This window comes from Cynocephalus volans, chromosome 16 (genome assembly GCF_027409185.1).
Source record: "Cynocephalus volans isolate mCynVol1 chromosome 16, mCynVol1.pri, whole genome shotgun sequence".
Taxonomy (NCBI): domain Eukaryota; kingdom Metazoa; phylum Chordata; class Mammalia; order Dermoptera; family Cynocephalidae; genus Cynocephalus; species Cynocephalus volans.
This window is the reverse complement of record NC_084475.1, coordinates 29,007,612-29,151,790: the sequence shown is the minus strand read 5'-3', so window position 1 is coordinate 29,151,790 and position 144,179 is coordinate 29,007,612. Positions and strand designations below refer to the sequence as shown.

Genomic DNA, 144,179 nt, shown 5'->3' with positions numbered 1-144,179 from the left:
TAAGTTCTATGAATGATAACACATGTGTGGATTCATGTAGCCACCAGCACAATCATGATGTAGGACAGTTCCATTGTGTCCAAAAAACTTCCTCTCATTTTATGGTAACACATTTCCCCAACACCAAGCCCCTAGCAACCACTGTAATTTTGGCTTCTTGAGAATGTCATCTAGTATGTAGTCTTTTGAGACTGGCTTCTTTCACTCAGCGTAATGCCCTTGAGACTTATCCAAGTAGCTGCAGGCAGCAATAGTTTGCTCCTTTTGTTACTGGCAAGTACTTGTCACAGGATGTACCAGTTTGTTTATCCATTTGCCCATTGAAGGTCATTTGGGCTGTTTCTAGTTGGGGTGATTAAGAGTAGAGCTGTTATAAACATTTAAGGCCTTTGCAGGAACACAAATTTTCATTTCTCTTTGGTAAATTCCTAGTCTTGTGCTTTCTGGGTGTTATAAGTGCATATTTAACTTTACATGAACTGCCAAAATGTTTCCCTGAGTTGCTGCACGATTCTGCATTTCTACTAGCAATGGATGAGAGTTCAAGTCACGGTACATCCTCACCAACATTTGGTATTTCAGTGTTTTTTCATTTAGCTGTTCTCATAGGTGTGTAGGAAGAATGTGTTACTTTTTAAATAAAAAAAGTGAAAAAGAATTGAACAGCATTGGAAAGTGTAAGACAAATAGGTTACCTCCTAAGACGCTGGTAGGTAGAAATATAAATAAGAACTATTTCTGAAAATTCCATTTGTAAATTATTTCTCAAGCATCTAATATGCTGTGCTCCTCATATGTATATTTTAAAACCTTAGGAATGTTTATGTACTTTATGATCCTTCATCTCATTTTGTTATCCCTATTGTCCATGTATTTATAATACTCACAGTTTGCTTTTGTATCCCAACACTAAAATGTCATAAAAAAGATAAAAATAAAAAAGAATAAAGGGCAAAAAAAGATAATATATTTAACTCTAAAGAATTATTATTTATATAACAAATTAATAATTTGTTACTTGGGAAAACATTGACCTCTACTGATATACAAGTCAAGATAAGAGGAAGCCCATGTATGAGGATACTTCAAAAAGTTTCTGGAAAAATAGAATTAAAAGATAATATGAATCTTTCCATGAACTTTTTGAAGTAAACCCCAACAAGGTGCTCAGTTATAGAATTTCACCTGTTTGCTCCATGCTGAAACTTACTTTGTTTTGTCATCTATCAAAAGCACCATAACAGGTGGAAGAGTTAGTTTATTTTCTACAAATGCCTTGTATTTGTTGAGTGCTTAACAATGAGAAGTTAATTAGAGAGGATATAAGGGCCAATTGATTTTCTGGCTGTCAATTGTCCCCTTTGCAGATTATTTATGGAAGCCTGGAAGAAAACAGAAAAAAGTCAAAGAAGTGAGGCTGGGCTGGAGGACAACAAAGGGGCTGCCTGGGAATTCAATTCCAGTAATCCCCAATGGGTCAGAACTTCCGCTGCATCTTTCCCATGTCCTTCCCACCAAACTTGGGCCACGTGGGCCAAGCGAGTTTGCACATAATGTATTAGCATCCCAAGGACCTTTTTCTCCTGATTTTGTGTAGATAGCCCACAACATCTTCAATGATACAGAGAGTGCAGGTGCAGGAAAATCACTTTTGAAAATAAAAATCTGTATTACAAAGAGGCTGACAAACATGGCCCCAGACTGAAGGAAAACCAGGAAAAGAAATTATTCTCAGGAATTACATTCACAGGAGGAAAGTATTATATTGAGGGAAAGACTAGCCAAAGGACAGTCTCATGGTGTTTCCTGACCCCATTTATCCTAAACCAGGTGAAATTAAAGTAATTGTTTAGAAATGCTTTTCATAATTTTTTTGTGCAATGTCCTAATCATAAAGGCCTAGAATTTTAAGTTTGGTTGAATGTATGATTTTATATTTTAGTCCAGATTTCACGGATCCATTACGAATGCCTGGAGGAAAGAAATGATTTGCTTTAAAACAAAATAACAATGTCACAATAGAATCATGACCAGAAAGAAAGTTTTCAGATATCCAGTTCATAACATGGCTCAAATTTCTTTATTTTACTCATTTTAATGTCTCCTCAAGGAGTGCTAATTAAAATGCATTGCTTTTGGAGATTATTGCAATCATCTATGACAAATAGTGTTTTTTAATGACATTTCCTTGCAGAAATGTCATTCAAGAAAACAGAAGCAGCATGAAGAGGAGGACAAGTAAGAAGAGAAAGAGGAGAAAAATCCCCAGAGTGCACATTTCATGTTACTGCAAAGTGATTGGGGAAAAACACTTTTTTATTCAAGCTGTTTTTAAGAATAAACTGTCATTCCTAATGAGTTCCAGCTGATCCAAAATAGTTCACGATTTTACCACATCTTAATTGCACTCTAGTATTCCAGTCATATGGAACAAGATACACGATAAAACTGCAAATTAATTTCAATTCCTCAATCAATTTTTAAAGAATGAAATTCAGCCACACTACTTCAACTATTACTATTTATTCAGAAACGACTAATATGAACTTGTCCTTCAAAGAGAGTGAGAATAAAAAGGATCCAAGAAAATGGATGAGGTTTCTGGAAGCAAAGATAAGTAATGGACTTTCTATTTCCAAAGAGTTCATTTCTTGACTAGATGGAAATACATGTAAGTTCATTTATGGCTACTTCAACTCCTATGCAGTATTCATGTTATTACCCATATTTAAGGTATGGGACTTCTAAAAATAATATATCCCACTGATGTGGTCTGTGTTCTCTGGGTACCAGCAGAGTGACTGCAAATGCTGGTTAAATTCTCCTGGTTCCGTTACTTCTTAAGAGACCTCATAATTCTTAAGCCCTAACTATGTGTCAGGCGCTCTTTTGAGCAAATAACATGTACTTCCTGTGGTTCATTTAATTTTCAAACCACCCTATGAGGTAAGTCATACTGTTGTTCCCATTTTACAACGGGAACGATACAGATTGTAAAACTCACACAGCACATGAAAGTCGAGCTGGGAAATGAGCCCGTGCTTGCACAGAGACAAAACCCATTTATGGATGGATTATGTAGAGTTTATTAAAGAGTTAACTTAAGTGTACACGTAAATAGATACAGGTATGCCATAAATTACAAATAATTGGGTAACCATGGTCTGGGTTTATTGTTAACTCCGCCTCACTTTTTGTTAGAGCTATCAGCAAAAAAGTGATTAGGAGCAGATCTTCATCCCGGCAACACTCCTGTCCTCCTGCCTAGCGCTGGTCACATCGCTTCTGCTTTCAGTACCACAACATCTGATACTCATTCATGACACCCTTGTTTGGAACCCTTGGATGAACTTTGGTCATAACTAGGATATCTACTACTAAGAGTTTTAACTCCTTTCTACTATTGCACAAGTTTCGTCTCTAAAGGAGGGAGCTTTGTTGCATTCACTCTAAAAATGGTGTGAACTTCTATTGCTCTAGCTATTTGTTTCTATCTTCGCCTGCACTGAATAGGTAATTCCTTCAACTGGCCTGCCCTCTGCAAATGCCTGCTGAGAGCCTGTGAATATCCTTTGGGTATGACAGGTCTCCCCGGCTTTTGTATCACCCGGGTTAAGAGCTTTCCATAGAAGCAGAGCTTCTTAAACTCTAATGTTCATTTGACTCACCTGCAGATCTCATTAAATTGCAGATTCTGATTCAGGATCTTTGGGACCTGAGACTCTGCGTTTCTAACAAGCTCCCAGGTGATACTTATGCTGCTTCAAAGACCGCACTTTGAGTAGCAGTGACCCAAAAGATTTGTCATTTCTTCCTTACAGTTTCTCATATCAATGCCCCAGTCTCCTTCTTCCATCCACCGCCGCAGCTGCAGTACCTGGGTTAGAATATTTTCACATGCAACCAAGGTCGTCTCACCAGGTTTTTGGTTTTTTCCTTTTTCTATGGTCACCGACATGTATGTTTCTATGTTCTTCTAAGGACCAGATAATTTAGAAATTTCCTCAATGTAGTAATTCAGGGCAAGTGAAAGAGTGAGGAAAACACTATTACTGTTACCCTTAGAAAAATTTAATCCATAAATAGATAGGCTGTGAACTTGCCCTCTCCTCGGCTTGTATTTATTCTTCTCTAGAAGCTGAAAGTAGAATTCGGAGAAATGGAAAATAGATGTGCAGAGCACTTTGCTCAAGAGAGCTTTCATCAGTAGAACCAAAGTAATTACTGCACCTGACAAATTCCTGCTGCTTGTTTTAGCTCAGTTTTAATAAAAGAAAGATTCAACAACGGTTTATATTACCTGGCATTGCCTTTAATTTCATCAAGCCTCAATATGAAGACTTGCCACATTTACACTAAAACTGCTTTTTCTCCTGAAGTTCATTTGTGAAGGCAACCTCTGGGGATTTAATCATCTTTTCTTCAATCATTCATTTCTAACACACTGTGATTGATAACCGCTCTCCCAGGTCGCCCTGCAAACCAGGCAAATTCTCCATCACATCAGTCCCAGGTAGTCAATGGTATAGAAAGCATCCATTAATTAAGACCAGAAAGGCCATTCCCAAGCTCCGGCTATAAAGATTTAGCATTTCACATGCACAGTGGGCCATGTTCAAGGGTAAGGTCCTCCAACCTGCTGACCAGGCTATATTTTGCCAACTTTGGGAACAGGCAAACCCTTGGCATTTCAGAAGTTCTGCGGAAATCTGAGGTGGTGAAATACTTCTCATGTCTGAGACGCTCAAAGCCCTTAGAACAGGCTTGTCAGTATTAAGCAGATCACAGGCATTCAAATCTCAATCACTGAGGTGCTATTGTCTCAAGGAGCACTTAGGAAAGCCTTGGAAATGTTCTATGCTTCCAGGATAACTCTTTTAGCATGGATGATACTTAAAAAGTTCATTTCCAATGACTTTCTCTAAAAACCTGTAGGCAGTAAGCTTATCCCTTTTGCATGATTTAGAGAATCTAAAAACTCAGTCTAATTTGTGGGCATGATGTTACAAAACTTATATAGCAGAAGGATGAGTTAGTTATTGAATGCATTTGAAATGTGGCTTGCATGATGGATGTCTATGGAGTAAAAGAACTCCAAAGTCCTCATTACAAAATGCTAGGACATATTAGAACTGTACCTAATATGTTCTTATAGGGCCACTTTAAGGATTGTGATCAACTTAAGTCTTCTAAACCGGGGAGCTGGCCAGATTCTAAGGCAGTGCCTCAGATCTCTACACTCAAAGCACTGGGTTCAGAACATTGCACACTAGGAAAAGAAAAAGTCCCATCAAATGCTGAATCTCAACCATACAAAAAACAGATCTTGTTCCTGAGATCGGATAATAGTTGTTTCAGCAAAATACCAAAGAATGAAGTGGGAACTAGACACATGATCTGTGAAAATGCCTGTGCCAGTGAGGACAGCAGCAACATGCGTGGTAGTCAACTGGGGAATTATCTGAACAAAGACCTGTATGGTGGTAAGACAGACCTGTATGGTGGCAAAGCATTGCTGTCATGGGACTGATGCCCATGCTTTGACTACTCACCCACTGGGGAACTATTTGGATGAGATCAAGAAACTCAACCACTAATATTTAACATGTTGGCCAAATACGTCTGTCAATTTATGAGTGGCCTGATCTGCCTTGGGTTTCACCTGTTTGTGGGCATAAAGTTCTAAAAATGCCAGAAAGCAAAACTTTGCTGATTTATAGTTCTGTCCTTCTGTAGCACTTTAGTCTCCCTATGTGCACATATACTAAGTCTCCCCCAACACTTTCTGGGCATCCTCAGAGAAGTTTTGCATGGGTTTCAAAACATGCTCCCTCTGTCCTTACACTTTGGCAGCTGCTGGAATGTCAGGTGTCAGCATGGCTCTCTGAGATGGCTCTGCAGATGCTGGGCCCTCCAGGAGCGAGCCCCCTTCTCCAGTGCTCAGTCTTCCAGGAAACCAAGAGAGGCTTGTGCCCTAGAGATGGCAGGATAGTCCTGTGTTCTCCTTAATCTCCTTTGAGCCATGTTCCATGCAGAAATGTAGAGATGTTCTCTCTTTCCTTAGGACGCAAGCCCAGTGCAAGGGGCCGAGCTGAGGAACTGAACCTTCTTACCTCATCCAGGCATTTGAATCAGTATCATCCCAGAATCCAAAAGCATTTGTGAAATGTAATGTGGGGCTTGAGATTAATAAAATGAATTAAAGTTCTCCTCTCAGAGCTTATGTCTTGAGACAGATGGAAACTCATACACAGACTCAATGGCCATGTTATCAAGGGTTAGCGAACACTTCCCGTTTCAAGCAGTCTGCCTTGTAAAAACACTTGACTTCAGACAATGTAAAAGTCAAGTGAATTAGTGCTGTGCAAAGAGGAGTATGGTCAGGCTTAGCAGGGCCACATGCATAACCAGACAGGAAGGACCTAAAGAATTTTTTTCACACTTTTTCTTCTCATTTTCTCTATAATATATAGAAAAATTTGCTACAGAATGTGAACTTCTAACTGTTCCTTGAGGCAAAGCTCCTGCACATTCTCATATCTGAATTTAATGTTAAATGCATCCCACACTTACATTATTTTCTAGCAGACTCAACACAACTCCACACCCATGCAAGGTAAAAGTTGAAAGTGGCTCTCCCAAGACACACACTAGCTCTGGAGAGGGCAGGACCCAGCGTGCAGCTGGGAGAGCTGTGGACTGACTGGCCGGGTCTCCAGGACGGAGAAGGGAATGGGGGGTGCTGGGAGGAGGGGTAGCTCTGCCTCTTCCCCACAGCGGAGAGAGCTCACTAATATGTGGCCTCTTGCACAACAAAGACACCTACACATTTTCTAAAAGGCATTCGGTGACTGAGACAAACATCTAAACATTTCTTCTGTCCTAATCGTATGTATGCATAAACAAATCCCCAAGAGACAAAGAGGATCTTCCACCTCAAAGCATATTTTGTCACCTTCATGTGAAGTGAATTTAGTATTGGCGGTTTGACATTTATTGTCTTGCTGTGACTATAAGAGTAAAGAGACTACAAAAATAAACAAAATACAGTCCAGTATTACTCAATGATGAGGACATGAGAACCACCCAAGGAGCTTGTAGGAATAAGGACACACAAACAAAAATGGCAGCTTGGACCATTACCTGCAATTATACACAGTGTAACTCTATTCCTCCACGCCTTGTGCCTTGTGACTTAGAATTCCCGCCCCGCTGCTGTTGTATGAAGCTTGCTAATGGATCATGGGTGTAACAGACAGTGAAGGAGTTCTAGGATAAGGTGTCCAGTGGTGTCACTTGTTCCCATTTGCTGTCACACATTCCTGCCATTTACCCTGTGAAGAGTAGGCTATGGCGAGCTGCTGGTTCAAGGACAATGAGAAACTCGTAGAGCCAACCCAGTCCTGATCTTTGCCGCAGCCTGGAGCCTGAAGACCAGAATCTAGCCTCACCCAAAGTGCACCAGACCCACAGACCTGTGAGCAAGTTTTGGGGATGCTCAAAATGCAACATTTTTGCAGAAATAGCCTAGCAATATATCCCATACCCCCACCCCACATAGACGTATGTACATACCCAGGATCCTTCACTCCGAGTGGCTGAGTCCCTGGAGTATGATTGGGATCTATTGATGATCTACCTTAAAGAGTCTAGAAACAACTTTCTAAATTTATGTGGCAGTGAGCAATACCTAGCTGCTCTAATTTTACAGCACAAACTTGCAGAGTGGTACAGAGATTTACTATATGATTGTCTATTTATTTCCACTTTGTGCCAATATATAAACTCTCTTCATCTCTCCATTACTAGCTCATCATGAGATTACATGATCACTTAACACATCGGTTCTTCAAAGGGGGCAATTTCAACTACATGGAAGCCTCCCAACATTGTCATTAAGAAAGAAACGTAGTAGGCGGCAAAATCCCAGGCTAGATGTGCATAAGGAAGAATTAATGATTACCTCCAAAGTCCACATTTCCTTAATTATAGCATCATGTTCAGTAAAGTTAAGTCTTTGTCAGCTGTCTGCTAGAATCTCTGAGCTTGAGAGGTTTATGCATTTACGGGGGAAGGGAAGCTGTATCTTTCAAAATTGATATGTTGTACAAGGGATGGCTGCCATCAAAATGGAATGAAATAGATTGTACCGCAGTCTTTCTTTTTAAAATAACAAATTCTATTGAAAGAGAGAAAATAAGTAGAAGAGCAAATCATCTCTGTCATTACATATTTCTAAATCCTGCACTCTTATGATACCCAAAAAGAATGTGCTCTACAGAGTGTACACTCAAGCATGAGGCAACATGACTGCTAGTCCTGACAATTGCTTAATTAATGACAACTCTTCACCAAAAAGAAAAAAAAAGATAGAACCCAATAATGTTTCAAAACAATGTCTACTCTTTTTTTAGGGCCCAGATAAAATATAACAAATAATTTCAGCTAGTGCTTCTTGAGCTAGATGTGACAAGTTATCCCCTGAATGAAAGGAAATACTCTTCTTTTCTGTGATTATTCTTCCTCTGAAGGATAAAATAAATCTAATCGAGACCTTTTTACAATACACAATATTAAGCTGGACTCAGCACTGCTCTGTAAACTGGAGAGGGCTGACCCATCGGGTTTGAGGGTGAGGAAAGGGTGGAAGAGAAAAGGAAACAGACGTCCCTACAGAGAGTGACAGGGATGGAGACATTACCTAGTCTTTTCTTGTGAGTACCCAGTGACCCTGTCACTCTACCAATTTCTGCTTTCCTTCCATGTTTGTGAAAGGAGCAGGGAAGGAGAGAAATACTTGCCAGTGAAAGGATTCTGGCTAAAGTCATATTAGACAGTACAGTTCAATGGAAACTGATATCAGACTGCAGCTCAGGAGCCTTGGTTTTTGTCCTAAGCTTCACCACTAATTCTCCCTGTAGCTTTGGAAATGCCAGAGTCCTTCTGGGTCTTCTTTTTTTATCACCTGCAAGACTTGCTTCCAATGCGTGTAGATAACCAGTGCTAAAAAGCTTTGTACACAATGCCATGCAAACAATATTATTCTAGCTAAGTGATCCTCACCAAAAGAAAAATGTCTCCTCCTCTCCATTGGTATTTATGATTTGCCCTATATTTTATTAATAATGTAGTCAGTACTGGCCAAAATGCTAATGAGTCACTCTAAACAGTTTTAGCTAACGCTTATTAGAATATTTTTCAAGAACAGATGCCAAACCAGTTTCACACTTTGTCTCCATTTAGCTTTCTACAGTCATTCTCCCAAACCCTTCACAATCTCTCTAGTCCCCACAAGCTGTTGTCATATCCCACTTGTCCATGTCCTATATTGGTTCATGCCAGTTTCCCTGCCTAGACCCTGTCCTCACTACAGCCCCTGACAAAAAGCACTGACAAATGTCTTTGGAGGGTACCCCTACCCCCAACACACTTCCTGAATGCTTCCTTATATTTAACTCTGCCCTTGCTCCCCAAATATTTTCCAAGTTTCTCCTGCAGTATTCTCTTCAAGGCTTCCTTAAGGATGTCCCCAGCCCTCCCTTGGGACACCCCAAACTAACCCCCATGCTGCTACCCGCCCACAGAATGACAGGTCCAGACTGGCTCATTCATGTCCTGTGCCTGCAGCTGCCTCTGGCTTCAGCTAGTGCCAAGACAGGCTTCCACAGCCTCAGTCTGGAAGAGGGGATTCTCCTTGGGTTGGGGAAGGGTGTGATTAACTTTGCTTACCTCCCTTTACCAGCATTTTTGGAAGGGGAGTGTCTTCCTAAGAAATCCACAGGCAAACACAGCTGATCTCCGTTATGTCATCTTTTGCAGGCCACCTGGTCTGGGGTACCTGAGAACTGCCCTATCCACCCACATCCAACCACGGGAGCAACTCACAGGACTGATCTTATAAGCCCAACTTCACCCCAGCACCTGAATAACTCCCCCAGACCATGTTATCCTAAAGGAGCACTTGCTGCTTTCCTGGATCATGTTTTATTTGACAGAAACCCGTATAAATTCCTGGAGGCAAATAAGACGATGAGTTGCCGAGCTCACGCCCTCGCTCCAGTCACCAAGTTTCTGCCCTTGCAGAGGGGCTGGGAGCTTCCATTCATCTCACCAACGAGGACTCATTTTCAGTATGAATGTGTGTCACAAGGAAGCACACAACCAAAATTAACTGCACCTTAAAAGACCTGAAGAGGGGGGAAAAAAAATACCTGCTTGTGAATTCTCACAAGTGCACTTGATGAGTTGAGATCCCCAGGAGGTTCGGGAGGGTGTGAGGGTCTCAGGAGAGCCTCAGTGATGTGGTTCACCTCATCTGACTCTTTCCCATCACATTAATGGAGGACTCAATTTAGATTTTGAACACATAATTGAAATATTCTTATGTTCAGAATGAACCAATACAAACAAATTCATTGCTGCATCATACAAGTCTGAGACAGGCAAATCTGAAACCTTTCTGTGAACTCTGCATATTTTCATTGCAACAAAGCAGATGAAGAGACTATTTCTGTACCTTTCTCATAGAATAGAAGTAGATGCTTTATCACAGACATTTTATAAGTACTGCATTCTTCACGGATATGCAAATCTGGGCTCAATGGTGAGGAGTTAATTATCCAGTTAATATCCTTATTATATATTTATTTTTCTGACTTTATAATTTTGTCTCTCTTTCTTTTCTATTACAAAAATCAAATCTTTGCAATCCCAAAATACCCGAATCTCGACAGCAAGTGTCTTGGACTTTTAGGATTTGTTTTTAATACGGAAAGATAGAATACATCTGAGATAAAACCCTTGGATCCAGACTTGATTGTTAACAACTTTGCCACTGACCCAACGCCTGACCCTGGGCACATCTCTTGCCCTCTGGGCGCTGTGTTCCTTCATCTGGAAAATGAAGGTACGGTAATAAGAGCTCTCTGCTCATAGGGCTGCAAGGAAGGGTCATGATCAATTCATCTCTCACACTCAAAACCAGAATGGTAGAGCACAGTAGTAAAATATAAACAACAAAGACGCAGGTGGTTTTGGATTCTTAAGTTAATGAGCTAAAATATTATTTATCTCTCAAATGCAATGGCAGACATATTTCAAAACATGGATATTATTAAAACTTAAACTGGAAAGAAGGTGCTCACGGAGAGAGATGTCTGAGGCATCCTGACCTCACGTCCATCCGTCTCATCAGGAACCAACTGCATGAGCTCGGGGAAGACATTCGCCCTGATAATCTTTCATTTCCCCATCTTCAAAATGATGAGTTGGATTCACTGTCACTAAGTTGCCTGCCAGGCCAGAAGTTCAAGTACTTCTATCATGGTGAAGGGTCTATTATTTTCTTCCATAAACATCAATAGAAATTGCTTCATAGATCACTCATAGATCACTTTTTGGTGGCCAGGTATCCAATGATATGCCAAAATTATTTCTGTATTCACAAAGTTGGGATCTTTTCAAACTACATTTACTTTGTTTTACTTATTATAAAATAAATTCCAAATAAAATTATGTGAAAATGTTTTTGTCTCTTGTGACATCAATTTGGTACAGTTTCCTCCATAGTTTTATGAGAATGCAAATTAAAACATGTATTATATTTACGCATTTTAATAAAAATGGGTTTACATCATATATGCCTATTATGAAACTGACTTTGTTTTTAGAAAGCCTTCCTAGTCAGCAGGTGTAGGTCTATTTCATTCTCTTCTAGCAACGGTATTATATTTCACTATGAGTCTGTACCATAATATGGCCATCCTTTTGATTATTTTTTTTTTTTTGTCTAATGTTCTACAACCAAACTTTTCTGTTCAGAATATCCTTATATTTACATCTTTGTACACTTGAATGACAGTCACTGCAAGATAATTAACCCAAGATAGAGCTGGAAATCATATTTTAGGATGTGTTTTGGTGTACTAGTGAAGCAACGTGGCAGTGTGCACAGCTTATTCAAATATGAAACAACACACTGTCCTATGAGGCAGATGATGGGTGTGCAGAATGGATGTTATTATAAATGATAAAAAGTTAATTAGCCGTTTGCCTCAAAATGATTATATCTTTTTTTAAATGTCTGCTCCTTTGTTTGCTATAAATATTCATTTAAATACATAAAATATACTAAGCAGCATTCTGTCTGCAACCCATCAAGCAAATTCATTGAGGCATGAGAGTCATATAGGCAGTGGAGTGGAAGACCATGCTATTACATGGATAAATGCTCCGGAGTTACTGAAGCAAGACAAAAACAATCACGGGAACATGGATTTCAGAATAGGCTGAAGCAACCATGTTTGCAGGAGGAGAAAAGGGAAGGGACTGCTCATAAATAGGAGAAACAGGCGTCCCATGATATTCCATAAAATCGAGTTTAAGCATTCAGTTCGATTTAGAGAAATTGTTACTGTTATGCTCTCTGGCTATCAGATATTTAAAATTCATCAAGAAGCCATGGTCATTTAACAGACGTATATAATGGGACATTTTATAGGATGATTTTCTTTTAATCACCCAAAGGTCTAATAGGGTGGTTGGCCTGCTTCCCTAATAAAATTTAAATAGCTTTTGCCTCAGGTCAAAGTGAAGTCGTCTATCCTAAGAGGAGTTCATCTGTGGCATGTATAATAGCTGCCTAGTCTCAAGAGGCAATTTGAGATTACTGCTTCTGTTGGGAAAATAAATAATCACACACACACACACACACACACACAGGCACTGTAAGCAGCAGTTCACTAACCAGCAAACTGCAGTCTGCAGTCTGTGCTGTTGTGCTATTAAGGCCTGAGAGCTCAGCACCCTCTATGTGATCCTGGCTTGGCACACCTCAGATTCCTTCCTCACCCCTGCAGAGACTAGAGTAGCCCTGTGCGAGAGACCTCAGCCAGACTCCAGTGGCTCAGGGACCCTCTGCAGGCTCCTTTCCGATCCCTCAAGCCCTTGGCCCATGGCCTTAAATCTCCAGTGTGGTTCTGCGACTTCCCTCTCGTTTCCGAAATCTCCACTTCATCCATGCCTCGGTTGTATTTTCTGTTTGGCTTTAGTGGAGGCCTCAACCTTGAATTCTGACTCATGAATCGTCCCTCAGGCCCATTCTCCAATGATGAGCCCCGATTCCAAGGACAAAGACCCTTCTCTGGGAGGAGACTGGATGGACCTACACAGCTGATAAGCATTTAATTGATCGATCATATGCAGGAAGTACACACACACACACACACACACACACACACACACACACGTTAATGAATGTATCTGACCATGTAGGGTTGAGCCTGCCCAATTCCTTTTACAAGTAAAGATCAAAAGATTTCCCCAGGACTTGCTTTCTCTCCCTCCACATCTTGGATCCATTTCTCTCTATGGGTCTCTTGCTGCTCTTGCTGTACTCGGGGTGGTAATGTAAGACGGCTGTGGCAGCTCTGGACATTTTGAGTTCAGGTCCAGCAGGAAAACGTCTGTCTCTGTCCCTGAATTCCCAGGAACACATTTGATCATATTCTACCAGCTTTAAATCTATCCCATGACATTCCCTGAATCAATTGTTTTGGCTAGAAAATTTTAAATACTGATGCCTCCCAATTTCACCTGAAACACATGGATTAAGGCTTGGAGAGCATCTCCAAGGTCACTCTAGATATGTTGCTAGAAGAAGGGAGAATGATTGTTGGGGTGAGTTATCACGCACCTGTACGTTAAGATAACCAGGTCAGTTGCTTTATATTTTTGTGCCAATTTTTTAAATTAAGAAGTAGTTTAAGAGTTCTAAAAACACAATCAGATAGTGGGAGTCCTTAGCAATCATCTACCTGCTGGCTATTCAAAATGTGCTTCATGGACTAGCAATGGCAGCATCGCCAGGAAGCTTGTTAGCATCACAGTATCTCATTCCCCCTGGACCTCCTGAATCAGAATCTGTGCTTTAACAAGACCTTCAATATGTACAGTAAAGTTGAAAAGTAATGATCCTGACTTAACTCTCAATTTACAGATCTGGAAACTGGGGTGAGGCAAGTGAAGAGTTTTGCCCACAGTCATGCAGCTATTAATGGTACAACTGGCACCGGGAATAGAATCCAGATCTCCTGTCACCCAGAGGAGGCTTTACTCCAAACTGACACTACTTTGCACGGTGAACTTTTCTTTCAATCAAAATTATGCTTTGAATTATGTTATGCAAGTCAGGACATAAGGCACAATAGTATAATGAATGCTTCAGAAGTTCAACTCTGTGATCAAAGAGTCCTGGATTCGAATCTCAGCTCTAACATTTTGTGCCTCGCAAATTTTGGAAAATCATTTGACTTCTGTAAAATGTAGTTCCCTCATCTACCTACCTCATAGAATTATTACAGGAATTGAAAGAGACAAGGCATCTGCATGTTATATATGTTAAATACTTAATTAGCAGGCTGGTGGGTTACTTCAGTTGGGTAGAGCGTGGAGCTAACACCAAGGTCCAGGGATCGAACCCTGTACCAGCCAGCCACTAAAATTAACAAAAAACAACAACTTAATTACCATTGTGAGCACATAGAGCTCAAAAATATTATTTTTATCATTATTTTCTATAGAATAGCTTTTTCCATTCGCTGTTTATTTGTCATTCGTATCTTTTTAGGCATCAGCCGTACAAAGATGGACTAAAATGAGAACCTGCCATCAAGGAGATTATACAAGGGTACTTCAAAAAGTTTGTGGAAAAATAGAAGTAAAAGATCATATGAATCTTTCCACAAACTTTTTGAAGTACCCTCGGATTCTATCAGAGGAGATAGAATAGCAACAAGTTGGGCTGTGACAAAGGCAAAGCCATTAGCACAAACAAAGGGCCTCCAAAGCACAGAGAGGAGGCTGCTAGTCTTACCTAGGAAAGGAGAATAAAGTTTCACAGAAAAGAATTACACACGCCTGCCCTTTGATGGGAGCCTGGGAGTTCATCAAGGTATTCCATTAGATTTAGTTTTTGAAGAATTAACAGACTTCTGGTGTTGACAGTTAAGGACATTATAAAGTAAATAAGAGAGCGCCCCCAGCAGAATCATAAAATGCAGAGCTGAAAGTGACTTATGATGCAGGCTGAGATGCTCGCCCAATACCTCCCCACTGCCTTGCAGTGAAGTGGGGCCTTGTAACTAGCTGCGAGCAATGAACTGGGGGCAGAAGCGGTGGGTATCAGTTCCAGAGCAGAGCACAGTAGAGAAGACCCAGAACACATATTCTAGGAGGTGCAGTTATAAGACAGGAGCACCTCAGTGAGAGCACGAAGCAGTCTCCTGCATGAGGGAGGAATACGATTTGGTGGTGTTCAAGCACTTACATCTGGGGGTCACTTATCACTGCAGCATGACCCAGGCCATCCTGACCTAACACCCTGATGTCAATGTTCATTGAAAGTGACTCCTGATTTTACAGCGGAGGAAAGCATGGCCTCAGAAGAGAGAAGGGATTGGCCTCAGGTAAACTGGGGGGTGAAGGTTGTTGCTAAACCTATCTAAATTTTTTACTAAGCAGCAACTTCTAATCATATCTTCCTAGATCACACACACAATAATTTTTAGAATTTAATATGGAAATCTTAATAAGGACATGCACTTTGGTGTGGCCAATGAAACCATAATGTCATTAGGTTGCAATGCATTTAGGTATTACAATGACAGCTATGAATTGCCTTAAGCAAAACAAATCCATCTGAGTGTCTTTGCAAGCGACTTCAAAGCCACCCAACCATCAAAATCAAACTTCTCAGGAATAAATAGGCTACAAGTTTGAGTCCCTGGGAGTGTCACTTTTAACCTCTGGCAAATTTTCACAGCCAAGTGGCCAACTCCTCCTAAACAACACTTCTGATGGGAGGCTGACAGACTTCTAAACTAAAGCAGTTCCAATGTGCCACTATAATAACCTACTTCTTTTGATTGCATTTATTTTTAATGATTATTTTCCCTGCATGCCAATCCAACCTGCCCTGCCAACCGAGAAAGAGGGGGAGGGGAGGAAGCGGAGGGGCGAGAACGTTGTCCTGGGCTGCACTGCCACCTAGAGGTGCCGCGGGAGGACTGACCTATTGCTGTCAGAGCCTTGGAGGTGAATCAAAACCCCATCTTTCTTCCTCTGCAAGGGGCAAAAGAACAAATTATTCTGTTTCGCTGAAACAAAATATACTGTTTTACGAAAGCATGACCGTGACTGTGTTCGGTGAAAATTATTCTTGGCCTTAAGTGGGAGGCCCTTTAAGGAATGATTTCAAGGGGGAATTGGAAAATGTTACTCTCTGCAGTTCTTTTCATTACAAAGGTTAGATAGATTTGTTTTGCAGAGTGAAGTGAACTTGACAGAACATCTTTGGGAAGCGAATATTATAAAAGTCTGGATAGGTCCATATGGTCGAAACTACAATTCGATTGCAAAAATAAAATTTGTTCAAGAGTTATCCGGCCTCAACTCAGAAGACAAGAAATACTGTGGGGATAGAAAAATGAATAAGGTTGGTGACAACTTGTTGCATATTTAAGCTCTGCAGATGAGAGAAGCTGACATGCATGTTCCTGATAATTGCCACTATTTTGAGGGCAAATTCAAAAGTCTTGTTGTTGACAGGATCTTTCTTTGACTTTTTCCTGAGGCAATGTCAATACAAACCATTTTAAATAAACATGAGAAACTTGTATTTCATGAAGAAGTTATTTCAAAACTATTAATAAAATGGAAGCACAAGTTCAGGGAAAAGATAACATAAGCAGGCTTTCGGAAAGATAATGATTTAGTCAACATTATTAGTGATACTTGTGATAAGATACAGCAAAAATCTGAGACAAATTATTCAAGAGCTCAGGGGTTTTCAGCTGCAACTTCTGTGACATTTTTAGCCAATAACGACGGCTCCTCTTTGAACTTCAGGAGCACAGGTACCCTCAGTAAACACCCCAGGTACTACAGACCCTACGGCTCCCTTTGTTCACCGATTTTCTGAGATCAAAAAATGATGTGAAAGGACAACAAAGACACAAAAAGGAAAAAAAAGTATTCTGAAGCATAAAAGTCTTACTACCCATACAAGTATAAACTTTAAAACTGGGAAAATTAATAGTCTCACTCATTGGAAAACATGGTCATTTTCAGAAGGGCAAAGCCCGCCACAGTGAAGAAGACTGTTTATGTTTTTACCACTTACTATGGTCCCGGCACCCTCTTAGTGCTTTTCTCATTGAATCCTCAAGTGGCCATGCGTGGTGGACACTATAATGTCCCCATTTTACAGATGACGGCCATGAAGCACAGAGAGAGGTTAAATTAACTTGGAAGCAGAGCCCGGATCCAAACCCAGGTAGTTAGCCTGTCTCTAGAGTCTGTACTCTTAAATGCTAAGTTTAATACTGTCTCATAAAACACCACTTTCTTCCGGACAACTCAAGAACTGGAACGCTTTTTCCTGTGTGGTTGTTCGAGATGGCATCTGCATTGCATGAAGGTTATTGCCCCACCTAACGCCACTTTACAGACTTTCTTTACTTCTTGGGAGCCCGTTCAGGTCAGATCACCTAGCTGACAACAGGGGCTAGAAAGCCATCTCAGTGTTCCGGGACCTAATGGCTTTTTCTTCTGGCTCCTTCATTGATTGGAGCTGAGCCAGCCCATTTATTTGTCAGTCATCCCATGAGGAATTTCCTTTTCCACCCAGAGTTCACGTGCATGTCTCCCTCCCAGGCTTTGGGCAAAGGTGACTTTTCCGAGGTCAATTAGTATACCATGTCTGAGATTGGTGTTCAATAAATATTTGCATAGAATGAATGGAGGCATTTCCGAAGCTTATTCAAGCTAGAGGCATCTTCGATATTGATGGGGTTCTGGGCAGCACTTCTAACCTCACCCAAGATCCCAGGTGGCTGAAGATAGAAAGTGGTCGATGGCCTACAGGCACTTATCTATCATTCTCCCCAGGATGCGCCCTGGGAGTACTGGAATGCTGAAAAGCCTCAATAACGAGAATTTTATCATTCAAAAAAAAAAAAAAAAAAATCAGCCAAGGGCCTATCTGCAAATGTCATTAAACTAAATGCCTCTTTGTTGTACCTTGGAAATCCTTCCTGTTGATTGGGGTGAAAGGGAGGTCATTATAACTCCCAGAAGCTGCTGCTGTTCATGCACCAGGTTCAGTTGGCAACAGGTTTAATTATTAAATCTCGTGCTATCAGAATATAATAAAACCTAAATTATCCTGGGGTTAGGGAAAAAGAAAATGGAGGGATATGAAATCTTGAGGCACACTCCTAATACTCGTCCCATTGAAACTTCCGTTTCTCTCATTCAAAAGTATTAGACAATCAAATGAATGAACAAGAGACCAGCAAATCAGCCAATGAAGAACCAGATGAATGAAGGAACCAAGGTCTCCTGGGCAGCCCCATGTGTACTTCTATGTAATGGACAACCACGTAGACATTTTCTTTTGGATCTAGGCAGTGTCTGGAGCCAGGAGATGCATATAGTGTCTACCAGCCTGACTGGCCCTGCCAGGTGTTGGTGGCTCCAGTAAGCTGAGCTCCATGGAACCAGAAAGCACTCAGAGCATCATGTCCAAGAGAGAGTGCCAGCGAGGGAGGCTGGAGGAGCCTGTCTGAGGTAGGTTGTCAGGACTAAAGAGCCTAACGGTGGGACTGGGAATCAAGAGAGAGCGCCAAGGTGAGGACCCACGAGGTCAGAGAGCCACAGGAGATGAGCCAAGCAGATTAGAGTAGACGGGCGGGAGGGCCGCATGTGCCAGCCTCACAGACCCCAACAATTTGGGGCTTTCTTTAGGCTTTGTGTTTATTTTTTAAAGGAGGTAATATTGTCTATGGCCATACTACCCTGAATGTGTCCAATCTCATCTAAAATAGGTAATATATGTATCTGGAGCAAATCTCAAAATGTTCCAAAGGGCATACTGAGTAATGACCACATTCTCACTCTTGTTTCCTAGTTTCCCAATTACCTTCCCCTGAATTTCTTCCATATCCTTCCTCAGGTAGTAGCCTACACATATACATACATAAGCATATATAAGTATGTGTCTGCATCCTTTATATCACAACAAGGTCATAGTATACATATCAGTCTGTATCTTTCCTTTTCACTTAACAATACACTTAGAAATGGTTCCACAGCAATATACGTAGAGCTGGCTCATTCATTGCATACACGTACCATAAAGCATTAACACTTCCTTTAATGTATATTTAGGTTGTGCCCAAACTTTGCAACAGTAGTTAAAGCTGTAATTATAACACATTTTGGATATATGTGAACATATCTATAAAAGTGAAATTGTGGGGTTATAGAGGATATGCACTTTAAATTATAATAGTGAGATAGGGTGACCCCCATTTTCATAACATATGCAATTTGCTTCTGTGAAACTGCTTGCTGTGTGACAAGGTAGATTGATTAAGTTTAAATAGGGTTTGAATTGCTTAGAAAATGTTGTTTGAAAATCCCCCTTAGCTCTTCAGCCCCCTTGATAGAAGTTAAAAGCTAAATATTAGTCTGCACTTAGAGAAGTTTGAATTTTGTTTGATGTTCTCCACCCAAGCTGCCCCTGAGCAACTAACTGGCTTGTTTCAGCTTCTGTTATCAGCTTGTGCTAGGCCTCCCCAAACCCCCTCCTCATGCCAGGAGGGTATGTGTGTCTGTGTGTGACTATACGATAACTATAAGTGTGTGACTATTTGATAATTTTAACTGGGTGACTAATGTAAAAATGTGCCTTTTAAAAAACCCTCCAAACTTCAAGTCAGGGCTGCTCTCTTCCAAGATTTTCATGGAGGGACAGTCACTGGCCAGCCAATAAAAAAACCCTTTTAAATTCTCACTTGGGTATTCTTGTTCCTTTTCCATGCAGCAGCCTTACAACAATAGGTATTGCCAAATTTCCAAAAAGATGATACCAGTCAATAGTCCAAACTAGGAGAGCCTGTTTCCCCAAATACTTGCCAACACAATTTATTACTAACTTTTCTTTACTTGCCAAGCTAATCAGTAGGAAAAGTGATGTGTCATTAGCATTTTAATATGCATTTTTAATAATGCATGATGTTGAGCAAAATTGTGATAAAAATTGACTGGGATTGGGCTGGCCCTGTGGCTCACTCGGGAGAGTGCGGCACTGGCAGCACCGAGGTTGTGGGTTCGGATCCTATATAGGGATGGCCAGTGCACTTGCTGGCTGAGCATGGCGCAGACAACACCATGCGGGGGGTTGCAATCCCCTTACCAGTCAGACAAAAAAAAAAAAAAATTGACTGGAATAAAACTTGATTAGGATTTCTTGGCATCATGCGCATTACGATAGGTTACACCCATTTCATGGGCATGCAATAAGAGGGCTATATTTTGGCAGCCAAGAGACCTGGGTTTGGAGTTAGAGATCACATCCATTGATGAAGTGCCTACTATGCTCAGAAGTATTTGCTCCTCACAACAAGCAAAATTCTGCTCATGTACAATGCTATCATTTATCAGAAAAACCATGATTAAATAATTTTTCTAAAGCTGCATACCTAATAAGGGGAAGAGCTAGGATTCAAGTCCCAGTCCATTGGACTGCACATCCTGTCTTTTTCTGAGCTCTGGCTTTATCAAGTGCAGACTTGAAACGAAAAGACCAGTGGATTTGAAATAAAAAAAACCTGGGTATATCTATCAATCTGCCACTGACTAGCCCTGTGACCTTGGGTAAATGATCCAGCCTTTTACGTGGGGTCTTAGTTTTCTCTACTATTTTTTCAAAAATCTGAAGTTGTTACCTTAAAGTCCTTCTATGTCTCAGACTTTAGTACTTTGTGGTATGGCAAAAATTCAGATGTCTTCTAAGGTGAAAGAAAAGCAAGTGTCCTGGAGTATCCACATGCATCATTATCATCTCCTAAAAATCGAAAGTTGATTGTAATCAAACACTTGATTTAGAAAATAGCCTCCTCTCTAAACTAGACTCCTTCCTGAATGCCACCAGCTCTGTGAAGGAGGCATTTTTCCTCTTTCATTCACCTCTTTAGAAGCATTCCTCTGCCATTCTTTTTTTCCTTTTTTTTTTTTCTTTCTCTCACTACCCATGTACAGAGTCATCTTATGCTAAGGAAATGCAGCAAGTGAAGAGAAACTAATTCTCTTCATCTGTGCATTGCTGCTTTATTTTAAACACTTGGAAGGCTTATGTTTTTTTCTTTTTTTTTTTTTTTCTTAATAAATTTTTCCCATTTGGCTTTTTTAATTTCCTGGAGAGGCCCTTACATTCTGGCTCTGTCTTTCAGGACAATCTGGGGGTCCAAGAGCAGCCTGCAGCCCCTCCTCTCCACAGTAACACGAGGGTCTTCAAAAAGTTCACAGAAAGACATCTTTTTGTAGTGGATTGAATTATATTCCCCCAAAACTCACTGAAACTTGTATTGTGTCCCTCAAGTTTTATGGATTAGAAACTTGGTCCCCACCGTGACTGTTAAGAGGTGGGAAATCCTATCATGGTAATTGAAAGGTGGGGCCTTGCAGAGGTGATTGGATTGTAGAACCATGCAGTAGTGAATGGATTAAAGATGGTGGTCAGGGGCGTGGTAAATTTTGCTTTTCTTTATAAATTACCCAGTTTCAGATATTTTGTTATAAGCAATAGAAACAGATTAAACTTTTCATTCTATCTTTCCACAAACTTTCTAATGTACCCCCCTAACAGGCTGGAGAGGGGAAACAGAGGTAGAGTGATCCAATGGCCCAGGCCTCCACGGCCAGCAAATCCCTTTATGGGAAAAATGCTTCAAGGAGGAAAAATCTCTGCAAATCAGTTGCTCACATGTGTATAACTTCCTCACCTAAATGTCTCATACTCCATGTCCTTTGATGGTTTACACAGAGGAGATACAAACAGCCTAGGAACAAGCTAGAGAGAACATTCACTCTGACCGTGGACTAGGTGTCAAGCCATGTGCAAAATATTTGTCTTCCTTTACCTTTTAACCCCATAGTCCTTATACAGATCAGGTAGATGAGCAAACTCAAACTCAAGAGAAGTTATGTGAGTTGCTCAAGGTCGCAGAGTTAGGAAGCGGTAGGAGTGGAATTCAATGTCAGATTTCTAAGCCCATGCAATACACAGCAACGTGGGTCCCATCTCGAGGATTTCTAGGTCACTGGGCCAATTCTCATCTAGACCATGAGTTCTCAGGGGGGGAATTGCTTGGGGGTGGGGAGGGTGAGATCTAGGATTTCAACATATATTTTGGGGGGACACAATTCAACCCATAATAGTGACTTAATAAAAACATGAGTAAATTAATAGGTGCATATGTCACATAAGAAAAGGAGGGAGGGAGGGAGGGAGGGAGGGAGGGAGGGAGGGAGGGAGGGAGGGAGGGAAGGGAGGAAGGGAGGAAGGAAGGAAGGAAGGAAGGAAGGAAGGAAGGAAGGAAGGAAGGGGAATTTCACAAAACTTCAAATATCATATCAGGAGAAAAAAAGTCATCTCAACCAGGTTTCCTGAATCTGCTCTGATGAGTCATTGTGGGATTCGTGTTCCTGTATATAACTGATTCCCATGAACAGTTCTTTTCCTCTAAGTCTGATGGTTAATTTCCTATCTTTACAGCTATTAAGTTGCTTATTTAAAAAAAACAAAATTAGGGCCGAGCCTGTGGCGCACTCGGGAGAGTGCAGCGCTGGGAGCGTGGCGACGCTCCGGCCGCGGCTTCGGATCCTGTATAGGAATGGCCGGTGCACTCACTAGCTGAGTGCCGGTCACGAAAAAAGACAAAAACAAAAACAAAAAAAATTACCTGACGGTCAGTGCTTTGCATTAAATACCCCTGTAGCTTAGGTTAGTATCATGTTTGTTTACGAGGGAAAGAATTTCACTTCTGAGCTTAACAAGGAGTCTAGTGACCAGTCACATGCCCCTGGCTGTCTCTCCTCCCTTCCCTGATGCCCCTCATGTCTTCACCTTACTACCCAACAGAAAGAAAGAAGGAAAGAAAGAAAGGGAGGAGGAAGAAGAGAGAGAGAACAAAAGGAAAGAGAGGAGAGAGAGAGGAAGTAAGCGAGCTTGTACTATCAGCTCCCGTCCTGCAGAGCGGCAGGCAGTGTGGCGTCCTGAGCCGCTGGCCAGAGCACAGGAGACCCGGACTCCGCGTCCCACTCTGAAGCCACGCAGACAGTCACAGCCTGTCCCTGATCACCGGTTCTCTCACCAATTAAAAACGACGTGCTTGGTCGATCTCTGCGCTCTCTTAGCACTGACATTCGGTAGTTCTATCCTAGGTGTCCACTCACTGGACAAGTCCACAGAGAGAATTTCTCCCACCCAGCCTCCACTTGGAAAATCAAGAATTGATTCTTAAGAGAACTTGAGAACTTCTCATACCCGTGACTGATGATAGAGGAAAAAAGAAAAAACAAAAACAGAAACCATAGTCACTCTAAACCAAGAACTGCATGTGTCCTGGTCTGCTGCAGGGAGAGGGCCAGGGACACGGTCACTAGAATTTGAAACAGAACCGCAGCTGCCTTGCACTGTTGTCCACTCCTTCCAGGCACTTCAGCTCAGTGAGCCAAGACAACAGGAAAAAACAAAGAACAAAACAAACAAACAAAAAACACAAGCTCTTCCCTGTGATGTTTTCTAATACACATTATAATCATTAAGTCATGAAATATTTTCTTCTCCAAGAGAACTAAAAATTAAACATTTGGGTGATCTTTAAGACATACATTGTCTGAGGCAGGTGTTTTAGTGGAAAGACTCAGACAGACCTAGCTTTGAATCCCAGCTCTGCCATTCAGGCCCTGAATCAATTTAGCCAAGTCACTCACCTTGGCTAAGCCCGTTTCCCTGTCTGTTAAAACAGGAGTTTTTGCAAGAACAACATGAGAAAATGTGTAAAAAGCTTGCACACACAGTAAACACTTAGGAAATACTAGATTTCCTGTCTGCACTAAGAAATGTATATCTGATCTGTGCTTTGCCAGAATATGAGCTAAAGCCAAGTCTGCCCGAAGCTCTGTTGGTGCTCTCTGGTAGGTTTCTAGCATCCTTTATGGTAGACCATCTGCACATGGTCAGTCGTACACACCTCCATGTATATTTTTAGCAATTCATCTGTGTACTTGCTCAGTATTCCCACTGAAATTCCATGGGGTCTAAAATCTCAGGAGTTATGAACTCAAAAGGCCATATATGTTTATGGCCACTTGAACAGATTCTAAAACAATAAGAGACACAGAGTAGACATTAACCGTGTGGCTGCTGGAGAAACCTTGGGAACCCACGTTCTTCCAGTTGCAGCACACCTGGAATTTATCAGTGGCTTGATTTTTTCCAGTTGACAAGGAAAGGGCGTATTTTGTGATTTTTGTCAACTAAATAACATGTTGTTCAAAAACAGGGAATATATCTTTCTTGTTTTACTTTCTGCCCAGCCTCTCAAAGAGTTCTCCCCAAATCGGTGGAATATAAATGTTTAGTTGGCCAACGCTATGTCAAGTTGTAATCATTTAGTTAAACTTAATGTTTAAAATGATAAATTGCTCATTTCCTCTTCTCAAAGAGCTCTTGGAAATTTTTAAAAATCACTAACACACTTCATATACTTTGGGTGTGTATTTTTTAAGTTTTCAAAATTAGAAGATTAAAAAGAAAACTATTAAAGAACAAAGTATTCTTCCTTTTAAAAATTTAAATCATCTAGTGAGTTGGAAATTATGAAAAGAAAAAGATAATGGTATAAAATTATTGTGGATGTGGCAGTAGACAGAATAATGAACCCCCAAAGTACTAATCTACAGAACCTCTGAGTATGTTACCTTTCTGGCAGAAGGGACTTTGCAGATGTAATTAAAGATCTTGACATGGAGAGATTATCTTGGATTATCCAGGTGATCTCAACATAGGCACATGGTCCTTATTAGGGAAAGAAGGAGCTGGAGAGTCAGCATCAGAGAAGAAACTATGACAACAGCAGAAATTAGACTTGACGCTACTGCTGGGAGGTGCCCATGAGCCAAAGAGTGCAGGTGGCCTCTAGAAGCTGGAAAACAAGAAGAACTAATTCTCCCCCAGAGCCTCTAGATGAAATGCCATCCTGTCCACACCTTGATTTTAGCGCATAAAACCCTTCTTAGTACTTCTTCCCTTCAGAACTGTAAGATAATAAATTTGTGTTTAGTCACAAAGTTTGTGGTAATGTGTTAGCTCAGCAATAGGAAACTTATGCAGATCAAGTAGAAAAACAACAATATTTATAACATACTAATATTTTTGGCTTTTTAAATATCAAAAGTAAGAGTTGTAAACATCTCTTAAATGTAAGCAAATTAGAAAGATTAATGGATTAATTGTATTTTACTTTTTTTTTTTTTTTTTGAGCTTTAGCAGAAAATGGTGTTATCCAAAGGTCATTGGGTAACTCACATCAGACTTTTGGTCAGGCAGCAGTGTGACACAGCACGGGAGAACAATACTTAAAAGCTGATCCTCAAACTGTCCTCACCCACCTTCCTTCATGCTACCAGTTCCAGAGGTACCTGCTTCTGCCAGTCCCCCAGCCTTCTGTAAAATCTGTCATGTAAATCTAGATTGTTCTCAGCTTCCCCCACTAGCTTAGGATTCAGCTTTCTAGGGTTTAACTCAATTCCTAATTACCCATCTTCTTTCTAGCTTCACAATTTTGTTGCTATTGGCTTCAGTTCTTGTGGATTGATATCTTTGTGGGCTGTTATCTTTAATAGAAAAATTCAATTGACTATAGTTTTAACGGGGTTTTAGGAAAAAAATGATATGCCACCTCACCCTAGAAAATATTCAGTATCCCTTATTCTTAACCAGATTATCCTCAATGTTATGGAGGGTGTGTCAACTTGTGGATGTTTTGTTGTTAGATTTGTTTCAGCTTAGTTTTTGCTTTGAGGGCTCTATGTCTTTTCTTGCATCCCCAGCCAGTGTCCATGGCTGCAGGAGGGCTAACGAAATCAGGCTAGTTTCAAAGCCATACCACACATGCCTGCAAAACACATTTCATTTCACCGTCAACATATGATAGGCGAGAACTGCCGGCTCGATGCATTCTTTCTCTTCTGTGACATTTAACTTGCTAACATACAAAGCAGCACCCATGGCGTTAGCACCACGCTCCCCCTGCTTGGAGCCTTGAGGAGAGCGTATCAGTAGACAGAGATCTGGAGTGTGGGGTGAGGCGGGAATGGTGCAAGCAAGATAGGGCAGGACAAGTGGCTAAGGGCATGAGACTCATGTCTAATTAAACAAGTATAAAGGCAGTAAGAACCTTGATAAATTTTTAAAGGTGTTTCAGAGGTGAGAGCCGCAGCCTCATTGTAGTTTTGGGGTTCAGGCAAAACTCCTGGAGGAGTTAGCTAGGCAGTGTTGGGGTAGTGGGAAGGGGTGAGGCTACCCCACAGAGGTCACGAGGTGGGTCAGGGCACCTCCTGCAGTTCTCCTACAGAAGCCTCACCACTCCTGGCTGGCATGTCCCCCCAGGTCTCCCCAATTCTCTACTGGCCAAGATGACATGGCTATACCACAGCCCTGGACAGCACTGATTCACTCTCTTCTCTCCCCAGCCAGCTTGTGTGGCCAGAAAAGACAAGTGTTTCAGAGGTATGGTTTCATGCAGAACATTCTAGAATTAAAATGACTTCAGGGACATTGGCAGTAAAGTTGAAAGAAACACCCAAAAGGCCAAAGGAAGAAAGCTTTATTGAATTTACAATGCAGAAAATATTTGTAGTTCCTTAGACACTTGCATTGCTATAAAAATTACACTTTATGGTATAATTATTAATGGTTTGAAGAGAATTAAACAGTAGAAACGAAATATGGCCCATACTATGAAAATGTAAACGATATAAATCAAAATCATAAAACAATTATTCAAAACTCAGAGGCCTACTTAATATATACATATGAAATTTCTTATACACACACACAATAAAAGCCCACAAAAACCATCATTCTGAAGCCGATCACTGTACAAATATGAAAATAAATCTTTATCTTTAACCTCAATTTTATCTTCAGCAGGAGGGCTGTGCAACTTGGGTTTATGCAAATCACATCTAGTGTTAAATAATCAAATGTCACATGTCATATAAAGCAGCAAGTGGAAAAAATAAATTAAGAAGATGCATGGGGCGTAAAGTTAACAGTGAAAAATGTCTCCTTAGCCAACATTATTTTCCATAATGAAATTAAATTATTATCCAATGTATCGGGATATATAAAAAAGGAGTATAGTATAACTGCAACTTTAAAAGCTCTCAAAGGAAAAACAGAAACAAGGTGAATTACTTTCATAGTACTATACAAATGTATCAAATTAAGTGTAAGTTCAAAACATTAAATATTTTTGTCCTTACCAAAAATACATTTTAAATTTGATGAAAAACACACCTTCATGAAATCGAAATGCTGGTAACAATCATGATCTCCGAGCAATGTAGCTAACAGAGCTTTAAATAGCTTTTCTTTAAATAAGATTGCCAACCAGAGCTATAAGTCTCTCATTTGGATTATGTTGCCAAAATATTTATCTGGGATCAAACAGTTAAAGACAACTGGTTTGTCTATCAGAGGCACCTATGTCATCTCCTAATCAAGTTGGGTGCACTGGCAGTAAAATCCAGAGGCAAAGACCATGATAACACTTCTGTATTAAAGGTATACTCTTATTTACAGACTGTAAGACAAATATTAAGAGACACTTTGGAGAAAATAAATAAAGGCAACATGGTAACACACATACTAACACAGTTTTGTGCAACTGCACCAAAAGCGAAACACGTGTCCCATATATCAATACATATATATCAGATCCAACCTCACCCGGGCTCGAGAGAGGCCACTGAGACAAACAGAAATAGCAAAACTTGTTTCGCCATAACCAAGAAATATAATAACCCCGCCCCACCTCTGGTTTTTTTTGACAATTCCCCACACGCAAGGCATTCTTTCTGGTCAGAAATGTAATCATTTTTTCTGGGACCAAAAAACATAAAACAGGAATTCATGGTAGACCTAACTGAGGATAAATCCAGGTTTTCAGTAAAAATACAAGATGTGTTCAATAGGGAGAAGACATGCTTTTAAAAGCTAAATGATGTCGTAGCTATTTATAATCTTTGTATGTAATGTATCTGGTCAATTTCCATTTCTTAAAAAATGAAGCTTAGGAAATTTAAGGCTTGATCATAAAAACCATAATCAGAAGAGAGATTGCTACATGGAATTGCTTTTATTCAACAAAAAGAAATGGTTTTTAGCTTACATAATACCATAAATAGCAGCTTTTATTTAAGTTTCTCAGCAAGCCACTTGGGGCCAGTTCCTATATGAATCGAGGCAAGTTCAAATCTCTTGTTGCAAATGACCTCATTGACTCAGGCCACAGAAAGCCAGGTGTCTCTAGCCCACGCTAGGCTCAGGTGTTGAATCCTTTGGCTCCTAGACATTTCAGTGGGGAAATCTGGGAGGCACTACAGGTTCTAGCAGGACAGCAACACCAACCGGGTCACTGGAGATGAAGAGTCACCATCATATGAAACAAAGGACTCTGACTCACCTTTCTTAATGCCAATTCCTCTTTTAAAGACATTATTTCCCAAAACCATGCATAATATTTCTTTCATTGTTCATTTTAAGGAAGGTCATGCTCACAACGAGGGGAAGTTAGGAGATATGCATTATATTGTAGAGCATGCTTTTATACCATGCTTTGAAATAAGCATGAATATTTTCCTTTCCCAGAAAGTTAAATCATTCTAAGTGTTAGTGAATTTTTTTAATGAGAAACGAGTATAATTCACATACTATTAAATTCACCGTTTCACAGTATACAATTCAGTGGGTTTTAGTATATTCAAAAAGGTATGCAACTATTTCTACTATTCTAATTCCAGAACATCCCCCAAAGAAACCACACACCCATCAGCAGCCACTCCCAGTTCCTCCTTTTCCTCAGTCCCTGATGACCACTCACTGGTGTATTTTTTTAAGTGAAGAGTGTCAACTTTCCCGGGCTCTGTATTTTAGTAGTATGTGGCTTTACCTGTTTCATTAGAATTTTTAATACTGAATTTAAGCCATGGACATCAGAGGTATTCTAAGATTATAAAATACCCTTTTTTATACATAGCTATTTTTGTATCAAACATGTTTTCTTTATACATAAAAAAAATAGACTTTTCTATTTCCACTGGAGCCTAAGACATTACCCTTTTTTCCTCAATTAAATTTTATTCTTATTTCAGAAGCTAGAGAAAATCAACACTCCAATATTTTAAAAGTAGGAATAACTAGAGTCCTTACTACCTGTGGGTCACGGTGTTCGCCTTCCTACTGCTTAAAGTTCCAAGCTGCTTGTTTTATGAATGAAGAAGCGGATCCAACATGGGCTAGTAAAATGTCCAATATCACAAGGCTAGTTCAGAGCAAAGCTAGAAGGAGAACCCCTTTTACTAATACTCAAGTATCAAATATTTTAAGTAATTGTCATCCTAGGTTACTTACAAAGTCAGCTACCATACCATGTTCGTAAGTTTCTTCTATAACTTTGATCTGAGCATGTGATTTTTTTACCACTTAAAAAAAAAAGCATGTACATGTTCTCTTTTAAGACTCTGTAGGGACAAGACAAGTCTTCTTAACCAGAGGGCCCAAATCACTCATTGAGATAAAACAAAGAAGAGCTGAGGCTCTGGAGGGACCCGAGAGCACGGTTCAGATTTCCCATGCTTTCACGCTCCCCATGGCAGTGTCAGTAGGATGCACCGCTCCATGAAGAATCAAAGGAGTCTCACAAATTCAGTATTCTGAAAATGAAGGCTTCATAGGCCAAGGATGTTTGGTATTTAACTATTGCAACAATTCTTCATATGTGTTGACTTTTTGGAACTGGTCCCAGTCAGATTGGTAACGGATTTGCTGTCATCCTTGTCGGTTCTTTTTTTCACTTCCCTAGAGAAAGAGAGAGAAAAAGAGAGAGAAAGAGAAAATTACTGAGGAACAAAACTAAGCCACAAATGGCTCTGTAGAAATAAAAATGGCAATGCTGAGTGTTTGCATGAGTCATCTACAAACACCATTCTAAATGTTTTCTAGATGTTGATTTATTTAATCCTCACAAGCACCATATGAATTTGTTGTGTCCCATTTTATATGGAAGGAAATGAAAGCAAAAAGAGGTTAAAACATTTCCCATAGAAGATATACAAATGGCCAACAGACACATGAAAAATTCTCAACATCACTCAGCATCAGGGAAATGCAAATCGAAACCACACTGAGACATCATCTCACCCCAGTTAGACTGGCTACTACCGAAAAGACAGAGAATAACAAATGCTGGTGAGGATGCGGAGAAAAGAGAGCCCCCCCTATACTCCTGGTGGACTGTAAATTAGTGCAGCCACTTTGGAAGACAGTATGGAGTTTCCTCAGACAACTACAGATAGATCTCCCCTACAATCCTGCAATCCCACTGCTGGGGATATACCCAAAGGCATGGAAATCATCATGTCAAAAGGAATCCTGCACTCCCATGTCTACTGCAGCTCTATTTACAGTAGCCAAGAGTTGGAACCAACCTAAATGTCCGTAGTCAGAGGACTGGGGAAGGAAAACATGGTATATCCACACAGTGGAATACTACTCTGCCATGAAAAGGAATGAAATTCTGCCATTCGCAGCAACATGGATGAACTTAGAGAAAACTACGTTAAGTGAAATAAGCCAGGCCCAGAAAGAGAAATACCACCTGTCCTCATTCATAAGTGGGAAGTAAAAAATAAATAAATAAAAGAAGGAAGGGAGGGAGGGAGGAAAAAAAGAAGGAAAGAAAGAAAAAGAAAGGAAGGCAGGGAGAAAGAAAGAAAGAAAGAAAAATCACAATAATATGTTGAACTTTCAAAAGGAGAGAACAAAAAGGTGGGAAAGGAGGAGTGGAAGAGAGGAATGGTAAAGGGCCATGAAAAACAATTACATTGAGTAATGCTGCATATACTAATTATCCTGATTTGAGCATCACATATTGCACACAGGTACTGATATTCAACTCTGTGCCCCACAGATATGTACAATCAACTATGTTACAATTAAAACAAATTTTTTTAAAGAAATTTCCCTTAGGTCACATGACTGAACAAGTGGATTCAAACCATGCAGGCTGGCATAGAACCTGTATTCTGAGCACCAGCCACACACACACACACACACACACACACACGTGAACACATACACATGTGTGCAGACACACAGAGACACATATATGAATGTGCACACACATGCACACCCACAGACACACAGACACATACACATGTATACACACACACACACACCCAGACACAAGCACACACACATACATGTGTACATACACACACAGGCACACCTACACACAGTCACACACACATATGCATGTGTACACACACACACACACAGGCACACACGCATATGCACATGTACACACACACCCACAGACACACAAACACACACCCACCTCTTCCCCTCACTGAGGTTTCAGGGTGCTGTACAGTCTGCCACACACACAACTCACTCCTCAACCTTTTGGAGCCTGGCTTCCATCCCCAAGTAATGCTTTTATAACCAGTATAATGTTTTATAACCATTCTTTAATTATACACGATAACAGAGCTATCAATGGATAGTTAAAATCCAGAAAAAAAAAATCTATCTTTTGCTTCTTCCTAAGTTTCTTTTAGAATTAACCAGTAGAGGCAACACTGACTAAAAATGTCTTACTCTCCAAAATCTTACTAAGGACCCCTAGGAAAGTGTCCTTCCAAGTAACCCCTGGGATGCCTGTGAAATATGAAGGCCCTGGAGCCCCTCTTTCAACAAGATGAATGTGACAGCTTGTCCCCACACAATCTCACCCCTCCTTGTCGCTGGAGCTCTGCCCCCCACTCCATGCAGCTCCCGTGGTCAAGGCTGGCTGTCCGCCTGCTTTGACAAACAGACATAGGATAAATGGCACTCTGTAACTTACAAGCCCAAGTGTTAATAATGCCTGGCCTCTTTAGCCTCATCCCCCTCAGGGCCTTGGGCTGCCATTTAAGAAGTCCAGGGTTTCTTAATGGAGAGAGGCCACCAGAGTGGCCTTGGGGAATGAGATGCCACATGGACTGATGCCACAGGGAGGAGCATCCTCGTGGCAGATATCCAGCCAGAGCCACCACCCCAGTAACCATCTGATTGCAAATGCAAGAGACGGCCCAAGCAAGAGCCATTGAGGAACCTTCCAGTGGAGATCCATCCAACTCTGGTCATCGTAAAAAATTAAAAACTGTTTTTGTTTTAGGTGACTAAGTTTTGGGATGGTTTATTATGGAGCACTGAATTGAAACTACTGGGAATCTACATATTTCCAGTAGGCCAACATTGTTCAACAGGAATATAATGTGATCCACATATGTCATTTTAAATTTTTTAGTAGCCACATTTTTAAAATGTAAAAATAAACAGGTGAAATTAATTCGGTTAATATATTTTACATAACCCAGTATAGCAAAAATATTATTTCAGCAGGTAATCAATAAAAATATTTTTAATGAGATATTTTGCAATTTTTATACTGTCTTCAAAATCCAGTACATATTTAGTACATAAAAGTGGCTAGTGGTTACCAAATTGGCCAGTGCAGCTTCAGAAGGTGCTGATACGTTCTAACTTTTGAAAACCACTGCACTGTGAGCCAGAAAGGAGATATTCTCTGCAGGACACCAAAAAAACAAAACTAATTCTTGCCGTAGGCCAGCTAATAAATGCTATGATATACATTTTCACATTTTTCTTATTTAATACACACACCCCTGACAGGTGGCAGGTGGAAGGATGCACAATTCAATCCACAATGCCCCACAAGACTCATTTCAGACTTCTGACCTCTACGACTGTCGGACAATAGATGTGCTCTGTTTAAGCCACTCGGTCTGTGAATCTGCTATAGCAACAACAAAAAATTAATACAACTTCCAAATGCAAAATCTCAGTCATTTTGTCATTCAACAAATGCCCAGTTTATGCCAGGCTCTGGGACCCTCAGCTAGTGCCCTTTGAGGGAGAGACAGGTGTCTAAATAAAGAATTACAAGGTCCCAGGAGAGCTGCTGACACACATGTGCAGTGTGTTGCAGGCTTCGTGGAAAGGGAGCTTCAGGGAGACTTTGATGCTGGAGGGGCCTCTTGAGAGAACAGGAGTTTACCCGCAGTTAATGAAAGGAGACTCCAGGTGCTGGAAACAGCGAGCAGTTATGAAAGAGCTCGGCCATGACTGGGCACAATGTTTGCTGCATCCACAGATTATCACTCATTTGGAAATGAAGATAAGAGATTCAACCAGAAAGGTAGGTGAGGTGAGGCTTTGAAGGAGTCCTAGTCATATGCTAAGAAGCATGAACTGCATACGGTAGGTCGGACACTGATGTGGGGTTCTAAGCAAGAAAGTCAATGTTAATTGGATTTTTAATTGTAAAGATTACCCTGATGACTGGGTGAACTGATATCTGGGGGAACTCTGCAGCAGAAGCTCCTGCACTAAGCCAGGGAGGAAATTTTGAGGCCTGAACCAAAGCAGAGAGAGAGAGATAACCTGGATCAAGAGAGATACAGAGGACCCTGAATCAGCAGGACGCAGAACCCACCGAAGGTAGAAGATAAAGCAAGAGAGAAAGGAAACAAGATTGACTCCAGGTGACTATATTTTAATTACAATTTTGGTAGATTCTGAGAAAGGGGTCTACAGAATGAGGAACAGTTACCATTACACATTAGGACTTGGGCATGTTGAGTCATTATGTTTATGGAACTTCCAGTTGGCAGTTCAGAATATGCTTACAGAAATTTAAAAAGTGGTGGAGTGAAAAATGCAGAAACTGAAAGTCACCAGCTAGAGATGGTTCCAGAAGCCACGGGGATAGAAGACATTAGGCAGAGAGAGAGAGAGGGTAAGCGGGAAGTGTGCAATAGGAAATCCTCCGACAGCCAACATTTAAGCAGCAAGCCAGTAACTCAGGTTAGTACGGAGGAGTCCCGACTGCCACTTACTAGCTGTGTCACTTTGAGAAAGCTGATGAAGCATTCTAATTCCCAATTTTCTCATCTGTAAAATGAGTATAATAATCAAAGCATCCTCACAAGAAAACTCCCATCTCTCCCTTCTGCGAGGTCTAACGGCCTCGTTCAGCTACATACTATACAGCTGCCTAGTCATATATTTTCATTTTTTTTTTCTCTAATCTTAAATTGCAAGGCCTGTCTTTTATTCCCTTGATATCTCTATTGAACCTAGTACAGGACTAGGCACATGCTAAGTACTCATAATAATGCAGACATTATTGAATCTGAAAGCAAATGTTATGGGGAAAGTGTATACCCACGTCTTTCATCTGGCCTTCAGCATCTTTAATCCACCAAAAATGCAAGCATGTCCAATGTTACGGAAATCAGAAACATACAATTCCAAACATCTAAAACAGGTTCGAGCCTGGGAAAATTAAGTTACCTCACCCAAAACTACCATGCGCTCAACAACCGCATTTTGAATGACTGAGTCTTTAGATAGATTTATATCCAAGGGACGCAGCTCTTGCACTTAACTGATAACATCAGCCCGAGCTTTTTATGTTTTTCTCTAATTTTAGGCTGTTGATCAATTAAATGCCTGCTGAACTTGAATCTATTACAAAAAGTTTAAATCCTGTGGTTCAGTGGTGGTAAAGGATGACCCATCAGCCCTGTAGGGAAACTGCATTTCTAGGAGAAACTTTTCCTAGGATTGACAGGTTTTCCGAGAAAAGGCAGGGTAGTTCAGGTTGTCAATCAAACATTTATGGCTTCCCTTTAAAAGCAAATTCTGTTTCAGATGCAAACCCATATACTCTTCTAGGTCAAGCTTTATGACATGACATGGCGTAGAAGGGGCTATGTTGTGATCACCCTATGAGATCTACATCGAGAGCTCATGTGTTTTGCGTTACACATAACTTTCTAATAATGGTTGTAAAACTTTTTTAAATGATCGTTCTGCCTGTGGAAACTGTAAGATTTCCATTTAAGACTTGGGTACTTTGACAAGCAAATCTGAAGGCAGAGTATAAAGCAATTACAGTCTTCACATATATGCTCTATCTATAATTTTTATATTTGACACATTGCTAACATAACTAGAGGCCCCGAACCAGGCCATAATGCAGTAACAACAATTAAAAAAAAAAAAACACTCCACAACAAGTGATTCACAGAAGCTTGTCTGATTTCTTTGATTGTTTAAAGCTTAAAAAAATAACTATGATCTGACCATTACATAGCTGAAGTGACCTCATTATCTAACAGCCTTTGCACACCAGGTGTCTTATGTAAACAAACACAAGCCCGTGTCTAAGCTACGCTGTACACAGGGCTGATGCTTGGCTGACCCAACGTGCCACCCCAGAGCAGATGGGCAGAAAGGTGGGTCACGGCCTCTCCCATCTTTATGATACAATAACAAGACTCGATTCTGCACTCTGGGTGTGACTGGGGCACTTTGGAGCTATTTAACTTGAATATGACCCCATAAGACAATTGAGCATTGAATAGCAATTGTATTCAGTGGAGTACAGGCTATTATGTTAGAATCATAGACTGTTAGAATTAGAAAGGACCTCTGAGATCATTTTAATCAGCCCTCTCCCTCATTTCGCTGATTAGAGATGCCTAAAGTAAGACAGGGACTTGTTGCAGACTCCGTCACTAGCTAGCAGTGGATTGAAGAATGGACAATGAATCTCCTGACTTTTCAATCCTTCAACCTGCTGGGCGGCAGGCGGAGCTGCGTGCAAGGCCTGACCCGCAGCATCCTCTGCTGCAGTGTGGGAGCAGCGATTCCGTCCTCCACTGACAAAGGCTAAGGCAGCACTGAGCTCCGGTCGAGCCCTGGGCCCAGAGATGCTCTGAAGACCTGTGGGTCCTCTGCACTCCCAGCAGCCCCAGCATCACTTCCATCCAGGAATCCTCAGGTACATGTGAGTGAAACACCAACACAACCATGTGAAAAAGCAAAGACACCGACCAAGTCAGCAGTTATTCCATCTTTGGAAAAGTCAAACACTGCATTTTGTTGAATTCTGTCTCCTTCACTGAATGTAGCTTGACTGGCAAAATGGCTGGGGCTCCCTCTGAACCCCCGGGGGCATGGAATCCCTTATTTGACCCAATGCACAAAGGTTTTACTCTCGCTCTTTTTTCACAAATGTGATATTAGCCCATGATTCTCCTATTAATCATAGACAAATTCAGTTGAATCTTTGCTTTTTTTCCCTACCTGTTCTAGGTCACACTCAAAGTTAGCATTGTTTTTGTTTCAGACAAAGATGATTTTCACTGCTCTAGGGGAAGCAGCTACCTCTCCCGAACTGATGTCAAAGGAGAAAGTGCTCAAAGACGCTGAGTGCGAGCCCAGGCATCTGCCGGCCCTGCCACACTCATGCCAACAGGCTGCATGAAGGCCTAGGACCTGTTTCCTGATCCTCTCCAAACGTTCTATGCACAGAATTCTGTTCTCTTAGGCACTATGAATACCAAACCACTAACTGAAAAGCAGCATTGAAAATACCGCCAAGTATTGTAACCATCAAAGTTCACTAGCAGAAGAGGCCAATTACCCCCACTAAAGTTAAGATTCTTATATAGTGTCACAAATAATCAGAGAAAGGATTACCTGCCTCAAATTGTGTTTTTAACTTTGTCTGCAATTAAATATCATTGTCCTAAATTTTATTAACGTACATTTTTACTCTTTCCTTTTTTTTTTTTTTTTTTGGATATTTAATCTCTCTAGGCCAGTAAAAAATCATCTTTTCATCTGTGGCAGAAAACCAAGTGGAAGAGGTAAATTTTTTTGTTTTTTTTTTTTTACACAGAATAAACTGTGGTTATTTATTTATTTATTTTTTTAATTTTATTTTGTCGATATACATTGTAGCTGATTAATGCTCCCCATCACCAAAACCTCCCTCCCTTCTCCCTCCCCCCCTCCCCCCCAACCATGTCCCCTCCGTTTGTCTGTTGCATCAACTTCAAACAATTGTGGTTGTTATATCTTCTTCCACCCCCCCCCCCCCGGTTTGTGTGTGTATGTGGGTATGTGTGTGTGTGAATTTATATATTAATTTTTAGCTCCCTCCAATAAGTGAGAACATGTGGTATTTCTCTTTCTGTGCCTGACTTGTTTCACTTAATATAATTCTCTCAAGGTCCATCCATGTTGTTGCAAATGGCAGTATTTCATTCGTTTTTATAGCTGAGTAGTATTCCATTGTGTAGATGTACCACATTTTCCGTATCCACTCATCTGATGATGGGCATTTGGGCTGGTTCCAACTCTTGGCTATTGTAAAGAGTGCTGTGATGAACATTGGGGAACAGGTATACCTTCGACTTGATGATTTCCATTCCTCTGGGTATATTCCCAACAGTGGGATGGCTGGGTCGTATGGTAGATCTATTTGCAATTGTTTAAGGAACCTCCATACCATTTTCCATAGAGGCTGCACCATTTTGCAGTCCCACCAACAATGTATGACAGTTCCTTTTTCTCCGCAGCCTCGCCAGCATTTATCGTTCAGAGTCTTTTGGATTTTAGCCATCCTAACTGGGGTTAGATGGTATCTCAATGTGGTTTTGATTTGCATTTCCCGGATGCTGAGTGATGTTGAGCATTTTTTCATATGTCTGTTGGCCATTTGGATATCTTCCTTAGAGAAATGCCTACTTAGCTCTTTTGCCCATTTTTTAATTGGGTTGCTTGTTTTCTTCTTGTAAAGTTGTTTGAGTTCCTTATATATTCTGGATATTAATCCTTTGTCAGATGTATATTTTGCAAATATTTTCTCCCACTCTGTTGGTTGTCTTTTAACTCTTTTAATTGTTTCTTTTGCTGTGCGGAAGCTTTTTAGTTTGATATAATCCCATTTGTTTATTTTTCCTTTGGTTGCCCGTGCTTTTGGGGTCGTATTCATGAAGTCTGTGCCCAGTCCCATTTCCTGAAGTGTTTCCCCTATGTTTTCTTTAAGAAGTTTTATTGTCTCAGGGTGTATATTTAAATCCTTAATCCATTTTGAGTTGATTTTAGTATACGGTGAGAGGTATGGATCTAGTTTCATTCTCCTGCATATCGATATCCAGTTATCCCAGCACCACTTGCTGAAGAGGCAGTCCCTTCCCCAGTGAATAGGCTTGGTGCCTTTGTCAAAGATCAGATGGCAGTAAGTGTGTGGGTTGATTTCTGGATTCTCTATTCTATTCCATTGGTCAGTGTGTCTGTTTTTATGCCAGTACCATACTGTTTTGGTTATTATAGCTTTGTAGTATAGCTTAAAGTCAGGTAGTGTTATGCCTCCAGCTTTATTTTTTTTGCTGAGCATTGCTTTGGCTATTCATGGTCTTTTATTGTTCCATATAAATGTCTGAATAGTTTTTTCCATTTCTGAGAAAAATGTCTTTGGAATTTTGATGGGGATTGCATTGAATTTGTATATCACTTTGGGTAGTATGGACATTTTCACTATGTTGATTCTTCCAATCCAAGAGCATGGAGTATCTTTCCATCTTCTTGTATCCTCTCTAATTTCTCTCAGCAGTGGTTTGTAGTTCTCATTATAGAGATTTTTCACCTCCTTGGTTAACTCAATTCCTAAGTATTTTATTTTTTTGGTGGCTATTGTAAATGGGCAGGCTTTCTTGATTTCTCCTTCTGCATGTTCACTATTGGAGAAAAGAAATGCTACTGATTTTTGTGTGTTGATTTTGTATCCTGCTACTGTGCTGAAATCATTTATCAATTCCAACAGTTTTTTTGTAGAGGTTTTAGGCTGTTCGATATATAGGATCATGTCATCTGCAAACAGGGACAGTTTGACTTCATCTTTTCCAATCTGGATGCCCTTTATTTCCTTCTCTTCTCTGATTGCTCTGGCTAGTACTTCCAACACTATGTTGAATAGGAGTGGTGAGAGTGGGCATCCTTGTCTAGTGCCTGTTCTTAAAGGAAAAGCTTTCAGCTTTTCCCCATTCAGGATGATATTGGCAGTGGGTTTGTCATATATGGCTTTAATTATGTTGAGATACTTTCCCTCTATACCTAACTTATAGAGGGTCTTTGTCATGAATGAGTGCTGAACTTTATCAAATGCTTTTTCAGCATCTATAGAGATGATCATATGGTCCTTGTGTTTGAGTTTATTAATATGGTGTATCACATTTATTGATTTGCATATGTTGAACCAACCTTGCATCCCTGGGATGAATCCCACTTGATCGTGATGAATAATTTTTCGTATGTGTTGCTGTATTCTGTTTGCTAGTATTTTAGTGAGGATTTTTGCATCTATATTCATCAAGGATATCGGCCTGTAGTTTTCTTTTTTGGTTATATCTTTACCTGGTTTTGGTATCAGGATGATGTTTGCTTCATAGAATGAGTTTGGGAGATTTGCGTCTGTTTCAATCTTTTGGAATAGTTTGTAAAGAATCGGTGTCAATTCCTCTTTGAATGTTTGGTAAAATTCTGCTGTGAATCCATCTGGTCCTGGGCTTTTCTTTGTTGGGAGCCTTCTGATAACAGCTTCAATCTCCTTTATTGTTATTGGTCTGTTCAAATTTTCTACGTCTTCACGGTTCAGTTTTGGGAGCTTGTGTGTGTCCAGAAATTTATCCATTTCCTCCAGATTTTCAAATTTGTTGGCGTATAGTTGTTTATAGTAGTCTCGAATGATTCCTTGTATTTCAGATGAATCAGTTGTAATATCGCCTTTTTCGTTTCTAATTTTTGTTATTTGAGTCTTCTCTCTTCTTTTTTTTGTTAGCCATGCTAATGGTTTGTCAATTTTATTTATCTTTTCAAAAAACCAACTTTTTGATTCGTTGATCTTTTGAATTGTTTTTTGGTTTTCAATTTCATTCAGTTCTGCTCTGATCTTAATGATTTCTTTCCGTCTGCTAACTTTAGGATTGGATTGTTCTTGTTTTTCTAGTTCTTTAAGGTGAAGTGTTAGGTTGTTCACTTGCCATCTTTCCATTCTTCTGAAGTGAGCATTTAATGCAATAAATTTTCCCCTCAATACTGCTTTTGCAGTATCCCACAGGTTTTGGTATGATGTATCATTGTTTTCATTAGTTTCAATAAACTTTTTGATTTCCTGCTTGATTTCTTCTTGGACCCATATGTCATTAAGTAGAATGCTGTTTAATTTCCATGTGTTTGTATAGTTTCCAGAGTTTTGTTTGTTCTTAATTTCTAGTTTTAATCCATTGTGGTCTGAGAAGATACATGGGATAATTCCAATTTTTTTGAATTTATTGAGACTTGATTTGTGACCTAATATGTGATCTATCCTGGAGAATGATCCATGTGCTGCTGAGAAGAATGAATATTCTGAGGTTGTTGGGTGGAATGTTCTGTAGATATCTGCCAATTCCAATTGGTCTAGAGTCTTGTTTAGATCTTGTGTTTCTCTACTGATTCTTTGCCTAGATGATCTGTCTAATATTGACAGTGGAGTGTTCAGGTCCCCTGCTATTATGGTATTAGTGTCTATTTCCTTCTTTAGGTCTAATAGAGTTTGTTTTATAAATCTGGCTGCTCCAACATTGGGTGCGTACATATTTATGATTGTTATGTCTTCTTGATGGATCAGTCCTTTTATCATTAAGTAGTGTCCCTCATTGTCTCTTTTTATGGTTTTTAGTTTAAAGTCTATTTTGTCAGATATAAGAATAGCCACTCCAGCTCGTTTTTCTTTTCTGTTTGCATGGTAAATCTTTTTCCATCCTTTCACTCTTAGTCTGTGTGAATCTTTATGGGTGAGGTGGGTCTCTTGTAGGCAGCATATAGTTGGGTCCTGCTTTTTGATCCAGTCAGCCAGTCTGTGTCTTTTAATTGGGGAATTTAAGCCTTTTACATTAAGAGTTGTTATTGAAAGGTGTTGATTTATTCCTAGCATTTTATTGGTTGTTTGGTTGTCTTAGGTGTCTTTTGTTCCTTGCTTTCTGATTTACTGTTTGGTTTCTGTGTTTGTTGGTTCCTTAGGTTGTAGATAGTGTTTTTGTTAGCTTGTTTTCTCTTCATGAATGCCATTTTTATTGTACTAGCGGGTTTAGATTTTTCTTAGGTTTTTATGGCAGTGGTAGTTATTTTTCAGGAACCAAACCCAGTACTCCCTTGAGGATTTCTTGTAAGGGTGGTCTTGTGGTAGTGAACTCCCGCAGTTTTTGTTTGTCTGAGAAATATACTATTTGCCCCTCATTTCGGAAGGATAGCCTTGCAGGGTAGAGTATTCTTGGCTGGCAATCTTTGTCTTTTAGTATTTTGAAAATATCATCCCATTCCTTTCTAGCTTTTAGGGTTTGTGATGAAAAGTCTGATGTTAACCTGATTGGGGCTCCCTTATAGGTGATTTGACGCTTCTCTCTTGCAGCTTTTAAGATTCTCTCTTTGTCTCTGAGTTTTGCCAATTTGACTATGACATGTCTTGGAGAAGGCCTTTTTGGGTTGAATACGTTTGGGGATCGTTGAGCTTCCTGGATCTGAAGATCTGTGATTTTTCCTATACCTGGGAAGTTTTCTGCCACTATTTTGTTGAATATGTTTTCAATGGAATCTCCATTTTCCTCCCCTTCTGGAATACCCATGACTCGGATATTTGAGCGCTTGAGGTTGTCTGATATCTCTCTCAGATTTTCTTCCATGTCCTTGATTCTTTTTTCTTTCTTTTTGTCTGCTTGTGTTATTTCAAACAGCCCATCTTCAAGTTCAGAGGTTCTCTCTTCAACTTCGACAAGCCTGCTGGTTAAACTCTCTGTTGTGTTTTTTATTTCGCTGAATAACTTCTTCAGTTCAGCAAGTTCTGCTACATTTTTTTTCAGGCCATTGATTTCCTTGTATATTTCCTCTTTCAGATCCTGTATACTTTTCCTCATTTCATCATGATATCTAGCTGAGTTTTCTTGTATCTCATTCAGTTTCCTTAGAATTATCACTCGAAATTCCCTGTCAGTTATTTCAAGGGCTTCTTGTTCTATAGGATCTAGAGTATGAGATTTATTAACTTTTGGTGGTGTACTTTCTTGATTTTTTGTATTTCTGGTGTCTTTTTTTTGGTGTTTATTCATTGTGGCAGGGGGTTTCACAGTCCACCGGTTTAAGACTAATGACTAACTAGGATGTTGCTGTGGTTGCCAATTTGGTATGGCTCCCGCCGTGACTGCTCAGTTGGCCTCTAGTGTCTTGTGTGTGTGGTTGCCTCGGGTCTTGGGCTTCTCCGGGGATCCACCTTTCTGGTCAGCTTGTACTCTGCTGGGCTGGTGGATCACGTACCACAGGGTGTGTGATCTCTGTTGAGCTTTCACTTTCTGTACAGGACTTCTCCCCGTTCCGTGTGCTCTGGCCCAGGCTGTTAGATCGTGCAGTGGCGACCCCACCGGGTGTGTGGTTTCTGTCGAGTCTCCGCCTCCCTGGCCGCACGTCTCCCCCCTCTGTGCACACTGTGCTGGGCTGGGGCGTGTCTTCTGCAACCCTCGTCTATCAGCTGGGCCTTCAAGACCCTGCTCAGCACCGCCTCGCCCAGGAAGTCTACCAGGTTTCTGCTAGGCACAGACGACCGGTCTCTCTGGGTGCCTTTGTAACACTGTGTAGATCTTTCTCGGGTCTTGTTCACCTTTGTATCCCCCCGGTATAAACCGAGTCTAGTGCCCGCCTGCAGCCTGCTCTCTGGCAGGTTCAAGCGGACCTGGGAACTCTCCTACCACACTATTCCCAACCAGAAACTCGTTAGGCTTTTTTCCAAACTGGTGGTCGCAGAGATGGTATCTGCCTCCCAGTAACAGGAAGTTTACCGGGGCCGGAGTCCAGGGTGTGGTGGAGTGACAGTCGGCCCGCCCGTACTTCCTAGCCCTCCCAAAACTGGTCGGGACGCCCCACACCCCCAGCCCTGCCAGAGAACCGCGGAGGGAGTGGGAGAGGAGGTCGGCCCGCAGGGTCCGGAAAGCCCCGCGCCAGGCCAAGCAAATGGGCTCAGTGATGGCCGAGCGGGGCGGAGCTGCCCGCACCTGGGAAAATGGAGGCAGCACCGTGGCAGTGAGTGGCCTGGTGGTGCAGGCGGGAGCCTCGTGGGCATCCACCCCCCGAACAGAGCTGTGCCAGGGATCACTCACAGTGCTGTGCCAGGTCGGGCGCTCGCTCTGTCTCTGGTTTGTTGCCTTCCGTGTTCTCGGCGCTGCCGCCTCGGGCTGTTCAGTCGCGGCGCCGCTCGGGCGCTCCCAGGAATCTTCTTTAATGCCGGCCTGAAACCTCGAATCCTGAATAGGGCAGCTGGCCGCCTTCAGTGTGGCCCCAGCCTCCGGGATCCTGGCTGCATCCACAGCAGCCCTGGCGCCGTGTTCCCTGTTTCAAGACTCACTTTTGCAGCTAAGAATCAGTTCTTTTCCTGCTCCACACTTCAAAGCTGTTGCCTGTAAATGAGGCAGCCTCTCCTGCCGGGGGCAAAGTGGCGTTGAGCCCCCACGACCGGCCAGCAGCAGCAGTCCTCCCTTAAGAGATGGCCAGAGGAAGGTCCACAAGTTTCCCGGCTGCCTGAGGCCCAGTGGCCACCTTTTCCACCTCAGCTACTCCGCGCCAGCCGCAGCAGCCGCCGCCATCTTGAAACTCCCGGAAGAGGTAAATTTAATAGACAATGTTGTTAGTTCTTAAGAATACTTCAAGGATTAAAACAGGCACATTGATATCCAGGTTCTTTAACGATGTAATTTTCACTTTAATCCACATCCCAAAATGTTATTTATTACTAACACCATTGCCCTAGCTTAATAATTACCTAGGTAATAATTTTGACAGTGTTTCAGACGGCTATGATATACAATTTGCTTTGTTGGGGTTTTTTCTCCTTTTCCCAGGAAAATGTCATAATATGTAGCTGCATTCATAATAGCCTCTTGTGTTCAAAATCTGGTTCCTGGAATGATTCATACAAGTCAACTATTAGCTTTGTGGTGACATTTTGCAGAAATGTCAACGATACCTCAGATGCACCTGCTTGGTTTGGCAGTGAAGCTATTTTACCAACGTTCACAGTGAACAAGCAACATTACCAGTTTTTACAACAATCCATATGTATTTATTTGCTTCTCCTACCATGACAGAAAGACAAGGCAATGCTTTCCAAAGCATATATTCTAACTGCACATTATGGTCAAGAAATTTGACACATGCACTGACCACGTGAAAATTCAGTCCCACAGCCAGTATCCCAAACATGAAGCAAAACGTTACCGAGCAAGGTGGAGGACAGCTTCCACGATGTTGGAACCGTCTTTGGCACTTGTCTCACAGAATAACGCCCCATAGGTCTGCAGAAAAGAAAGAGACACAAACAGCTTTTTAGCTTTTCCTCGAGTTTACTGGAATTTTAGCTTTTAAAATCAATAAAATAAAACAAAAATAGTTTCCTGTTAAGCATGCTAAGAGTGACTAATAGCTAAGAAATTGAATTCAGAGTTCCAACACTTAAAAAAGAAATAAGTTTGAGCATAGTTATTCCAGGAATGGTTCCTAGTCAGAGGATTTTTATTTTGCATTTAAAAATGTATATAAAATTTCACATTTTAAGGTTATTTGCAACAATCATACACATGCTACCAAATGTTCTCTATCAAGTTATTTGAGAGAAATAAAAATGATAGCTTTTAAGGTAACCATAAGATCAGGAATTAACTGTCTGTGAAAAGTTTGTTTCCTCTTGGCCAGCAGCTCACACACACCCTCCTTCACACTATCACCTTCTCCTATCAGGATCCAGCAGCATCCGTGTTGCTAAAACCAACGGGACATTTTCTAGTCCTCTATTCTTTAGCCTCCCAGCAGTTATGTGTGTGATCGTTGATAATAGCACTTTCTTGCTTCAAACTTTTCAGGTAATGTTCAAATGCTTTCCCATGGCCACAAGGCCCCACTTGATATGCCCTGGCCAACCCTGCCAGCTATACTTCCCACCATCCCTGGCCTCCCCCAACCTCAGGACCTTTGCACCTGCTCCTCCCATTACCTAGGTTACCCCATTCCCCTTCCACCCCACTTCACCAGTCTGACTCCTATCTCAGTTTTAAGTAATCCTTCCTTGAAGTTAAGATTAAGTCTTTTCTAAACCTGAAGGCCCATATTAGGTCTTCCTACCATAACAGCTCACTGCATTTTGTATATTTTCTGCACAGAACTTGCCAAGGTAACTGCTAAAGTTATTTTGGTGTGTCTTTGTTTGAAAAGCTGGAGACATTTTTCTCTTACTAAAGGAATTGAAGACATTTTCTCTTACTGTGGGCCTGGGTGTGGGTTAAACAGTGGGGACCCACTGTGACAAGGAGAGGACATGATGGCTGCTGCTCTGGAGCAGGGGGAGAGAAGAACCAGAGAACGGGCAAAGACTCCACCACGGGCCCTTTACGCAGGAGCCCCCAGATCCACAAAATGTGTATGAAAATCATGAAATGAATGTATTTCTAGTAGAAACCATTAGTGATGCTGCTGACTTCTATACCAAGGACATTGTGGGGTGAAGCAGAAACTGCTTTTGAGGATCCAAGTGGGTGGGGGTCACTGTGGGGAAGCAAGGAGAGGGGGTAAGCTGGCAAGCAGCTGGGAAGCGCTAGATGGCGAAAGCGCCAGATGGCGAAAGCGCCAGATGGCGAAAGCGCCATGGGACAGAGTTTGGCACGTGGGTCACATGAGACGATTGTCTGCCTCCCCAGACAGTAAACTATGGGAGGGCAAGGACTGACTGCTTTGTTCTCTGCTCTTCACTGAGCACATAATAAAGGGTTTGTCACAGGGTGGATACAATTAAATACATGTTGAATGAATCTCCTCTGCATTTCATTGTCCGGTTTTGATGTTTGCCACATTTGGTTTACAGCACCACATTTGGTTTATAGTTCCAAAATTTAAAACAAGAAAATATGGGGGCTGGCCGGTTAGCTCCGTTGGTTAGAATGCAGTGTTATAACACCAAGGTCAAGGGTTCAGATCCCCTTACTGGCCAGCCACCAGAAAAAATAAGATTTTCCAACTGGAAAGAGTAAAAGTGAAACTTGTTTTTAAAGTTCACATACACATGCTACCAAGTAGTCCTTTCATGGTGCTGGTGACAGAAGCATCAAATCAGACTGTTGCAGCATTAACTAATTTGACCCAAGGTGTATCCATATACTGGTCAGACAAGTCATAGGAGGGCCATGTAGCATTCTGACACAGTAACGGTACTGGAAGAATAAATACTGCCCACAATAAAAATCTGGACAGGAATGAGCTTAATCCTCTACAAATGCATAGCCAAAAATAATCTTAGACTATTTCAAGTAAGCACAAATGTAAGAGAAGAAAAGACGACTTCCAATTCCCTTCCACCCAGGTGAGATAGGGCACCATCTCCCGCCCCTTGACATTGTGTAACCCTCTGGAACCAAACCCATCTTTTCAAAACAGGACTCCCGTTCTTTTTCCTTTTCCTGGATTCCAGGACTAGAGAAGATTCCAGGAAGTGGGTGAGAAGAAGATGGCAGGATGATGTCAGCTTCTCTTTGTCAGTGACACTCAGTGGGGGAGAATGATCATGTGATTGTTTCACCCACATGAGGGATTGAGTCCTTGGTGTCATAACTTACACTTGAAAGGGGAGAGGTCACTGGAGTCCCACCTGTGTAGGAGGCACAGGCACCCCATCAAACAGGGCAGAAATTTGTCAAAGAACCTCTTAAGTGAAGGTAGACAAAAGTAAAAGGCCACCAACTATGAAGCCATTAAACCCCCATGTCCTCTTCCAGTTCGGACCCACCCGCACTCTTACCATGGCCAGTTTTTCTCCAATGTATCCTGTGACACATTTTTGTTCCTCTGTAGTAGCACTGTCACGAAGATCGGCCTTGTTTCCTACCAACATGATAGGGATAGTCTCATGGGTTGCATCCTACCATGAAGAAGAGAAAAACATTGGGCATACATAAAATACTGGACATATTATAATGACAATGACGATGACAACAGCAGCAGCAGCTACCATTTTCTGATCTCCCCGTGTGCCAAATGATGGATAGAGAACATCTTTAAACCTCAAAATGTCCTGGGAAAACTGAAATTCGGAGAGGTTAAATATGAACATGGAAGGGTCAGGGCCTGGGTCTAAACTAATTCCATAACCCCTGCCATTACACAACGTTCTGTCCTCAGGTTAATGGAAAGGTAAAGGCACTGGGATTAATCAGCTTTACAGCAAAAGAAACATGTATTTGCTCTTTTCTTATCTCTAGCACACAGAGCACTACAAACCATTATAAACTCAGGAGGCATGACTACAGAATTATATTTGGCTGTGGTGCCCACATAATTTTCTACAACTTTCACTACAAATAATGGTGATTACAAGTCAACTTCATTATCCCAGGTACAAAACAGAGAAGTAATTCTGCAGCTATCATAGGTCAAAAAGGAAATTTGGAAGTTCCATGCTCACTGCTCTCTGGTTTACAAAAGCAAACTATGAAAGTCCTAAAGGTCAACTTTTTTTTACATGAAGAGTCAATTAACAATCACTCAAAGTAATTCTAAGGATACTGCTCCCAAAGCAGCATAAGTAAATTGTTATGCTGCCCAGCATTCTCAGGACGTGTGTGGAAGTCTGAGACCTCCCCCCTGCCATGTGATGCTGTGTGTGATCAGGCAAGTCTTTTCAGGTTTCTGCCTCAATTTCCTATCTGTAAAATGAAAAGATTAATAAGGGAATACCCCACCTCGGCAAGCTATGATGAAGAAGATAACCTGACTAGCACAGAGAGCAGGTTTCTGGTTCCTAAACAAAAAGCAGCAGCAGCCCTAGCAAAAGCACATGGAAATGACGCTCTGCAGTGCCTACAGATATCTGGGGGCTCATTCAGTTTGGTGCAATACCTGATATAGGATCAAGAAATGAACCTTAAAATGAAATTATATTTCACTTCGTCTCTCTTCAGATTCTTTTCTTCTGGCTGAAGGTACCAGAGCATAGTATAAATAAAGCAGTGAAGAAAGTAAAATCCCAGCCCCCAAACCAGCTGCTCCCCTCACTAATGAGTTCATTCACTGTGCTCTTTGGTGATCCCAGAACTCAAGGGGGCATCATTTAGAAGTCATTGACCAAATATTCATCTAAGCAAGCCAAGAATCTGAGCGTCTGAATGACTTCCCAAAGTCACATAGGTAAACACAGGCACCTCCTTCAAGTCTCGACTTAAATGTCACCTCGGTGAGGCTAGCCTGGTCACAGTGACGAAGACTGCGGCCACATCCTCATCAGGAGGCCCACCAGCCTGCTCTTTTTTCTATAACATTTATCACTTTCTATCACATCCTTTCTTCCACATTTATTATTATTATTTATTTTTTGCTTCTCATCTGTCTCTGCACTAGAACACAAGCTCCACAAGGATGGGATTCTTAGTTTTATTGACAGATATATCCCAAGAACCTAGAACAGTATGTGCACACAGGAGGCACTCAAAGAATATTTCTGAATGTGTAAAAGTCAGGAAGAGATCTCATAGCTCAAGTATCTCCATTCAGCTATTACCCAAACGTTCAATCAGTAAATTATTTATGACAGGTAAAAACATGTCCATGATTTTACTTCATCGATAACTCTATTAACCAAGTTTTGTAACCCAGCAGCTTTTCAATCAGAGGGTCCATTCACCACTGACGGTCCGCTGCTCCCCAATCCTCTGGCCTCTTCCAGCGATCACCTCATTCATTTCTACCCACACTCATAGAGGCCATATAAATTGTCCCTATAGGATGTCCTCAAGTGAGAAACAGCGAGCCATGAGAAGCTTCATTGTGCCCATTTTTTCTAAGGTGAAAGTCAAATGCCACGTGGTGTCTAATTTCTTCCCCCTGTAACAAGTTCAAGAATTCATCTTGAATTTGAAGAAAAAGGAATAGTTTTATTCCTTTTCTGACCCTATCAAAGGTGTTACCAATGGCTGAAAAGGCTCCTTACTGCATGTAGGTGCTTAGCAAGTTATGGCAGTGGCCACTTTATGTTGGGACAATTTCACTGGGGCTGAACTTACCTTTGTTCCGCCTTTTCTCAACCACATCCAAAGATTTAAAAGACTAAGTCCAAAATTTCAACAACAAAAAGCTTTGCTCTAGAGGTTAAATGTCAGTGTGCAGAAGCCCGCTGGGACAATCTGTCACTCTCTGGACTCACTGCTCCACCCCAGGGAGCTGGGTTTGTGTCCTCAAGCGGACACTCTCCTCCCTGTGCTACCTGTGACTTGGAATTCCCTTCTCAACACAAAGGCTCCTTCTATTAATCTGCTGCTCACTCTGGTGCTTTATTAAAGAAGCAACCAGTGAATCAGGAGGTCCGAGTGAAGCCCTCATCCCACCCCTAAAAGCAAGTGCCACACACTTTCCCTATGCCTCAGGTTTTTCATAAAAGGGAGAATAATATGTTCCTTATTTCCCTTCCCAGATGCTACAGTAATGAATAGATCATATGGAAAATTTTGTGAAGTAAAAATGTCACATAAATGTGGACACACTTTCATTGAATTTATAATCATTTTAAGTTATGACATTTCATTTGAACAAAGTGCATATTTATTTATCATTGTCAAAGTCCTATCACCAATTGCAATTGGTCATTTTTCATATTCCTTCTTTAATTAGAAAGAGAACATTCACTCCAGAGGCTAACATAAGATCAAGCAGTAATCAGTCCTCTGCTCAGCCCCTCGTGTAATTTAATGCCTTTTTAAAATTATGGATAAAACAATACTTACTTGAAAAGTTGTATTAGCCACTAGGTTTCTAATTTTTCAAGGGAGTGTGCTGAACTAAACCTTGAACTGTAGTTTTATATTGATTAACACCTGTTAGCAGCACACTAAATGTGGCCAATATTATTTCCTAGTTTTAAAAATTGTTTACCATGAAACCAGAGGATATGAAAGCTCCTCACACAAGGGACACCATCTCATTGAGCCAAAATAGCACAGATGTCACCTCACATGTTTAGAATAGCAATTGGTATTTCAGTGGCACTGTGAGATATCTATAGAGCTTAGATCACTCCCAGAATAAAGTTGACAGATAGAAGTGAGACATGGGCAAGTGCGCACATGCAGGTGGTGTTTCACCTGCACCTGTAACCCACGTGGAGGCCCCGTGCACACCCACCCGCGCCACACACCCAAACACACCACGTCCCTGTCTGTACGAGCGGCAGCTCCCCAGGCTGCCTTGCGCCTTCACTTGCTTACAATGAAGTTCTGACTTTACCTGTAAGAAAACTCGGAAGTTTGATTCCCAGAAGCTCCCGTCAGTAGTGTCCTTGGCTTTGGGCAAACTTGCCCAACTCCTGAGGAAGAGACCAGAGCTGCCAGTGCCACTGGAAACTCTGCCTCCAGCACTGATCCTCCCTCAGTGGGTTCTGATCAAGTTCTCTCCAGCAAAGAGCAACAGCATTTTCCAAGACAGCCTGTAACTCCCCGTGCAATTTCCTGTGTCTCCGTCTTGATTTCTTACCTCGATCATATCTACCCACTCCCGAACGTGAAGAAAGCTTTGCTCACACGTGACGTCATACAGCAGCAACACGCCGTCCGCCCTTCTGAAATACGACTTGGCGATGCTTCGGAATCTGGGAAGGGGAAGCACATGGTCAGTCGGTGCTGGGCTGCTTTATTCTTCACCTCTTTTTTGCTCATTTTTTCTCATCTTCCAAAATCAGCCCCAATTGGGAAGAATCTAATGGGAACATATCACTGTAACGCAGCCATCTGCAACGCCTTGACTGACCCAGTGGAAGGTCATAGGATGAGACTTGAAGTGACTGATTGAGAAAAGCCAGTCATTTTCTCCACCAAACACACCCAAGAGCATCTACAAATCCCAAAGTATAACCAGGACAAGGTTGACAGTGTAATTTCTAAAGATTTCAACCTCAGCAGCAATCTCCCAGAACCCACAGAGGAGAACAGAGGGGACACTTCAAGGATGTACATGAGAGAAAAATTACTTTCATGGGGGTGGGTAGGGAGAGCTGGGGTGGGTGGCAGAAGAACTAACAATGTCACCATGACTTGCCAGATGCTTCACATACACGGGGCACGGGGGTCCCCAGGGGAAGAGCATACGTCCACACATATGTCCTAACTCTAAACCAAGTGCCATATTTTACAAGTATTTTCAATACAGCCATGGCAACCACAAATATTTTGAAATATTGGAATTGCAAGTCTGCTAGAGAACATGAGCTCCATGAGGGCACATATGTGTGCGGGTCTGCCCATCACTGAATCCGAGCACAATGAAGAGAGCCTGGTACAAGGACAGGCACCCATGCTTGTCTGCTGAACAGCTGGATAGAATCAAGATAAGGCAGCCTCACCAGATTAGTCTGCTATTTGGTCTGTGCCTCTGCCCTTGAACCAGGGGGAGCTAAGTCTCTCTTCCATCATTCATCACTCCACAGCTAAGTAGCCCTCACACTGTCACTGCCTTCAGGAGTGTGGCCTCACCTAAACACTCTTGTTAGGAAAGGGCTCTCTTTGTCCCAACCAAACACCAGCTCAAAGGAAGCTTAATGAGCCTCTTCTCACACACTGATAGATAAGGAGGAGAGGATGTGGAAAAAAGATAAGCATTCTTGAAATTATAATATACTTCGTAATTATATGCATCTTATAAAGCATATTATAATTACATAATTATGAGTACAAAGGTCAGCAAACACCATATAAGGCTTGGCCATGCAAACCCAAGCAGAGCCCAAAGCATCATGAAAAGCACTTGCCTCTCCTGACCAGCTGTATCCCAGAGCTGCAGAACTGTTCGCTCTCCATCTACAATGAGAGTCTTCATTTGGAAATCAACTCCTGAAAAGGAATATGAGAGTAGAGAACATGATGTAAATAATTCCGCTGGCTTTTTACTTTCAAGCCCTCTGTAGATGAGACAAAAGCCAATAAGCCAAAGCTCAGTGAGCTAGAGAGGAATGTGCACAGCCTTCAGGGACAGTGACCTTCAAATTCTAATTATAAGTCAGACCACATGTGCGTGCAGACGCACCGTCTGTAGGTGGGCTGACTTGGGGAAGGATTTAACGTACCAACGAACAACGGGAATATCTGTGTTCTGTTTTCCCAGATGATTAGGTGAACTCAGTCATATTTCTGTGTGTGTGTGTGTGTGTGTGTGTGTGTGTGTGTGTGTGTGTGCGCGCGCGCACATACAAGAATGCCTCTGTGTGCGTATATGTTTGTATATTTATGTGTATGTGCATATCTGTAGGTATACATATGCACACATATATGCACCTGTGTGTACGAAGGTACTTCAAAAAGTTCATGGAAAGGTTCATATAGTCCATGAAAAATTTGTATTATCTTTCAATTCTATTTTTCCACAAACTTTTTGAAGTCCCTTTTATGTTTCTGTATATGTGTTTATATGTGTGCATATGGGATCTGTATGTATGTATATGTGGGGATATCTATGCATCTATGTGCATGTGTCTGCATGTATATATGTGTGTGTATGAAGGGTACTTTAAAAAGTTCATGGAAAAATTCGCATAGTCCACAAAAAATTTGTATTATTTTTCCATTCTATTTTTCCATGAACCTTTTGAAGTACTCTCATATATGTATACGTGTACACGTACATAGAAACACACGCCATGGTCTCTAGCAATTGAACCAAATACTAATGTCTTTTTATGAATCAAACTAAAGTGAACTATCAGCTTTGTTATCTTGAAGGGTGTATCAGAGAACCATAAATTTACAAAGACATCCATCGTGAAGAGGGCAATCACTCTGTTCCAACATTTCTGGTTATCAAAATAAGAATTCCTTAGATGAGGAAGAAAAATAAAAGACGCTTTGCACAGCTTCAACCCATTTTATTGATTACCATGCAAGTCTGGGAAATCAGCACACTGCTTATTCTTTTGTTCTGCTGTGAAGGTGGGGAAGGAAGCATGTCTCTGCCTATGATTTTGATCACAATGACAAACTGACCATCAATACTGTCACTTTATCAACATCAAATGACATGTTATCAGAAAGGCTTTCCCTGACACCCTCTCCCCAAACCTCATTTTTAAAATTTGTTTCTTGTCCATTTCCCTTGATTTGGGATGGAAATTCCTTGCAGGCTGAGATTTTTTCAGCTTCACTCATTGGTTATCTTTAGCACCTACAACAGTGTCTGGCTCTTAGTAGGACTCAGAAAAAAATAAGCTAAAGAAATGAATCCGACATCTAAGGCTCTAAACTTGGTTCAGTTCATCTGAGGGGCTAAGTAGATTCTTCTGTCCTTTGTCAGTCTTCCTTTCCTAAAGTTGGGCCTTAACCAAAACAGAAAAGGACCATCCTATAGACAAGGACACACACACACCCCTAGATGTATGTATGTATATAGAGAAAGAAAGAAAGAGCTGTATACCTGTGCATCTGTGTATATAATCCTTAAAGAAAAGAAAATCAAGCTAAAGAAGGTCATTGTCCCATTATCAACTGAAATAGAAGCCATACCCAGGGTGGCACTTGTATTTCCTAGAAATTCATTCTTGCAAAGTCTCATGAGGAAACTAGACTTCCCCACTGCAGCATCCCCAGCAAGCACAATCTTGTAAGCCTTCTGTGAGCAAGATTTATGGCTGTCATCCGCCGTGTCTGTCTAGGAGAAAAAAGCCACAGAGGTATTAAACGTGCTGCCCATTTTCTTCCTGATTAGTAACATGGCACAGAGCATCAGCAGTGTTCATGAGCAAGGGTGTCTCAGAAGCTGCCTACCTGGGGTGAGAGTGCTGAGATGGGCTTTCTTGAGGAGGTAACGAGGCTGTCCTCACCTGCAGACCCTTGGGGCTTCCAGTCCACAGTGGAAGCCACACCTTCCGAATCGTATGTCTCCTCATCCCTTATGTCAGGAACCTATTCGCAAAAATAAATGAATAAAAGTCAGCAGTTAAAGAATGAAGTCTCTCATTGTGGATTATACATCATAAAGGATAATACATATGGATTATACATCATGGATTAATGAGAAGAAAAATATGCAGCTGAATCCGCAGTCCATGATGTTATGCAATAGAGTGGCCCTAAAGGCAATCTGAAAATCTCTCCCTAACTTAGTGGGGAAAAAAACATTCTACTGACTATGCTCCTTATTTATGACCTTTAAAATGGATTCCCATCACAGATAAGAGTCAAATATGGTGACAGATTTCAATCAAAGACAAGGCCTAGGAAACAACAGTTTCTGGGGCTTACATCTGTATCTGAAGCATCACCCCCAAAGCTCTCCTGCACCTCGTGTGACCTCTGAAATCCCCTCTGGTGCTTGTATTCCACCTCTGAGTCATACTCATTGGAATCTCTCAGGGTCGACAAACCACTGTCGAAGCAGCTCTCGGGCAAGCTGTCAACTTCACAATTCACCCTCTGCATAGGATCACAGAGGGCCAGCGAGTCACAGTCCTCATCCATGCAGGAAGAGCGGGATGACCTGGTAATGAAGGAGGAGACTGTGTCACCTGCAGGCTGGCCATGCTCGAGAATGCACAGGCAACAGACTTCAGGGATGGAGTCGAGCAGACCGACATGCTCACTTCTGCCAAGAGCCAGAATGTGTTCCACGGTTGTTCAAAGCAACATCAGTTCATCCTATGCAACATTCATTTAAGATAAAGACCCTCACATCCATTATTGAATAAATAGAGCTATTTTTAAAACCACCTTCTTTATTTCCTGATACAAAAAGGATTAGAGTGTCCAAGACATAAATGCAATCTAAAGTTGTGTTAATAAAAAAGCTCTCAAAACAAGTGACACTGACTTTTTACTCCAGTGAGTTCAGACCATATTCTAAACAGTGAGTCCATTTCTGGATAACAACTGTACGTAAAAGGGATGCTGAGAACTCTCAGTGGGAAAGGCATCCACAAGGTTGTGAGACCCAAAACCCTCAGATATGAGGAACAGCTCAGTGTACTCAATTTAAGTGTTGATGGATTCTTTTCTTCAAATACTTGAAGAGCTGACACATGAAGAAGAATGCAGCCTCTCTGATTGCACAAGACAAAATAAGGGCCAACTGGTAAACTTTTCTGAGAGTCATATCTCTAATCAGCATGGTGAAAAATGCTAGGCAGTTGAAACTGTGTGGTTCTGGCACACTTTGACATGTGAGTTTTTTGCTGACACACAGTCTGGAAACACCCCTACAAGAGATGCTTCAGACAGAAAAGTGCCTCAGATAAAGGCTAGAACTACTGATTTCTTTGAATCTTTCCACTTGTGAAACTCTAAGATTTTATAAGTGACAGAGAAATTAACATCAAACAAGAGAATCAAAAGAAATTGCTTACTTCCCTATTCACTTTTGATTTCCCATTCGATTTTCATAAGAATCTAAGTTTGTATTAAAATAAGAAAAATGGCTATGACTTACATAGCACCTACTACACGCTGGGCAGTGGCTTAGCCACTGTGCATACATGAATCATTGGAAAGGGTGAAGGGGCAAGTACACAGGTCTTCAGGTATGAAAAATAGTAACAGATAGATCAACTTAGAAGAGAGAGGGTGATCTTAATATAAAGAAGTATAAGGCAGGTAAATCTGAGAAATCAAAAACATTTTTGTGCCATTAGAAAGTGTTTAAAATTAACCAAAAAGAGGATTTAATCACCACACTCTCTCTCTCAATATGTGGTTCAATTACTAAGTCTTTATTCTGAGGCAAGAATCTCATACCAACAGGCAGCCCACCACCTGCCATGACCAGGGATGTACAGGTGGGAAAAACCCCTGGAAAGCCCTCCCCCTACCTGAACAGAAGGCAGGACCCAGCACCGCCCACCACAACCAGGAGGCCCCACACCACTTCTGTGAGGTCATCCACAACAGCCACCACCACAGCTTCTATTACTGCAAGGATGGCTAATAGCCACAGTAGCAGCCACAACCATCATGCAGGTGGCCCACTTTATATCTGACTGCACTGACACAAGGAAAGTCACCAGAAGAGCCTGGAAAAATGAGGAGGAAGTCTTTCCCCTCAGTGTCCACTCCAGAGTAACAGAAGGCAGCAACTGATCTACCAGATAACCAGGAATCAATGTAGAGATATTAGACATATGAAAAAACCATAAAATATGACACCACCAAAGGAATGTAGTAATTCTCAAGTACCAGAGCCTATAGAATAGAAACCTTTGAAATTACTGAAAAGGAATTCCAAGCAATAATCTTAAGAAAATTCAATGAGATGAGAAGACTCAGACAACACAGTGAAATGAGAAAAAATATTCATGATATGACGGAGGAAATTTACAAAGAGATCAATACCTTAAAAAAGATGCAGCAGAATTCCTGGAACTGAAGGATTCATTAAATGGAATAAAAATCACAACAAAGAGCTTAAGCAGCAGGTTAGAACAAGCTGAAGAATGAATCCCAGATCTTGAAGACCGTCTCTATGAAATAACACAGGTGGGGAAAAAAAAGGAAAAAATAATTTTAAAAAATGAAGAAAGTCTAAGAGAGCTAGCAGACAACCTTAAGTGCACGAACATCCTAATCATGGGTGTTCCAGAAGGAGAGGAGAAAGATTAAGGCATTGAAAATCTATTCAATGAAATAATAATGAAAAACTTAACAGATATAGGGAGAGACACATATTTCAGATCCAGGAAGCTCAAAGATCCCCAAACAGATTCAATCAAAAAATATCCTCTCTTAGACATACTATTTATAGTCAAACTGGCAAAGCTCAAAGACAAAGAGAGAATCCTAAAAGCAGCAAGAGAAAAGTGTCAAGTCACTTCTAAGGAAGCCAACATCAGACTAACAGCAGATTTCTCAACTGAAACTCCATAGGCAAGAAGAAAATGGGATGACATATTCAAAATGCAAAAAGAAAAAAACTGCCAGCCAATAATACTATACCCAGAAAGGTTATCCTTCAGAAATAAAGGAGAAATAGTGTATTTCCCAGATAAACAAAAATTGTAGGAGTTCATCACCACATAACCAATTTTGCAAGTAATTCTCAAGGGAGTCCTGTATATGGAATCCAAAAAACAATAATCACTACCACGAACACACAAGAAAGAACAAAACCCACTGGTAAAACACAAAAGCAAATGAGAAAGAAAAAGGAACTAAATCTTACCACCTCAAAAAACCAACAAACATCGGAGTCAAATAATAAAAAGGGAAGAAAGCAACAAAAGATATTTAAAACAACTAAATAAAAAGCAACAACTGGAAAGAATAAGATAATATCTATCAATAACATCCCTAATCAAAAATGGATTAAACTCCCCACTCAAAAGACACAGACTGATGGACTGGATTAAAAAGCTGACCCAACCATATGTTGTCTTCAAGAGATATGCCTCACCTGTAAAGATGAACACAGATGAATAGTGAAGGGATAGAAAAAATATATACCAAGCAAATGGAAACCAAAAATGAGCAAGAGTAAGTATTCTTTTATTGGGTAAAATAGACTTTAAACCAAAAACCATACAAATGACAATGAAAGCCACTATATAATGAGAAAGAAATCTAACCAGCAAGAAGACATAACAATCATAAATATATATGCACCCAACACCAGAGAACCCAGGTATATAAAGCAAACACTATTAGACCTAAAGAAAGAGACAGACCCAAATACAATAGTAGTGAAGGATCAGAACACCCCTCTCTCAGCACTGGACAGGTCTTCCAGGCAACAGATCAACAGAGAAACACAGAATTTAAACTACACTTTAGACCAAATCAGACCTGGCAGATATCTACAGAACATTTCACCCAACAACTACACAATATACATTCTTCTCATCAGCACATGGAACTTTCTCCAGGACAGACCACATGTTAGGTCACAAATACAGCCTCAACAAATTTTAAAAAATCAAAATCATTTCAAGCATCTTATCAGACCACAATGGATTAAAACTAGAAATTAATAACAAGCAAAACTCAGGACACTATACAAATACATTGAAATTAAACAATAGGCTCCTAAATAACCTATGGATCCAAGAAGATATTAAACAGTAAATCAAGAAACTTCTTGAAACTGATGAAAATAAAGATACATCATACCAAAACCTGTGGGATACTGCAAAAGCAGTACTAAGAGGGAAGTTTATCGCAATTAATGCTTATGTCAAAAAAAATAAAGATTTCAAATAAACAACTTAACACTACACTTAAGAGAACTAGAAAAACAAGAACAGTCCAATCCCAAAGTTAGTAGACAGAAAGAAATAAGTAAGATCAGAGCAGAACTAAATGATATAGAGATCCAAAAAAATGTTACAACATAACGAGGAAACAAAAAGTTGTTTTTTTGAGGAGATAAACAAAATAGACAAACTATTAGCTAGGGTAACAAAAAACAAAAAACAAAAATAAAAGGAGAAGAAGAAGCGAGAAGACCCAAATAACAAAAATCAGGAATGAACAAGGAGACATTACAACTGATACCACAGAAACACAAAAAATCCTTAGAGACTGTTAAAAGCAACTATCCACCAACAAATTTGAAAACTTGGAAGAAATGGATAAATTTCTGGACACATACAAACTACCAAGAGTGAACCAAGAAGAAACAGAAAACCTGAACAGACTAATAACAAGCAACAAGATTAAAGCAGTAATCAGCAGTCTCCCAACAAAGAAAAGACCAAAACCATGTCTTTAGGGCTAAATTCTACCAAACCTTTAAAAAGGAATTAATACCAATTCTCTTCAAGCTATTCCGAAATTATTAAACTTAGTACTAGAAGTTCTAGCCTGTGCAATAAGGCAAGGGAAAGCAATAAAAGTCATTCAAACCAGAAAGGAGGAAGTCAAACTATCCCTATTGGCAGATGACATGATCCTATCCATAGATAATCCTAAAGACTCCACCAAAAAATAAATAGAACTAATAAATGAATTCAGTAAAATGGCAGGATACAATATAAACACGCAAAACTCAGTAGCCTTGGTATATGCCAACAATAAAATAGCCAAAGAAGAAATCAAGAAAGTAATCACATACACAATAGCTACCAAAAAAATGAAATACCTAGGAGTAAATTTAACCAAGAAGGTGAAAGACCGCAACAATGAAAAGTATAAAACATTGGTAAAAAAATTGAAGAGAACACAAATAAATGAAAACACATCCTATGTTCTTGGGATGGAAGAATTAATACCAAAATGTCCATATTACCCAAATCAATCCATGTATTCAATGCAATACCTATCAAAATACCAGTGACATTCTTCACAGAAAGAAAAAAAGATCTTAAAATTTGTATAGAACTACAAAATACCCTGTAGAGCAAAAGAAATCTTGAACAAAAAGAACAAAATTGGAGGCATCATACTTCCTGACTTTGAAATATACTATAATGCTATAGTAACCAAAACAGCATAGTAGTGGCACAAAAACAGACAAATTGACAAATGGAATAGAATAGACAGCCCTGGAATAAACCAATGCACTTACAGCCAACCGATTCTTGACAAGGGTACCAAAAATACACAATGGGGAAAGGACAGCCTCTTCAACAAATGGTGTTGGGAAAACTGGATATTCACATATTTCAAAACTAGACCCCTATTTCTCACCATTCACAAAAGTCAACTCAAAATGGATCAAAGACCTAAGTTTAAGACCCCAAACTATGAAACCACAAGAAGAAAACATTTGGGAAACACTACACAAAATGGGAGTGGACAGTGCTTCTTTGAGTGAGACTACAAAGGTGCAGCAACTAAAGCAAAAAAATACACAAATGGGACTACATCAAACTAAAAAGCTTTTGCACAGCAAAGGACACTGTCAACAAAGTGAACTGACAAACTGCAGAATGGAAGAAAGTGTTCACCAACCACACATCAGACAAGGGACTAATATCCAGAATATATAAGGAACTTAAATGACTCAACAGCAAAAAAACAAATAACCCAATCAAAAAATGGGCAAAGGACCTGAACAGACATTTCTCAATAGAAGATATACAAATGGCCAACAGGCACATGAAAAAATGCTCCAAATCATTAATCATTAGGGAAATACAAATTAAAACTACAATGAGATATCATCTCACTCCAGTTAGAATGGCTATTATCAACGGGACAGAAAATAACAAATGCTGGTGAGGATGCAGAGAAAGGGAACTCTCCTACATTGTTGGTGGGAATGTAAATTGGGAATGTAGTTCCTCGGAGAACTAAAAATAGATCTACCTTATGACCCAGCTGTCTCACTGCTGGGTACATACCCAAAGGAAATGAAATCAATATATCAAAAAGGGACCTGAACTCCCATGTTCATCACAGCACTATTCACAATAGTCAAGACATGGAATCACCCTAAATGTCCATCAACGGATGAATGGATAAAAAACACTGTAGTATATATACAGAATATTACTCAGCTATTTAAAAAAATGATATCCTATCATTTGCAGCAACATGGATGGAACTGGAAACCATCACATTAAGTGAAGTAAGTTAGGCACAAAAAAAACAAATACCTCATGGTCTCACTCATGTGTAATCCTAAGAAAAGAAAAAAAATGTAAGTGGTTTTCATAGAAGTAGAGAGTAGAATAATAGTTACCAAAGGCTGGCGGGGGTGGGGGTGGGGGTGGGGAGAAAAGTGGTGGACTAACGGGTACAAAACTACGCTGCCTACCATAAGTGAATCATTGTGCAGTATATGCATGTATTGAACAACACACTGTACCCCACAAATATGTACAATGTTAAAATATTTTGAATAAAATTTTTAAAAATTAAATTAAATGCACAACATGTTTATATTGTTGTTATATTAATGTAAAAAAGAAAATAAAATGTTAACTTCTTATATCAAATTAATCACCCGCCAGAAAGGAATGTCAATTTAGGCCCGGGTGGAGCAAGGTGATAAACACAGGAGTGCTGTCTTTCAGTCACTCTGAGGTCCTGGGGATGGGATGACTTTGTCACTCAGAACCTACTTATGAGCCTTATCCATGGTGTCTGCTCTTTTAAAAAACAAATCATGGTGAAATTTCTGAAATAATTTTCAGTTAAGCACATGTCCTCCATTTACTCAGAATTGATCTTAAATATTAGTCCACAAAAATGGCATCACACCTACATATTTTTATAAATCTATATTCCTCAGTAACAGAGTAGTCAGCTGCCCACAAATCAATAAGCCATTAAATTTTTTTTTATTTAACATATCAGTGAACAATGAAAATACCTTCTACATGGATAGAGTTTTCTTAGAAGTGATCACTGAAAAGCCTTGGTATCAGGCCTTCCTGATGGCAACTAGACCGTTTACCATCACCGGGATATTAAGTACATTATTCCTTATACTAAAAGTACCCAAATGAAAAAGGGATGTACATGAATCAGAAAGACAAAAATCAACTCAAACTGGATTAAAGACTTAAACGTAAAAGCGAAAACCATGAAACTACTAGAAGAAAACATGGGAGAAATGCTTTACGACACTGAGCTGGGCAAGAATTTTTTTAAATACGACCTCAAAACACAGGCAACAAAAGCAAAAATAGTCAAATAGGATTATATGAAACTAAAAATCTTTTTTTACACAAAGGAAACAATTGATAGGGTGAAGAGACAACCTAGAGAATGGAAGAAAAATATCTGCAAACTATACTTCTGACAAGGGGCTAATATCCAGACTATACAAGGAACTTAACTCAAAAGCAAAAAAACAAATAACCTGATCAAAAAATGAGCAAAAGAACTTAAAAGGCATTTCTCAAAAGAAGGCATACAAATGGCAAACAGGTACATTAAAATAAATGCTCACTCTCATTAATCATCAGGGAAATGCAAACGAAAACCACAATGAGATCTCATCTCACTCCAGTTAGAACAGCTATTATCAAAAAGACAAAAGAAAACAAGTGTGGGTGAGGACGTGGAGAAAAGGGAGCACTTGCACACTGTGGGTGAGACAGTAAATTAGTACAACCACAATGGAAAACAAAAAAATTAAAAATAGAACTACCACAGGACCCAGCAATCCCACTACTGGGTACATATCCAAAGAAATAAAATTAGTATGTTGAAGAGATAGCTGCACACCCATGTTTACTGCAGCATTATTTACAACAGCCAGGATATGGAATCAACCCAGGTGTCTAACAACAAGCAAATGGATAAAGAAAATGTGGTATATATACACAATGAAATACATTCATCCGTAAAAAAGAATGAAATTCTGCCATTTGTGACAATATGGATAGACCTGGAGGACATCGTGTTAAGTGAAATAAGCCAGAGATCGAAAGGCACATACTGCATGATCTCACTTATACATGGAATCTAAAAAGGGGGGGGGGGGAGGAAGAGACAGAGACAGAGAGAGAAAGAAGAGAGAGAGACAGAGAGAGAGCGAGAGAGAGAGAGAGAGAGAGCAAGAGAGACAGACAGACAGACGGTATCATAGAATCAGAGGGTAGAACTCTGGTTACCAGAGACTGGGGAGGGAACAGGGAAGGTGAGGATGGAGAGAGATGGGTCAAGAGGTGGAGTTAAAATTAGACAGGAGAAATAAGTTCTGCTGTTCTATTGCCCAGTAGGGTAATGATGGTTAATAGTAAGATACAGTACATTACAAAATAGCTAGAAGAGAGGCTTTTGAATATTCTCACCACAAAGAAATGATAGATTCATGAGGTGATGAATACACTAACTTCCCCGATTTGATCATTATCCAGCATATATATGTATTGAAATATCCGATTGTACTCCATAAATATGTCTGATTATAATACATCAATTAAAAATGTTTTTAAAAATTGTTTTTAAAAAGTTACAAAGCAATAACGGAGAGCTGGAAACCTTAAGTTTATGCCTTCACTTCCACTTTCAAACTCTGACATACTACAAAATTAAATATTTAACTAGCAACACTGGATATATGTGTTAATGCACACACAAGTACATACATGTGATCTTTCAGTGTTTATTGCTAGGTCTCAAGTAATAACAGTTCCAATATTTCATTTCATTTGATTGAATATAGGGCTTAATTCTAACTTCTGGTAAGCCTCTGTGACTCCCTTTCTATTTGTTTTGAGAGTTTCCTTTTCCTGCAACATAGTTCACAAAATATTAAGTTAAGCTATTAAACATTTACAGATCATGCCAACAGTTTTAACATCTGCACAAATACTGCAACAACATATACTGTAATTCCACTGGTTTCCCTGAAACAACTCTTACTGAGTCTACTTCTAAGAAACAAGGCAGCATTAGGGATGAGGTAGGGGGAGCACATAGGAAACCAGGTCGTGACATCTTAAGGAAATGACTTTGCCCTCTCTGAAACATTTTTACTTTTAATTTTTACTTGGTTCACATTTCAAAACTTAAAGTAAGATCATAGAAAATAGATATTAGGGCCCAAACTATATTCCATTCTTGTAATTCACCTCTAAGTGAATTTACTTTCCTTTTAAGTTTGATTCAGAACTCAAACAAAAAGTAAGCAGGTGTTAACATACCTGTCATAGCCCAGAGGCTGAGGAGAGTGACCACTAAATTTGGGAGTGCTTCTAGAAATTGTATTCCCTGGTGATATATTATTTATGCGCTGTAATACATAAGTGATTATTAGTTATTCCATGAAAACACTTTATACATACACACAATTTTTTTTAAAACTGTAGCACACTATTTAGCTTCTAATGTCATTAAAAGTTTGGTATCCCACATGAGCAAACTGTGACAGAGAACTGACCAGAGTATTCCCTCATCATCATATCCTAAATCCAAACCTTATTGCATATTCCATTAAGGAGTACTCTGGTTCCCCAGATTTGCCAGGACCCTACAACACAAACTTCCTTGAATTTGTCTCTTTTCAAACCATAATTTGGCTTGAAGCTGACCCCCAAATGTGGGATAAGATGCTTTATGGCAAACGCAGTAGGAAAGGTCCTCAAAATTCCAGTGTGGCTTAGCTCGTTTCTTTAGGAGGGTCTGAAATCCAAGGCCCCCATTCTGATAATCTCACTATCATAAATAACACTCAATGTGTCTAAACTCAGCCTTCAGCCAGAATTACTCTCTCCTCTCAACTTGACAATATTTTATTTTACCTCTATGGGACTGTCCATTTTTTCTTATATTATTGCTATCTGTCTGTGTGCATCTTAACTTCCTTCTAAATTAGAAACTCTTCCAGGGCAAAAATCCATTTTATTTATCTTTCCCTAGCTTCCTAGAATGTTAACAAAAGAGTTGGTTAACATCGAGGCATTTATTTCAGCAGAAGGGTAGAATATTTTTTAATTTGGAAAAATCTCAGCTCCTTTTATTTTATGGAAAGAGCCTCTACTTATTTAGGGATCTATATGAAGTTCTCTTCTAAGAAATTACATGATTTTCATCACTTTCAAAATATTCTACCACGAGAAAGAATGAGAAATATTATGAAATTATAAGACATACCAAGGATCTATGGAGCTTGCTATAACTGTTTTCGAGGGCACTCCTAAGGCCATCATTACTATCATGCAGCTTCCGGTTAGCTGTTCTGCAGAGCGAAGAAATAAACAGAGAAGGAAAGTGTGGGTTGAGTATCCCTCATCCAAAGGGCTCAGGACCAGAACTGTTTCAGATTTCAGACTTTTTGGGATTTTGGAATATTTGCATTATACTGGTTGAGCATCCCAAATTCAAAAATCTGAAATCCAATGATCGTTTCCTTTGAGTGTCATGTTGGCTCTCAAAAAGTTTTGAATTTTGGAGCATTTCATATTTCAGATTTTTGGATTTGGGATATTCAACCCATATTAGTGGGGGTCAATGTCACCACTTTCTTTTCAGGCTGTGACATTCAGAATGCAGAATTACATATCGCCTTTTGCAACTTCCTACCACGTCCCTTCAAACCTCATAACAGATAATTCATGACTGCAAGTGCAACAACTTAATTGGTTAGTCTTCTCTCCTTAAAAGTCTCAGGGCACTTTAGGATTGAATTAGCGACGCTGTGCAACTCACTCTTCCCTCGGGTAGTTCTGCTCTTTGAACGGGTTTCATGCAGGTCTCTGTTCCCTAAATGCCTGAAACCAGGGGCCAGCCACACATCCCAGCAGCCAGGCACAGACACAACGTGTTATATCAGGCTCCGTGCTCCTGGCTACTCCTGCGCCCTACTCATGGTTTGATGCTGTCCCACCAGGCACCGTTGTGTACCAGATAAGCACTGTGATGCTGACTTCAGACAGATCTGGGTTCAAATCCTAACTCAGGTACTTATTTCCACATGACTTAATGGAAGTCACTTAATCTGTCTGAGGCTCAGCGCCCTCTTGTATAAAATGAGGATGATCACAGAGACCCTGCCTCACAGAGTGGCTCATCTTTTCCTGCTTAAGGCTGGTTCATCTTCAGATTTCAGCTCAATCGCCATTTCCTCCAGGAACACTTCCTTGACCTTGGACAGGTCCAAGTTTCCCTTAGGAGACATGCACCTTTCCTTTGCTGCACCTCTCTGAGTTGGCATTTATATTTATTTCCGTAATTACTGATCGGTTTCTGTCTTCCTCCCCTAGACTAGTCCCATAAGGAGAGAGATTTTTTTCCTCCTACTTGCCACTCTATCCTCAGCTCCTGGCATATCTGACCCACTAAATGTGCTGGCAGAAAACCTGTTGAATGAATGGATGAATGAATGAACTCATAGGATTACTGGAATAAATGACCTCTGCAATTGCCATAGGGGATGCTTAAAAAGCATCCAAAAATGGTGAAAAGGAAAACTGGTCAAGCCATACCTTACTTCATTTAGTGGAACTGAAGCTAGAAGAAAATACTACATGGGTCAAAAAGAAAGGGGAGTGGGATGGAGAGGGGAGGTTTTGTGCGGAAGACCCTCAGAGGATAGAATTACTGCAACTTAGCTGTGAAGCTGACAGGCAGGTAAAATACTTCCACTTGGACAGAAGAAAAAAACTAAGAAATAGACCTCTAACCAAGCACAACAAACTGAGAAAGAATGACCGCATGGGCACAGTCCTGTGGCACCACTGCCATGAGAAGCCTGACGTGCTCTCAGTGGATTAGCTGCAGGGCAAGGTGAGAGGTCAGGGCCACTGTTCTTCTCAGAGGCACAATAAAGACACACTGCATAGGTCACCTGGCTTGCAAGGACTTTCAGAGAATTATACTCTACTTCCTGCACTTGAATAATTTATGTAAGATTAGAAGCATAAAAAGCTAAGGGACATGCGGATGCTCCACGGTGGGAAGAAGCATACATTGACCTGAGAACCTGTCTTTAGAACACGGTGACTCATGTTATATTGGCATGTGCTTTATTAGCAAAAAGTAAGAAAACTGTAAATGCAGTGAGCATTTTATAAGAGAACTTACTGGAGTATTTCAATTTGCCTCTCAAGACTATTTCGATCTTCCGTGTACTCGCGGATTATTTCCAGATCCCTGTAAAATTACATTTTCTGTTTGAGTGAGGATTAGGTGGCAAGCCCTGCCTCACTTATACCCACCCTCCTTTCACCTTTTTCACCTTTTTTAAAGATGTGTGTCCTTGGCCCTGGTTTTCTAGCTTCTCCATGCTCCTGCTCTGCTGCTCTGTGGCCTCTGCAGACTCCTCCCCAGGCCACTTCGCAAACACACCTACAACCTGTGCTTCTGCGTGCAAGGTCCTGCCCACCTGTGACACCGTAAATGTAGAGCTTCTCCTCCACAACCACATCTCAACCCCATCCCCACCCCAAAAGCCCCGGCTCTGGCTCCGTTCTCCATGGGGACTGAACCCCCTGACCTGCTCCTCAGTCGCCTCTCCCAGGCAGTCACGGGAAACAGTCCCTTCAATCGTCTGCAGCTTCTCTGCTCATTCCCAGCACCACCTTTTTTCTCCTTTTCACAGTTCCTTCTCCTTTCCCTGTCTCATACTACTCCTGCTGTCCCTCCTGTCCCCACTCTAAACCACCGAGATAGCTACAGAACTGGGCTTTCTGGGCTTGCTAGAAATGAGCACTTGGCAATTGCTCTGTTGCTTTATCACGGAAGCCCTGGCCTCCTCCTCAAACTGCACTCAGAATGTCTGCCACCCACTCCCTGCCCTGCCACATTTCTAAGCAGACAAACCCCATCAATGGCTGCCAAAAACTCAAGCTAGCAAGGTTTGTCCATCACAGCCGTCCACTTCCCCCCTGGATGATAAAGCTAAAAGTTTCTCAATTTGCTATAGGAATTTAAGTTCCTTAAACAAGAATCCTGGGCCCTGACATTATAGCCTTAGACTAGCTTTTAAACTTTTTTTTTTTTTAACTTTTACTTTTCCATTCAAAGTCTCTTTTTGTCCACTGTCCTCCACCTTTCCCCAAACCAGTCTTCCCTTTCCTTATGTCCCTGCCTCTGCTTTGGCTATTGCCTCACCAGGAACATCTCTGAGACTCTCTTTTCCAGTCTGTGAAACGGAGATCATGGGAAGAGCCTCTCTCATAGGGTGCTCTGTGGATTGAATAACACTGTAAAGCACTAGAGACCGTGCCAGGCAGACGCCCTGCTGAGCTTTGAGTTGCTGATGCTGCTGTCACTGTCACGTCTTTCCAGCTTTGCCATCACAAACTTGTTCCTCCACCTAAGCGCACCTCAAGTGTCTCCTCTTTAAAAAAGTTCTTCACCTCTTCTGAACTAAAAGAAAACTTCTGTGATCACTTGGCAATTAACTCAAACCGTGACACTGCTGGTGGTATTGTTTCTGATACTGGTCAGCTCCCATGCTGTTTAACTCTGTAAACTCTTTGCTTTTTTCCCCAACTAAATGTGAAGTTCTCAATGAGCACAGACCTCATATTTTCTTTTTTATATATTCTACACTCATAACTCCTGCTCTAGCTCAAGGACCTGTACACGACCTTAATTCTGATTAAAATTTGCAAACAAACAAAAAACAAGCTATTTTCCCAAATGTACATGTACCAGGGTATATATACATATAGAAACATCTGCACATTTTAAATTTACATATCTGTATATAAAATCCAGGTATATATATCCCTTAGATATATATAACTCTCTGTGAGCGTGCATGTGTGTGTGTGTGTGTGTGTGTGTGTGTGTATTAGGTTTTATGGTATTAACACCATACTGCAAAACTAAAGCATAGAAAAATAAAAATGACTTGTCTAAGAGGTCTATGTTTCCCTTTCTTACGTTTTATGGCCAGGATTCCCACCTGCAAAGCACTTTAATAAGCATTGACTCTTGACACTTTAGCTATATTCTTCCAGCTCACAGTTAATTCAAACATATTTTAAGTCCTTCACTGTTCTAAGCAGCCAATAGCTAAACTAATTAATCTGTTTGTTTAAAAATATCAAAACCAAAAAAATTAGGAAATCTGACACTGAAAGTAAAATTGTTAGAAAGTAAAGAATACATTAGCAAAATTAATAATCCTTTTAATTATTACATAGCTGAGCTTCATTTGCATGGATAATCTTCTAAATATACATTCCAGCCAAACTAAAAAATAAAATGCAAAATTTCATACCTTTCGGAATTCAGACTCTGATCAGCATAATCACTTTTCAAAGCATCTAATTCGCTCTGAAGAAAGGCTATGTTTGTCTGTGCTTCTAAAAGATCTTTCTTAACTTTCTGATTTTCCTGGAGGAAAGAAACAATGCAGGTCATTAGATCCAGAGCTTCTGCCACTGGGGAGAAACAAGTGTGGTGTGACTCTCCCACGTGCCACGCCCACCCTTCCACAATTCTGCAAATCACAGGTTCAAAGAACTAAGTGTTAATTCAAGATAGTTTGAAATGATTATAAAGTATTAAAGTATCAAAAATCTAAATCCTGAAAGTTGTTCTTCATTTTTTTATGACTTAACATTTGGTGCCAAACGACACCAGTCAAGAGCTTATCACGATGTTCTTCAACATGTCATTGGCAAATTCAGTGAAACGAAACATTTGAACACCTGCTTCACTTAATGAGAACCATAAAACTACTGATAAACATTCTGTGGATTAATTGTACCTATTACTAAATAGACTGGCTACTTTTTACAATAAATTCTATCACTTAACATTTTTAAGTTTTGCACTTAAAAATAAACCAGTATGGTTAGGAAATTTCTACATTTGTCTTTTAAAAAATCACTGGAGGCTTCCAGTTCAAGAAGATAGACTGAGTACATGTATTTGTCTTTTTTCCCTTCTGAAACACCATGAACATGAAATGCCAAAGGAAATGAATCAATAACAGTTAAAAGAATAAAAGAGGAGCCCATGAGCGGCCACGAGCAGTCAAGTGACTTACACACATTTCTGGAAAATAGAAATTGGATGGAAATGTGCTTCCAGAGGAAAGAAGAGTTGGGAAAAGGAAAATCCAGAACTGTGTGTTGAAGGTTCCGCCACAGAACACAGGAGGCAACGGCCGGGCCAAACCCCAGAAAGTGGGGGTGAGAAATGGGGCTGGAAATAGAGATTAAAATTTTATAGTAAGCCACACCCCAAGTCCATCCCCTCTCTTACCCTAGCAAAGAATGGCAGATGACCAGACTAGGTTCCAAAGGCAACATGACAGAGACCGTCTTTTTAAAAAGAATTGAATGACCCCCATAAGGAAAGCTAAAGCTTCTCTCTGAATATCCCTGCCCCACTCGTTCTGGTAATTGGGTCCCATAGTTTGACAGCCAGCTTCTCACACACAGCACCTAGGAAGACACCCTCTCAGGGGACAGCCCTAAAGGTAAACAGATCTGTTTACATAGTCACACAGGAATCCTACACCAGCTACCTAAAATGATCAAGCTAATCCTTCACTTTAAAATCTGAACAGATCAAGGTATGCCAGGTGTCTGGTAGAAAAAAAAAGACAGCTAGAAAGACCAAATAAATAAATACCAGAAGAGCCCCAGAAAAGCCTATTTATCTATATAAATTTTCAATAAATTGTGAGGGGACTGTATGCATAGTCAAATATTCAAAAACTGAGAAAATGTGTCTCTCACATACCCTTCCTGAAGAAGCTCCTTACAGATGTACTAGAGCAAAATGAGGGTGAAAACCCAAAAGGAGGAAAATTATAATATGCACAATGTTGAAATTCAACGAAGAATCCAATGAAAAGAAATTCCAGGATGACACATGGGTAGCAAATTTACAAAGCAATCAGTCCAATAAGAAGTGAAATTTCATGAGCTCCAAAATTAATATTTTCAAGGAGAAAAATCAAACAAATTCTAAGCATTGGGAAGAATACATAAGAAATCTTAAGGTATCCATGACATCATGAAGATGGTAGAGTCTTTTTACAATAAGAAATCAAAAATCTCAACTGGTAAAACCAAGGAAAAACAAATAGCTCTACAAGAAAATCATGATCTAACTATAAAGCCAACTAAGCAGCGGTAAAATTTGGAACTGGTGGTGTGTAAAGGGGATTTATTTGACTGGAAAGCTGGGAACCTTTCCTTTTGGGTGAAACAGGAATATGAATGGAGAGAAAGAAATACAATCCTAGCTCACTGTCTGGCTCTGCACTGAGAGTAGTTACAATCATATTAAAGAAAATGTTCTCGAACCACCAACCTTTCAGTTAACAGCCGAATGTACTCACTTATATGTGCGAGCTCATAAAAATAAAGAAATAAATATACAAACAAATACCTGGGGCGGGGGGCCCAGAGAAGACACAACAATCATAAATCCTTCAACTTGTTAAGTGAACAGATATGATGTTGAGTGGGGTGAGGGGGAGAGAGAGGGACATAGGAGGAATTGGTACAGGGACACGAAAATCAACTACACTGTATATTGATAAATAAAAAATAAATAAATGAATAATAAAAGTATATGAAAGTGCAAAAGTTCACCCAGTTTTTGAAAGTTGCTTTGCTGAATTATTTATTGAAAGAGAGAGAGAGAAAGGAAAGGAAGGAAGGAAGGAAGGAAGGAAGGAAGGAAGGAAGGAAGGAAGGAAGGAAGGAAGGAAGGAAGGAAGGAAGGAAGGAAGGAAGGAAGGAAGGAAGGAAGGAAGGAAGGAAGGAAGGAAGGAAGGAAGGAAGAAAAATGTTCTCTGTTTCCTATCAAATTTTTAGGAGTCAATCTAGAATCAAAATTTTTTTTTAAATTAATAATGATAGCAGAACAGATGTAAATGTTGTCATTTTTGGCAACAGAAAAAGAAAAGATATGGGTCTGCAGAAGATGAAAAGGGACAGAAAGAGAAAAGCTGGAGAGAGGGAAGGGCAACGATGCCCTCCTGTCACAATGCGAGGCACACAGACAGCGCTGATGCCACAAGAACACAGGGTCAACCACGTTATGTAAAGTTTAAGCACCATGTCTTTATTACTTAGAATGAAGCAAAAGCCCGAATAAATACCTTTGCTGAAAGGTATTTTAAAGACTTTAATAGAGTATTAATTTCTCTGCAAGCTGCAATTCCTGGAACACTGAAATAACAACATGATTACATTTATGCAGTCTAACAGGAAATATGTTTTAGTACGTGGAAAGGTGATTCTTACCATTGATAAATCGTAAATTTGCTTTTTTAATGCAGCCACATCTTCCTTTTGACTTATGTGTTTTGACTGTTCTTCGAGCTGAAAGAGCAGATAAAAGCCAAGCATTTACAAACTCGCTTTGAATTGATTTGGTTGGAAAATCCTTGAATGTAGATATGGGGATTCCAAAAGTCTTCAATCTTCAACATTATATGCTTTATAAATCACAGAACTACATAAAATCCATAAAGATTTGAAAATTTGTTTTAAGTAACTTGAACAGTTGAAAAAGAGGTTTTATTGTCAGATGAATTTTCTGGGAAACAACTGAAAAGCCCTTTTTGGAAACCAGTCAACTCTTAAGCAACACAATCCTTGCTTTTTTCAGTTATATTGCATATGAGTCTGGATCTTTATTTTATCTGCACTTAACACTTCCTATTCTACATATTGTAATTATTTAGAAATATCTTACCTCCCTCCCTAGAGTACAGGATTTTTTAAAAACAGAGTTTGTGTCAGATGCACCTACGTTTTCCTCACGGTGAGCTCAAGAAATGCTTACTAAATAACTGAAGTCAGTAAAATCTAAGTATGACATGAAGCTAGAGACACACACACAATTACATAAATACATACATGAGCTTTGCTTGCTGGTTGACTCATCAGTATTATTAGACTGAATTGGCTCAGGGAGCATCTATAACATGGAAAACAAAAGTGTCCCTCCTACAAATAGCTTATATCCTCTGGGAATTATGGAGATTTGTAGGTGTCCAGTTATGGAATGTTTATGTATTGATCAAAAATGTATCCCACATTTCATCAGGTCTAAGTAGTTTGATTCGGAACTTTTTTTATTTGCCAGATGGTACCCATGGAAAGTTCTTACACAACTATGTCATGACTGCCACATGGCTGACTGTGACTGAGAAAGCCACTGATTTAAGATTCAATATGATTCCAAGTGTTTTGAGCTGTTATCAGCTTAGACACACTGAGATACTAAGGCTGTTCCTAAAAGGCTAGCTGCCACAGACCTACCTTTTTTAGTTTCTTTATGGTCACCTGGAGATCTCCTACCTCCGTTTCATACTGACGTCTGAGGTCACTGAGGGCTTCTTCGGCTTTGCGTTTTTCCTAAAAGAAAAATTTTAAAAAAGAATTTGTTGATTTAAATAGGTTCAGCTTCTTAAAACAAACAACCTTCAAAAACCCCATGGGTGAGAAACATTATGTGTCAAACTAAGGCTGACCTCAGTTCTCCTACACAGGGAGGGCGAGAAGGGACAACAGAAGGAAGCCAAGTGACTTCAGATGTACAGCAGTTCTGGAGATACAACCTGTAAAAGTGTAAGAACTGCAGAATCCCACAACCTACACACACATCACCTTGGAATGATAGTGCTAAGACTATGACATTGTGATAAATGGCTGTAGCACATTAATTAATTAGTTAATTGTTGCTATAATTAATTACGAGATGTGGCAAGGCTGAGGGCTCCGGTACTTGCCTGAGTCCTGTCATGTCATCAGGACACAGTAAGGCCTACCCCTTACCTGAATTTAAATTGCATCACTGCAAATATCTATGCAAAGTGCTTCCCCATAGGCTGGCACTTTTCAAACATGTCCCTTCAAGTTGTCCAGAGAATGGCAAAAGGGCACCTCAGAAGGTCAGCCCTTCAGAAGCTCTCACAGGCTGAAATATCCCTAAATTTCCTTTTAATTTTATAATTTTAAATCCTGTGTCAGTATCCAAACAGTTTACATCACCAACCAGTGAAGTTCGGTGTGTGAATACTCACTGAAGGCCCACCATGTACCAAAAGGTTCTAGGCACCAGGGACATGGGGACATAAAAACTGATGCTCTCCTGCACTCCAGTGGGGGAGAGAGAAAACAAAGATGATCTCAGGAAATGATTCCAGGAAGAAGAAAAACAGGGAGATGTGACAGGAAGACAGTCTGACGGGGGGTAAGGTGGGGCCTCTCTGCAGAGGTGGCATGACCAAACATCTGAATAGCCACCCGAGGTAAAGGGTCTTGCTGCCCACTTACTGGTTGTCGAACCTGGGCAAGTTGTTTGACTTCTTCGTGCGTCCGTTTTCTTATTGGATTATTGTAAGGATTAAATTAAATAATCCAAGTAAATTAAATACTCCATGAAAATTAAACAATCCGTGTAAATTAAATAATCCACGTGAGGGCCGACCCCGTGGCTCACTCGGGAGAGTGTGGCGCTGGGAGCGCAGTGGCGCTCCCACAGCGGGTTCGGATCCTATATAGGGATGGCCGGTGCGCTCACTGGCTGAGCGCGGTGTGGGCGACACCAAGCCAAGGGTTGCAATCCCCTTACCGGTCACAAAAAAAAGAAAAAAGAAAAAAATAAATAATCCATGTGAAATGCTTAGCAGAAGAGCAACATTTTCCCTAACGGTAACCTTTTTGTTAAGCAGCTGTCTTGACTCCACCCAGCTGCACAGGTGAGGCAAAGGGTATTGCCCACTTCGCAGGCAGATGGAGACACTGAGGCCTTGATGCAAGGTGCTAACTGAGGCAGCCTTCCCGGCATTGAAATGGACTTGGGTGCAAGTCTCTGCACTGGATCCTTGGCCACAACCCAAATGTAAAAACTTTTATGGCTTAAAAATATTTTATTCAGTGCTCAATAAAGGAAATTATCACTCTCTAGCTTAATTCATTCCCAGTCTACAACAGGCAGGTGCTGGGAGATCAGATAAAAAGTTATTACAGTAATGTAGGTAAGAAATGCCAGTGGTTCAGATCAACTCTACCCAAACTTCCAGCAAACGGAAATGGAGGGACACTTCCCACCTCATCCTGTGAGGCCAGCGTTAGCCTGACACCAAAATCAGACAGGGACATTACAGGAAAACTACAGACCAATATCCCTTCTGAATACGGATGCAAACGTGATAAATAAAACACAGCAAACTGAACAATATTTAAAAAAAGAGAATATAACATAACCAATTGGGGTTTATCTCAAGAACGCATCTTTGTTTTAACATTCAAAAATCAAAGTAATCACCACATTAATATTCTGAAAAAATATAAGTGATCATTTCAAAAAACACAGAAAAAGAATTTGACAGAATCCGACATCCATTCCTGATTAAAACAGCAACAGCAACAACAGTAACTCTCAACAAACTAGTGACAGAAGGGAACCTCCTCCGCTTAATAAAGGACATCTACAAACAAGATAGCACTGATATCACACTCAGTGGTGACAGACTGAACGCAGACGAGGACCTCATCACTTTTCTTTTTCTAACCAGTGCAGTAAGGCGAGAGCAATAAAAAGCACCCTCCAGATCAGAGAGAAAATTGTCTGTACTCATAAATTACATAATTATAAACCTAGAAAATCTCATGGAATCTACCAAAAAAAGAGTGTGAACAAGAATGCAAGACCAGCACACAAAAACCAAACGTGTCTCTACATACTCACAATGAACAATCAGAATTGGAAATTTTTAAAAACAGTTGACAGCAGCATCAAAATGACATACTTAGAAATGAATCTGAGAAAAGGTGTGCAAGATCTGTACACTGACTACTACTAAACATTGCTGAGAGAAATCAAAGAATGCCTAAATAAATGGAGAAACAAATCACATTCCTGGATCAAAATATTCAATATTATTAAGATGCCAATTCTCCCCAAATTGATCTACTGATGCGATGAAGTTAAATCAAACCCCCAGCAGATTTTTTTTCTTTGCTTTTTGTTTTGTTTTAGAAATTGACAAACTGACTCTATGGAAATTTAAGGACCTAAAATAGCTAAAACAATTTTGAAAAATAAAATCGAGGAACTAATACCACTTGATTTCAAGACTTGTTATAAAGCAATAGTAATCACGACAATGTAATATTGTCATAAAGATAGACAAGTCAATCAATGGAACACAACAGAGAGCCCAGAAATAAACCCACACAAACACAGTAAACTGCTTTTGGGCAAAGAGCAAAGGCAATTCAGTGGAGAACAGACAATCTTTTCAACAAATGTTGCTAGAACAATCAGGACATACACACGCGAAAAAAAAAAATGTGAACATTGATCTGTACTTTGTGCCATGTCCAAAATAAATGTAACCTAAAATAATCAAACTTATAGAAGAAAACATGGGGCAAATCTGCATGACCTTTGGTTAGGCAAAGATTTTTAAATACCACATCAAAAGCATGATCCATGAAAGAAAACACTGATAAACTGGACTTCATCAAATTAAAATTTCCTACTCTTTGAATGACACTCTTAGGAGAAAGAAAAGACAAGTCACTGTCTGGGAGAAAATATTTACAGATCAGGCATCTGATAAGGAACTCTAATTCAGAAAATACAAAAAGAACTTTCAAAACTCAGTAATAAGAAAACAACCTAACTTTTTAAATGAGGAAAAAAATTTTGAGACACTTCACCAGAGAAGATAAACACATGGCAAATAAGCACATGAAAAGGTCCGCAATGCCATCAGTCATTAGAGAAATGCAAATGAAAATCACAACGAGATTCCCATTACGATGCTTAAAGGATGGAGCTCTCACACACTGCTGATGGGAACGACAAACGGTGGTGCACCCACTCTGGAAATCAGTTTGGTAGTGTCTTACAAAAATGAGCACGTACCTACACAGGTGATTCAACCATTCTACTCCAGTTTACTCAAGAGAAATAAAAGTATGTGCCTATGTAAAGACAGGCACACGAATATGCACAGCACCTTAATCTGCAGTAGCCCAAAACTGGAAATGCCACAAATGTCCTTCAACAGATGAATGGATAAACAAACCATGGTACACCTGCACAATGGGACATGCCTCAGCAATCAAAAAGAATCAACTACTGATACGTGGATAAGTCTCAGAATAATTATGCTGAGCGGAAGAAGCCAGACCAGAAACAATACAGACTACATGATCGTATTTGCATACAATTCTAAAAAGTTCAAACTAATCTATAGTGACAGAAAACAGAACAGTGGTTGCCTGGCAAGGAGGGTAAAGAAGGGAGGAAGGAAGGTGTAACAAAGGGGTGTGAGGAAACTTCTAGAGTCAGTGGATAGGTCCATGATGTTGCTTGTGGGAATGGTTCCACGGTATGTACATGTGTCCAAACTTAACATACTCTACCCTTTAAATATGTGCAGTTTATTGCATTCCAATTATACCTCAATAAAGATATGGCAATAAGAAAAAAAGAAACTAACTGAAACAATACAACATATACTACACATGCAATAGGAGTCAAGGTCAGTGTGGTGCTATGGCAAAGCTAATGTCGGAATCCTGTCAGCAGTGCCAATTGTAGTGCTCTTAATCTTGTCTGTGACACCAGTTGTCTAGCTCCACGACCATGCCAGTTGTTGGGCTCTTTTACCTGCCAGTAATCCTGCTGACTGGGCCAACTGTTGAGCTGGGGCTGGGTCTGGAGCTCCCAGACCCCTCAAGCCCATTCACAGACTGGGTCACAAACCCTTCATACACCAGGCTGGGTCACCAGACGCCACACACGCAGGTCTATGAGCTAGGCAACCAGCCAAAAGGTCCTTGGAAGCCTCAGGTTGGAAAGCATGGCTGCGCCAAGTGGACGTCCGAGGCCGACACCTGCCCACCAGCTTCACTAAAACTCCTCTCTCTACTCTTTCTTTCTCTCTCTCCCTCTGAAGAACACAAGAATAGCAACAAAACTAAAAAGATACATTGGCGTGCATACACACTAACCACACACACACACACACACACACACACACACGCACACACAATTTGCTTACAAAGAATGCTGAAACCACACCCAACCAGACCGGAGGCAAGGGCCCTGACCAAACTACTCTATTTTCCCAACAGTCAGGGAGAGGCAAAGGTGGGTAGAGGACTGCAGGGCATCCAGGAGAAGGAGAGACTTTTTCTGAGCTTTGCAGAATTTAGAGACATGGAAAGGGATGGGGCGACAATCATCAAGAGAAGGAAAACAGCTGGAGCCACAGGAGGGAGAGCCATGAGCAGCGATGCAGATGGCCAGAGCTGCCACTGCGGTGCAGACCCCAGGGAGCCACGTGGCCTGCAGGGAAACTGGGGAATATCTTCTATCAGCCTGGACGTGTCATTCCAGAGAGTTCCAGAGAGTGTTGAAAAGTGTGTTAGGAGGATGCTAGGATGGGCTGGCAAACAGGCTTCTTCCCAGTGCCAAAGCTACGCAGCAGGTAGGGAGGCCCTGGACGGGCACACAGCGGTCTCCGAGACCACACACGTGGCAACTGATGGGCCACACATGCCATTGCTGTGGAGTGCAGAAATGATGCTGTGGGTGCACAGATCTGCCACCCCTGGACTAAAGCCAGGAAACCAGGGAAGATGTACAAGAAGCTACAAGAGGTGGGAGCATGGTAATGTCCCCATTACCAACAACCAACCTGGGATGCATTTAGCTGGGAGAAGCAATAACACATGTGCGTGGCAAGTGTCTGATGAATGAACGAGTGCACAGATTAAATACTCATATAATGGGCAGAGAGAAAAAAGGCAGGAAAAAAGAAAAAACGGCTTTACTTTTTCTGTACTAGGAAAAGGAAAGTGAGAGCAGAATGGGACAGTCTTTGCAGGAAAGCTGGACCTGAATCTTTTACCCTGTTGAATATGACTTCCAAACAGTTAGTAAACTTGTTATTAAGATATTGGACAGCAAGGAGGCCCTAGGGCACATATGTGGTAAAGCCATTTAAAGCAAAGAATCTGAAAGGAAACAAAAGCACACACAGCCAGAGACAAGAGCTGGACACTAACAGCCACGGTGCACCCACATCTCAGCCCTGTGGCAGGCACTGAATATAGATCATCATGCTTAATCCTCATTAGAGTGTGTAGGTAGCATTATCCCATTTTAAAGATGGAACAACAAAGGCACAGAGGTTAGGTTATCTTTCCAGCCAGCCCAGGTAAGGGCAGAGCCAGGATGCAACCGGAAGTCTACTGGACGCCAGCGCTCAGGCCACTCATGCACTGTTCGTTGAATCTCAGCATTAACAGGGCAAATAAATACATAAAAATGACATCTTTAACCTAACATCAGTTACTCAAAGAAATATGTCTGTTTTCTGTTTTCAGTAACCATTATTCACCCAAATATATTTTATAAGGAAAAAAAAGACAATTATTTCTTCAATGGAAATCACCAAAGGCAGCAGACAACTTCTGACTTTAAAGAGTCCCTACAATGCTGAATAAAGGTATATTCCTTTATAAAACACCAAAGTTTGAAGACAGAATTTTCATTTCACTGTAATCTAGATTTGGAGTTTGCAGTGAGCAAGGGCAGCACAACAGGTACGTAGAAGTCCAGCCATCTTCTCTGCCAAGGGCTGGACTGCCTTCTCCTTCAGGCCTCGGCTCTCATGTCACCTCTTCAAAGAGGTCTCTGACCTCCCAACCTAAGCAGCTGCTCTCCCAGTCACCGTCTAGCACACATGCTGCTTCTTTACTGTACATGTTACATCCGAAATTATCTGCTTTATTTACTTATTATCTCCATCTCTATGTACTCCATTCCCCAAAAGCACCACCAGTAAAAATCTGTTCGTTGGGAACCTCTGCGGTAGCCTGCACTTGCTGTACCCTCACCTGACACCTAGAGGAATGCCCGGGGCCCAGTCCATGAAAGGTGCTCCATAAAGATTTGCTCAAAGAACGGCCAATCCCAGAAACTCACATCTTTCCGTGTCTTCTGTTCTGCAGCCTGAATCCTCTGATCCATTTCCTCTTCCAACTCATTCAGCTGCATGGCTGCCTTGTCCTGGGCTCTGAAATTCAAAAGGATGCACACCTTCTCATTACACTCCTGAACTTGGAACATGAAGTGAAAATACCAGACTCACCTATTTCAAGCCCTATATTTTGCAGAGGAGAAACACACCATGCAAAATAATATTCCCATTCCTTCCACATCATAAAATGACATTGGCAATTTGACCATTTCAGTGTAAAATGATTTTAAAACTAGATATTAAATAAATGAAATAAATTAGATAAAATGATATTCAACTAGAATCCGGCAAAGAATGAAGATACCAAATCACTGGGAGGCTCTCTAAATAAAGTCTGGAAATCCTTCTTGCTGCCATGACTATGGCAAAGAGATGGTTAGATGTAATTCTCAAATGTTAACTATACAAAACTCACAATGTTACAGGCCTGCTAGTCATGCCTCAAAGGAGGCCTACCCTGGGGCTCTGATCCACACTCCAGAATACTCTACAGAATCTGCAGTCCTGAGGAGCACCCTTTACCCTACTGGAAGCCCCCCAGGAGGCAAAATTGAGGGAAAAAACCAGATCCATGTATTGGAAGTGCTCATAAGAAACCCTCTGTGAATTCAACTCTTGCTTGACTATAAGAAAGGTCCTATTTAGCATCAGGATTTTAAACCATTTTCAAATCTTCTACACTTTAATTCCCTTCACTTGCTCCAAAGGCTTGACCAGATGGTTTTAACATCATGTTCGGGGGAAGAATAAAGGGACAGAGGAGCTGAAGACAAGGGAGCCCAAGCCCTCCCCTGCCCCCAGGCAGACAGAGCAGCACCCTATTAGAGGGGCTGTGTTCACAAGGTCTAGGTACAGACCAGTGGCATGGGCAGCAGCTGGGAGCTGCTGGTGGAGCACATGGCAGCAAGAAGCATCTGTGGGACACGACACCCAAGAATTGTGACAAACAAAATGAGCCCTCTTTCCCAATGCATGCCCAAGGAGTATGGGCCTTCCAGGAAGCAAAGAGGCTGATGTTTGGACTGCAACATAGACAAATTCTTCTCTTGCACTGGGGGGCTACTAAAACCAACAAGATAGGCTGTATGAGACAACTGGCTGTATTACAGTAAGAGTTTAACAGTTTTCTGGCTTTTGGTTCAGGGGGAGGGCTGGGTGAGCCGGCTTAGAGACAGGGAGAGCAGAATTGCTGAGCACCCAGCGCATGTCAGGCACAGCGTGAAGGGCTTCATCCACGGTGCCCTCTATACCTTAAGGATGTGAACATTTCATCCTCATTTTGCAGCTGTAAGAACTGAGACTCAGGGAGATTAAGTAACCAGGTCTCATGCCTGTAAGTGACAAGGCCAGGCTTCAGATGGAGTCCTGCCTACTTCTCCGGATGAAGTTTCCTGTATGTTTCAAGTGGCTGGATATAAGATAAATCTTTGAATTGTTCTATATTGAATCCCTGTTCTTGAAGAGTTTATACAAGAGAATCACAGTGACCTACTCATTGATTACAGGCTGACCCTATAAATTACTGCCTGACTCAACTTCTCCTGTACTGGCTTAATTTAGAAAGCTCTAGATTCCTGACATTCAGGAAGACCACCTGTATATATCATAATGTGATAATGCAGTTCAGGTCATTTGCCACCTGGGTCAGAGAGCCAGTTAAAGAACCCTATGTATCACTGAGAAAAGAAGGACCTCAATACCTCTTCACTGCAATGGCCAGGCTTTCCATCTCTGTGCTCTGAAGTTTGATCTCACGGATAAAGTTCATTATAATGTGTTCATATGGCTGAATTAGTCTCGGCTCCAAGAGGTTGATGTTTTGATACAGGGTACTAACTTGTTCTTTTCTGCCAAAAAAAAATAAAAATTAAATAAAAGCAATTAAAAAATAAAGAAGGCAAATTTGAAGAATTCTTTTAGGAAATAGAAACATAAGTTAAGAACCAAGGTAGAAAAAACCAGCAATAATGGAATGATCTAGAATGAAGAGAGCAGTCAGAGGTAATGTTGCATCTTTCTCCATATGAGAGGATGGGGCTTGTGAGATCAATGCAAATGCACAGGAAGGGACTTACAAGAAAGGACATTTTTTGTCACTGCTGTTTTTTGGTTTTGGGGGGTTTTTTTTAGTAGAAAGGCAAGTAAAGCTACAGAAAAGGTAGGTAACATTAAACCAATTACTTAATTCCATGTTTCATCAATCCTAATAACACACGGTTCAGCCTTTATGATTACAGGAGTGCATATATCCATTATCTCATAGTTGGTTAAAAAATACTTCATATAAATTCATATCTACATATGTATTTGTACTGTTTTTACTCACAATACTTGCAAATGTGTGGGTTTCTTCCTTACACCAACCAAATATTCAACTTTCTAGACACCAGCCGGGTGTCCAACAGGTTGATTCAATTCTGACACTAACTACCTGGAGCTAGCCCAGACTCCACAGGTTAAGAGCTCAGTCCCACAAGACTGCCCCCATTTTAAATGCCAGTCACAAGTCCCAGGTTGCCACCTGTACTTCTGACCAACCAGCTACCCATCAGGGGTTTCCATGACCCCCTCCTCAGGTCCCATAATTTACAGAATGATTCAAAGAACTCAGGAAAACACTTGGCTTATGTTTACCAGTTTATTTTAAAGGATACAACTCAGGAAGAGCCAAACGGAAGAGATGCACAGGTAAGGTACTGGGGGCAGGGGGTGCACGGAGCTTCCATTGCTTTCTTCAGGCACACCACTCTGCCAGCACCTCACTGTGTTCATCAGCTCAGAAGCTCTCCAAACCTCGTTGTTTAGGGGTGTTTAGGGAGGTTCCATTGCATAGCATGATAGATTAAATCACTGGCTACTAGCGATTAACTCAATCTTCAGCCCTTCCCTGTCTCCTCCCCAGAGGTCAGGGATGAGACTGAAAACGTCAATCCTCTAATCATGCTTTGGTCTTTCTGACAACCAGCCCCCATCCTGAAGATACATAGAGACCCAAGCCACCAGTCATCTCATTGCCCACAAGAGACGTTCTTATCTCCCTGGAGATTCCAAGGGTTTTAGGAGATGTGTGCCAGGAACCTGGGACAAAGACCAAATATGTATTTCCTACTATATCACAGTATTTATACATGACAGGCCTCATACTTGTTATTTAATACCATTTATTAAAAGATAAAAATTTTCAGAGGCTTTTCAAAAGAAAATTGACAAGATTAAGTAGCTGATCTGACAGAGGATAAAGGAGCTAGCTAGTAAGGCTGGTGCTGGCTGTGACTCATAGTTTAGGAGGTGATGCACTAGGTACCATCTAGCACGATCCATGAATAATGTGCCCTTTATGTCTAGTTCATGTATGACTCAACGGCTATCACTGGATGCTATGGCCATGTGAGAACTTAATAACCATGCTACTCTCCACCATATCTGAAGCTTCTCTTGACTGACGGGCTGCATACTGGCCTCCTCGGGCAGTTTACATCAGAGATCATGCAATCCAAACTTCCTTCTCCTGATCCTAGTGAAGAGCCATGCTCATTAATATTTAATGTAAGCTATGACTGCATTGTGACAGTAGCAGCACTTTTTTAAAGCAAAGAACAGTTACATTAGTTGAAAGAAGAAATGCCAGGAATTTAAAGAATAAGCAATGCTTTGGGCCTGAGATAATAACTTACCATAAAGAACTCTATCAATTCTCATCAAGTTTAGAAATGTTAGGGACAGTTATTGATCACAGGAAAGCTAACCAACCACTTTTGCACACTGCATTATTTGAAAATCACCTCCAGTACTTAGAAAACTCTCATGTTCAGTAATCTACTGCTATGATTTTATAGTTACTCCCTTGACAGTGCAAAAAACCTTCTGTTTCCTACCCCTGATATGGAGATATTGCTCTTCTCCAGGTGCTTGTCTAGCTCTGGTGAGGCTTCTGGGAAGGCCAGTGCAGGAACCAGGATGTCTGAGAGCAACTCATAGCCATCTGTGGTGCCTAATGATACCAAAGTAACAGCCACAAAAGACCTCTCAGAAATCCTGAGCACAAAATTTGTCCATTCGATCAACATTCCCTGGGCTCTTGCCCTGTCACTCTGGTGAAGACATAGGAGAAGGAGAAGATGGGAATCTACCAGCCAAGGAGAGCGGCCCCAGGAGAAACCATCCCTGCTGTTACCTTGATATCAAACTTCTAGCCACCAGAATTGTGAGAAAAGAAATTTCTGTTCTTTAAGCCACCCAGTCTGTGGTGTTTGTTATGAGAAATACCCAGACAGCCTTAGTTAAATAAATATAGTGCCCAAAGTCACATGGTGATTAAGTGGCAGAATTGGGATTCAAATTCAGTCTCTTGCTGGACAGCACAAAATCAACAATAATATCATATTGTTCCCCAATTGTGTTAAACACCTGAACTTCGACAGAAGAAATAGGATTTAAAATCAATCTACAGAACTAGAAAACACTGCAAAACATGAGGTACATATTAATTCTGATGCCTAATTAAGCACCACATGGCTGTAAACCCTCCCAGGTGTGCTCCTATAAATAAGCTGCTCGATCTGTGCAGAGGCCAATTATGATTCAAAATAATTGCTCAAGTGAAATATTATTAATAAACCTGCAGGAGTAAGTCACTTTACTTGGTGCTATAAGACAGAGAAAGCTGCCATCATCTCTCCCATCAGAGCTGAGAACAAATGCTGACTGCAATAGTGAGCCATATTTATTACAGAGCAGTAAAAAAATAAAAATAAAAAATTCTCTACTCTTAAGATTGCCCCAGGTAATTTCAGTGCACAACATAATCATTAACTTATTAACCTCTGTCATTTACTGACCACCACCAGGATGCAAAGTGTAAATACCTTCTCTTTAATAGAAACCTGATTGTTGGGGATGGCCATTAAGATGTTGTCATCTAGAGTCCTTGTTTACCAGCTTACTCCACAACAATATAATGTTCAGAAGTGGATGCCTCAGGAGTTCCCCTCACTTCCTGCAAATTTCTAAAATGAGAAGAAATGTAATGACTTGTAAATTTTCTTGGTTTGCTTGCTGGTCCTGGCATTACACAGAATTTCAAGAACAGTTTACAGTGAAGTGTACAATTAGATTAATTATAAAAAATGCCTGCCACTAGCAGAAAATATGTTACATGGTTAACTAACTGTTGCGGATACTCATCTATCTTAGTTCTTATCATAGGGCCCGGAGGGAGTTTTGATTTCCAGGACACCTGTTGGCTAGGATGGAACCACGTGACCAGTTCTGGGGAATGGAAAGGGAGCAGAAATGGTGTGTTTCCCACTTCCCACGCTGGCCCCCCAAATCCTTTGCACGATCCCCTGCTCATATTCTTTTGTTCCCTCTTTTTTCTTTCTTTCTCTCTCTCCCTCCCTCAATCTCTCTCTCTCTTTTCCTCATCTTCAGAGCTGTAGAGAAGAACTCCAATATGGCAAAGCCATATGACAGAATATGCTTCAATCCCTGAATCACCACATGGAGGGAAACTGCTCAGGAGAGCTGCCTGACCACATCAATCTGTCCAACACATAAGAGAGAAATAAGTTCATACTGAGTGAAGGCACTAAGCCTTGGAAGTTTTTTGTTACAGTCAGCTTGAGCTCAGAAAGTTAGCATTATAGTTTCCTATTTTGGTATTTTATCATCCTCTTCCAAATTAAAATAATTCATTATCTCCTTGTTTATATTAACTAAGTAGTAAAACTTTTATGATTAGGGTAAGTCTTTACCACCACCACCCACGCTCTTTAGAAGGGAATAAAGGACTATTCTGAAGCATTCATATACTGAAACAGACATTTATTGAACACCTTATATATATGCAGTCCAGGCAGTGATTTAAGTATTTACATGTGTTATTCACTTAATTCTCATGACAATCCTATGAAGACATTATCACTAGTATCCTTTTTACTGAGGAGGAGACTGAGGCAGAGAATAAGTATCGTCTTGTAGCACAGCTAGAATTCCAACCCAGTCCATCTGGCTCCAAAGTCAGGCTTCCTAGGGCAGAACTAGCTCTTCACACCAAAAAGTAAGTGCTGAACTGATTTTCAGGGGTCCCAACTACACACCTCCATTTAAGGAAATTTGATGTACAATACCAAGATGTTTTAAAATTTACTTTGGAGGAGGATATGTATTATTGCTACAAGGATGGCCCACATTATAAGCATGACTAAGATTACAATGAGATAACCTTATAAAACTTAGTTTACTTAAAGCTACTTAAGGAAAGCACAATGTGCAGTGAGGCACACTCCCACCTTCCACCCCCACCCCATCTGCCTGTGGGCTTCATTGGGTCTATACCTGTGAACCAGGAGAATCACCTGGATTATGCTGATTATGGTGATTCTCACACCTGACAGAAAGACCAAAAACAAAACAAAAACAAAAAACTTCATTATATTTCTTACAAAGATAATACTTGGTCCCTCTACACTATGACTTAAATGTTGTGCCCTGCATGGGGACATAAACACCTGTGGATTCTTCAACTCAACAGACTTACTTGGCACCAGTTCTTGGTACCAGGTAATCTTTTGTTCCACTCCAAGAGTGCAGTAGTCACCAGCCCCTCCCGGTGTCCTTGCTGCTGACGACAAAACAAGCAGAAACTACACAGTGGCCACACACACACTCTGTTTTCTTCTGGGCCTGGTCCAGTTTGGCATATGTGAGTGCTGAGAAGAGTGCCCAGTAGTGATGAGGCTCAAAAGCTCTTTGAACTTATTGAGACCCAGGGCCTCATCTAAAGCAATTACGCTTGGACTCACAGATGCCATGTAGAACTGTTTACAGGTGTACTTGGCAAATGCTCGTACTAGGTAAAGATTAAGGATCGAGTCATAAGCATTAGTCAGTCAAGACAAAAAACAGTCTCTACTTCTGTACTGAGAAATCCACTAACACTGAAAATAATCTATGGCATAAGGTATCATACGAAATGCAATTAGAGAAAAATGCACCCTGAATTACCAGCCAGTTGTATATGTTTAAAACCTAAGCCTATACATATTCTTGTTCAATAAATAATGTCGATTTGTAGAAAAGACAGTAGTAATGGCAAATTACTGATTAAAATGTCACAACTTAAAATTTTTTAAATGATCCCTGGGAAATAAGCATTTTAAATTTCAAAAGTCCCACTGAAGGTGAGAGGGAAATAATATGTATTCGGAATAAAAACAGGTATACTTAAGATGTATAAACATTTTTTTAAATCACACATTTTGATAGATGAGCACATATATATTTGTGTTTATGTATCTGTAATGCAGCTGGGCTGGTATTTAAAATGCCTGGACACCCCTGGAAAGCAGTCAAGTGCAGACCACACCACTGCAAGTAAGGAACATGGTAACCCAGGAGGGTTGCTTGGGAAATTGGCCCTTAGATTCCAAGTCTTGCTCCTTTAAGCATTAAAATGGGGGAGCTATACAATTTATTTAAACTATATGTTATATAGATCTAAAACCTAAAGCAGTTTTATGAAAGAAAGTAAACAGTATTAAATGCCAATGTTTTCATGATTCTACACTAAGTAATGCCATAAGAAAATTGGTGCTAAGATCCTAACATCTGAGCATGAGAAATTAAAGCACCCATACCATCCATCCAAGTGAGATCCTGGAAATAAAACGCTAAGAAGCAGACCAAGTTCCTTCCCACATAAGGCTCACACATGATTGAAAAGTCCTGTGAAATATCAAACTAAAAAGCTTCTGCACAGCAAAGGAAACCATCAACAGAGTAAAGAGAAAACCCACCAAAAGGGAGGAAATATTTACAAACTATACATCTGGCAAAGGGTTAATATCCAGAATATATAAAGAACTCAACTCAAGAGCTAAAAAAAAAAAAAAAAAAAAAAAAAAAACTGATTAAAAAATGGCCAGAAGACCTTAACAGACATATCCAAAAGAAGACATAATACTGGCAAACAGATGAATGAAAAAATGCTCAACATCATTAATTATCAGGGAAATGCAAATCAAAACCAGAATGAGATATCATTTTAACCGTTAGAATGTCTATTATCAAAAAGACAAAAGGGCGGGCAGCCCCTACTGCCCAGCAGAGGCAGGAGCGTGCCCAAGGTCCTAGGCAAGAGCTGTGGGCAGCACCCCCACCCAGCAGAAGGCAGGAGCACACCCACAGTCCTAGGCAGGAGAAGCAGGAAGCACCCCGGCCCAGCAGAAGGCAGGAGCACACTGAAAACACCACTTCTGGTCCACCATAGCCACTGCCACCAAAAGGGCAGGATGCTGCCACTGTAGTGGCCACAGCCACCATGCAGGTGACCCACCACTCACTCAACTGCACTGACACAAGAACAGTCACCAGCAGAGACTGGAAAAAGAGGAAGAAGTCTCTCCTCAAGCCCACTCCACAGTAATAGAAGAAGCAGCTGGTCTATCAGATAACCATACATCAACATAAAGATACTGGAAATATGAAAAACCAAGAAAATATGACACCACCAAAGGAATACAGTAATTCTCAAGTACCAGACTCCATAGAGGAGGAAACCCTTGAAATGACTGAAAAGGAGGGACAACCTTAAGGAAACTCAATGAGATACAAGAAGATTCAGACAACATAATGAAATGAGAAAAAAAATCCAGGTTATGAAGGAGGAAATTTACAAAGAGATTAATACTTTTAAAAAGAATGTAGCACAATTCCAGGAACTGAAGGATTCATTCAATAAAATAAAATTTAAAACAAACAAGAGCTTAAGCAGCAGGTTAGAGCAACCGGGACAAAGAATTTCTCATCTTGAAAACCATCTTTTTGAAATAACCCAGACAGAAAAAGGAATTAAGAAAAATGAAAAAAGCCTAAGAGAGATAGCAGACAACCTTAAGTGCACAAACATTCAAATCATGAGTGTTCCAGTAGAAAGGATAAGGTACTAAAAACCTATTCAATGATATAATAATGGAAAAATTCCCAAGTATAGGAAGAAGCATGGACCTTCAGATCCAGGAGGCTCAAACATCACCAAACAGATTCAATCCAATAAGATCCTCTCCAACACACATTACAGTCAAACTGACAATGCTCCAAGAAGAAAATCCTAAAAACAGGAAGAGAAAAGCATCAAACCACCTCTAAGGGAGCCCATATTAGACTAACAGCACACTTCTCAACAGAAACTCTACAGGCCAGAAGAAAATGGGAAGATATAGTCAAAATACTAAAAGAAAAAAACTGTCAACTTAGAATACTACACCCAGCAAGGCTACCCTTCAGGAATAAGAGAGAAATAGTGTATTTTCTAGACAAATGGAAACTGTGGGACATCACCACCACATGACCAGCCTTGCTAGAAATCCTCAAGGGAATCTTGCATCTGGAATCCAACAAATGATAATCACTACCACGAATACACAAGAAAGAACAAAACCGACTGGTGGAACAAAAATGAAAACGAGAGAGAGAAAGAAATTAAATCTCACCACCTCAAAAAACCAACAAAAATTAACGTTAAAGACAAACACTAAAAGGGGAAGAAAGGAACAAAAGATACTTAAAACACCCAAATGAAAATAAATAAAATTCCAGGAGTAAGACAATGCCTTGCAATAACGAACCTAAACATAAACAGATTAAACTCCCCACTCAAAAGACATAGACCGACTGATTGGATTAAAAAGCTAGACCCAACTATATGCTATCTTCAAGACCCAACTCTATACTCACCTGCAAAGACACTCATAGACTAATGGGGAAGGGATGGAAAAAGACATACCATGCAAATGGAAACCAAAGACGAGTAGAAGTAACTATTCTTATATCAGATAAAATAGATGTTAAACCAAAAACCATCCAAGAGACAATGAAGGTCACTATAAAATGATAAAGGAATCTATCCAGCAAGAAGACATAACAATCATAAATATATCTGCCCCAACACTAAAGCACACAGATACATAAAGCAAAAACTATTAGGCCTAAAGAAAGATATAGACCCTTATATGATAACAGTAGGGGACCTGAACATCCCTCTCTCAGCGCTGAACAGATCATCTAGGCAACAAACCAACAGAGAAACACAGGATTTACACCACACTTTAGATCAATTGGACCTGGCAGACTTCTACAGAACATTTCATCCAACAACTACAGAACATACATTCTTCTCATCAGTGCATGGAACATTCTCCAGGACACAACCAATATTAGGTCACAAATCAAGTCTCAACAAATTTTTTAAAACTGAAATCATTTCAAGTATCTTTTCAGACCACAAAAGATTAAAAGTAGAAATCAGTAACAAGCCAAACTCTGGAAACTATACAAATACATGGAAATTAAACAACAAGCTCCTGAATGACCTATGGGTCCAAGAAGTTGTTAAACATGAAATCAAAAAATTTCTTGAAACTAACAAAAACAAAGATACATCATACCAAAACCTGTGGGATACTGCAAAAACAGTACTAAGAGGGAAGTTCATCACAATAAACACTTACATCAAAAGAACAGAAAGACTGCAAATAAACAACCAAACACTACACTTCAAAGAACTAGAAAAACAACAACAATCCAATCCCAAAATTTGCAGACAGGAAGAAATAACTAAGATCACAACAGAAATATATGAAATAGAGACCCAAAAAATGATACAAAATATCAATGAAACAAAAAGTTGGTTTTTTGAGAAGATAAACAAAATAGACAAACCATTAGCGAGGCTAACTAAAAAAAGAAGAGGGAAGACCCAAATAACAAAAATCAGAAATGAAGAAGGAGACATTACAACCAATGATACAGAAACACAAAGAATCATTAAAGACTATTATAAACAACTACATGTCAACAAATTTGGAAACTTGAAAGAAATGGATAAATTTCTGGACACATACTCACCACCAAGACTGAACAAAGACATACAAAATGTGAACAGACAATAACAAGCCAAAAGATTAAAGCAGTAATCAGCAGTCTCCCTACAAAGCCCAGGACCAGATGGCTTTACCGCTGAATTTTTACCAAATCTTTAAAGAGGAATTAATAGCAATTCTCTTCAAAATATTCCAAAAGACTGAAACAGAGGCCATTCTCCCAAACTCATTCTATGAGGCCAGCATCATCCTGATACCAAAACCAGACAAAGATACAACAACAACAACAAAAAAACTATAGGCCAGTATCACTGATGAACATAGATGCAAAAATCCTCAACAAAATAATAGCAATCAAAAAACAACAAAATGTAAAAAAATTACACACCACAATCAAGTGGGATTCATCCCAGGGATGCAAGGAGGTTCAATATATGCAAGTCAATAAATGTGATAAACCACACCAACAAAATTAAGGACAAAAACTACACAATTATCTCAATAGATGCAAAAAAAGCATTTGACCAAATTCAACATCCCTTTATGATAGATTCTCAGCACATTAAGTATAGAAGGAAAGTATCTCAACACAATAAAAGCCACATACAACAGTCTACCACCAATATCATCCTAAGAACAGGAACAACACAAGGATGTTCAGTCTTACCACTCCTATTTAACATAATACTAGAAGTACTAACCAGAGCAATTAGGCAAGAGGCATAAAGAAAGGGAAACAGATTGGAAAAGACAAAGTCAATCTGTCCCTGTTTGCAGATGACATGAGCCTACATATACAAAAACCTAAGGACTCTACCAAAAAACTCTTAGGGATGATAAACAATTTCACTAAAGTTGCAGGATACAAAATCAACTCACAAATATCAGTACTGTTTTTTATACTCCAATAACAAACTAGCAGAAAAAGAAATCAAGAGAACAAACCCATTTGCAATAGTCACACAAAAAATAAAATCCCTGGAAACCAATTTAACCAGGGAGATGAAAGATCCCTACAGTGTGAACTAAAAATCATGGCTTTAAGAAATTAAAGAGGACACAAAAAGATGGAAAGACATTCCATGCTCTTAGATTGGAAGAATTAACATTGTGAAAATGTCCATACTACCCAAAGCCAACTAGAGAGTCAACACAATCCCCATCAAAATACCAATGACATTCTTCACAGAAATAGAAAAAAACAATCCTAACATTCATATGGAACAACAAAAGACCTCGAATAGCCAAAACAAACCTGAGCAAAAAAATAAATAAATAAAACCAGAGGCATATCACTACCTGACTTCAAATTATACTACAAAGCCACAGGAACCAAAACAGCATGATACCAGCATAAAAACAGACACACACCAAGGGAACAGAATAGAGAACTCAGAAATCAACCCATATACTTACAGCCAACTGATTTTCAACAAAGGCACCAAGAACATATATTGGGGGAAAGACTGCCTCTTTGATAAATGGTGCTGGGAAAACTTGATATGCATAGGTAGAAGAATGAAACTGGACCCGTACCTCTTTCCATATACCAAAATCAACCCAAAATGGATTAAAGACTTATATATAAGACCTGAAGCTATAAAACTACTAAAAGAAAACATAGGGGAAACACTCCAGGAAGTAGGACTCGGCAAAGACTTTATGAATAAGATCCCCAAAGCACAGACAACAAAAGAGAAAATAAAGAAATGGGATTATATTAAACTAAAAATCTCTGCACAGCGAGAGAAACAATTAACAGAGCAAAAAGACAATCTACAGAATGGGAGAAACATATGCATCTGAGAAGGGATTAATATCCAGAATATACAAGGAACTCAAACAACTTAACAGTAAAAAACCACCAGTAACCCAATTTAAAAAATGGACAAAGGAGTCAAATAGGCATTTCTCAAAGGAAGATATACAAATGGCCAACGGACACAGAAAAAATGCTCAACACCACTAAGCATCAAGGAAATGCAAGTCAAAACTATGCTGAGATATCATCTCACACCAGTTAGACTGTCCATTATCAGAATGACAGAGAATAACAAATGTTGGCAAGGATGCAGAGAAAGAAGAACCCTCCTACACTGATGGTGGGACTGTAAATTCATGTAGCCATTATGGAAAACAGTACAGAGATTCCTCAAACAACTACAGATAGAACTGCCATACAAACCAGCAATCCCACTTCTAGGTATGTAACCACAGGAATGGAAATCATCATGTCAAAGGGACACCTGCACTCCCATGTTCATCACAGCTCTATTACAACAGCTAAGAGTTGGAACCGACCTAAATGTCCATTGGCCAATGACCGGATAAGGAAAATGTGGTATATTTACAAAATGGAATACTACTCTGCCATACAAAGGAATGAAATTCTGCCATTCACAGCAATATGGAAGAACTTTGAGAAAATTATGCTTAGTGAAATAAGCCAGGCACAGAAAGAGAAAAACTGCATGCCCTCACTCATAAGTAGAAATTGAAAAAAAAAGAAAAAAAGCTAATAAATAAAAAAGAAAGAAAGACATAACAATTGCAATTATTCGCTGAACTTTCAAAAGAAGAGAACCGAACTGAGGCCCCCAGAGATGGGAAAGAATGAAGGGGAAACAGGTTGGTGAGAAATTGGTAAAGGGCCACAAAAAATGATTACATTGTGCAATGATAAATACAGTAATAAAAGGAATCTGAAAAATAAATAAATATAGGGTCCTCCCCACCACCACCCCCCCAAAAATAAAAAGATAAGTGTTGGTGAGCATGTGGGGAAAAGGGAACCTTTATACACTGTTGGTGGGAATGTAAATTAGAACAGCCATTATGGAAAAAACGTATGGAGGTTCCTCAAAAAATTAAAAATACAACTACCATATGGTCCATCAATCCCACTACTGGGTATATATATACAAAGGAATGGAAATAACTATATCAAAGAGATAATCTGCACTTCCATGTTTATTAAGCACTATTCACAATAACCAAGATCTGGAATCAACCTCAGTGTTCATCAGTGGACAAATGGATAAAGAAAATGTGGTATATCTACATCACGAAATTGTATTCAGCCATGAAAAAGAATAAAATACTGTCATCTGAAGCAACATGGATAAACCTGGAAGACATTAAGTTAAGTGAAATAAACCAGACACAGAAAGATAAATACCACATGATATCACTCACATGTGGGTTGATATCATAGAAGTAGAGAGTAGAATGGTGGTTATCAGAGCTTGGAGAAGGAAGGAGCGGGGACGGGAAAGGTTGGTCAAAGGGTACACAGTTACAGTCACATAGGAGGAGTAAGCTCTGGTGTTCTGTGGCACAGTAGGGTGAGGAGAGTTAACAAGAATGCATGGTACATTTCAAAATACCTAGAAGGGAGGATTGTGAATGTTCTCACCACAAAGAAATAGTAAATGATTGAGGTGATAATTTTGCTAATTACCCGGATTTGATCATTACACAATGTACACATGTATCAAAACATCACATCGTAGCCCATAAATATGTACAATTATTATATATCAATTAAAAAGAAAAGAAAAATACATAAAAAGGAAGACAAGATCTGTCCAAATTAAGTGACAGCATAGAACAGGTGACGGTGACCAGTCCTGGGGAATTACCTGAAGCCTGGGTACATGTCAACCAGGCAGAGAGTGAAAGGCTGGGGTGCAGCGGGCAGGGCCTGTGCCAGGCAGCGGTCACCACAGGCTGTGCAAAGCCTCAGGCAGAGAGGTTGGGACAGGGAAGTGCCAGAGTTCTGCATCAGATGAAGGAGCTGGCAGCACCCGGTGAGTGTGTAAGCACATTAAATGGCAGGGGAGCAATATTCTCAGGGGATGGGAAGCCACTGAAAGACTTAAAGAAAAACACAACATGATCAAGTTTGCATCTTAATTATTCCCATCTGCTCACCGTTTTGGCTGAAGCAGAGCATTAAGCAAAGAATTTTGAAACAAATTTGCAGAAATAAAGATAGATCTAAGGTTACTACCATTTAATACAGAAATGTGGGACTTCCGGAGTCATCACCAGCTTCTACTTTACTACAGAATCAGTACAATCACAGACAATTAAAATCTGATAAAAGAGAAAATCATTTCTCTTTTGGGGTAAGAATAATGACTGTAATTTTACTATCAGAGTACCGGGTGACCTTTTTAGATGCCCTGAATGAACCACACTGTTGCTCCATCAGTGTATTAGTCCATTTTGTGTTGCTATAACAGAATACCTGAGACTGGGTGATTTATAAAGAAAAACGGAATTTATTGCTTACAGTTTCTCAGGCTGGGAAGTCCAAAGTCCATCTGGTGGTGGTGACAGTGACCCAGAGATCTCACATTGCAAGATGGTGGAAGCAGAGAGAGCAGAGTGAGAGAAAGACAGACTCTCTCTTCTTTCAAAGCCCTCAGAACCATGTCCCTGACCACCATTTTTAATCCATTCACTACTGCACGGTCCTACAATCCAATCACCTCTTCAAGGCTCCACCTTTCAATTACCATAATAGAATTTCCCACCCTCTTAACAGTCACAGGGGGAGCTAAGTTCCTAATACATAAAACTTGGGGGACACAATTCAAGCTTTGGTGAGTTTGGGGGGACATAATTCAGTCTACTAGAGTAAGTACAGAGGCTTATCCTTTTCTCCTCCATACAAGTTCAGTAAAAAACTACTCTTTTTTTAAATGTACTTTTATTACATAGTACACATTTACTCCAGAATAAACCCCAATTAACCAGAAAATAAATCTCAATGGCCAAATCCAGCTATTAGTTCAGGGAGGACCACTTAAGATGGCGCCACCCAAAGATACTCAAAATGGCAGTTCCCCTCCTATGGCACGTCCCCTGTAAAGTAAAAAGTCAAAGGAACTCATAACCGCAACAGAACTCCATGCCATTTGTCCCCTCAGAAACCTTACTTTACATACTAAGGGAACCGATCAATGCAAACTAGAAATCACCTAATTAACATAAGGCCTCAACAACTCCCACTGGACATTTCATTTAACTCCTCATTAACATAAGCTATGGCCAATCAGAACAACACAGCTCACCACAAGAAGACATTTAAGCCCAACCCCAGGGTGAGGGGAGGCTAGGCTCTGTCTCTAGGCCTCCACTGTGCTGCCTGTGCCAATAAACTCCTTCTAGCCTGATTTCTTGTCTCTGTACCTAATTATTTCTGAACCTTTCACCAGCTATGCTGCTAGAACAGAGCAACATTAGTTCTGTTTCTGAAGTTCAAGTCTTGCTTTCCAGACCGGCTGTGCCTCTGCCCCCTAACAGCCTTCAAGCAACTGGAAGTGTCCCCAAGCTTTGTGCTCAGAGTAGGTCTCCCCCCTCATTAACTCATTACAGAATGGTAATCTGGCTCCCCTTCTAGGGAAAACAAACAATGTCTCCTCAATTTGGTCTCACCCGCCAGCAGACTTGGAAAGACAAGCGGGTCCAGTGGCCTGGGCTTCCCTGGCCTCTGTTCTGCTGCAGCCTGATCAGAGGAGGATCCAGACCAGGCATGAAGCCACCAATACCTCATTCAGGGACTTCTGCCCAAATACACCTCCTACAGGTAAAAGTCTTTCTGGATTTGCATCACCCTGAAAGATATTTTACTTATACATGTGCTTATTTGGGTAACATTCTCCAAAAGGTTTTAAAATGGAATCGACCTGGAAGATGAGTTAAATAGATTAACTCAAAGTCTAGAAACAATTCAGATTATAAATTGTTTACTATTTCAAATCACTAACATTTACTTACTGGGAGTTTGACAATGGAGGCAGGAAGGCAGAAACTGCAAGAGGCATTGTGCTGAAAGTTTACAGAAGGCACAGCCTCAAAACAGCTACAGGCTTCTTAAGTCATGAATGAATAGTGCACAGAATAGGTAAATAGGCTGGCTGGATTCAAATGCTTCCTCTGCCACACCTCAGCCTCACAGCCCAAGGCAAAATACCTAACCTCTGGAGCTTCAATCTCCTCAACCAGAAAGGGAAGATAATCATAGGACCACCACATACAGGGCGGGTGGGAGGATGAACCCCTACTAAAGAACATGGCGCAGGGTGTTAGCCATTGTCATGATCTGCTATTACCCTTCACTCCACTACCCAACTGAATAAGAAAGAAGGAGATGGTTTCTCCTGCCTGTGTCTGGGCTGTGTTCTGCGAAAGGGCTAAAAGGAAAAATGTCTTGTGATATGGAAGCCCCAAGGGCAGAAATGTCTTATAGGTGCCAGTGCTCCAGGAACTGAAAAAAGAGAACTGAGTCATGCCCTCAGGCCAAGGTCAGTCTGCAAAGGTCATAGTACACAGGTCAGTGAATCTTTTTTAAAGCACCGGAAGGAAAATACTTTAAGCTTTGCAGGCCATATGACCTCTATTGCAACTACCAGCCCTATCGTTGTAGGGTGAAAACAGCCCTGGACAACACGTACATGAATGAGTTTGTCTATGCTTCAATAAAACTTTATTTACACAAACAGGCAGAGAGGGTCGAATGGGCCTGGCTTCGCTGAGCCCTGTTTACAGTCTGTTAACATAAGGCCCTGCGCACAGGAATGGGGACAGGGCAATGCAGACCTCAGCCTTTTACACGGAGGAAAACAGGTTTCTGTTCACATCCTTCCCCTAGGTCCAGATCAAATTTTTTTCATATATAGGAGTTCATTCTGTTGATATCTTATTGTCAACGCACTGTACATGTGTCCATGTATACCTAAGAATATGCAACTCTTTAGTTCTTATATCGCAATGCCATTTACTCTTACTAGTATTTCCTTTATATCAAAATTTACTTTGAGTCAAGTTAAATGGAGGCATAAGCTAACAATGTTTGTGCAAGTAGGTGTTATATGGTTATTTTTCACTGAAAATTTCTTTCTATTTTGGCAAGAAAGACAGGGGTTGGGAAGAAAATCAAAAATGCTGTATCAGTTTTTCGTAAAACTTTTCTTTAGACAACGTCTGTCACCTTCTCCGCTTTGCCTGGGACAATTCCAGTTTATGCTTGCTGTCCTGTATCCTGTCCACTTTAGCATTTATCCAGAATTTTCATTCTTTTAATCAAAAAGTTGCATTGACAGTTACTACCTGTTATTAAACTGTGTACTAAGTGTGCATTTAAAGATATTAGCAGTTGCATTAAAATAAGGCAGGGTGAGTTTAGCAGATCTCCACTTCCACCTAGCAGTGTGTGAGACATCTGTGCATTGAAAAGACTTCTCATTAACATGTAGCTAAATCAGAAGACAAGCAGTGATAAATCCGTCTCTCCTTTCCTGACCCTTTCCAGACACAATGTAACTAAGACTTTCCTTTCAGGAGCAGGAAACAGAATACTCACTGATAAAACAAATTAAGCTCAGCCAAGAGAAGCTGGAGACAGATAGCTCCTTCAGGGCCCATATGGTGATGGAGAAAGATTGGCAGCAGCTGCCCTTGCCAGCCACTACAAAAGCCAGCCAGTTGTGCTGCTACCTGCAAGGTGCGCAATGCTGCCAGGAAGCCCTGTAGCCAAATCAGTAAGAAATTGGGAAATTAAAAGCACAGTACACATAAATAGAGAAAACAAAAGTTGGATGGTCCTGCCACAGAGCAATAGAGAGTAATTGGAATGTTCTTGCTACAGTGATTTAACAATTTTTCCTATGGTTTATATGTATATCTAGTTATTTTATTGGATGGTAATGCTCTTATATTTTGCAATAAACCCTTTTGGCAGCAACTACTCAAAAAGCAAACAAAAAAAGCTGCACCCTTAATAAAAAGTTAAGCGCCCAATTTCCTTTCCTCAAGAAAACTGATAAATGCATAACTGCTCAAAATGTTAACTGTCACAGCCAAGAAGAGCCTAAGGAGAAACGGCAACTAAATGTAATGTGATATCCCAGATGGGAGGCTGGAACTAAAAAAGAGACATTAAGGGAAACTTGAGGAAATCTGAATAAAATGTGAAATTTAGTCAATAATAATATATCAACATAAGTTCATTAACTGTAACAAATGCACTGCACCAAAGCAAGATGTTAATAATAAGAGAAAGTAAGTGCGGGTTATATGGGAACTCTCTACTCTCTTTCCAAGTTTTCTTTAAATCTAAAACCATTCTAAAAAATAACGTTTATTTGAAACAAAACAAAACAAAGAAAAGCTTGTCAACATTTATCCTCCACCATGGTGGATTATAGTGATAGTAACCACATGAAAACAGGAAGATGTAAATCTCCCAAAGAAGCAACAGCATCTTTTAAGAACACTGTGTTCACAGTCTACAATTTTATGCATGCAGCTACAGAAGGTTCATTTACACACCACCTCTGAAGCATGACTGTTCCCTTAGATCAAGAGACTGTTGTTCTAAATTAATTCTGCACATTTTTGATTCCATGTTTTCTTGCACAAATGCAAAGAGTGAAGTGATAGCTGTTTATGTTGTCTCCATGAGCAGAAAAAGAAATGTGCAAAGGTAAATGAGGCCAGTTTTATGTCAGTGCAATGAGATGTTTCAAAAAGAATCAGTTGCATTAATTCCAATAATGGTTTGACTTTTTTCCATCCACTGCACAGAATCAAAGTAAAGCTTTTGGAAGTTCATCTGTCAAAAGTAAAACCTTATTACAAATGCCATTACAAATTCAATGGCATAAATTCTGGTAAAAATTATATTTTTATTAAATTAAGAAATCTACAAAATAGAAATGCACCTGAAATTGGTGGTACAAATAATTGCATCCAAATACACTTTGATATTCTGCCAACTGAAGTGAAATCTACAGCTGTCAAAGTTTCAAATATATTTACACGCATAGTTACAGTCTCTATACTAAACATTTTTGTGATAGTCACTGCCTCTCTCTGTGGCCTATCATCATTTAGGTTTTGGAAATGTTTGAACCTTTGACAAACTCTTCAGCAAATCATCCTAAATGTCCTGTGTTTTTTGTAAACTAGTCCTGTAAGCTTTCATCACATTTTGTTTAAAATCAGACGGAAAATTTTAATGAAATTACTCAACAATGGGAACTGTAAAAGCTACCTTCAGCCTTTGAAGCTTTCAGCAGATTGAAATTAATTGAAAACTAAGCCTTAAAACAGGAAAACACTGAGGAACTAAATAGATTAAATGAGGAGAGCTCAAATGTACAAATTTAATTCTGTAATTATGATTTGGAATATCTCACAGTGTCAGGGAGGAGAGGAACTATGGGAAATCTGATTGCCAAGCTGAAAAGGGTCAATCCCCTTCTGAACACAGTGAGAAGGAGAAGACTCTAGAAAGCATGCCACACTTTACACACAAGAGCACACCCTACTCTTCAGTGTGCCGCTGCATTCTCCATTTATTTTTCCCTTTTCTCCTTTCACTCTGTTTCCAATGGGGGAAGTGCCCAATATTTACCATGCAACTGACACTAAGAACACTGAAAAGAGTCCAAAATTTTCACCTTGAGAAGCTGTCTGTCCTGCTGGGATTTGGAACTAATATTTCTGATATGCAGAGGCCCATTCGTTTCCTCCACTTCCCATTTGTGGTTTTTTGTGGGTTGAGGTTGCTGAAATGAACCCCCGCTGAATGGTAAAAGCAGTATTTTGAATCCTGAGTCTACTTCTGCAATAATAAACATGAATGCATTTTTAACAAAAGAATATTTATGTCTGTTTATAAATATTATAATATATATGTAAGTTCCAAAAACACAAATTAAATGTCATTTTATGTAGATCAACACAGAGTTAAAATATTGTATACATAGATAACCCACTGTCAGCTTATAAAAAAGAATCTGCTTGTTGTTCTAAGACCTCCAAATAATTTCTTAATATACAGAGAATAGTAAGTACCTGCAATAAAAAGCACATTTTCTCTCCTAAAATCAGTAGACTCTGAGATATAAATGCATTCTACTTGTTCATTCAATAGCAAATCTATTTCCTGAATTAGCATTTTTTATATATTGATCACCTACCACTAATTGTTAAATGGTTGACATTTAACTCTGATTTACCATTAATATCATGGAAGGGTAACTGGTGCCTAAGCTATAGCCAGCCACATCTTCTTCAACAGTTAAATAAACCTTATGCTTTCATATAGATGATACTGGCAAGAATATGTTAGAGATTAGTACACACTTGCTCTGGTTTTTCTAAAAGCCTCTTTCAAAGGTTACACGAGTTTGCATGTTACTAGCAAGAAATTATTTTCTATGACCACGTCTTTGAATTATCTTAAAACTATTTGTATACCTGGTTTGTTTACAACCAGTCCAGAAAGGTATACCACAGAAAGAACTCCTAAAAATCTACTTTTAAGAATCATTCTTTTTACCTACCTCTCATGCTACCTAACCATCAAACACAAAGATAAACCAATGACAGTTTTCCAGTCTCTCAGTTTTATGTAAAAATGGACCAAAAATATCACACTAGAGCAGAATTAGTTGTAGAGATTTTCTTACAAACTTTCTTGAATACATTTCCCTTTTGAATAAAGCATTGTTGACATCTCTAATTTGACATTCCAACAGTTAAGACCTTTTGCAAGGCCCCTGGTCTCACTATGGTGCCTGGGTGTATTTTCCACAAGGCAGAAGCTTCCTGAGACAGACCTTTCAGCCCAGCATCTGTCCACTCCATTGCTTTTCCAGTATCCTGCTGGAATGTTTAATTATTTTTTCATTTGATTTTCTGCAGAACCAAAGGGTGATTTTCTGGAATGTGCTTTAAACTGAAGGTAGCCAAAAATCTTATTAAAATCTGACTTTTTCACATTATACAAGGATCGGTTGTTCTGAAAACTGGTCCACTTTTGAGTTCCCAGAACCACAGTTCACTAATAGAGCAAACAACCTTCAGATCTGCAAACACCAACTGCCGAAGGAATCTGACCTTGACCCCCAGGAGAGTCAGAAAAAGAAAAACCAGTCTTCCCTTAATTGAGTTATCATCTTAACTCCCTGGTTCATCAGATAAGGAAAAAGCAATTTCAGTGAGCTGTGCATTTACATTTATCTCAGTTTATATTTTTCATCCCAAACCTTTAACATGCCCTTGGTTTCCAGTTCCATTTCCCTGTGGTCTGAGCTGCCCTCGTCTCTCACCTGCTTGGATAACATTCCCTCTAGGCAGTAAATTTGGCACAAAAGCTACTAAACAAAATGGAAATAAATGCTTAATGGTTACTTTAAACCCAAGTACTAAAGAATGAGTTGTAGTAAAGTTATTCCAATAATTTGCTTGAATGCCACAAAGCAGTAGTATTTGTTTACCTCTGTGTAGAGGTTTTTAAGCATTCCCCTAAGACTCATGAGAGAATTAACATTAAAATTAGTTTCAGTGACCAACTATCAGGCTGGGGGCCTAAGACACAAGGTGACAGACTACCATGGACTCATTTCAGTGTGAGCCATGCCCCCTCTTGGCTAGACACCTAATTCTTACCTGTATTTATAATAATATAACTCCATGTTTTATGCTTTCTAAATGGCATAATTTCTACCAAGATAATTTAGAACTACAATGTCTAAATTGGGAAAATTTCAATATAAAAAAAATTGAAAAAGGAGTTAAAATACGATTTAAATGGGAAAGGAGTAATACTGCAAAAAAATAATAACTTTGAAATGACGGCAGCACTCCAGCTGTCTGAAAGTCGGGTATTTGGCACCATGAAGAATCCATTAAAAAAAGGCTGAAAGTCAGGAAAAAATGAAAAACAGCCTCTGAGAAACCCCTGCTTAGTATAGAAATAATCTGCATTCAAACAGGTTTTACAGTGCAATTCTAATGTATTTGATAAATGTGTTTTCCAAATCTTCAATAGATGAAGGTACCCAGTACTGAAGAACGAAAGTCCTGAGAATAGTAAAATGTCACCTGGAAGTCGAACAGCAAGAACAGGAAATACACACAGCCGAGTTGAGCCACCATGTCCACAAATCCTGGGGATACCATGTACTAAAGCCGAGGATAAAACTAGACTTCATAATGGTGATCCTGAGTTAGCAAGGAAAGCTTAAATGATTTTGCACTTGATTATTCCCAGCAATGTGCTGCATGGGTCCATATGCTCATCAAAAGACTTGTGACAGACCACTCATGCAGCACTATAGGTAATAGCCACAAAGTAAAAATGACCCAAGTGGCCATTAATAGTAAATCAGATAATGTGTGGTATCTTCACACAGTGGAATACTCTACAGCGGTGAAAATAGAAGATCTACAACTACAAGCTCACCAACATAATGTGAGTGAGAGAAGCCAGACACATTGTATGGACTTCTGTATGTAAAGTAAACAGAACAGGCAAAGGATAATGACCACCCTGGGGCAGGGACTGCCGTGATTGAAAGGGAGCTTCTGCAGCGTGGTAAAATATTTTGTTTCGTGACCTGGGTGATTTACTCGAGCATTCCATCTGTGAAAATGCAGGAAGCTGTATGTTTATGCTCCGTGTGCTTTTTTGTATATTTGTCTTTGAAGAACACATTCACAAAATACACAATATACTTGATGAAGCATAAATTACTTATCGTCATGTAAATTCAGTCATGAACACTTCAAAATTCAGATATCAAATAACCAGAGGCAACCCAAGGAAAATTTTGAAGTCAGTGAAGTTCATCTTTTCTACCTCAGTTTGACATTCTCTTTCCGGGTCTCTTCCACCTTTTTTTAAGCAACTCCCAAGCAAATGCAGCCACATCTCATACCCTCGCTTCTCATGTCCTCTGCAGAGTTTAAAACACACACAAATCACTCAGGGATCATGTTGAGATGCACATGCTTCATTAGGTCTGTACTGGAGCCCAGGAGTCTGAATTTCCCAGCTGTTGCCCGTGTGGCTGGTCTGAGGCTCTTAAGTAGCAAAGCCTGAGAAAAGACGTGATTTAAAACCAGTGCTTGCTGAGCTCTTGGGAACTGAATAATGAATCTAGCAGCTCTCTGTGGCTGAGTTTTAGAGCCTCCCTCCGGTGGAACACTTCTGGGCTTCCCTGTGCCTCTCATGTTACATCCCTGTTAGCAGCTACCAACTCAGGGACAAGGAATAGTCGTTGGGGACAGCAGCAATATAAAACCATTCCTGCTCGAAGGAATTTCTTACTGTTCCTTGTTAAAATGTCAGCCTTTGAACTTCTTGGCACAATGCCTTTCTTTCATAGAACCACTGCAGAAGGGAGGGAGGGAAGGAGAAAGGAGGAAGGAGAGAGAAAGAAAGGAAGCCAGCCAGCAAGCAGTAAGTTTGCCTGAGAAAGTCCAGTCATATAAAACGCTGGCTAAGGCTGCTCAAATCCAAGCTGTCTCTTCTGTGAGGTGCTCAGTTTGGAATTATGGACATTTTGATGAAGAGTGAGCTTGCAGGGTGAGTGAGGATGTGGGGCTAGAAACAAAGATGAATAATAAGCCTCTTCTCCCAGGAGGGCTCTCAGAGCCATAAATGCATGTAGGGCAAGCATTTTCTTGGCAGACAGAAAAATATTAATAACTTTAAAGTTGCCTCCAAAATTTGGCACACTGTTTTGTAGAGTTTAGGCATTTGGAAGGAGTATTGGGGGGATATAACATATATAGGGATTTTACTAGATTCAAATAATTTGAAAGTTTCCTGTTGCATATTTTATAAGCTGGAAGCATTCAAAAATGCTCTCTGATTTATTCAAGATTGACTCACAACATAGTGAATTTCAAAAACAGAATAAAAAAATTCTTAGTGGCTGTGATGTTTGTTTATATATGTTGATTTGGCTAGGCCACGGTACACAGATATTGGTCAAACACATCTGGGTGCTGCTGTGAAGGTATTTTGTATGTGAAATTAACATTTAAATCAGTACACATTGAGCAAAGCAGATTACCCTCCACAATGTGGATAGGTGGGCCTCATCCGATCAGTTCTATTAAGGCCTTAATAGAACAAAAACTGTCCTCCCCCAAAGAAGACAGAATTCAATTCTGCCAGCAGACTGCCTTTTCACTCAAACTGCAACATCAACTCCTGCCTGGGTCTCCAGACTGCCATCCTCCCCTGCAGATTTTAGACTTGCCAGCCTCCACAATCTCAAAAGCTCATTCTTTAAAATCAAATCTCTCTATACACACACACACACACATACACACACACACACACACACACACACACACACACACACACACACACACACACACACAAGCAAGTATATACAGAATAGCCACAAAATAGAAATTACCCAAATGGCCATTTATAGTCAAGTGGATAAATAAGTTGAATCTTCACACACTGGAATACTCTATAGCAATGAAAATAGAAAATCTAAAACTACAAGCTCACAAACAAAATGTTGAGTGAAAGAAGCCAGATTTGCATGAACTTAGGCAAAGGATAATGATTAACCTGGGGAGAGGTTGCTGTACTGATTGGAATATATATATTATATGTGTGTGTATATATACACATATGCATATGCATACACACACACACACAAATACACACATCTTACTGATTACATTTCTCTGCAGAACTCTAACTAATACAAGTGGCTTAAATCATTGCACTTGCATTGAAGCTAATCTCACATAAACAAAATGTACCAGCTACACAGTATATATATGCTAGCACTGACTAAAAGTTGAATAAGAGCTTTAATTGTTGCTAAGTAAGAACTTTAATTTTAAAAATCACAACAATGTAGGTCACTTTCTAAGGCTTCCAATGCTCAGCTATATCCTCATATTTTAATTCTAGCCAGTGGTCATTAAGACTGTAACAACCTGGGCCAGCCCCGTGGCACACTCGGGAGAGTGCAGTGCTTGGGAGCGCAGCAGCGCTCCTGCCGCGGGTTCGGATCCTACATAGGGATGGCCGGTGTGCTCACTGGCTGAGCACGGTGCGGATGACACCACGCCAAGGGTTGCTATCCCCTTACCGGTCACAAAAAGACAAAAAAAAAAAAAAAAAAAAAAGACTGTAACAACCTGGCTAACAGACCTGCGGACTTTGTGGACTGACAGCCTTTTATTAACCTGAACACAGCTTATTCACTGTACTCCCTTAGGAGAGAGGGGATGCATTACCCTTTTACACAAATATAAAACCTTGAGTGTGTATACAGAGAATCAATCTAGTACTCCCTCTGTCTCTGCTTTCCTGCAGCCTCCCATGAATTTGTATTCAGGATTAGGACTGCTCGGCACAGTTCAGGTCCCTGTGGCATCAGTCAGATCACTCCCTCGGTCAATAGATGAACTGAGCTAAAGTGGAAGTGACTTTTCCCAGCAGGGTAATGCATTAGCCCCCAAGTCACGGCCACCAAGTGCGAGCCCAGACCCTGTGGAATGCGGTGGGCTGCTGAGGCACACAGCATGGACACCATGCCCGCTCCCACCACCACGGGCTGCCTCTTGTCACAGACTGTCCACATGTCTAAAACTAAGCCTAAACTACACCCCATAACTAAGCAGCCACAACCCATACTCCTCCTTCCATCAAACTACCCTCACTTTGAAAAAAATAACAATAATAATAAACTGCAAAATCTTATATTTTCCTTTTTTAAAACATCTACAGGTATTCTGGACTGCTGTATTTCTATGTCCATTAAGAATCTAACATGACTTTTTTTCACCATGCTAGCATTTATTAGGATGATTACTATTTATCTCAGTGATCTGGCTGCAGAGTTGTACAGACATCGAGCAGTCTGCACCATCCCTACATTTTTGTTCATATGCCCTTGTGTGCTTGCAGAACGTTGGTTTTTGAAGGAATGCAAACACACTGCGTTACAGCAGAAACGCCTGCTTGCACCATAACTCATTCATTAGCATCCCCAAGCTAACCACATCTGCCAGTCTGAGGTACATGCTGTGCCAACAGATCCCCAAGAGGGAAATGAAAAAGTATTTTGCATCACAAACACCAACGCTAGTTTACAACATGTCCATCAGAACACATGACATGGGAATGTCCTAAAACATGGATTTTCTGGACAAATGTGGGTTGGCTGTTCAGGAATCCTTTCACCTCAGTCCAGAGCAGAATGTGAGTCTGTTCTACAGAAGCAGGAACTATGAGGTGACTGCGTCATGTCAGGGGATGAAACCGTGCAGTCTGCCGTGTCTAGGCAGATGGCACAAAGCCAATAAATGCCCCTACAACCTCCACGAGCCCTTCAACCCTTGGACAGGTAGCTACAGGCAGCCAACAAGAGGTGATGCTTTCGCCACTGCATTCAGATTTCAGAATGAGTAACTCCTCTTGTACTTTTTCCTTTCTGTCCAGACATTTAAAAAACTTTCTTAGTCACAGATACCATTATCACAAAATGGCCATTTGAGCATGTTCCATAATTGTATACTTGTAAATGATCACAAAGGCGTATCAAGGCTGAAAATTCCCAAACTAAATTTAAAAGCTTGAAATTGAAGAGAGTGGCTGCTCTTGGGGTGTGTGTAGTGGGAAAGAGCTCTCAGAACATGTCTTTATTTCGGGTATTTCTGCTTGGTTACCTAAACATGGAAGACAAGGTCAGACACATGTGAGTACATTTAAATGGCAAAGCTTAACAGAGCCTGTATTTGGGACTGCTCCAAAAAAAATAAGAAGATACACAGCTTATGTGGCTATTCAAATTTCTTATCCCTATAAAAAATTTGCCTCAGGACAATTCCAACAATGAAAGAAAATAACACTGTAATACCAGATGATATAACCTCTCATAACTAAATTCCTTTCTTTTTCATCATAAGTCATTCTACTCCAATAGACTTTTTATATATCTTAAAACTGTGACAGCCAAGTATTTCCAGCTTCAAATGAAGAGAAAGAAAACTATCAGGGTAAAAGGTATCCTGGACATCCCAGTGCATTCAGAGCTTAGTCCCCTCCCCCAAGACACACCTATTAGGGCAGCATAGCCTGGAGGTAAGAAATATTACACAGCAACATCTGTTGAGCCTGAACAGGTAATTCTGCAAAGCACAAAAACATGCAGGAGCAAAAAAGAAAGTAAAGACAGGCTGTCTTTGCGTCAAAATCCTATCCCACAAACTTGGAAGGGGAAGAGGTAGCACCATTAAAGCTCTAAGTTAGGGTGTCGTGGAACCATGTGCTCGGATCGGCGTGGATCTTCCAAATGAAACCATACCTGACACTTGAATTTACCAGGGCACACTCACAGGTAGGAATCAGAGGTGGCAAACCGGAAATGGTATATTTCCCACCCATGTGCTTGGACCTTCACAGAGTATGCAAAATTGAAACTTTCCACTGAAAATCCAACATTGCTGGCAACATCAGACCTGCATGGCAGCAGCTGTCCAGAGCTGAGGAGTGGCTGTCCCTGCAGCAGATGAAACAGAGGCTCTTACTGGCCACAGACTCCATGTCACTGGGTCAATGTCACCTGCCTGGCCCTGGAGGACTCCAGGCTTATGAACTCTGCTCCATGACATCAACCACAGCCCTGGGTGGCAAGAGAGGAAGAGAGCTTGGAGATAGAGATGGTCTGACAGGGGTCTGGACTCTGTCAATGGAACTGTTCTGCCACAACACAAGATAAAGAGTCTGGCACACTTTGCCTTGTGCGGGAAGGCACAAAGGTGTCACTTCTTTATCACAGAGATGAGGAAACTCCCTGAATGTAGCTGATTTGCTTGATCTGTGGCCACCACTGAGAGCTGAACCCAGACCATCCAGCTAGTGATTCTTGCCACTTTTAAGTCCTCACTGGTGTCATCACCTTCTGGATAGAGAGAAACTAGCCAAGAAACACTGATTTTTGACAGGATACTATTTTTAAGCACTCAGTGCCTTGTACAAGTCCCAGGCACACAACGGATATGAAAAAAAATTTAAGTGAAGGAACAAATGAATGATTAAATGAATTAATGGAAAACATAGGGAAAAAGTAGGAAGAGCTTCTTCTGTGGAAAAACAACAATGATGTTCCTTGCTTAAGATTTGGCGATTTAAGATGAACTTCTTTCACAGTATTATGCATGCGGAAGAGATCCATATGCAACGAAAAATACAGAGACTAATGTTTTCAACCCTATGGAATCTTGAGGATTCCACATCTCTTTGGAATAATATTTCTCACACTTGATTTCTTATTAAACAAAGTATCTCCTCTGGATTCCAGAGTTGACTTAAATATCATTTATATCACATTATTTATGTATGAACAAGCATAAATCAGTTAGAAACACCTTATACTGATAGCTCCAATACATTTATAAAACCAACACACATTTACAACATCACTGAAATCGGAATTAGCAATGCTCAGCTGATCAGACCAGGGATGCAGTTCTACTAAAACTGAAACACCACAGCAATGTCAGTGTGGTACTGGCAGCTTGCAGGTAGCTCTCTTGAGCACACTTCCATGATCAAACACCATTCTCCCATCACTTCTCCGGAGACCACGTAAAATCCAGCACTCTCTGTGGTCAGTCACCTTCGGTCTACGTGAACACAAGGTTCATACACTGGGTCCACTTTCTGCCTTCCTTGACAACCCATGACAAGGCACACCGGCTGTGGGAAGCCACACAAACACAAAGGCAGGTTTTGAAATTGTGTAGCCAAGTCTGCAATGCAGGAGTCACCCGGGTGACTCTGAATGTGCTTATATTAATTTGTTTTATATTATCATCAAAATGAAAACAAGAATGTACAGTCTCCTAAAACCCCCAAACATACATGTAAAGACCCTAAAGGGTCTATGGTCCTCAATTTGAGAAACACTCTCGACATGAAAGGTCCGTAGTCCAGGGTGAGTGGCGTTCTGGCATGCCAGGAGGGATTTTTCCATTCACTATTCTGCACCCCAGATCCTTCAGGTGTCAGCAACAGGGTCAGTCTACACAGTCTCACTGGTGCCTAGGGAGATGTTGAGGATGTCAATATTGAATGAGTTAAAGAAAGAATTAAAGAAACATATGCACTACTGCATCTATATCTCTTGTTTTTATAAGACACACAGACTAAGGTCATAAGGGTTAAAATTCACTTTTCTCTTTTATAATTACTCTGACAAAAGCAATTATCATTTGGAAGACCCTGAATATTTAGAAGTTGAAGCTATGAACTTGCTTGAGAAAATAATTCCAAGGAAATCACATGTGTCATGGATAAATTCCACCATTACAACTTCCCTCTGGAAGACAGTGTTTACTTTCCATTTTACAACCTGATACTAGACTAATATAGTCAGAGGAGGCAGCCTGAACACCCAGGATAAATAATCTCTCCCCGTTTCTTCCTTCTGACTACATGCTGCAGTCAAGTGTTACCTAAACTGAACCAAGTTATAACACAAAGCAAGAATGTGTATGTATATATCCTCTTAGGAAAGAAAAAGGAAACACATTTTGAATCACCAGGGCATTCTAACACTTCCCAATATCTAAAGCTTCTCATTTCAGCCTTAGCTTTCAAACCTCAATTCCAGGCAGATCAGCACGATGCAGCTACTTGTATTTTACAAATGGAAAAAGATGAGGTAAGCGGGGCAGAAATCAAGAAACAGATTAAAATTTTTAAATGTTCAAAGTGATAAAGGTAGTGTAACCGTGAATTTGAACAGTAACTTAGGAGAAGAGTAAATAAATCAAAAGTTCAGCTTCAAAGAAAAACTAGAGAAGAATCTGTAGTTCTGGGAGTATAGTCTTCCCAGGACACTCAGTTTTAAGCCTTTTTCTTTCTGCCCAAACCCTAGGGCAGAATAAAGCATCTCTCTTCAAATTCTGAGAGCAAAGCTCTGAGTGATCAGTAAGATCTAAGGGTCAGAGTAGACCGCTGTCCATATGGCCAAACAGAACCAGAAGGCCAGAATACCTTTCAGGGGCCAGAGACCAAAACAAAATTACTGACTTGAGATTTAATTCAAATATCAGAACCAGAAGCGACCATCACTAGCAAGTAGAGCACATAAAACCTAAGCCATGTACAGATTCATATGAGTCCCAGGAGGAAGGCTCTTCTCCCAGTAATAATACACATAATTGTGATAGAGGACATATTAAAGAGAAAAAAAGCAACAAAGCAACAAAGCAGCAACAGTTAGAAGAAAACAAAGAAACACAAACATAGGCATAGACATGGACACAGACTTAGATGTTAGGACCCTGGTTTGAAATCCAGAAAAGGCAAAGGAATGTCCAGAAAGTCTGTGGCTAGCACACTAACAGGTCCCAAAGCCAGTGCCAAAGGTAAATGTCCCACACAGCCAAAAACACCCTTGAACCTCATCCAGTGCTGGGGTGCAGCCCACCATCACGTTGCAAGGCTAGGACAAATCTTATCTCCTTGGATGAGAGCCAGATATTACTATGTGTGCAGAAAAAAATACGTTTACCTTTAAACACTACAAATGTACCCCAAAGCACTGAGATGCTCACATGTTGAAGATACTCAAGAGCGGAAATCAAAGAGAGAAGAGCTGATGTGCCTCTCCCATCTCCAGGTGGCTCAGGTCGATAAGGCCACTGAATGGGAAAAGAGGGGAAACTGAGTCAAGGTGGAATCAGTCAGCCTGTCTCCCTTCCCCTCCACCTGTCTGTTGATCTCTGCCTTTCACTGCCTCTCTCACTCTGTCTCTGGCCCTCTCTCTTGCTCTCTGGCTCACTCTCTCTTACCTCTTTCTTTGCCTCCCGCTCTCCTCTCTGTTTCCCATCTTGCCAAGCACCGTATCATGCAAATTAAGCAAGCTGATGAAGCAACGACTATTACAGAAGACAATCACACTGAAAAGGCTAACATGGAACCCAAGAAGGTGAAATGGAGAAGAAACCCTGACCAGTACTGAAACTTTGCCTCTGCCGACTGGCAGCTACTTGTTTTTAAACATTGCCCATTTAAGAGGCCTTGGTGTTCAATTGTGGAGACTTTAATAATCCTCATTCTAGTTACAGGGATATGCTGACGTTAACCATTTTGCCAATCTGTATACAGTTCACACATGGGTAGTTTTGGTTCTTAGTTAAATTTCTCATTTTTGAATTATTAGATAAAAGGATCCTCTTCAACATTCTGCATGCAGAAACATCGTGAGCCACGTGAAACAGCTAACCACCCAGGACTGATTTTCGTATCCGAACAAATCCTGCCCTAGCCCTGCCTGGCAGGTCATCAGTGCCACTGATGCTTGTCATGCAACAAACACCCCACCTGTGTCTGTCCCTGATGTCCCTCTGTTGAGGTTCCCGTGCCAATGCACAAATCTTTCATGGTTCCTCCTGTTCCTGTTTGTGAATGTGGGATTCTAAGTTATTTATCAAAGTGAATCAATTCACAAATAACACTCAAAATTGCTGCAAATGGAGACGAGAAAACTCTGAAAAGCTTCAGCTCTGACTAGGGGAGAGAGATGAGCCCCTTAATTCCTCCCCCCAGCCCTGATCACATGCTCAATGCACACACACCCCCATTTCCTTTTCTTCTTGGCAATCTCTGAACACCAGGATCAGCTCATACCAGGAACTTAAAAAAACAGGGAGGGAATCTACAAAAGAAACAGAGAAAACACACCCAGCATGATCTAACGCACTCTGTCTCTCAAAATGCAGATATATGAGCCAAGGAATCGAAGAATGCAGATTTATTCAGTTCATTCAGCAAACATTTATTGAGTACCTACTGGGTACAAAACTCTCTTTCACCAAGATGAGGACTCTGGCACCAAAACTTGGCTGGGCTACATTATGTCTGTCTCTGCCCCCCCGCCCCCCCCCCACACACACTCCCTACTTCCAGGACTCTTTTTGGACCAGTACCACCTTCCCTCCTGAATTCTCTTACATAACCACCTCACCTTGCCCATTCTGGTTACACCTGTGGCTGACCTAATTCAAGCTTACCAGGAAGTGGTAACGGCCCATCTATGTACCCTGCCAGGCTCAGTTTAATAGATCTATGTAGAATTGAACACCTGCCAGGTGCAGTTTAGCAGGTCACACAACTTCTCGGGACACTCTCCCCAGCCTTTAAGGGAAGGGGCCCCTCAATTTTCTGAGAAATGAACTTAGAAATGTGTTGACACTTCCCAAAGGCCATTTTCATTCTTTCACAATGCAATATTATTTTCTCTCTAGTATCACAATTATTGATGACCAGGGAGTTTAACACAAAATTGCTTATTATTTTGCTTGAGTAATCTTGGAAATGGAAGTCCTGTCAACAGTACCATGTTTTGCCTTTACAGGAACCAAACATTCTGATATCTAGTATCCATTCTTCTCAAATTGGATGTGAATACCCCTCCAGATAGGGATGGGGCAGGGTGCCACCAAATAAGATTGAGTGCCAGGTGGGAAACAAAGCCACAAGATGGAACAGCACATTTTCCTGGAGAGACAAGTTTCCCCTTGGATGAAAATCAAGTATTTTATATTAAAACAAGCCCTAACATATTATGTAGCAAAAATGAACAACTAAAGGATTTACTAAAGATAAAAAACTCAAGACTTCAAAGAAAATTTCTGCTTGCAGCAGTCTGTTGGATTCTGTACATGATATATGAAGTTTCCTGCAAAAAACCCTCTTGTCTTTCATTGTTCTTTGATGAAATTTCTGAGAAATGTTTCACCCACACTATGAACTCCCTGAAGGCATGAATCACATCTCATTCTTTGCTTTGTCCCCAGGGATTTAGGACAGTACCTAAGACAGTATCTGCCACATGGCAGGTCCTCAGTAATGTTTGTGGAATTAATTTGCCTGAAATAATGGCAATGGCATTATCAATAACAAAAGATTTTTATCACATTTGGATGGAAGGAAGGAAAGGTGAGCAGCTGTATGAGGAAGTGGAGTGGAAGAAATCCAATTTACCAAAACAGCTAATGGCTGCCATGGTAACAATCAGATGAAGCAACTCAGTTTAACTCTTCTCCATTTGAACAACTGCAGGAAGGCAAATATTGTACTCGTTAATCTCACAGCAGGAGGCGGGGCTGAGGACACACGTCTACCAGGTGACACTGGTTCCCATTAAACTGAATAACCTCAGAAGAGTTTAGAAAGACACCTTGACAATCATAATGCCACCAAGCATATTAAGTCCTGGTTTGTACAACGATCCTAAAATCACTGAAAGGTTAAGTGTGAAATATTTGCTGCTGAGACTTGACAACTGTGAAAAGTAAACCGACGTGTACACATATTCATATCTAACATATGAACTCATGTTGCCTCATTCCTAAAACTGTTACTTTTTTAATGAGCTGGACCCAAACTAAGTGAAAGATGAAAGATGACTCAAAGAGTATAGTTTAAATTTTTATACTTCCCTGGTGGCAACACCACATTTTAATTCATTTGTAAATACTAGAAATTTCACAGTTTCACACCCACTTTGTCTACACAATCCCTCCCATACTGCAGTGAGTCACTCTCCAGGCCCAGTATTCCCCTTTTAGTGTCCAAACCGGAGGGAGACGTTGGGAGGAGGAGGAAATGAGGACTCCCAGCCCTGCAGGTCTAAGCTGTGAAGCAATACACAAGCACCCTGACACCTCTGGGGCTATTTCTCTTTTTTTTTTTTTTTTTTTTTTTTTGAGTCTTAGGTCTCAGATATGCAAACTGCCAACCAAAATGATGCCTTTCAGATTTCTTAAGAATGACAGCCAGAGCTCAATAAAATTTCAGCTAACATCCAAACGTAAAGCAGAAAAACATCCACAGCACTAAAACGGAGGAAGTGAGAACAGAAGCTTGAGACATACCATGACACCAACGTAGGGACAGATGCAAATGAAACCAAAGAAGAAAATCCGAGCATCTCCCCTGACCTGAAATACCGCCTGCAAGCATCTCTTTCCCCCTGGGAATTAAGCTAGAAACTTGATATTATTGTCAGAGCCACAGGGGCAGAGAACATCTTGTATGTTTTTATCACGTTATTCTGTTGTATAAAAAGCGAGAGTTTTTCAGTTCAGAAGATCTAGGGGCTGATCCCTGCTCTTCCACTGGTCACGTCACTCTTTCAGGCTGACTTTCTCCCTCCGTCGGAGATGAGCAAGCCTGTCTCCCAGACACGTTCTGAAAAGCAAACGTGTGAATTCTGCAGAATGTCGAGCTCGCAGCAAGCATCAGTGAACGTCTGTGTCCCGCACTACGGACGCCCAACAAAGTTTCCTTCTCTGCCTCGTCTTAGGAAAAGCGCAAATCCGAAAACGATTACAGCGGATGCCAAACGGGCCGACAGCCCGGGCTCCAGTCCCGAGTGCGACAGCGGCCTTGAGTACAAAGTGACACAACCGGACCGCCCGCCGAGGGACGCGGGAAGAGCGCCCGAGCCGGCGCGGGACGCCGCGGACGTCCCGATGGCCCGTGTCATTGACAAGGGGCCCTGTGCAGGGCTCAAGAGTGGAGTAAGTGACGCTTTCCCCCGAGCCCTGCCCCTCGGAGCGCACCCCCTTTCCTTCACTCTGGGTCACCTCCGCTTGGAAGCGTCAAGGCGAGCGGGTGCGTGGAGGAAGGCGACCCACGGAGAAGCGCGCTGTTCCCGGCCTGCGCGCCCGCGAGCGACGGCACCGTCCCCTCCCGCCCCCAGCCGCACGCGCACCTGGGGATGAACCTGGCTTCGTCCCCGAGTCGCGCCTGGAAGTCCTGCCACGCCCGGCCGGGGCTCGCCGCCGCCGCGTCCCCGTCCTCCTCGTCCTCCTCCGTGTCCCCGCGGCGGGCCCCGCGGAAGCCGCGCGCGAACTCCTGGAAGGTGATGGCGCCGTCGCGGTCGGCGTCCAGGCGCCGGAACACGGCCTCGGCTTCGGCCGGACGCACGCGCAGCTCCGCGCACAGCGCCCCGAACTCGTCGCGCTCCAGGCGCCCTGAGCGGTTCGCGTCGCACGCGGCGAAGACCGAGCGCAGCCGGGCCAGCTCCCCCCGCTCCCCGGGCGCCTCCATCCGTCCCGGCGACACGGCTGCAGAGCGCCACGGGGCACGCCGCCCTCCCGGGCTGCGGCGACGGCGGGACGTCCGGGGACACCTGCCGCCGCCGGGAGCCGTGGCCCGCTGGGCTCGTCCAGCTGGTTTGGCCACTTGCGGCAACGTCCGGGCGGGTCGGGGAGGCCGCGCGCGCGCTCGGAGGCTAGTCCCCCTGCAGGCCCCGGAGCGCAGGGCGCGCCCCTGGTCCCCGCTCCGCGCGGCGTGGTGGCATTCGCCGCTGCCCTCACGGGTCGGCTCCGCCCAGCCGGGGAGGGGCAGGAACGCCTGGCCCTGGTTGCCACGCCTTCCGGTGCCCTCCGTAGAGGAGCCGGGGACCTGGCAGCAGCTGGAGGGGCTGCGGTGGCCTCGCCCTCCGGCCCGGACAATGTTGGCTCCGGTCAAGCCCAGCGCTCAGGTCGCCGCAGACGTGCTGCTGGCACGGGCGTGGGACGCTAACTAACCCCGGGGAGGGGTAGGGCCGGTCGGGATAGGACCCGTAACTGGTTAGCGTTATGTGCATGTGGTTCTTTTCGAATTCAGGAAACTTGGTAAACTTCTCAATGTACTAGTTTTCTTACAAACCAAAGTACAAGGTTGACCAGAAGACACCATCCCCTGACTTCACTGGCTTTCCTTAACCTCTTCGAGTCGTCCAACACTGAGGTGCCACTAGTTAATAACGTACATTGGAAATCACTTAGATCTTCCAGACCCCAAAATCCAAACAATTTTTCTCAGTCCTTCTGTCCTCCAAAGTCGCTTGGCAGGCAGCATTCTTTAAACGAAGACTATGTCGTCTTGGTTTTGTTTTCTTTAAACAAACCTCATGGAAATTATATATCCAAAGGTGCATTACTCTTTGATTTTAAACACTGCATAATCTTAGGAAAACAGCAAATCCAAAAACGATTACAGAGGATGCCAAATTGGCAAACTGCCCGGGGCCCAGCCCCCGAGTGAAACCGGAGGCCGTGGGTAGGTGACATCACCAGGCTGCAGCAGTTTCAACAGTGCTGTTGTTTCTTTTACACTGACCACTGAGTGGATATGAGATCTTTTTAAAAATCTGTCCTCCTGTTTGCAGGGGACTCTCAGTCTGTCATATGGCATGTGTACGTGTTCCTTTTGGTGACTCTCCTAGCCTGTGAAAATACATTTGGGTTGTTTTTTACTTTATTCACATCATCCATTCCCTCTGCATTTTAGTCTTTCTGTTATTTACCGTCGTTTCTTTTAATCATGACTGTGATTCCGTTTCATTTCATTCTGGATTCTCTTTATCACTTGTTGCTTTGATTTTTAAAATATGTTAATCAAGGAGGGGATTTGACTGAAACATTCTCTCCAAGCTAACGTGCTTAAACAAAAAGCTAAGTGCTAAATATCTGAGGAACTCTTCCTTCAATTGTACAGTAATTATAGTCAACACTCACAGCATCTATTAAGCTGTAAATACCACTGATAACCTCCATCTGCAAACTTAAGTGGTAAATTATGAGAGGCATTCCATTAGAAGCCCTGGTCTTAGCAACCTAATTGCTAAGTGAATATAGTTCTGTACAATTGGACAGCTGATACATTGAAATGAATTTTATCACTGGTGCAATAAAAATTGTTATTGATTTTGAGTTTGTGTGCTTTCCTGTTTATTCTAAGGATTGATTTTTCCATATAGAGTAAACAGTGGCTAGCTAGTAATGCCTTTAAAGCTTTACAAATATATTTATTAAACTGAATCTTTAAAATATTATTATCATTATACTGTTAGTAATTAATAAATATCTGTGTCCTTCAAAATAGATGAGTTAATAATATTTAACAGTTTAAGCAGAAGTGCTTTCTTGAAGACTGCTCACACTTTATTCCTGAATTTTCACTCTGAGTTTTGTGCTCATTATTTCCGAATTCTTATATTCTACCTGATTTGCCCTTTCCCCAAACCACTTTATTGAAGACTTATCAAGAAACATGGATTATTCCAAATGTCTTGTGCATCCATCTTCTTATTTCCACTGATATTAATGTACTCTAGACCTACTATATTAGTTATCTATAACTGTATTACAACGTAACCAACATGTAGAGATTTAAAACAGCAGTCATTTTATTTGTTCATAATTCCATTGTCATCAATTTGGACAGGACTCAGCTGGGTGGTTTTTCTCCTGGCTTGCCTGGGATCATTCAGGTGGTCATTGTCATGGTGACTCAATTGGGGCTGAATGGTCTTAGAAGGCCTAACTCACATGTCTGGAAGGTGGTTCTGACTGTTGGCTTGGCCCTGTGTCTTCAGGAGGCTAACATGGGCATTGTCATGAGGTGGCAATATTTCAAGAGGGTAAGCCCCAATGCACAAGTGCTTATCAAGCCTCAGCTTGTGTCACGTTTGCTGATATTGATTGACCAAAGCAAATCACATGGCCAAGCCCTAAGTCAACATGGGAGGGGACTACACAAGGTCATGGGTTACAGGGAGATGTACTTCATTGGAGGCCCTCACTATAACAATATACCACAGCTAGGGTACTGGGATAGCTTCTAATATATTCTTCCCAGCTCTTGTCCTACTATCCGTCTGTTCATTCTATGCCTACGCAGCCACAGCTGGACAGTCCTTCAGATACAACAGTTATTGTCATTCTCCAACTCAGTGGTTCTTGATCAGGTGGCAGTTTTTTCCACCAGGGGACATTTGGCAATGTCTGGAGACATTTGTGGCTGTCTTAATTTAACAAGGGGGAAATGTTACTGGCATCTTATAGACAAATACCAGGGATGCTTCTAAATATCTTTTGATGCACAGGCCAGCGCCTCCCGTTTCCCCCATTACAAAGGATTATGTGGCCAGAAATGTCAATAGTGCTGAGATGGAGAAAGCCTGCACCCGAGATCATAAACCCCAGTGGTGTCCCAATAAAAAGACAAACAAGGGTAACCTTCTCATCTGGGCATTCAAACCACCTGCAATTTGGATCTGCCATATACATCCAAACATTTCTCCCTTTAGTCTCCAGCAAGGATTCCACTGTCCCCCAAATAAGCCACATTTCTTCACATGATTAACTTGATAGCTCCTTATAATCAGTACAAAATGTAAATATCAAACAAATTCTTTAGCTTTTCTCTTCTGCCTAAACAAACCATTTTCCAGCTTCAGTAGAAGAACTGGATCCTGCTTTACCTACCAAAGTTTCCACAATTTCATTGTGACCTGTCACATACAAATACATTGCTTAGCTTGTATTATGTCAGCTCAAGTGACAGGCTGCAAGAATGCTTTTGAATATCCCTAGCAATATATTCAGGAGAAAGCCAAGGTTATATAATCTTCTCTAATTATTTTTCAAGAAACACAAAGAAATAGGAGGCACTTCCTTTTTATCTTAGCATCCAGAAACAGCTAACAAGAACTGGAGATAACAGCAGCCTTTGAGAGCCAATGAATTGGTAGGTAAGGAGAGCTTGCCCATAGTTATCAGCATGACTTCTAGAAAGATCATCTTGCTCTTCTGGCTGCTCAAGGATTTTAAAAATCAGAGATAATCTTGTTTGAGCATGTTTCTCAAAGTAGTGAAAAGATTGGAAAGGAAGAGTTTTGTGATCAAATACATTTGTAAAACAGATAAACTTGGAAAAGAATCCTACCGTTTTCCTTCTTGGATGAGGTAAAGAAAGCTGTTTAATATTTCCTAAATGTATTTGGCTATGGAAGCTTTTAGGTTTTAGTATGGTTTGGTTTCCATTTCTATGAGCTTCCCACAGAGGTAGTGCTCTGAGAACATACCTTGGGGAATCTCATGTTCGACGATGACTAGGGTGGTGAGTCATGAGAAATGATCCCTTGTCACGGCATCATAAATTGGCCCAACTTCCCACAGCAGGAATGAGCGTCACCCCCTTAACCTGCTTTTCACTGGGCAAGTGGGAGAAGCTTTTAATGGAAGCCTATTGTAATCTACCGTGTAGGATTTCCTTCAGGTATGAGGCCCTTCTTCAGAGCAGGACTTCACACTGCAGCTACTGTGCCCCAGAAAGAGCTGATGTGCCAGTCAAGATGGAACTAGATATCCAAATATTGGCAATGTACCACTGAGGGCCCAATTAGTAGGTTCAGGAACATTCTGAAACATACACACCCCTGCCAGAGCTTGAGTCTTAATTTTCTCATGAGTATCCACTCACGGCTTACTGTTCCTCAGGAAATGATAGGAAAAATGTTGAAGATTTTGCAAAGAGGAAAGTGTCAGCAAACATATCACAGTGATCTACTTACCCTTTAGATAAAGCATAAAAAAAGAGAAAATAATGACCCCTACGTACCAATACTGAGGATTAGCAGATGTGAACATTTTATCATATTTGTTTCAGAACTTTCATTTTCAATAAAGCATTATAGACCCAGTTGAACTTCTCCTTTGAATGAAGTTGAACTTCTCCTTAAATGACATAGAGCATTGTTGTGTATGTGTTGTGTAGACAGTTATCAGACTTTGGTAAATCTTGCATTGTAAAAAATTAAATATCTCTGTAATGTTCCAAACATCAAACACCAGTTTATATGGCAAACAAGAGCAGAGCTGGCGTTCATTACTAGAACTGAGTGAGAAGGTGGAGTTTCAAATTTCTAATCCCGTTATGTGATGACTAAGCAAAGCTCATGTGTCATTTTCCCACATTAACAAACTGCATGTCTCATACAGCTTGCTGTCTCTGTTGAGATGAATGTCTGTATTTTATATTACATACACAGGAAGTATAGAAAGAGAGGAATCAAATCCAGTGAAAATACTGGGACCTCAGTTCAACTTTTCCACAGCAAGGAAAGCAAACTGGTAAGAAGAATTCCACAATGACCCCTAAATTTCCACCATTTAGTGTTCGTGCTGTACATAATCCCCTTCTTTCCAGAGTGAGCAGGATCTGTGAGCAGGACCATCTTTCCAGAGTGAGCAGGAATATGATGGGATAGTCACTCCTGTGATTATATGTGTTATATGACACTCCATTCCCTGGCTACCTTTGAGTAAGTGAGCTGCCATGTCACAAGAAGGCCAGGTAGTGAGGACCTGAGGGTGGCTCCGAGGAGCTGAGGATGACCCCTGGCTGACAGCCAGCAAGAAAACAGGGACCTCAGTCCTACAACCCCAAGGAATTGAATCCTGCCAACAACATGAATGGGCTCCAAAGAGGGCTCTGCGCTTCCAGATGAGAACACAACCCCAGCTCAAAATCGACACCTTGATTTCAGCCTTGGGAAACCCTGGGCAGAGAACCCACTTACACAGTTCCTGGACTTCTGACCTGAAGACCTGTGAGGTGATACGTGGGTGTTGTTTTAAGCTGTGGTCATTTGTTTACTGCAATAGTAAACAGAAGCATAAATGTAAACTTTCTTGAAGAGAAAGCGGGAAATAGGCAAAGTTTGAAGAATCAAAACTCTGACAAGGGCTGGTAGCAAAACATGACACGTACCTCTGGAAACTATTTGTCATGCAATTTTAAGATAAAGTAGCTTTTGAGAACTTTCATTTTGGGCCTTGTAAACATAAGCTATTGAATATCGCTCAACTGTAATTGGTAAAACTTTTTGCAAATAAAAACCGTTAAAGCCTTTAAAGTAAATATCACCCTAGAAAAGAAAAATAATTTGTTATAAAACTGTGAGGAAGTTTTACCTAAGGAAGATCCCACTTAAGATTCTTCAGCATAAACTTGACAGTTTTGACCACTGCTACTGAGAGTGAAATTATTTCTTGTTCACTATAAATGTAATGTGATTGTGGAATTTTCATCTAAATAGAATCATGCAATCTGTACTCTTCCATGCCTGGCTTCTTTTACTCAGCGTAAGACTTAGATTAATTCATATTTTTGCATATTTCAGTAATTCATTCCTTTCTAATAACGAGTAGGATTACATTATACATTGTACCAGAGTGTTTATCCATTTCTTCATTGATTGGCATTTGGGTTATTTCCAGGTTTAGACTATTGTGAAAAAAACTGCTGACTATTCCTGTACAAGTCTTTGTGTGAAGAAACATTTGTTTTTATATTTCTTGGGCATCTTCCTAGGTGTATGTTCAGCTTTATAAGCAACTAAGTGCTTTCCAAAGTGATTGTACAATTTTACATTTCCCACCGACAGTGTGAGAGTTCTAGTTGCTCCATGTCCTTGCCAACCCTTGGTAGTATCAGTCTTTTTAATTTTAGCAAATCTGATGGATGTTTTTTTGTGGATGTGAATCCCAGTATAGTTTTAATTTGCATTTCCCTGATGAGTAGTAATTTTGCACAACTTTTCATATGCTTATCAGCCATTCTTGAAACTTCATTTGTGAAATGTCTGTTTCAAATCATTTGCCCATTTTGTATTGGGCTGTCATCTTATTGAGTTGTAAGAGTCCTCTATCACATATATGTAATTTGAAAATCTTCTCCCACTCTGTGCTTTATCTTTTCATTTTCTTAATGGTATCTTTTGAAGAGCAGATAGTTTTAACTTGTCTTTTATGGTATTTTTGTGTCCCATCTAAGAAGCTTCTGTCTACCGAGAGCGCAAAGATATCCCTTATGTTTTGCTCTAGAAATATATATTTATCATTTACTATTGCATCTATGATCCATTTCATGTTGATTTTTGTATACAGAGTGAGTTAGAAGTTGAAGTTAACTTTTTTCCATAGGGATATCCAGTTTTTCCAGCATTATTTTTTGAAAAACTATCTTCTCCCCATTGGATAACCTTTCCCAGAAATCAAATGACCATATATGTCTGGGTCTATTTCTGGACCTTGCATTCCTTTCTGTCGATTTGTCTATCTGTCCTTTCACCCATACCATATGGTCTTGATTATGTTGCTTAATAGTAGGTTGAATATGTCTCAAAATCAAGTAGTATCAGTTCTCCTCCAAATTTGATATCCTTTTTCAAAGTTGTTTTGAATATTCCTAGTTTTGGATATTGCCATATATAATTTTAAGATTAATTTGTCAATTTATACAAAAATATATTCTGCCGACATTTTGATTGTGTTGAATCTTATAGATACATTTTTGAAGGAATTGATAACTATATTGAGTCTGCCAATTAATGAGCATGATATATTTCTGTTTATTTAAGTCTCCTTTAATTTCTCCCACCAATGTTGTGTGGGTTATGATTTACAGGTCTTCCACATGTTTTGTTCAATTTATCCCTAAGTATATCCTGGTTTTTTATGCTATTGTGAAAAATGTTGTACTTTTAATTTCAATTTCCAATTATTTGTTGCCAGTATATAAAAACTCAATTTTTGTATAATGATAAAAATATATTCTGAGACCTTGCTAAGCTCACTTATTAATTCTAGTGACTATTTTGTAGAATTCTTAAATTTTTCTCTATACACAATCATGTCATCTGTGGGGAAAAAAAAAGATAGTTTTACTTCTTTATTTTCAATCCATTCATCTTTTATTTCATTTTCTTGCTTTGTTGCATTGGTTTGGACTTCTAGTACAATGTAGAATTGCAGGAGTAAGAACAGATAGCCTTGCTTTGTCTCCAATTACAGGGAGAAATCATTTAATCTCTCACCATTAATTGTGATGTTAACTATAGGTTGTTTTGTCTTGCTTTTGTTTTTGTTGTAGATGCCCTTTATTAGTTTTTGCCCCTTAATTCTGTTAATGTGGTGAATTATACTGATAGATTTTCATTTTAATCCAACTCTCCTTTTCCACATGGTATCAGGGCTTCTTCACATGGTCTTTCCATCAGGGTAATTGGGCTTTTTAAATGGTGGGTTTATCATATATGGCTTTAATTATGTTGAGATAATTTCCATCTATACCTAACTTATAGAGGGTCTTTGTCATGAATGAATGTTGAATTTTATCAAATGCTTTTTCAGCAGCTATAGAGATGATCATATGGTCCTTGTGTTTGATTTTATTGATGTGGTGTATCACATTAATTGATTTGCATGTGTTGAAACAACTTTGCATCCCTGGGATGAATCCCACTTGATCGTGGTGAATAATTTTATGTATATGTTGCTGTATTCTGTTAGCTAGTATTTTATTGAGGATTTTTGCATCTATGTTCATCAAGGATATCGGCCTGTAGTTTTCTTTTTTAGTTGTATCTTTACCTGGTTTTGGTATCAGGATGATGTTTGCTTCATAGAATGAGTTTGGGAGATTTGCCTCTGTTTCAATCTTTTGAAATAGTTTGTAAAGAATTGGTGTCAATTCTTTGAATGTTTGGTAAAATTCTGCTGTGAATCCATCTGGTCCTGGGCTTTTCTTTGTTGGGACCCTTCTGATAACAGCTTCAATCTCCTTTATTGTTATAGGTCTGTTCAGATTTTCTACGTCTTCTTAGCTCAGTTTTGGGAGCTTGTGTGTGTCCAGAAATTTATCCATTTCCTCCAGATTTTCAAATTTGTTGGCATATAGTTGTTTATAGTAGTCTCGAATGATTCCTTGTATTTCAGATGAATCAGTTGTAATATCACCTTTCTCATTTCTAATTTTTGTTATTTGGATCTTCTGTCTTCTTTTTTTAGTTAGCCATGCTAATGGTTTATCAATTTTATTTATCTTTTCAAAAAGAGCTAAATAAGCATTTCTCAAAGGAAGATATATGAATGGCCAACAGACATATGAAAAAATGCTCAAGATCACTCAGCATTGGAAAATGCAAATCAAAACCACTTTGAGATACCATCTCACTCCAGTTAGGATGGCTAATATCCAAAAGACTGTGAATGATAAATGCTGGTGAGGTTGCACAGAAAAAGGAACTCTCATACATTGTTGGTGGGACTGCAAAATGGTGCAGCCTCCATGGAAAATGGTATGGAGATTCCTCAAATAATTGCAGATAGATCTACCATATGACCCAGCTATCCCACTGCTGGGAATATACCCAGAGGAATGGAAATCATAAAGTCGAAGGTATTCCTGTTCTCCAATGTTCATCACAGCACTATGTACAATAGCTAAGAGTTGGAACCAGCCCAAATGTCGATCATCAGATGAGTGGATATGGAAAATGTGTTGTATCTACACAATGGAATATTACTCTGCTATAAGAAAAATGAAATGCTGCCATTTGCAACGACATAGATGGACCTAGAGAGAATTATATTAAGTGAAACAAGTCAGGCACAGACAGAGAAATATCACATGTTCTCACTTATTTGTGGGAGCTAAAAATAAATAAATACACAAACAATGAGGGTGAGAGGGATGAAGACACAACAATTACAATTCCTTGAAGTTGATATGACAAGTGAACAGAAAGGACATTTTTGGGAGGGAGCGGGGAGACGGATGAGGAAGGGAGGTTTCCATAATTGGCCACAATAATCAACCACATTGTATACTGACAAAATAAAATAAAATTTAAAAAAATTTAAAAATTAAAAAATAAAATGGTGGCTCATGGCTCCAAGAGTGTGCATTGAAAGAGTCTTGGGCCAAAGTTGCAAGTCTTCTTATGGCCTTATCTGGGAAGTCCTAGAAGGTTAGTTCTGTCACCTTCTATTGGTCAAGCAAGTCACTAAGGCTAACCCAGACTCAACAGGAGGGAGATTAGTCTCCACCTCTCAACAGGGTCATGGGAGGGTAGTAAAGAATTTGAAGCCATCTTTGACCTACCATACCTTGCTTGCCTGAATTTGGCTTCATATTACACCCTTTTTGTTTTATTTTTTCCTATTTTTTATTTTTTATTTTGTTTTATTTTGTCTGTATGTTTGAAGTGGGAGAGGTATTTCCCACATCATCTCAGTTCACTGCATTGACCACATATCCCCCTTCTCTGCTTTTGTCCTCAAATTAGGTATAATTTTCCTGACCTTCCTAAAAGAGATTAGGCCTCCCTCCTAAGTGTCCACAGAGGACCCCATTCCCACCACTATACCTTCTGCATGTGTGCCCTGACTCCAGCTATACTGTTTCAAAAACATTAAACACTCTTTTTAAGACTCCATACTTCCTGCATGCTGTTCCTTCTGCCTAGGATCTTTTCCCTACCTTGCCACCATGTTATCTTATTTATCCTTTAAACATCCTTCATAAGGTAGGTTTCCCCATTTTAGAGACAAGAAAACTAAGCCTCAAATTGAGCAGTATAACTGAAATCACATAGCCAGGAGAACTAGGATTCAAACCCAGATCACCCAATTCAAGTTTTCCGCATGCTTCCCTCTATCACGCATGTAGCAGACGCTGTCCTGTCTGCCCAACCCCTCAGGTCACCTGTGCATTTCCACCCAGTAACCAGCCCTGCATCACTTGTTGGAGCACTGTCCTCAGTCTGCTTGGTTTGCTTTGCCTATGGTCCAGAGAGCCATACATGTCTGCAATTTGTGTCCCCTCCAGAAGTAGCCCTTGAACAACGCATGGTGTGATAAGTACCCCAGGTCCTTTGCCCTCTATGAAGAACAACTCTGAGGTTGACTCACACAATCTTCAGCAGTGGGACTGAGACAAAGTCACCCCACCCCCACCCCCAGTGACAGTGCCTGTTGTCAGCGTTGCACTGTGGCTTAGCCTTCTTCCCACCCCTGTTCTACCTCCCCTCTAACCTTCTGCATTCACATGAATCCTCATCTCAGTGTCTGGGCAACCCAACTAAGGCAGTGCACAACCACTTTCTTGGTATGAAATATTCTCTCCAGAGATTCAACTCTAAGTGTGTGGGGGTGTCTGCAGCTGAGAAAGGACCTGTGTGATACATGAGCTGTCTGGAAGCCACTGCATTGCCCTGGCACAAGTCCTGCAGAAATCAACATTGCATTTGATGTTGCTATGGTACATAGAAAGCTGCTGTGCATACAACTAAATAGTTATGTGGTATAAAAGAGTAACTATTCCTTTCAGGGTTACCTGACTTATTCTTCACTCATGATAGTGACTGAAGAAAAGCAGATTGCAGTGAGCCAATTAGTAATCTCAGGTAAGTGTTTAAATACATTATAAACAAATAATGCAAACAAAGATGAAAATACCAATATTAAGATTTTGTAAGCTTTTACTTTATCATTATTTGTAGGAGGGAGGAGGAATTGTTTGGCATACAAAATGCATTAATTTTTATATGATGCTGAAATTTCACATGCAATTATTTCTTAATAACCTATCTCCCTCTAAACTCAAAAATAATTTATGCCTCATTTTAATTGGAAAAAATTCTGGGCATATTTAACCAAGTATATTTTCAAGGTCTTTGTTGAAAGAATTCTATTTTCTTAAAAATATTAACAGGTAATAGCAGAAGGGTCATGAAATACTCTGACTCCTTTGGAGGCTTCTTTTATGTTGCTCAGGCCTGGAGTGATCATGCAGCCATTGAGATGGAGAATCTTCAATCTAAAAAAAAAAAGAAGGGAAGGAGGTTTTGGTGATGGGCAACAATAATCAGCCACAATGTATATTGACAAAATAAAATTAAAATTAAAAAAGGGAAAAAAAAGAAAAGAAAGGACCACAATTAATAAGGAATGAATACAGTTGAGCCTAGATTCTAAGCATGATAAGTGCATGAAAATTCTTTCAGAAAACTCTGACTAGTAGTTTGTTTCTCAAAGGAAAAAGATAGCATAAAACTTGGGTATAACGAATATATTTTAAAAATTCGTCACATGAGTATGTGTTTAGTGAGGGAACGGTTAGAATATCTAAAGACCAACTGTATGCCAAAGGAAAGGGTGTTGGGTCCTACCATGAGAAATACTCTAAAGCAGATGTCTGCACCTCCAGCCTACCCCCTGCTTTTGTAGGGCCCATGTGCTGAAAATGGCTTTTCTAATTATAAACGGTTTAAAAAAATCAAAAGAGAAATATTTGGGGACATGTGAAAATTATACAAAATTCAAATTTCAGTGTTCATAAATCAAGTTTTATTGGAATGTGGTCATGCCCATTTGCTTTCACACTGCAAAAGCACAACTGAGTAGCTGTGATACACACACATGGCCTGCAAAGCCTAAAATGGTGCTTCTCTGGCTCTCTACAGAAAAAGTTTGCCACCCCTGCACTGTAGGAAGTGAGAGAAGGGTACAGTGCACATATTCCCACAGCACAAGTTAACTTTATGCACTGACATGGAATCGCCTTATTTTCAAACCAGTCCTCTACCTTCAGCACCTCTAAAAATTCTTCAAAACAATTAAAAATAATAATTCAACTTGCAAGGAAAGAAGTAAAGTCATTACAAGGGAATGCTGGTAGAATGAAGGAAGACTGGAAATTCTATTAATGGTAATTTATTTAACATTTTTTAAGTAAAAAAATACCAACTGACCAGCATCTGCAGAATCTTGTGCAGTTTTGTCTGATTACACTTTTCAGTTTCTCAGTGTTGTAGAAGGGTCCTATGATAAACTCTTCTTGGAATGCATTAGTTTTGCCTTTTGTGAAGAACTGTCAGGCCTCTTTTTAGAAGACAAAAGAACATGGTGTTCACTTTGTCTCCCACTGTGCCTTACCTTCCAGCAGATTCCAGCTGACGTCTGCTGCAGCCTGTACAGACTTACCACGTTAAACTGGCCTACTCGGCTTGACCTCAACTCCATTTCCACTCACTCTCTAGTTGGTTTCTGATCAAGATTTTTTTAGTATAATTTTGCATTGCTCAGCTGCATGTGTATTTTTAACGATAAAAAATCTCAAAGCCTTTTTGAAAGTAAGCAGGATTTATAAATTATAAATAATTATAAACAACTATTAGGCAGTTATGTTCATTTTAATGTTGGTACTATCAGAATGATAATTATGTCAACATTTCTTTGTTATTAATTTACCAATTTTTTACAGTTGCTTAGGACACACTCAGCTTTTTCCCAAGCTTATATTCTAACAGACAGATCATATTCCAAGACCACAATTGAGTTCTTCCTAGGGAAGCCTATGAATTTGATCTCAAACACTCAAAAATGACTTTTAGCTCCAGGGGATGCAATGTGTGCATTGTTAGATCAGAGATACATTTATGCTCATCCAAAATGACAGAGAAGTACATATTTCTATATGACATAAGGTAAGTTCCCAATTCTGTAATATGAGGAGGTATTAAAATATTAATCTATTTTTTTTAGACTGAAAAAAGATTAAAGCTCCTGTTCCCAGAAGTTCAAAACAAGACAAAATATACCAGTCAGAAAAAGATCTATAAAATTCTAAAACCGTTCCTATTCCTCTGGAAAGCATTATAGATTCAGTATTCAAAGGATGAAATGTTAAAATAAGTCTCTTTTCACCAATACCCTAGAGTCTTCAGGGTAACAATGAATTAGGACACTAATTTTTCACTAATGTAGTAATTAGAAATACAGAATCAGGATTTCTAATGATTACATGTATTCCTTAATTTGCAAGTCTTTATTGTCATTCACGATGTGGGTGGATAAAATGGAGAGGTAGCTAAAAAGAAAAAGAAAAGAAAAAGGAAAAGGAAAAGTATTGTCACATTTGCACCATAAAATGAGACAGTAGAAGACAGAATTCTTTGCCCAGCAACACATTTGTTGAGAATGCCATGCCTTTAGAGATGATGTTTAAAACAACATAGATTTCCTCATGATTTTCAAACTCTCATGTTTTCAGCAAAAAACAAATCATTAGTTAATTTTTTAAAAGACATTTACAATTAGCAAACCAAACCTCCTCAAACTGTTCTATTATTTTGTTTGTTTTGAAATCTAAAAAGGTCCAGGGCACCATATAGGAGTATTTGTCCTATGGATTCCCCTGTTTCACAAAAGATTCATTACAAAAATTCCCATATTTCACTCGAAAAGCTCCCATTTCACACAGCAGGCTAGGATTAATCAACTAATTCCTGAAGGATGGGAAACCTGAAATGGTAACTTCAGCTCTGATAACTCATGGAATGTTTTTCTTTCCCTATCTTACTAAAAAGCATTTCGTTTTAAGTTTTTCCAAATTTTTTTACGAATATTTTAATGAGTTTCAAATTACAAAGAAACTGACATACTTTCTGTTATTGGAAATGTCGTAAAAACTTGGTTTATCCTAAGTTACCAGAAGCTATTTTCTAGGAAATATTTAGTGATTGCTACAACTCTGTGTCAGTAAAATGGAAACAACCATGAGGGCTTATGCACAGCTCATATCAGGCTTACTCTTCCCTTTGTGATGACATTTAAGACTGAAAGAGACACAGATGAGCAAAATCAATGTTCTCTTATCGTCTGCAATTTTTGCAAAGTTTTTAAATCACATCCAGGGTGACATTCTTACAGAAACTGAGTTTCACACATTCCAAACTAGTACGACAATAATTAGCTACTGAACTAACTCTGGAAAGGAGAAAGAGGACAAAAAAGTTATTACCATAGGTCATTGAATATACTTTTTACAAACAGTTTTCAAGAATTTAGCCCTCGAACTTACCTTGGCCCTGGCACATCCACTAACCCCACCCCTCCTCACCTACCAGCCCCATCCAACCAGGCTGAGAGTGCAAAGGGAATTTCCTAAAAGAAATACACACAGTGAACACACCTAATAAAATTCCCAGACTGCAAAAACCAAGGAAATGAATAAAAATGAGAAAGGGAACAATCTAAAGATGTCAGAGTTTCATTTTGAGATTATTAGAGAAATGATCCAGAGAATTATTCCAGTGCTATCATTTTGATGTGTATGGTATTTAATAATAATGTAGTGAAAGTAATCATTATCTGGCACCAGAATTAATCCTGGGAGCTGGAACTGTCTGTGTTTGGGATAATAACTTAATACACCCTCTTGTAGGAGAAAAGAATCTGCAGAATACTGGTGATAGTTCTGCCACTTTTTTATTGACAAGGATGGATTTTTATTCCTTCTGACATGTGGGTGAAAAAGAAGAGAGGAGGGAGGGAAAAGACAGAAAAATGGGGAAAGGCTGGAACCAACAAGGTAAAGGGCTCAGACAGTTGAATGACCTGTGAAAGTGTTTTCTTTTCTGTGATGTAAGCCCCTCCTAGGGATCCCTGAAATATTTTTACTCAAGTTTATTTTACTCACAAATGAACTGGAAGGAGAGCCTGAGTGAGCACGGCCACGTGGGAAGGATCAGGAACCAGGAACCAAGAGAAGATAGGGTGGGGGGTGGGGGGTGAGAACATAAGTCCACTCCAGAATTTGTCAAAATGGTATTTTGGTTATTTTAAGCAAATTTTACGTACATCACAACAGTAAAAAAGGCTTTTTCCAAGATAAGGCATCTCTTTATAATCTAAATCATTAGTTCTCAAAGAATGGTTCCCAGGCCAACAGCAGCAGCATCCCCTGGGAAATTGTTAGAAATCTGGGGGCTTCACCCCTGATCCACTAAATTAGAAACACTTGGGGGGGGGGGATAGGGACCTTAAACAGTGGTTTGCAGCTGTCAAAGTAAATTAAAATGGAGACCAGACATGAAGAATCCCTGAACAGACAAAGCCAGTAAGCATCCCAAGTGACCTTAACCTTGCTTGATTTGCAAACATATGCAAAACTTAACTTGAGCTATTTCTTGTAAATGCCTATATTAAAGAAAAATGAAACCTATGGCTAACCAATCGGAAGCTAACAACTAACTTATAGCTATATAACTAGGAATTTTCCAGCAGGATAGACCAAATAAGGCAACCTATAACTGTAATCAATCAACTATTTGCTTTGCTTTATCTCCCTGAGCACATTGCAAAAGGCTTTCCCTTGCTTTCTCTCAACAGAGCCCCCAACCACTTCCAGTTTAGTGCTGCCCAATTCATGAATTGCTGTTTGCTCAAATGCATTCATTAAAATTTTATTGTGCCTCAGTTTGCTTTTTATCACAGCCTTTGCTACATATTAGATTCATCTGTGACATTATCATTGAAAAAATGCTGATGCCAGAGAATCCTTCTCAAAGATCCCACCAACCTAAGCAAATTATACTTCTAAGAAACAAATTGTTGAAAATAAGTCTACAGGCAGAAAGGCTAAAAATCTCTGTTAAGCAACATTTTTAATTGGCCTCTGGTTGGCTTTTCTAAAAAATAAATTAATAATTCTGACTTAACAAAATTCATGCCCAATATCATATTTATGCCCTCCAAAAGCGTTAATTCTTCCGTCCATGTTAAAGTTTTCCATTAGGCTAGCTACCAGGTTTCAACAAAAAAAAAAAAAAAAAAATCATGGGGCTGTAGGAAGACAGTTGAAAGTGGAGAACAGCAAGAAAGTGATGGAAATTAGGAGAAATAAGTCTGTAGCAAACATATATCCACTTCCCCAGAACTGTTACATAGAGGGGACAGTCATCCATCTCAGAAAAGTATAAACAGAAACATGAGAGAATCCCATACAGATGTGACTGTGCCCACATTAAAGGCAAAGGAACTTTCAAGTTTAAATGCTAAGTATTCTGCTCTTTGGCCCCCAGATGATAGAACCAGATAACATAGGAGTATGTGACCCATATACACCATCAAAGACAACCTGGAGATCGTCTAGAGATTTTGAACATTTTACATTGCATACCATGAAGGGTGCTTCTTAACACTACCAAGGGCCTGGAAAACTGCCATGGATTTTCCCTAAAAAAATTCTCCAGGTTTCACAAATGGTGAGAGCACATGTATCTAGTAAGAAGTTTATGCTTTTCAAAGTTAAGAAACATTATATGTACATAAAACTCATTTCTGTTCCCATATTTAAAATGGACATTTTCTCTGATTTCACATTAATAAGATAGAAAAATTAGAGGCACTTTAAATTTTCTGGTATTAGCCATAAATACTCAAATTCTGGTATCTCATCCAGTTTCAGTGAGTCAGACTGGTGCAATCTAGGAAATAAGTCTTCCCCATAGTAATTATGAAAACGCAAAATTCTTCATACTGGGTTTATTCAAACTAAGTAATACTGAATACTTTTTGCTTTTAAAAGGAGAGAGAATCACCTTTCCTTAAATTAGTAACATGTTTTTACAGCAAATAATACATATTCTTTGGAATAAAGAAAAATTCAATAGTGTTATGAACAACTAATAATGCCTAACACAAGGTGCTTTCTATGTGCCAGTCCCCCATATCTTTTCCTGTATTAGTTTACTTAATCCCCACAATGATCCTGGGATAGGTGCTATTAGTATGATCCTCAAATAACTGATGAGGAAACTGAGGCACAGAGAGGCTTAATTGACTTACTCAAGGTCACAAAGCTAATAAAAAAGCTGGGCTTTGCACCAGGGAATCTGGATCAAAGCAATTCTTCCTCTCGAATTAAATAAGACAAGTGGTTCAGATTACTTCTGTAAGCACGAAATGCCTTTTCCTGAACATTTTAGTTAGAAATCTTATTGCTTCACACAAAAAATAATCTGCCTCTCATTCTTGATAGTCTGTTAGTAAACGAGTAGACATGACTCTGTTTTTGCATAATTGTTTCTGTTCATTTTTGGCCCAGTCCTAAAAAATAGCATAAAAACCTTGTGATTGCAACATGGGACGCAGACACAAGTTTCTACTGAGTGTTTTCATGAGCACAAGAACGGTGTCTCACGGCGTCGTCTTTGAAACCAAATTCACTCATGTGAGGAAGACCACATAACAACAGGCTTTCATGTTTCTCTCAGACTTTAAGAGTAGAACGTTCTTATCTCTCATAATAGAGTAAATCCTGCTAAATTAGGCCAGCTCTGCTCAGGAGGTACCATTGCTCCAAGAGTTGTAGTAAAACAGTGAGACACCAGAGTCTCCCAGAGTCTGCCATATATTTACCAACTTGATCATCTCTCTACAAATTAAATTTCTGAAGTACTGACTTGGGTGCAATAAACAGTACAATGTAACTTGAGTCAATTGAATGTCTACTCAAGACGTGGAAGTAAAATGTAAATGGAAGATACTGAGGCAGTGTGAACCAGACAATCCTACGAGCGGGTGCCAGGAGAGCCAGCTAGAACATAGGTACCAGGAAACACAGCCTACACTCTCAATGCCTGCAAGATATAGAAAATGTGGCTAAGTATGCAAAAACTGGAGTCATTCTCTCCTCTGTACTTCAATGAGTATGATCTTGCCCTTGGAAACAAACCAGGACGGGAAAATTCTCTTCATTCTGCCTGTTGGCGATGTTCTGTCCTTACACAGTGTTCTCTGGAGCCTCTGTTGTGTATCAGCATAATTAGAGACACTGCCTCCCTCCCTCTAAAATGAGGATAATTTCCTAATTAGAGAATGGACCTGACCTATCTGTCACTCGTGGAAGCCACTGCCACTGGCATCCCAGGAAGACTGTGGTTCCCGCTGAATCATGGCACCTGCATTAGGTCTCCACCCCCCGCAGGACCAGCTTGTGTCTCAGTGGACAGAATCAGCAGCGCAAGTCTACGGTGGCTCATCCTGTGCCCAGCACACCCCGTATTCACTTATTTCTTCAGCATATTTCAGTCAGACTTAAAAGTGAAATGCAAGTATGTGTAGTGCGCTGATCAAAGAATCATAACCACAGTCTTTACTCATATTTACAGATGAAAGACAGAAAGAAACAGAAAGGCAACTTTCATCTTTAACAGGGTTTAAACATACATAACAAGTTAGACCTAAATTAACATTGGACTTTGAGTCTTCAATGAAGTAAATTTTTGTCTCCCTTTCTATTTGTTTTCACCGGTTTTCCTCATATAAAAGTTTATTGGACTCTGACAAGTTTACTTTTCCTACCACTTCTGCATAAATTATAAGGAGGTGATGAATAAAAGTATAATTAGGAAGGAAAGCATTGGTCAAGTAGCAACAGGGTAGAAACATGTCAATTTTATAAATGTAATAGAAGTCCATGGGCCAGTGATCTGCACGTATTAGAGGCATATATCCACAGTAAATACATCTATAGTAAGTGAGTGACAGGTACATGGGTAGTTTGAATTCATGTCTATTTAATATGGCCCTATTTTTTACTCAGATCCATTTCCGGACCCCGTATCTAACATACATGCATTTCCATGAGAAGAAACCGAATATAATCATTATATCTCTTCTAGAACTTCAGTGAGTCCCACCTTAACATTCTGCCTTAGGACAGATGAGTTTCCCGAAGGGCTTTGTGTGTGACTCTCCCAAATGATTGATGAATGATTCACAAACGATAAATGATTGTTTCATATGTTATCTTTAATAAGAGATTCTCAGGTTTAAGAATTTTACGTGTGTATCATTGTAACACATTTTAAAGCACGTATATTTGGTACACATTCAACTACATTCTACCTTAAAATGTACTCAATATATCAAGAAAACACAAGAGAATCAACTGAAAAACTTTTCATAAGATGATATATCTACAAAATATTTCAAAGACCAAGTATCAATATTTATAAATCTATATAATGAGATGCACATTTCAATAGCAAAATGTGCACAAAAAATGATGGATAACAAGGAAAACAAGGGAAAGTTTAGATGGAAAAGAGACAGATACAAAACTATTTACAGGAAGATCCATTTTTAAGTCTATTGTAACAGTGCCATGTCTTAATTTTATCACAATACATTTAAAAGACCTTATTTGAAACATTATGAAGATCCTAAATCAGTGGTCAGCACACGTTTTTCTTACAGGGCCAGAGAGTAAATATTTTTTAATTTGTATTTAACCATAGGCAAGAGGCAAAATCAAAGATATTATACAGGTTCTTATATAACATTTAAAAAATCACCATTTACAGTTGAAAAAGCAGGCAACTGTTTATAGTTTGCCAGCCTTTGTCCTACATTAACTAACTTGGAAAGTTCTCGGGTAGCTTTCTGACTTAAAATGTCCTACTCAGTAGTTGGGAATAATAATACCTGCTCTACACACCTCAAAGGATTGTGGTGACAACTTGAAATATAGAGAAACTATTAGCAAATAGAAACTATTAAAACATATATCGCAGTGTGGGACAATTTGTTGTCACCTGTGGTCCCTTTTCTTTTTTTCTGCCTATGTAAGTCCTACCTGTCCTTCAAGGACTACCTGAAGTTAAACCCTGTTCCAAGAAACCACCCCCACTCTTAAAGCTACATCAGTCTCTTTCTCCTCAGTTTGTGTATGCCATTTAGATTTTGCATGTGTCTGTGACATTTTTTCCTCAAATTAGTTAAGTACCTTGAGAGAAGAACTTGTCTTGGATAGTCTTTTCTATCCTCCACTGCAAACAGCTCACCATAATTATTTTGAACTTATTATATATTTAAAATATGCTGCTTAAATTAAATGACAGGGACTGAACTGTTACATCTATTCCAGGAATACACAGCTTTCTGATTCCAGGGAATGAAGACTTAACCGCAAAGCAGTCCTTTATTGAAAGTTTGAAAAGATATATACCAATCATAACAAATAGGTACAAGAACGTCATTTAACGTTTCTAGGAAAACAAAAAATCTTCCAGTAAACCATGGACATCACCATACCCTCCCACTTCACTTCGAACTAGAACTAGTTATACTAATAGTACCTAGAAGCCAAGCTGGGCGTGGGGGAGAAGAGAACCGACTTTATAATCAATAGGAAGTTGATTCTAATTTAGTTATTCTAAACTATTATCCTTCTACAGATATAAAACCTCAATTTTTATAAGATAAAATAATTTAAGCATCATAAAAAAGAGATGTTGCAAATCTTCAGACAGGAATTCATGAAGTGCAAGTGACCATCCACACTGCACACGCTGCAAGCCCAGACCCCTCTCTGTCACTTACTCCACTATTTTATCTTTCAGGAAAAACTTTCAGGTAGCTTTGGCAGAGAAAGAGGCTTTAAGTGACCAACTAGAATAATTTAGTGCTTACCCACTCGTGACCTAGTGGTGTACAAGATGTGCTAGGTGTTAGGGGATGTGAAGAGGTAGAATTAATCTCTTAAAATCAGAGACCATGTATACAGCAAATTCTACTGTTTCCAATAAGTCCAAGAATAAGACAATAAGAACAAAAACAAAGGTCACAGATTTATTTTTTTTTACAAGGGGATCACTCAGAGCTCAAGAATATATTTGTTAAAATACATATAAATCCATTAAAGAGACTAGATTAGATACATGGGCTCAAATAGCAACTGTCCATAGGTCATCAATATCCTACTCAGTAAGTCAGAATAATACTTATCCTGACCACTTCTCTGTGTATTAGTTATCAGATGCATAACAAATTACACCAAAACTTACAGCTTAAAGCAATAAACAGGTTTCAGCTCAGTTTCTCCAGGTCAGGAATCCCCGTGTAGCTTAGCTGCAGTCTCATCTAAAAGCTCAACCAGGGAGAAATTTGCTTCCAAGGTCACTCACATGATTGGTGGCAGGCAGACCTCAGTTCCTCACTGAGCGTTGGCTAGAAAATTCAGTTCTTTATCATGCGGCCCCTTTTAGACTCTCTTTACAGACTGCCTGAGTGTCTTCATGATATGATAGCTGGCTGCCCTCAGAGGAAGTGATGAGAGAGAGAACAAGAGAGAGAAAGTGAAAGAGAGCTGCCCGAGATGGAAGCCACAGAATTTTATCTAATCTCAGAAGGGAGACACCATCGTTTCTACCATATTCTATTGGTTTCACAGATCAGTGCTGATATGATGTTGGAAGGGACTACACAAGGGTGTGAACCGCAGGAGCTGGGGGTCACTGGGGCCATCTTGCAGCTGGCTGCCCCAAAGGGTAATGAGATAGAATATTCAGAACCACTGAAAACAAGTATTTTGTCACAGCCCCTGATTTCCTTGGGACCCATGAACCCAATAAAAAAGAAGTAGGTATGTCTATCAAGGGGTGAGGATTTCAATAGAAGCCAAATTATAGGGAGGAACAGTAGGGACACTGAAGACAAAAATTTAAAAGTTCCCTGCTATGGACTGAATTGTGTCTCCCCAAAATCCATATATTGAAGCCATAATCCTCAAAGTGATGGTATTTGGAGATGGCACCTTTGGGAGGTACTTAGATTTAGATGAAGCCATGAGAGTGGAAGCCCCCATGATAGACACAGCTCAAAAGTGGCCATCTGCAAGCCAGGAAGAGAGCCCTCTCCAAAGCCCAACCATGCTGGCACCCTGATCTTGGATTTCCAGCTTCCAAAACTGTGAGAAATATGAGGGTACTTCAAAAAGTTATGGAAAGATTCGTACCATCTTTCAATTCTGTATTTCCATGAACTTTTTGAAGTATGCTTGTAAATTTCTGTTGTTTAAGCCACCCAGCTTATGGTATTTTGTTGTGGCAGACCAAGCAGAGTAATGCACACCCTAAGTTGGAGGTAGCCTAGCCTTTGCCAGACTGTGCTGTGAAGCCAGGGTGTCACAAGGGAGCAGTGGTTCTGGGTACACCATGGCTTGATTCTTTGGAGGAGAGACGGATTTAAAAGAAAACAAAATTTCTGTATTTCTAGAAGCCCTAAGAGATGGTAAAATTGAAAGAGCTGTATCATTAGGAGCTCATAAAACTATACTATGAAATGTCTTTTAAAAATCTATGCCTAGGAAATAGAAAGCTTTCCCCAGCATCTAGAGAAAGAAGTGATAGAAGCCCAGAAATTCCTGTGAAAGAACAGCAGAGAGAAAGCTCAGAGAAGCTGAGGTCAGCGGTAGTTCAGCCTCACAGTCTGAGTGGTCCCCATAGACACTGTGGGGGACTGACTATGGCCACGTCAACACAGCAAGTGGAAATAGGGAAGATAAAAGGCAGAAGCAGAGCACGAGCACTGGCCAGAGCAGAATGACGGCAAAGACCAGGGGAGCTGCTGGGATCAGCAGTGAGAAGGGCAGGTCGTTGGGTCTTCTTTGAGAGAGATACAAAATGTAGAGGGGGAATTCGGCCATTTGGCAGGTGAAAGTTACAGATCCAGCAGACTTAGGCACAAACAGTTCAAGGAAACTTTTCTATCTGACATAGCTGGATGCGTAGCTGAACATTAAGACGGTGCTTAATTATCTGATTGCCCAACCAACAGCCAAATAAAAGCATCAAGTTTGCAGAGGAAGCATTTTCAGTGATAAGAAGTGACAGCTGGACACCAAGAGAAGACATAGAAAAGTGTTTAAAAACTAAATCCAATGATACTAAATGCACAGCTTATAAGGTCACTCACAGAGGGGCAAAGAGCCCCGTGCACCTCAATAATCCCAAAAGGCCTCATCCAGGAGGGAGTGACATCACAACAATGGCCCTCCAGCATAACTCCCTTACAAAGAGTTCAATTATATTGCTGATTCTTTGTCTATAAGGATTGCATAAAATGATTACAGAAATGTGCATTATAAAAGAGTTCATTTTAAGGGATCTTTTACACTTTTTTAAAAACTGAGATATAATTCATGTAATATAAAATTCACCATTTTAAAGAATATGATAAAGTAGTTTGTAGTATATGCACGGGGCTGTGCAACCATCACGACAATCTAATTCCAGAATATCTTCATCACCCCAAAAGCAACCCCGTATCAGTCACTCCCTATTCCATCCTCCCCCCACCTCACGGCAAGAACTAATCTACTTTCTATTTCTATGGATTTGCCTGTTCTGTGCATTTCATATAAATGAAGCCATATAATACTGTGGCCTTTTGTATCTGGCTTCCTTAACTTAGCATAGTGTTTTCAAGGTTCTTCCATGCTGCGACATCTATCAGTACTTCATTCCTTGTTATGGCCAAATAATATTCCATTGCATGGATATACTGCATTTTGTTTATCCATTCATTAGCTGATGGGTATTTAGATTATTTCCACTTTTTGGCTGTTATAAATAATGCTGCTGTGAACATTTATGTACAAGTTTTTAATTTTTTTCTTTACCTCTCAATATACACTGTACTTGATTTTCGTGTCTATTTACTCGTTCCTCTTGCCCTACTCCCTCTCTCCCCTCCCCACCACCTACATCATATCTGTTCACTTGTCCTAACAAGTTCAAGGAATTGTTGTGATTGTTGTGTCTTCTTCCCCACTACCATTTACTTGTTTGTATATTTATTTATTTATTTTTAGCTCCCACAAATAAGTGAGAACATGCAGTATTTCTCTTTCTGTGCCTGACTTGTTTCATGAAATATGCTTTTCTGTAAGTCCATCGATGTTGTTGTGAATGGTAGTATTTCATTCTTTTTACTAGCAGAGTAGTATTCCATTGTGTAGATATACCACAGTTTCTTTATCCACTCATTCGATGATGGACATTTGCGCTGGTTCCAGGTCTTGGCTATTGTAAATAGAGCTGCAATAAACATGGGAGTACAGGTATCCCTTTGGCATGATGATTTCCAATCTTCTGGGTATATTCCCAGCAGTGGAATAGCTGGGTCATATGGTAGATCTACCTGTAATTGTTTGAGGAAACTCCATACCATTTTCCATAAAGGCTGCACCATTTTGCAGTCCCACCAACAGTGTATGAGAGTTCCTTTTTCTCCACAACCTCACCAGCATTTATCATTCTGTTTTCTGGATATTTGCCATCCTAACTGGAGTGAGATGGTATCTCAAAGTGGTTTTGATTTGCATTTTCCAAATGCTGAGTGATGATGAACATTTTTTCATGTGTCCGTTGGCCATTCGTATATCTTCCTTTGAGAAATGCCTATCTAGCTCCTTTGCCCATTTTTAATTGGGTTATTTGGTTTTTTGCTGTAAAGTTGTTTGAGTTCCTTGTATATCCTGGAGATATACATATATATATATATATCCTGGATATCCTTTGTCAGATGTATATTTTTTTTTTAAATTTTATTTTGTCGATATACATTGTGGCTGATTATTGCTCCCCATCACCAAAACGTCACTCCCTTCTCCCTCCCCCCTCCCCCCCAACAATGTCCTTTCTGTTTGCTTGTTGTATCAACTTCAAATAGTTGTGGTTGTTATATCTTCTTCCCCCCCCCCCGGTTTGTGTGTGTGTGTGTGTGTGTGTCTGTGTGTGTGTGTGTGTGTGTGTGTGAATTTATATATTAATTTTTAGCTCCCACCAATAAGTGAGAACATGTGGTATTTCTCTTTCTGTGCCTGACTTGTTTCACTTAATATAATTCTCTCAAGGTCCATCCATGTTGTTGCAGATGGTAGTATTTCATTCGTTTTTATAGCTGAGTAGTATTCCATTGTGTAGATGTATCACATTTTCCGTATCCACTCATCTGATGATGGGCATTTGGGCTGGTTCCAACTCTTGGCTATTGTAAAGAGGGCTGCGATGAACATTGGGAAACAGGTATACCTTCAACTTGATGATTTCCATTCCTCTGGGTATATTCCCAACAGTGGGATAGCTGGGTTGTATGGTAGATCTATCTGCAATTGTTTGAGGAACCTCCATACCATTTTCCATAGAGGCTGCACCATTTTGCAGTCCCACCAACAATGTATGAGAGTTCCTTTTTCTCCGCAGCCTCGCCAGCATTTATCGTTCATAGTCTTTTGGATTTTAGCCATCCTAACTGGAGTTAGATGGTATCTCAATGTGGTTTTGATTTGCATTTCCCGGATGCTGAGTGATGTTGAGCATTTTTTCATATGTCTGTTGGCCATTTGTATATCTTGCTTAGAGAAATGCCTACTTAGCTCTTTTGCCCATTTTTTAATTGGGTTGCTTGTTTTCTTCTTGTACAGTTGTTTGAGTTCCTTATATATTCTGGATATTAATCCTTTGTCAGATATATATTTTGCAAATATTTTCTCCCACTCTGTTGGTTGTCTTTTAACTCTTTTGATTGTTTCTTTTGCTGTGCAGAAGCTTTTTAGTTTGATATAATCCCATTTGTTTATTTTTCCTTTGGTTGCCCGTGCTTTTGGGGTCGTATTCATGAAGTTTGTGCCCAGTCCTATTTCCTGAAGTGTTTCTCCTATGTTTTCTTTAAGAAGTTTTATTGTTTCAGGGTGTATATTTAAATCCTTAATCCATTTTGAGTTGATTTTAGTATACGGCTAGAGGTATGGATCTAGTTTCATTCTCCTGCATATGAATATCCAGTTGTCCCAGCACCATTTGCTGAAGAGGCAGTCCCTTCGCCACTGAATAGGCTTGGTGCCTTTGTCAACGATCAGCTGACAGTAAGTGTGTGGGTTGATTTCTGGATTCTCTATTCTATTCCATTGGTCAGTGTGTCTGTTTTTATGCCAGTACCATACTGTTTTGGTTATTATAGCTTTGTAGTATAGCTTAAAGTCAGGTAGTGTTATGCCTCCAGCTTTATTTTTTTTGCTCAGCATTGCTTTGGCTATGCGTGGTCTTTTATTGTTCCATATAAATGTCTGGATAGTTTTTTCCATTTCTGAGAAAAATGTCTTTGGAATTTTGATGGGGATTGCATTGAATTTGTATATCACTTTGGGTAGTATGGACATTTTCACTATGTTGATTCTTCCAATCCAAGAGCATGGGATATCTTTCCATCTTCTTGTATCCTCTCTAATTTCTCTCAGCAGTGGTTTGTAGTTCTCATTATAGAGATTTTTCACCTCCTTGGTTAACTCAATTCCTAAGTATTTTATTTTTTTGGTGGCTATTGTAAATGGGCAGGCGTTCTTGATTTCTCCTTCTGCATGTTCACTATTGGAGAAAAGAAATGCTACTGATTTTTGTGTGTTGATTTTGTATCCTGCTACTGTGCTGAAATCATTTATCAATTCCAGCAGTTTTTTTGTAGAGGTTTTAGGCTGTTCGATATATAGGATCATGTCATCTGCAAACAGGGACAGTTTGACTTCATCTTTTCCAATCTGAATGCCCTTTATTTCCTTCTCTTCTCTGATTGCTCTGGCTAGTACTTCCAACACTATGTTGAATAGGAGTGGTGAGAGTGGGCATCCTTGTCTAGTTCCTGTTCTTAAAGGAAAAGCTTTCAGCTTTTCCCCATTCAGGATGATATTGGCTGTGGGTTTGGCATATATGGCTTTAATTATGTTGAGATACTTTCCCTCTATACCTAACTTATAGAGGGTCTTTGTCATGAATGAGTGCTGAACTTCATCAAATGCTTTTTCAGCATCTATAGAGATGATCATATGGTCCTTGTGTTTGAGTTTATTAATATGGTGTATCACATTTATTGATTTGCGTATGTTGAACCAGCCTTGCATCCCTGGGATGAATCCCACTTGATCGTGATGAATAATTTTACGTATGTGTTGCTGTATTCTGTTTGCTAGTATTTTAGTGAGGATTTTTGCATCTATATTCATCAAGGATATTGGCCTGTAGTTTTCTTTTTTGGTTATATCTTTACCTGGTTTTGGTATCAGGATGATATTTGCTTCATAGAATGAGTTTGGGAGATTTGCGTCCGTTTCAATCTTTTGGAATAGTTTGTAAAGAATCGGTGTCAATTCCTCTTTGAATGTTTGGTAAAATTCTGCTGTGAATCCATCTGGTCCTGGGCTTTTCTTTGTTGGGAGCCTTCTGATAACAGCTTCAATCTCCTTTATTGTTATTGGTCTGTTCAAATTTTCTACGTCTTCACGGTTCAGTTTTGGGAGCTTGTGTGTGTCCAGAAATTTATCCATTTCCTCCAGATTTTCAAATTTGTTGGCGTATCGTTGTTTATAGTAGTCTCGAATGATTCCTTGTATTTCAGATGAATCAGTTGTAATATCACCTTTCTCATTTCTAATTTTTGTTATTTGGATCTTCTGTCTTCTTTTTTTAGTTAGCCATGCTAATGGTTTGTCAATTTTATTTATCTTTTCAAAAAACCAACTTTTTGATTCGTTGATCTTTTGAATTGTTTTTTGGTTTTCAATTTCATTCAGTTCTGCTCTGATCTTAATGATTTCTTTCCGTCTGCTAACTTTAGGTTTGGATTGTTCTTGTTTTTCTAGTTCTTTAAGGTGAAGTGTTAGTTTGTTCACTTGCCATCTTTCTATTCTTCTGAAGTGAGCATTTAATGCAATAAATTTTCCCCTCACTACTGCTTTTGCAGTATCCCACAGGTTTTGGTATGATGTATCATTGTTTTCATTAGTTTCAATAAATTTTTTGATTTCCTGCTTGATTTCTTCTTGGACCATATGTCATTAAGTAGAATGCTGTTTAATTTCCATGTGTTTGTATAGTTTCCAGAGGTTCGTTTGTTATTAATTTCTAGTTTTAATCCATTGTGGTCTGAGAAGATACATGGGATAATTGCAATTTTTTTGAATTTATTGAGACTTGATTTGTGACCTAATATGTGATCTATCCTGGAGAATGATCCATGTGCTGATGAGAAAAATAAATATTCTGAGGTTGTTGGGTGGAATGTTCTGTAGATATCTGCCAATTCCAATTGGTCTAGAGTCTTATTTAGATCTTGTGTTTCTCTACTGATTCTTTGCCTAGATGATCTGTCTAATATTGACAGTGGGGTGTTCAGGTCCCCTGCTATTATGGTATTAGTGTCTATTTCCTTCTTTAGGTCTAATAGAGTTTGTTTTATAAATCTGGCTGCTCCAACATTGGGTGCATACATATTTATGATTGTTATGTCTTCTTGATGGATCAGTCCTTTTATCATTAAGTAGTGTCCCTCATTGTCTCTTTTTATGGTTTTTAGTTTAAAGTCTATTTTGTCAGATATAAGAATAGCTACTCCAGCTCGTTTTTCTTTTCTGTTTGCATGGTAAATCTTTTTCCATCCTTTCACTCTTAGTCTGTGTGAATCTTTATGGGTGAGGTGGGTCTCTTGTAGGCAGCATATAGTTGGGTCCTGCTTTTTGATCCAGTCAGCCAGTCTGTGTCTTTTAATTGGGGAATTTAAGCCTTTTACATTAAGAGTTGTTATTGAAAGGTGTTGATTTATTCCTAGCATTTTATTGGTTGTTTGGTTGTCTTAAGTGTCTTTTGTTCCTTGCTTTCTGATTTACTGTTTGTTTTCTGTATTTGTTGGTTCCTTAGGTTGTAGATAGTGTTTTTGTTAGCTTGTTTTCTCTTCAT

At 40.1% G+C, this 144,179-nt stretch overlaps 1 protein-coding gene across 1 annotated transcript; it reads right to left on the bottom strand.

The window, feature by feature from the left end:
• Positions 1-29,329: 29,329 nt before the first annotated feature.
• Positions 29,330-115,255, bottom strand: RASEF (RAS and EF-hand domain containing). The gene is made up of 17 exons (XM_063081185.1): positions 114,918-115,255; positions 81,163-81,309; positions 79,408-79,498; positions 72,714-72,809; positions 71,691-71,768; positions 68,699-68,814; positions 66,550-66,618; positions 64,621-64,705; positions 63,672-63,760; positions 54,391-54,625; positions 53,914-54,051; positions 53,653-53,797; positions 51,909-51,990; positions 50,639-50,753; positions 46,920-47,039; positions 44,354-44,430; positions 29,330-29,992 (listed from the first exon to the last, which is right to left on the bottom strand). The coding sequence occupies exons 1-17, from the start codon at positions 115,253-115,255 to the stop codon at positions 29,887-29,889; spliced, it is 2,127 nt and encodes a 708-aa protein (XP_062937255.1). The 3' UTR covers positions 29,330-29,886.
• Positions 115,256-144,179: the final 28,924 nt, after the last annotated feature.

Excerpts from the sequence above, each read along its gene's own strand:
- RASEF (XM_063081185.1), bottom strand. The coding sequence starts at position 115,255 with ATGGAGGCGCCCGGGGAGCGGGGGGAGCTGGCCCGGCTGCGCTCGGTC. Across the intron at positions 79,499-81,162 it reads CTGGCCATTGCAGTGAAGAG|AGCCCAGGACAAGGCAGCCA; the intron begins GTATTGAGGTCC and ends TTTGAATTTCAG. Across the intron at positions 72,810-79,407 it reads AACAGAAGACACGGAAAGAT|GAAAAACGCAAAGCCGAAGA; the intron begins GTGAGTTTCTGG and ends TTTTTCTTTTAG.